At 41.9% G+C, this 143,852-nt stretch overlaps 7 protein-coding genes across 12 annotated transcripts in view; 5 read left to right on the top strand and 2 right to left on the bottom strand.

The window, feature by feature from the left end:
• Positions 1-4,582: 4,582 nt before the first annotated feature.
• On the bottom strand, positions 4,583-29,114 carry rnd2 (Rho family GTPase 2). The gene is made up of 5 exons (XM_034090069.1): positions 28,808-29,114; positions 28,238-28,325; positions 10,521-10,630; positions 7,728-7,862; positions 4,583-5,678 (listed from the first exon to the last, which is right to left on the bottom strand). Exons 1-5 carry the CDS (start codon positions 29,009-29,011, stop codon positions 5,409-5,411), a joined length of 807 nt encoding a protein of 268 aa, XP_033945960.1. The 5' UTR covers positions 29,012-29,114; the 3' UTR covers positions 4,583-5,408.
• Positions 29,115-40,034: 10,920 nt separating this feature from the next.
• vat1 (vesicle amine transport 1) lies at positions 40,035-67,955 on the top strand. Its single transcript, XM_034089508.1, has 6 exons — positions 40,035-40,706; positions 45,809-46,016; positions 59,004-59,174; positions 60,774-60,863; positions 64,389-64,630; positions 67,628-67,955. The coding sequence occupies exons 1-6, from the start codon at positions 40,290-40,292 to the stop codon at positions 67,886-67,888; spliced, it is 1,389 nt and encodes a 462-aa protein (XP_033945399.1). The 5' UTR covers positions 40,035-40,289; the 3' UTR covers positions 67,889-67,955.
• A 4,794-nt stretch (positions 67,956-72,749) lies between these two features.
• On the bottom strand, positions 72,750-79,297 carry LOC117450642 (uncharacterized). Of its 4 annotated transcripts, none has more exons than XM_034088511.2 (6): positions 79,209-79,297; positions 77,297-77,471; positions 76,850-76,953; positions 74,033-76,756; positions 73,461-73,669; positions 72,750-73,364 (listed from the first exon to the last, which is right to left on the bottom strand). In XM_034088511.2, the coding sequence occupies exons 2-6, from the start codon at positions 77,469-77,471 to the stop codon at positions 73,277-73,279; spliced, it is 3,300 nt and encodes a 1,099-aa protein (XP_033944402.1). In that variant the 5' UTR covers positions 79,209-79,297; the 3' UTR covers positions 72,750-73,276. The 4 variants fall into 4 exon arrangements, with proteins under 4 accessions (XP_033944402.1, XP_033944404.1, XP_033944405.1 ...); XM_034088513.2 differs by having other exon boundaries at positions 77,297-77,474; positions 79,209-79,281; XM_034088514.2 differs by having other exon boundaries at positions 79,214-79,267.
• Positions 79,298-80,078: 781 nt separating this feature from the next.
• Positions 80,079-85,302, top strand: phb (prohibitin). Its single transcript, XM_034089008.2, has 7 exons — positions 80,079-80,182; positions 80,709-80,809; positions 81,208-81,369; positions 83,690-83,832; positions 83,918-84,034; positions 84,133-84,228; positions 84,376-85,302. Exons 2-7 carry the CDS (start codon positions 80,725-80,727, stop codon positions 84,586-84,588), a joined length of 816 nt encoding a protein of 271 aa, XP_033944899.1. The 5' UTR covers positions 80,079-80,182; positions 80,709-80,724; the 3' UTR covers positions 84,589-85,302.
• A 575-nt stretch (positions 85,303-85,877) lies between these two features.
• znf652 (zinc finger protein 652) lies at positions 85,878-103,512 on the top strand. Of its 2 annotated transcripts, none has more exons than XM_034089142.2 (6): positions 85,878-85,965; positions 90,285-91,793; positions 93,812-93,959; positions 94,264-94,379; positions 98,357-98,501; positions 100,242-103,512. In XM_034089142.2, exons 2-6 carry the CDS (start codon positions 90,762-90,764, stop codon positions 100,856-100,858), a joined length of 2,058 nt encoding a protein of 685 aa, XP_033945033.1. In that variant the 5' UTR covers positions 85,878-85,965; positions 90,285-90,761; the 3' UTR covers positions 100,859-103,512. The 2 variants fall into 2 exon arrangements, with proteins under 2 accessions (XP_033945033.1, XP_033945032.1); XM_034089141.2 differs by having other exon boundaries at positions 85,904-86,159.
• A 2,945-nt stretch (positions 103,513-106,457) lies between these two features.
• On the top strand, positions 106,458-110,398 carry LOC117450602 (probable phosphatase phospho1). Of its 2 annotated transcripts, XM_034088451.1 has the most exons (3): positions 106,458-106,480; positions 106,924-106,988; positions 107,398-110,398. In XM_034088451.1, the coding sequence occupies exon 3, from the start codon at positions 107,507-107,509 to the stop codon at positions 108,368-108,370; it is 864 nt and encodes a 287-aa protein (XP_033944342.1). In that variant the 5' UTR covers positions 106,458-106,480; positions 106,924-106,988; positions 107,398-107,506; the 3' UTR covers positions 108,371-110,398. The 2 variants fall into 2 exon arrangements, with proteins under 2 accessions (XP_033944342.1, XP_071060277.1); XM_071204176.1 differs by lacking the exon at positions 106,458-106,480 and having other exon boundaries at positions 106,930-106,988; positions 107,556-110,398.
• Positions 110,399-125,517: 15,119 nt separating this feature from the next.
• Positions 125,518-143,852, top strand: part of eftud2 (elongation factor Tu GTP binding domain containing 2) — a 29,819-nt gene continuing 11,484 nt past the window's right edge. Inside the window, exons 1-21 of the mRNA XM_034089534.2 lie at positions 125,518-125,664; positions 126,599-126,714; positions 126,816-126,978; positions 127,145-127,223; positions 127,655-127,730; positions 127,952-128,017; positions 128,118-128,153; positions 128,292-128,382; positions 128,471-128,553; positions 128,661-128,827; positions 129,113-129,237; positions 129,341-129,404; positions 130,145-130,235; positions 130,353-130,488; positions 130,690-130,817; positions 135,907-136,100; positions 136,187-136,298; positions 136,375-136,515; positions 140,000-140,101; positions 140,206-140,288; positions 140,539-140,625. Coding sequence (XP_033945425.1) covers positions 126,610-126,714; positions 126,816-126,978; positions 127,145-127,223; positions 127,655-127,730; positions 127,952-128,017; positions 128,118-128,153; positions 128,292-128,382; positions 128,471-128,553; positions 128,661-128,827; positions 129,113-129,237; positions 129,341-129,404; positions 130,145-130,235; positions 130,353-130,488; positions 130,690-130,817; positions 135,907-136,100; positions 136,187-136,298; positions 136,375-136,515; positions 140,000-140,101; positions 140,206-140,288; positions 140,539-140,625 — 2,129 coding nt within the window. The 5' untranslated portion in view covers positions 125,518-125,664; positions 126,599-126,609. The remainder of the gene's footprint in view (positions 125,665-126,598; positions 126,715-126,815; positions 126,979-127,144; positions 127,224-127,654; positions 127,731-127,951; positions 128,018-128,117; positions 128,154-128,291; positions 128,383-128,470; positions 128,554-128,660; positions 128,828-129,112; positions 129,238-129,340; positions 129,405-130,144; positions 130,236-130,352; positions 130,489-130,689; positions 130,818-135,906; positions 136,101-136,186; positions 136,299-136,374; positions 136,516-139,999; positions 140,102-140,205; positions 140,289-140,538; positions 140,626-143,852) is intronic.

A 143,852-nucleotide genomic window follows, 5' to 3' on the forward strand; every position in this document is an offset into this window, starting at 1 on the left:
ACTTGAAATGTTTTTGCTCTATGAAGCCTGATGTACTTATATGATTCTGTTTTCTTCAAGTTTGTATTTTGTTGGTCGAACGCACTTATTGTAAGTCGCTTTGGATAAAAGCGTCAGCTAAATGCAATGTAATGTAATGTAATGTAATGAAGTCAGCCTTAGGAACAGCTGACTGGCAGTTCCACAGGCCACCTGAAACTAGATGTTGGATCTCAGTGGAGCATGTGGGATAGACGAGAGCAGGCCGGTTATATCGATTACGAGATACACGGGGCCAGTGATAATTGCGAGAAGACACATGAACAGGAATGGAGAAAATACACATGATTATAGCATGAGGGGCTAGAAAACTAAATAAAATAAAATAAAACACCAGCGGTAATTAGCTCAATCAGAGCCAAGTTTTAAAGTTCAGTTTATCCAATTATCTAAACCACTTGGTGGAATTCAAAAATAGAGAGTGACCTTATAGCTTTGTAATGCATTGCCTTAAAACTGGAAATTAGGTAGGTAATTATCTTTACATTCTTGCTATCACAACCGAAAATAAAATGGAGTGACCCCTGCTAACATTTTCTTTGCCCTTAAAGGTAATTGTCTTAAGTTTCTAATGGAAATGAACTTTATTTTCTTTTTTATATCCAAATGACATTTACCTTTAGTCCCTGACATATTTCAAGATATTCTTGAAAACGTATTTTGAAAGAACCTCTCTCAACAGGTCAAACTGTAGCGGGGACGTGTGAGGTTATTTAAAACTATTATTGGCAGCAGTGAATAGATGATGCTCTCCTTCCCTTGGTGGTTGACAGTGATGTGACCTTCATTAAGGCTCTAAGCCCGACTGCTCCAGCACGGCGTCTCTCTGGCCAAACTGTGAACAGCTAAAAGGGCATCTCCCTGATGTGCGACTATGTAAATCGATAACGCCTGTAGCAAATATGAGTTGGGTGGGTTGTTGATGTTCGGATTTAGCGACCAAAAAGGATAACTCTGTTTTTCTAAACAATTTACTAGAAGATTACGATCTACAGATCTGAGAGTGGAAACATTTGTCTAATCTTTAAAACCTGGTTTAAGCACGTTGTGACCTTTGATCCAAAGCTGCTGTATGAATTAAGTTTACTATTATTATTTAATCAACATGTCATAACGAGCAAAACACACACACACACACACTGCAGTCGGATCAGTTTCCATGGTGATGTTATACAGCAGGTGGTATTGCAGATTGATGACCTCTTATCCTCGAATTTGAGTTAACAAGAAAACTCAGCAGTCTGTTGAATATTCCCAAAATAAAAACAGCTGCTTGCAAGGTGACAAAGTATTTCTGCTGTAGTTATTCACCACATAATAAGCTACTGACGGGTGGTTAGTCTGCCAGCTCCGATTCAGACAGTTATTGGGGCAGAACATTTATATCATGTAGTAGAATCTAGCAAATTAGTATGACTAACATGCTCACAATGACAATTATAGCATAGCATGTTAGCATGTTTCCATTTACTAATTTGCAACAGTAATTACAACTAAGGCAGATTGGAATATCATTCATTCAGCAGGTATTTGGTCATTAACCAAAGTATTAGACAGAGTGACCTGAGGATGGATGGAAAACTCAGAGAATCACCGAAACAGGTTTTTTACTATATTTCAAAGTAATTGCCCCAATGGGTTTGAACATTTGACTCAAAGCTGATTATGTCAAATTCATGGTGGTACTGGACGAAAGGTCAGATGGTAACCAAAGTCAATGGGATTAATCGTATAGGAACTTTTTGTCGAGAGGTTGCTCTCTATGTTTTTGACGTTCAACAGCAGGGAAACAGGAAGCAATAAAGGTGAACATCTTGACAGTTAACAGGAGTAAAGGGTCGTCAAATGAATATGCTGTTGAAGGCATTTGATTGTGCTGGACACTGGTGGTCAATTCCTGCACTGTGAATGTGGAATGTTAACAATCTGTGTGTGTGTGTGTGTGTGTGTGTGTGTGTGTGTGTGTGTGTGTGTGTGTGTGTGTGTGTGTTGTGTGTGTGTGTGTGTGTGTGTGTGTGTGTGTGTGTGTGTGTGTGTGTGTGTGTGTGTGTGTGTGTGTGTGTGTGTGTGTGTGTGTGTGTGTGTGTGTGTGTGTGTGTGTGTGTGTGTGCGTGCGTGCGTGCGTGCGACTTCAGCCTAACATACCGCCTCTCATTACAAATCCTCTCATGACTGTATGCAATTTGTGGTTATACTCTGTAGCCTTTTGTCAGCAGGCAAGCCAAGTGCTGTCTCTGCTTCTCGCTGCCACTGTCCATCACTCCTCCTCAATGTGTCTCTGTCCCTCGCTCCGTCTCTCCCTCTTTTTCTGCTATCTCTGGGGACACAACCCCATCTGTAAATTGCAGTAATTATCCAAGAACGTCTGTGTTCGCATGCTTCCTGTGCGCATGATGTCAGCTCGACCATTCAGGGATAGGATGACTGGGCTCTCTGTGCTTGTCAGAGCCACTTGTAATAGCAGGGTATGAAGGGGAAAGTCAAGAATGCAGAATCAGAGCGTGAACCCGCAAAGTTAATTCTAATCCTCCTGCCGTCTCAGCGGTAAAGGGCAAATGGCTGATCAGATTGCTGAAAATTGACATCCTGCATAAATAAACCTTCCTAGAAGATTGTCACGATAAACTCCAATGCTGGGCTAATTTTTACAAACACAGCAACTGATTTGTATTCATCTTGGCGAGATTTACATGTGTGTATCAGTGTAATCGGGACTACTTTATTTGATGGATATGCAGGCTGAAGGGGAAATGCAGACCAGTGCAACAGAGTGGATGCTGCCCAATGCCCACTCTGTTAAACACACACAGCACAGCACAGCAGGAGTAATCCCTTAAGTCTCAGATCGAGCTGTGGGGGCACAGCGGGTTTTGTGCCTCTGCTGTGGGTGCTGGCCTCATTTCCATTGCTCATTTCCTACTCTGGGCATCACCTTCATACAGCTTTTCAGTGATTCATGTGTCCATACAAAAGGATGCCCTGCTTACTTCTTTTCTTGAAATGGAATACAAATCAAAAACATTTTTTTAAATCAAATATTCACCTCATTGTAGGCTTCAAAGCTGGCTCTCAAAGTTTGAAGCATTATCATTTGCATACACTCACAGTGATTGGACTCACAGTAAGTTACATTATATTGATAGGAAAATGTGAGTATAGAAACCTCTCCATGGCATCCACATTGATCCATGTATTCAGTTTGTTTCAAACTATAATAGTTTCACCACCACAGAGATACAGAGCTCCAGAACAGTGGGAACAGTAGAAACTCAGTGATTTGTTGGCAAAGCAACAATTGTCTAAAACACAGGTTCCTAACTTTTTCACCTTGTCATACTTTTTAGCCAGGTATTGTCAGCCAGTACCCCTGTTTGCAGGGTGCATGCAATGTGAATAGTTTGACCAAATAGTTTGTATGTGTGAAGAAGTAAGCCTTTCTAGTATTTTATAAAAAATATTTGAGAAAAAGCCACTTCAGCTTTGCCGGACTGTTCAAAATACCCCCAACTCTATACTGACCAAACACATCAATGCGGGGAAGATTATTATGCTGCAGGAGTGGCTTTAGAACTTTCCTTGGATGGTTTAATACATATTGGCTGTCCTTTTTTGCTGTGAGTCTATTGTAAATCCAATCTCATTCTACAACTTCTGACTTCAGCAAAGGAACAAGACAGCTTTCAGAGCTTCATTTCAAGCCTGCAGTTGGTGTGATGTATTATTACTTTTAAAACTTCCCACCAGCCACACGCTGTCTCTTCCCATTTTGTTTATTTTCTTTCTCTTCATCTATCCCATTTTCTCTGACATAACAGCTCATGTTGTCAATTGTTTCATTTCTGGCAGGGATGAGGCGGCAGCTTAGTTTTCAGAAAACACTGATAGTTGTAAAGGTAAATCTTTTGTTGCTGCCAGAGCACTACGACTTCAAGCCTGTCCACTCTCACCTCTGCCTCAGTGCTGTCAAGAAACAACATCTTGCCAATTTGAAAACACTGCAGACAACAAGTCCTGTTGGCTTAGAGAAACTCTTCAAATTTAGGGTGACCAATGGATTTTTTTACAGACACAGCTCAGGGGAAAAATCAACTTTTGAAGCTTTTCTATCCCAGAATCAACGGGATGGCAAAATTGTTATCTGTGGATGATAGAGCTCACATGCCATCTGTCGTACTGAATTGTCTTGAAGCTACTGTAGTCTGTCATTTAAAAAACAATACACAAGTGCTTCGATGCTGCTGCATTGCAGTTCAATTGTGTTGTTGCCAGCAGAGGGATATGCACATTACACTGAAAGACTGACTCATTCATCGGGTTGCAGTGCTGCATGAGGGTAATGACACTCAAACAGGAAATGGACTGTTATTTACAGATATGGCTTTCGAAGGCCAGCAGAGGAATGTACATTGATCGGAAGTTGAAGAGGAACATTTGAGCTTGTTGAGTAGAATTACTCTTCAGTCACTTGTAGTAAAAATCACTGGATTTACATTTCCATGGCAATGTAATGAAAAAAAGGAATGAAATTGTGAATTGCCAGAAATTGTCCTTTTCTTGTACAGACAAGCTGTTGCTTTATTTCAGTGAAAGGAAACCAATAGCCTAACATTTAACCACTTTATTTTCCACAAAGAAACATCTTTAAAATAGATACAACAGCATTAACTTCAGTGAATCAGACTGCAACAATTAGAGTGGATGAGAACAAATGTGTTAAATGACCAACATACAATTAGATATTTGTGACTTCTTAAATGCACTTGTGGTGATAATGCACACCGTCTCAATATTTCAGTGTTACATAATCTCATTTCCAGCTCCTAAGGTATGGTTTGAGCCACCATTCATGTAGTCACTAGAATCCCTTTTCTTTTAGAATCATTGTACATTTTTCTCTCAATATTGCAACAGGAAGCAATTTCAGACAGTGCAGCTAGAGAATTAGTCCTCATGTTCGCTGAGCAGCACTGTCTTTGAAAACAAGACGCTTCATCCGCAGACAATATCTTTCAACATGGTCCTCCTCACACGCTCTTCACCTCAGTGCCATCCTCCATTTGGAGAGGCTTCAGGAAATGAATTCCTCCTTAATACCCGGAACTAGCATCTCCACTACCACAGCTTCCTCTTGTCCAGAGGTTTAGTCCAATTTGCCATGATTTCAAAACAACACAAATATGTAAACAGCTTAGGAAATATGCACACACAACAAAAAGGAAAACATCCAAAGCATTTTGTTCCACCGCGCAGTGTTTCCTGTATCCTCATTCCTCTGCAGTGCAAAGAAAAAAACAATAAATAGACCTCCTCTGTCATATATTTCTGTGTTTATCTATATACATATATATATTTTTCATAGTGATGTGTCTCTACATGAGCACACAGCTCTTGGCCCGGTCCTTCCTCATGGTGGGGGCCTCGTCCATTTGTTCAGTCCGGCCCGGCAGAGGGGGCAGGGGGAGCTGTGACACCCGCTTCAGGCCTCTGCGGGAACTGCTGCGTTTGAGCTGCGGCTTGTGCGCCCGTTGCACCGATGCAACCGTTGTGATGTGGAACACGTCCCGAACGCTGTTCTCCGAAACCTTGGAGGTGCACTCAACGTAGGCCACCGCCCCCATCTGTCGAGCTATTGTGCTGCCCTGAAACATGGAGGCAGGCAAAGCAACAAGCAATTAGAGATTTCAAAACCGTTAAAACATAAAAGGGGAAATGGGAGACTACATGCAGCATTTTATCTGGAGTGCCATTTACAATATCAGCTTTTAGCAATGTGTCCTTCCTTTCTTATACTAGATCTGCAATGTCTTCTCTGTGTTTTGCTTTTAGAGGCTGTGTAAGATAGGAGTTTACTCCACTCCAAGGTGCTGTGTGAGTGCTTCACAAGATAATGACATGTTACAACATACACCCTATCCATCTTTGTACCTTTGCAAAAGCAGGCACTATATCTCAACAGTGGAAGACTAAATGTGCCTGGAAGAAGCAGCAGATCCAAGACAAAGATGACGATCCAAGCTGTAGACAGAATGTCAATGATCCTGGAGACAAATTAAGCTCCTCTATCTGAGGCATGAATAATGTAGATGCTCTGACTCCTCAGTCTTTGATTAGAGAGAGGGAACAGAGCCCACTGGGCCGCTGTTGATATGGTCAATGCGGCTATTTAGAGAGGAGAGACTAAACTCAAGCAGAGCCCTAACCTGTACTCGAGCTCACCCCTGAGAAATGTTACAATATACCAAGTTAATTGAGACCGTAAATTGTTTGCTTGGGATCAAATCAAAGACAAATTAAATTTTCGAGCCCCTTGGCCTCTCTCTTCGTTACAGTACAGCCTCGTCTCTTGTTGCTCAATCAAGACTTTAAACCCACATTCACGCAGGATCGAGACATCAAGACAAAGGTTGTAGTCTAAAGTAAAGGTTGTAACATATGAGACAGTACTGCATTTCCCATGACCCTAAAATCGCATGCTCTCCAACACAGAGAGCTTTCATTCCCAGGGGGATGTGGTTTGATTCTTATCGCGGCTGTGCACTGATAACTCCTCATTAGGTGGAACGGCAGATTCAGATGCAGGAGGGGGACGAGGTACAGATTGTCGTGACAAGCAGGGAAACCTTGATCGGATCTTAGATTAGTGCGGAAATGTCTGGAGTTCACCCAGTGGTCACTTGCTGGCAGCTCCTCAGCCGTGTTGGAATTCAATTTAAGATCAACAGCGGGATAAAAACGCAGGCTATTGGATTAGAACACCGAAAGGTTATTGTGCTTAGCTTTTGTATCTGCTATGTGACACACATTTTCTGGGTATGTTAGAGGAAAAAACAGTAGTAGCCTCAAATGTAAATAGTGAGTGTAAGCGGAACAATAGCTAAATGTGTGTCTGGCCACAAATTGTACCTAGCTATTTTACATTATCTCTGTGGTAAGCCACTCCATCTTTTGCTTATGCGTCTTATTTACATGAACTGTCCGTTGTTTTCAGTTGTTTCTCTTTTTGGAGGCTGCGTGTTTTAAGCTTCTGGCAAGCTCTGCGAGAGCGGTGGAAAATAAAAGACTCCTTTGTTCTGAGGGCTTTTGTGTGGTTGTACCCCTCCACTTTTGTGTATGTCCAACACAGGAGAGCACAAAATGAACACGCTGAAAGCTGATTAAAATTCACCGATATACACGACAGTTTATCATCCCCTCCTGCTTCTCCCCATCCCCTTGGCTTAGAGATCATGGTGGCATGCGAGAAAAGGGTTCAGTCATTCATCAATGTCCGTTTTTCTATTAATCTTGCATTTTCAAAACCCCCTAAATCTGCATGAATATTTCATTTCAGGGAAAAACGTGTCCCTAGACATAAACTCCAATAACAGCCCGAGTCTCTTCCTCAGCCCTCGCCAACCTTGCATCACTTGTCAGCAAATTTGGTCCAAACGCCAACCCCAGCAACATGTCCCAGGGGGGTTTCACACAGCTTTTATTCTGCAGTGGTTGATTGTGTTAACTTGAGCCCCTTTCACACTCCCTTCCTATGGGACCAGAGAGAATGCCACTGCTGATCTAAGATGGAAAAATTGTACATAGATGCTGGATTGCTTTCCAATATCTCCATCTTTGTTATTCTCCAAGTCTTTTTTTCCCAGGGCACAAAGCAAGTCCCTCACTCATTACCCATTCCACTCTTTTCTTCTCACCTGCTCGTGGGTGACAGGGATGAGGCGCTGCTTGGAGAGCTCCCTCAGGGTGCTGACGTCTGTCCTCATGTCCAGCTTGCAGCCCACCAGCACCACTTTGGCATTGGGACAAAACTCCTGCGTCTCTCCTTGCCACTGTTGAGACATGAACCGACAGAGAAACAGATATAAATCACTGAATGTGCCAAATATGAGAGGAGAGATGCCTGTACTGACTGGTGAGGCACTGGCAGACAGTGATGACCTTTGGGCTCTCTGACACTGGATACCTGAGCTCCAGGGAGATTAAAGCATCTGTTCAGCTAAGGAGTCAAAGAGAAATTAAAAATTGTATTTTGAATATATCAATATGAGCGTTCCTGTGATTTAAATTGAAGAAGTTAAATTCCTTATTTTGTTCGAAAAAGAAATGGCAAAAGTCAATCACCAAAAAACTAAAACAACATTTGTGATCATATATAATTGGAAGAGTCTGCGATATTGTGAAAGGCATATTCACTATGTCTTATCATGGTATAGACGAAACAATTAATAATTGAATTGACAAAAAAAATCCAAAGATTAATTAAATTAAGTGTTGAGTTGCAGCTCTATTAGACATTAATTCATCCATGTACAAAAACAGTAGCTCTTTAACTAACAATTATTTTGAATATGATTCATCTGGTGTTAAAGGTGGGGTAGGTAATTTTGGAGAAACCAGCTCGAGTGTGCTAGAATTTGAAAATACACAGCCGGAAGAAATCTGCTACTTCCTTACAGAGCCCCTCCTCCAACACACAGGAACCAATGACCAATGAGGGCACGAGATAAGTTTGTGCACAGATGGACAGGCAGGTAGGCCATCCAGTTATTTTAGCCGGGCCGGCTAAAATGATTGGATTTACAGCGCCACGACTTCCACAGATGACATTTTTTTATGTTTTTTTTGTCAAAGCACTTAAGATATTCATTGCTATCGGGATGCTATCGGGAGCATTCCATGGAATATAACAAAAAGTGTTTCTCGAGCCGGTTTCTCAAACTTACCTACCCCACCTTTAATTTAGCTCGAAAAACGTCTTAATAGTCAATACAATGTCATAAAGCGGTGAAATTCACATCATAATTTGACCCATATCAAAGACCCATATTAGATTTACTTTCACTTGAAATAAAGAAACACAATAAATCCTTGCAACTGAAAAATTACAAAAAGAGCATGATTGGCATAATCTTTTGTCAAACAACCAACCAAACTAACCATTCAGTTAAACACCAAGTATTGTTAACAAAAGCCTGTCCTAAATGTTCCTATTTTTTTTAATCCAAGAACTCTTTCATTGTCAATATAAAAGGCCATTCCACTACAGTAACTGAGAAACCAGGTGAACATGTTATAAATGTATTCATGCCATCTTGGTTCAGTTATCTGCTGTACCTGATGTGTGTCGTACTTTCCTTATTTAACCTCCGTAAACAGATCTAATGCAGGTTTTACACAGAAAGCTTGACAGGTACTTTTCCTAAATTCTCTCTGAGATTAAATGTCACTTCTGAAACTCAGCTGAACCAACACAGCCCCTCAGGTTAATACACGACGGCAGCCGACAGACAGCCTTGAAATATTCACCATGCCGTGTGCAGAATGTCAGGATGTCCATTCATCTACCACGTTGAAAACGCGGCCTTTGACCTTTTAAGCCCACCCCTATTTTGCCAATAACACCCAATCAAAAGCTTTGATTGTTCAACCCTCTCTTCTCCCCCAGCTGTCATCCAGAAACTTTGGTGACCTGCTTGTTTCTAGAGGTCAAGAGTCTAATTTGGGATGGTGATTGTGCAACAGGTTTCCATGTGCCCCTCAGTTTCAGAGATTACCAGGGCGACAGCCCGGGGTCAGGGGTCATGGCAACCCCCTGCCAAGGGATTCATGGGAAAACCAAAAGCTTGACAGCAGCTCTGCCTCCCCCTGTTGACAGAGAGCACTGAGGCTTGGGAGATATTCCTGAGTTTAAAAAAGGTGTCTCGGGTTAGATATATATAAAGTCTGCAGGGCATTTTTGCGGCTCCCCTCAGACCACTAAACACGTCAACAGGCCAGCCGTGGGAACTGTCTCTGGCCCACAAGGAGCACAGTTCAAAGACAAACACACACATGGCTCCAAGACGAGAGACCACTAAAAGGCACAGTCCTATTTTACATGACACACATTCCCATAAACACAGCCATTAAGTAGGGTGTCTCTAAATGTACAATAGGTATTGCCAGCAGCTGTAAAAACACGTCCATGACAACAACCCCGCCTGGCCAGGATCACATCAATGTCAGCTGCAGCAGCACATCTGAACCTTAGGCTACCTAACACATGTTAAGTGCTGCCATCTGGAACTGTTCTGCATACAACTCAGATTTTAAATGTAGGATGAGAAGGGCAATTGCAGTCCTCTTCATCATGCTCTGCAACAGCTCCTCGTTGATATGGCTGATGTGGCTAATTTGCGTATCTGCTATTCCTCTCAAACCCACCCGGGTCCTAAGACTCTCTTCTCATTCTTTACTCTGACCTTCCATTCCTCAGAAGAACGAGGGTCAAGTACCCATGGACGTTTTGATGAGATAAAGGAAAGGCAGGCTCTAACCTCGGTGCTGATTTGCTATATTGTTGAGCCATGAAAATGCAAGCTGCTGCTGCTGAGAGGAAACAAGATGCTGATCAGGAAAAACCGGATTTTTTCCGGTTAGTTCTCCTGTGTCACAGCAGATAATAAATGCTGATCCAAGGGGGTGGGAAAAAGAGATTAAACACTAACCTTCTTTATGACACTGTCCAAAGTCTCTGGGCGGCTGATGTCGAAACAGATGAGAACCGCGTCTGAGTCCGGATACGCCAATGGCCTCACGTTGTCATAATAAGAGGAACCTGTGGACACACAATAACATATGGCATAAGGTCATGCATTTCTGTGTACTTGTTTTAAACCACACAGGGTTTTTCATCCCAGCCATATGGCTTATTATCACTAGAAACACACTGCACATCCCTGGAAGGTGATCTAAAGGTCATGGACGGAGGCTGTGACATAAACGTGGGCACGCTGCAGCTTGTATGCACTCTGTATAAGCAAATGAGTCTTTATCTTAACAGTTGTGTGTGCATGTTTTGAGTATGTGTGTCTCTTGGGCTTCCACATAGCTGTGTCCTCTCTTCCTGAGGAATGTCAAGAGGTTACTCAGAGCACACACACTCCAAATTGAATTATATTGGGTTGAGGACCAGAGGACTTTTCCATACAATCCATAATCGTCTTGAAACAACAGTAAATACCAGCACAAAGGCCAAACTAAAGGTTGAACGCTTCAATGCATCCTTCTTCCTGACTCTCTTGCAAATGCTACTTGTTTTAACATCTTCCATTTCTTCCTGACTATATGAAATTGCCATGCACTCACACGCCTCTCCCCACTCTCATTTTCATTTCTGTACCTTGATCAAATTTGAAGGAAGCGCGCTGCCTCTGTACTTTCACAACCCACTCAGTTACACGGGTCCTGCTCTCTTACGGCTCTCATTAGGAGGCTTGTAAAAATATCTGGGCTCTCTCTCTCTGAACATGTGGCCGCAGCTGTGGGCAACCTCCATCCTGGGAATGTGTACAGAACTGAACTCCTACATTTTGATAGAAGCAGCACCCTGGCTGTATACATTTTGCATCCTGAAAACCCATACGTTTTGAGACAAATCACCCCATTTCTCACTCATTACTGCTCGAAAAGTGTGAACCACATACTCTAGAAAATGAATGTTGCAAACTTGGTATATAAAACAACTCATTAATGATTGAATCCCTTAAGGTCAGACAAAGTGTTTCTATGATAAATAAAGATAGTCTTTACTTGCTGTTAACGGGCTTCATACCAGACCTGACACAATACACAGTCAGCGTGTTGAAGAGCTGTCTTTGTCAGCCGGGGTAAATGGAGTCTGCACAATGGCACTACAGCCTGTTTTAGCATCACTATGTTCTCTTTGTTGAAGATAGAATGACAAGTGATGCACGTGGCCCGGAGCCCCACTTATTCAGGTGGCTGTCCATAGTGCCCTGCTCCCTCCCCACTGAGAACAATGCAACAGCCTGCACATTAAAGATTGATGCGTGTTGTGCCTCCAAGTGAGAGGAACAGCTATGTTTACATTTTGTTTCTCACCAAAATTGACATTGCTACCAATTGGAGTTAAATGTCACTCCAATCTCTGAAGACTGAAAACAACAATGCTTTGAAATATGCATGATTCATGTCAACTCGCAGTCTCCTTATATTCTCCTGTTGTTGTGGCATACCGTTCTCATTTTGCATTACCGTGCAGTCAGCATCGCTAGAGCCCACGATCCCTTGTTATAAGCTAACTGGAGACCATATTCCTAAATGGTGCTCTATTCAAACGAACGAGTCATTCTTCAGTCTGCCTTTTTTAGTGATAAAGAGGAGGTGCATAACAGGCTGAATCTGCACACATAAAGGGGCAGGAGAATATTATCCTAATACAGCTCTTTGCAACTTTGTTTCCTATAGTCCTTAATGGCTAAAATTGTGGTGACACATTTTGTCTCAACATAATAATTTGCCTTGTTTGTAATGATTGGTTATTGGTTATTGGGAAAAGTGTTTCTGAGCCCATCGTGCCCTTCTGTCATCTATACAAATCATTGCTTTAATTGAAAAATTACACAAAATGGTGCCTTTTTAAGACCGTAAAAGCCAAAAGAGGCTTGTTTATAATCTTTGACAATCTTTAAAACTGTTGACAAGCTTGTTTTCCCAGTGATCATATCTTATTTGTGAGAAAGAAATGGCAAAAATAACCACTGTCAGATTTCAGGGATTTGAACCCCCCCCCTGCCACCTTTTTTAACACGAGATTGCAACTGTTGTGTACTACTGAAAGGGCAGGATTTTAATGAACACACACACACACACACACACACGCCCCAAAAAGCCCAATCAAATGGATGCCAAGTCCAACAATCAGCAAAGCACACATTGTACAACAGCGAGCTCTGATTGGTAGTGGTCCCACATGAGGTGCTGTAGCTGCTGAAGTTGCTCTTTAGTGTGTATCACAGTGCAGACCTGTACTCAGGTTACAGCTGAAGAAGAAAAGAGACAGAGCATGTAGGGGAGGAGAGTTGGCGGTAAAAGATTGAATGACTTTGATGCAGAGGTGAGGGCAAGGTGCAGAAGCATGAGATGATGAGAGAAGCACCCTGGGAATCCGGATGAAGGGGAAGAGATGTCAGATGAAGGAAAGTTGAGACAATGGAGCTCGTTTGGCTTAAGATGTAATTAGAAGCTGGAAGGCGGCCAATGGGATCAATTTGTCAATCTCATAGATTCCGAATGATTGGCAGGTCGCGGTCACGACAGGCCTTGTCACAGCGCAGCAATTCACAGCTCTTCTGTTCTGACCAACAGGGATGCTACCTCAGCACTTTCGCAAAGTCGAAAGAAAGTCCTCTGAGGGAGAGAAAAGTGCTGTTTAAAACGAGCCGAGCTGGCACAAATAAAAGCCAATCACCATAACGATCAAGAACATGACAAGAAGGAGGGTTCTTTCCTGATTGTGAAATATCCCCTGCACCGCCTAAAGCCACTTTTAAAATAAAAGATGTAGCGAGTGGAGGAGAGGGGGTGTGCAGTGGATGTTTGGGTGAGTCATGAAAGCACTGGACTCGGCAGGACGGATCAAATAAATAGGTGGGAGAGCTCTGAGTTGGCTATTGGTGGAGCTAGCCTATGCCCATTCACTGTGAGGTGGAACAAAAGGTCAATTGAATTTCAGGCGGAGCAGGGAGAGATGGATGGAGCAGGCGGGTGAGGGAGGCGTGCACAACCTGGCAAGAACCCCGAAGAACCATCACGCGTCACCTGGCAAGGAGTGGGACCCTGTGCCAAGGACATGCTTTAAGCACTCCTCACACAACCTACTGGAGGATTAGCATTAGCTGGATTTAGCCGAGGCGATCTCTCACACTGGGAAGTGGATTTCTGTCTTTATTTCCATAGGGCTAATTAGCACTAAGCCACGCTGCAGTGCCACGCTGGGGGCTTAGCCGGGCATAGGTGACAGAGGTGGGAGGAAAGCGTTCCTCACCAGCCGTCAGTCGAGCGTCATCAAAGGCTAGAAGTATCCCAAAGGATGTTGAGGCGGACACAAATGCAGTGGATGTACAGTAATAGGTCTAGAGGGTTTGTGGTATGACTTCATTTATACCACCTGTCCCCTGTCACATCGACACCCCGTAGGGACTATCTGTCTGGAGCATGACAGCTCACTATCTGCTAATTCAAACCTGAAGAGCTTCCATTTTACCAGCAAAAACTATGAAATCAAACAGAAAAACACAATCGCTGCAGTTTGACACAGAGGATTCTTCAGGAAACCTGTTTAATTTATTGTGCATCAACATCCAACAATGCCTTCCAGGCGCCAGTGCGTTAATCCGTACCATCGCAGCAGGATTGTTCTCTTTCTCTCCGTTTGTTGCATGCTCGTTGCAGACACAGCTTAAAAGCAAACCATTTTGAGTGAGAGTAAAAGAATAGTCTTTGCCTCAAGGCTCTCTGATGTGTTCATGCACATATGGCAGGGAGTCAACAGCAACTAACAGCCTCATTAGGCCACGAGACACTGGGAAAAACACCCGTGCACACAAACAAAGGCAGGGTGTAAGGAAACAAACGCTCTCTCAAATGTCGCCAAATAGATGAAAACTGTTTGTGTGATTGAGTTAGTTTCAACTTTAGAAACAAAATCCATTCAGCACAAGTTACATACCCTGCGTCTTTTATGTCTCCTGCAGCTGTTTTCCTCTTGAAATTCACCTTCAAAGCGAAGGCGAAACATTTCAAGTTGGGTTGGTCGAGTATCGTAGCAACCTGGAAGGATGCAAAATGGCTTCATTGTGAGGCTCTGAAAGGAAGTAAGGAGGAAGAGAGCAGGAGAACGAAGGGATTTCCGAGGCTAATGGCTCAGGTGCATTGATGATTGAGGTGACTGAAAGAAGGAGAATAAGAGGGTTGGCATTCAATCTTGAAGAGGTTGAGCATGCTTTTCATTGCCGAAGGTCCGGTCTGTGTTGTAAACGGTTGTTTCTTACTTAGGGATAAATAGAGACTGCTGCCAAGACACCATTAGAAAGGAGGCAGAGTTAGTTTGACCCGGTGTACCACTTTCCTGTACAAGATGGCGTGAGTTATATTATGTGAATGTAAGCCTTCACAAAGGCTTCTTTTAGAATCCAGAATCCAAAATAGTCTACTGCAAATGATGCCACTTGAAGACCTTATTCCAAAAGGCAGAAATTGTGAACTCATGCTCCGGGTGAAAGAACTCGCTGAAAGACTGGCATAAAACTCGTGCTTCATCTATGAAAAGGGACACAAATGTCCCTTTGAACATATTGAACATTCGGGTTAATATTGCAGTTTTTTAATTAAACAATCACAGGAAATGTTTGCCAGTTTCTGTGCAACATGCAGGAGCCACAGAGACACCACTATGTTCCACTCCATTGTATAAGAAGCTTGGAGCCAGTTGATCACAGTGAATGTGTGCGGAACATCAACTCCAACACACCTGTGATGAAGCAACCTCAGCTGGCCTGCACTCTTGTGCACTGGGCTAATATCTTTGGTTGATCATGGTTTGATCTATGGGCCATACAAGTGTACATACCACAAACACACTCACGCAAACACAGCGTGAAGCTGTTGGTCTGTAAAAGAGATAGCTGTGTCAAGTTTTCAAAGGCATTAGCACAGAGCCGGGACAGTGGAGGTGACACTGGGTTAAATGGCCATTAACCTTCCATGTCTGCAGCCTTCACACAGGGGATATTGATCAAAGCTCCCTGCGCTTTCCCTGTGGAGGAAGTGCAGCCTTTGAAGGGCATCAAGCACCTTCCACGGATCTGCTCTGAGCTCTACTGCCGAGGAGTTAATGCTTGTGTCTGTCGTCGAAACACAGGATGAAAAGCTGGCCACAGCGCTGAAAGCAAGGGGACAGAGAAGCAATGCTGTCTGCTTCCTGCTCTGGGCCCCAGGGGTATGGAGATGAAGTAGTGTGTCCGCTTTCAGTTTCTTCTCACCCCCAGTCCCTTTTTTATAATCACAGACACACTCATTCTGCCGGAGAACTAGCTTTGAATTTCATCTCCTGTTGTTTGATCTCTGCGTCTTGTCTAAGGCTCTGGTTCATGCTGCACTTTGCTTTTAAAGATCACTAAGCTTCTTTTGTCGCTCAATTCTTCTGTCGATTTATATATTCCCTGCCTCGCTTGAAAGATACCCACACCACTCTTTTTCTCTGCTTTGATTTCACCCTTCCTAATGTTTGAGGACATGACTGTAGATTTGGTGTGGCAATCTGGTTCACCCTTCGATGACTCTTAATTTACTTGAGGATGTACATGTGTTTTGATGTTCCAATATAAACAGTACCCAGGTTTGTTTGTGTGAGGAAGCTGTGAAGGACTGCGGGCTGTGGAAAGGGAGTGCACGCAGCACATCTCTGTATCTGTTTCTGTGTTTCCTCAAGCACCAGAACCGCTGGGTCTTGTCATAGTTGTAATAGTAGACTGTTAGGACAAGATCTGCCCTATAACACCGTTTTTATGAAAACAGACAAGAGCCAGTTAAGCACACCAGATGCTGACTCTAGGATTATTTATTCTTTGCACAACCTCTTTAAGTGTTCAGTGTTGGACCCCAGCTGGTTCCGATATCCCCAACACAGACTGCAAGGGTTTTTTGGCTGCATTTCATTTTGGTTACTCAACTTTTACATGTTAAAGCAGAAGATTTCAGACATTTTCTAAATAAAGCGGGCTAGCTGGGGTATCCAGTTTTACTCCTTAAGAGATAATCAGATCGGTACCGTGGGGGAGCCAATGCTCTACAGCTACATCCAGATTGTAGATGCGTTGATCACCAATAAATCCTAAATCAATTCATATCAAACATTTATGGGTCTTTGAGCTAATGCAATAATGTTTGGAGTTGACTGCCAACATTAGGCACAAGGAGTTCTGCTCTGAAAAGCTCACAGCCTTCCTCAAAAACTACCATCTCTCTCACACACACACACACACACACACACACACACACACATACACACACACAATATTTATTAATCTCTTTCGATTCCTTTTTTACCTGTTAAACAGCAGAGATCAAATCCTTTACTTCCTCTCCTATATCTCTCAATCTCCGGATTTACATTAAAACTTGTAATAACACTGACTGCAGCTTCTCTGTCCACAGCTGTCAGTCTGTTATGAAGGAGAACTTGAGAAGATTCAGGCAGTAGCTACACAGGCGTATGAAAGAAAAGCTTGTGAGTGGAAAAGGACATCCTCTGCTCTATCGACTCCACTTCCTCCAGTGCATAACCATCCAAACACATCCCTATCATGGTGCTATCCATCCCGCAGCCCACCCTGAACCCCCCCAGGGAGACTGCAAGAGAGACACGGCACTACTTCAAGTGCAATTTCACTTCCACAAAAGCAGCAGTAGCGAGAAAGAGAGCGCATTGGATCTTGTTTATAAATAAAGTCATCCATAAATGATGGGATCTGTCGAGTGTGTGTGAGCGGGTTGCAGGTGGGGAGTGAAGGGTGGAGGTGAAAGACGGCCTCCCTCCTTCCCTGTATCCCCTTACGCTCAGATGGGTTGCAGACGGATGCTGAGAGGGTTGCTCCGGTGGAGGTAGGGGGCAAGAGACTGAGCGTTAGCTTCGGGAGCAGCAGAACCAGTCAGTGGGGCTGTTTGAAGTGTACTGATCAAAGCTGGTTCTGCCTCGGGTTTTGTTTCACTCGGCACAGGGAGTGGACCGGCAGAAATCTCACAGAGCAAAAGTTCCCTGGGTGGGTTTCCTGTCAGCCTGAATGACTGAGGCCTTTGCTGCTGCTGTTCAAATAGGAACAAATGCCTGGTTTAGTGTCGGGGTGCATTCGTTTGTGTCTTTTCTCTTGTTAAATACTATCTTCCAATCACAGATGCTGGCGTAGCAAGACATGTTACTGTTATCTCCAAACTACAAAGAAGAGACCGAGGGGTAGACCTAGGACCAGGTGGAGGGATTACATCTCTTCGCTGGCCTGGGAGCGCCTTGGGATCCCCCAGTCAGAGCTGGTTGATGTGGCCAGGGAAAAGAAAGTTTGGGACTCTCTGCTGGAACTGCTGGAACTGCTACCCCGCGACCCGACCACGGATACGCGGGAGAAGATGGATGGATGGACACCAGCATCAAATTGGTGGTTGTTAGTGTTAGCCTTTCATTTATCATTTTAATACTTCTCGTTTGTCAGGTCAAGTCCATGTTCCCTTGAAGTGACAACATGTAGGATCAATAACATCCGGCTGTGTCAAAGGAGTCATTTGCATCGTGCCATATATCATGTTACAGGTCAATGAAGAAAGAGGTTGCACAAAACGCACTTCCTCCATCTCCTAATATAACAGACAAAAGCACTGCATTCAATTATCTACCAGACTATTTATATGTCCAAAGCTGTGTATTAATCTTGTAACACTGTGTGAGTGCTGCAGAGGTTTAAGAGTGTGACATAGTTGGCGTTTGTGTCAGGTCCCAAGGGTGCCACCAACACAACGACCTCACAACAAAAAGCCTTGAAGAGTGGGGGGTGGGAAAAGCACAGATGTACACTTCTCCTTCTGTCTACTCCTTCTGTCCCCTTTTTCCACTTTTCAATCTAGTGAACACTTGCTGCTCTTATAACATGCTCTGAGGGCCCCCGCCCCCCCATGCTTTTTACTCACGTCAACCACTCACTCCCCCTATCCCTTTGCCTATTGGGCGGAGCAGCTGCTGTGCTTTCCAGCCTCATTGTGTCCCAGCCCCTACCCCAGCGCCCATATCAGCCCCCCATTACGCCTCTGGTCAGCTGGGAAACAATAGGAGAGGTCGCCGGGTCAGAGCTGTTGGAATTCACATACACAGACCCATTGTACATTACACACATGCCTACACACATGTTTACATGCACTCACTCGTATCCATCACACACAGACACGTATCTTTTTCTGTAGTATAAAAGGGGTGTGATTTTTTTTTTTTTTTTTAAACGTATGAAAAAGTAAGATGTATTGGCCAAATTGACCTAGAAAATAAATTGGATAATATTAAATAATGTTTACAATGTTAGCATTGTGCACGCCTACTTTTGAAGCAATTCCGTAATTTACTCCAAGAAACGTTTTCGAATCATATCTATATTGTTTACGTAATTTTCCCTCTCACAAATTGTTTTAAATCTTAAGGTTTTAGTGGAAATGCATGTAATGAGAAGTAGTGAGCATGTCTTTAAGCAAAGACAGCACGAGTAATTGATATACAAGTGATCAATTTGGGGGTGAGGTTACCTTTAAAATTACAATCTTTTCTCAAATCTGCCCTTTTGTATTCTTGCTAACAATACAATTTCATATCTTCATTTTTTCCTTTTTAATATCTGCCAGTCATTATTTAGCTCCATTCTCCTCTGTTAGTAGCAGGGCATGGCACAGCTTAACACAGGGCATGTAATCTGAGTCAGTGTGAGCTCATGAAAAGCCTTAAGTGATCTTTGTATTCACCTTGTACCAAAAGACCCCTCTTAATTCTACCCAGTTAGTGTTCATTCACTCTTATTATTCCATTGGCAGATTAACAAAGTCAAATCCGTACAGCCTATCAGCAGCGTGCAGTGCGGTTCAGCAGTGGACATGCTATTTAAGCAGATGTTACACTTTTGCCTGGTGCTCGGCATAAAGCTGAGTGCACAGTGGCTGAGATGTGGTGGAGGAATGTGTGGTGGCTCTCAGCTCATAGCTGTATCCATGGTCACATGTACAGGCTCCTCAGACAGAGATAAGAGATCAGAAGGGATGGGAGTATGTCTCCTCTGGGGCCTTCAAGAAGTCCTTGTTTGAATGTTTACGGTCGGGTTGACATGTGGGATGCTCAGGATGTTTTTTATGCATGTAAAAGCAGGACAGAAAGGGTACATGACTGTGTGGTGCAGGGACATGCTGCACTTCTGTGTGTGAATATAGGTGTCTGTGCTTGTGTGTTTCACTGTGTCACAGAGGAGAACATATATTCTGTGTGGAAATTACAGCCTGTGTGTTCCTGTCAGTGCAGCTGGCTGGCTTTCATGCAGCGCTTCTGCCCACTCTCTGCTTAACACTGCCCCTGACTGCTGGTGACCTTAACACAGCGCTTCAGAAACTGCCTTCACTAATGGGCTATCGGAGATGAATAACATCTTGAGTTAAAGAAAATAGTGGAGGATAAATAAATGGCACAGATGAAAGATAACTGAAAATCGCCCTCCTGAGAAGTTGCTATCTGCTCTCAGCTCTCCTGCACACAAACAATTCTTCTGTTCTTTGTTTCTTCATCTTCTCTTAAAGCTAAGGTAACATACAGGCAGCCACTTCCTCCCTAAGCTTGTTGACCCTTTGTGTAACGATCTAAGAATATGATTCACGGAGTGCCAAGCTCCAGGGATGGAGCACAGCTGCTCGCCTGCCCAAAAACCCAAACATCCAGCCCAGCAGCCCGGCCTGCTGGCTTTCCGTCAGAGTTTCCATAACGTCACACAAACCTCTCAAAGGTCAGGGTGCAATGAGGTGCAGCACTGTGCATGGGACCAACACTATTTAGGAAGCTTATTATTTGCATAAAGGGAAACAAGAAGGGAATGTATATTTTAGATTCATTTAAAAATATGAGGTGTGCATGTTTCTATATTTCTGTGCCATGTAAGTTATAAACACTCATGTGTGACTTTGGTGGAATGGAGAACCTGGACATATAATGCCCTCAACAGCCCTTTGGTGGCTGTTAAAGTAAAACTACTCACTACATTTACATTTTCTTTCCCATATGAAGTTAAAATGCATGTATTTGCATGTACTGTATTAGTGAGCCCCCTTATTCCTGACCATAGGAGAAATCAGTCCAGAAGTCACTTAAATCATTGACTATGAAATATCAGGTGGTGTGTATAATCTACATTAAAGTATCAAAAAAGTCTGCACATCCACTTCCCCACACTCATCTCTCCCCTCTTGATATCTTATATGTAAAATGTCTCTGTGGGCTGCAGGCTCATCCCAAGCCTGACCCCAAGGGGATGAGGGTCATGGAGGGGCCGGAATTTGTTCTTTGTGATTTAGCTGTTGAGCTCATAAGGGCCTGGAGGACAGAACGGTACCCCTTTTGTCCAAAATAGCTCCACAGGCTTTTCCAGTAACTGTCTGGAGATTAGACACATGGAACAAAAGCCCAAGTTTATTTCTAGCCCTTTGAAACATCAAGATAATCACAACTCAAATGACATTTTAACAACTTAACTCTGTGCTCGACCACCGTATTGAAAAAGGAAACTGCCATTAACATGTTTACAGTGGGTTGTTTTAACAAACCCAATACAAAATGCTACACCTGGGGCCTATACTGCGAACCTGGTTCAACCTAACCTGGATATGTTTGAGTTAGCCGGTTGGCTTAATCCAAAACATACGCGCTCTCGCTAAACTGTACTACGACGCTGGTTATCAAGTGGATCGCTCAAGCCAGCCGTGTCCTATCTAGTTAGGTGCGCGTTCACATGAAAAGGGGTGGTATTTGGAGCATTCGACCAATCACAAACATGGAGAAGCGCACTGACAGCGCAGCGTCATACTTCCTGAATGAAAAGTGAACTTTAATACTAGTCAAAAATGAAGAAGTTAAACTTTAAACATCCATGACTTAAACACTTTATCCAGGATCAAAGCCACATAGCTGCACCTGCAAGGTGAATACAGCTTGTAAAAGAAAAAGTGTTTGAATGCGTACATTAACAGGTTTATGATATCACTGCCCCGTCTAAAACACGATCTGACTTCAATTACATTTGTCTCGAGTGTTTCGTCAACTTATGTGTTGCTTAAAATAATACTTCTGCATACAGTATGTGACACTGTGAGTGTTGCACGGCCAGATACGGCTCAGCTGACTCAGATAAGGAGATATATGATACATTATGAAGTGATATGCCGCGGACTGTACTTAATGTACTCTGATCCGGTTACTTATGTTGTGGCCGATATATAAGTAAGCTTTCTTAACGCTAATGTTATAATAGTCAGATTGCTCTGAAGATGGAGGTGATATTCTATTAATGTTCACGTTCACACAGTCTGTGATTTTTGCCGGCCGTCTTTCCTGCGACGGCAGTTTTTCTGTATTTCCTTTCTCCTGTAATATGACTTGATCGCTTTAAACTCCGCACACTGAGCTCTGATTGGTCAGCAGGCGGTGCTTTCACTGAGTTGAGCTCTTAGCCTGCAACCTAACCTGGTCCCGACCAGGTTAGCTGCTTAGCATATATTACCATGGAGATCTAGCCTGCTAAAAAGAGAACCAGCTTCGTAGGACTGGAAAGCCGGAGTTTTCCCTGAATTTAGCCGGCTAAGTGAAAATCCTGCTTCGCAGTATACCCCCCTGAAGTACTCTCTCATAGCCAGGCTTATCACCACACTGACAGCTCTGGAGAAAGGCCTAGTTAAACTAATCATAATTCTACACAGAAGAAAAACAAAGTTCTGGGTTGTTTGTATTCGTACACTAACAACCATCTTGGCAGCACTGTGCCCAAAACACAACAACGGGGACCTTGCAAAAACATACAGCAGATATGGCAGAAGCGGCGGAGAATTTAGTTTGAAATAGGTGGCCAATGGCAGGCTTATGAGTACAGGCTGCATCCTGTGAGTCAGACTGCACCTGACAGGACGTGTCATGCTTCAAGAGTCAGTCAACAGCCATGCAAGCAGTGCATTTAGCTAACGTCACGTCGTCATGATAACACGCTCACCATGACAATGTTAAAATCTTGATGTTAGGCAGGTGTAATGTTTACCATCTTAGGTAAGAATTAAAGGTCACCTATTATGCAAAATACACTTGTTCATGTCTTTTATACATCAACATGTGTCCCCTCTGTGTAAAGAGATTCTGAAAGTTTCAGAAAAAAAGATTCACTCACTTTTTGTCCTGATCCATTTATATAAAAACCTGTCTGAAAATGAGCTGATCAGATGTTGGCCACTTTATGATGTCATAACGATTCTTTGGCTTGTGTAACCATTAGCCAATCACCAACCAAGGTAACACCCACCCACCTTATCACCTGAATCTCCTCCTAGAGCACTATTGTGTTTTTTTAACTCACAGAGGGAAGTTGGGAGTGGCTCCTTATTTTCATTTAAAGTAACAGACAGAGAATCAGCACTTTTGAAACGGGGCTGAAACAGAGGGGATTATGGGATGCAATGACCTGTTGACACTTCAGAGACATGTTTTGTATATATCTGAGACCTATAATATATTGATGAAAAACAGTATAATAGGGGACCTTTAAGGAATGTGACCAATTACCAACACACAAACAACCACTGAGGCTGATGGAAATAACATTAGTGTTGCAGATTTTAAGTTGTGACCTGATGGTGGTGCTAGATGAAGTCATACAATCTCCAAAGTCATTATGACTCGTCCTCTGAGGAACACAAATGACTTCACCATATTGTAAGGCACTCTTCCAGTGTCTGTTGAGGTATTTCATTTTGGAGCCAAGTCTTACATCAACCAGAAGACCAACATTGCCATCACTAAAGCCATGCCTACAAAAAGCATAGGCAGTCATTATAAGACAAAATGACATTTTTCACGCAAATATGTTTAATATTCACGGTTTCAACTCCCCAATTGTGAGGATTGGCTGCTTTTTCCTTTTTTATATTATTGTAAACCAAATGTCTTTGGGTTTCTGACAATTGGTCATTGGGAAAATGCTAATTACCCAACATGGTGGGTCAAAATGGTTACTTCAGTACTACAGTATTTCAACAACATCTCAATATCTTGTGTTTACTAGCTACCCGAAACTGTCATGCAGTCATTGTTTTGGGAGTGCCTTCCAGCCGGCTATGTATCATCAAAACAGGTTTTTGTTAAGGCAGTTATTTCCCTGGGCTGATTAGGCAAAGACAGGGAACTACTTTAAGGGTTTAGACTTTACGTATACAGGAGTTAAAAGGATGTTGTAAAACTCTTAAGGATACTTACAAAAATAAACAAAAAGGTGTATTTACTGTCTGTGGTTAAATAGGCTGCTCCCTTTCCAGCAGGTGCCAACCAAATAAACACAATCTCATTCTCCAATTGAAACTTGTTTGGATAGAACAGAAGGAAATGTTGCCATTCATTATTTAATCTTGTGTGTAAAATTACAGTAGTGATTCAGAGAGGCCAAATAGACCAACTGTTTGAGGCCAGAGCAGTTGATGGTATCTCCTGTGATCCTAGCGCACTCTCCTTTGGTCGGACGGCACTTACTGTGCATCCTCTGCCTCCAGTGGGCTGTAGAATTGAGGGCAAAGAGGTTTCTGTTGATTCTTTTTTGTTATCTACATTGTGTGTGTAGTTCACTCATTGTCTATTAAAGATTGATCAAGTGTAAAGTGATGAGTAAGAGAAAGCCCACTGAACGCAGCGTGTTTTTACAAGCCTCTGGAGGCCCTGCTGGTCCAGTGCGCTGAGAATGTGGAGTTTGTAGAGCATAGAGACTCCAGGAATGTTGGAAAGTCAGTATGAGAGGAGGGAGACAGTCAGACTGTGACTTTGTTTGAGCGCTGGCGCTGAGTGTTGTTACACACCTGCAGTGTCTTGTTACCATCTCACGAGTCAAAACAATCCCACCTCTGACTGTGAAAAGTCAAGAAAGCTGTGTCATGAGAAGTGAGCCACAAAAAAACATTAAACATGAATTTATCAGACCAAGACTTAAAAGTAAAAAGAGGCTCTGAAATGTATGAGAGTGGCATTTATTTACAAATCTCCTATACATCTGACATTTTTGGATAAATAAATATTTTCTGCTCTCTTCCACTGACAGTTCAGTACAATAGTGTGTCAAACTGTGAACATTTGGGTTTAGGCAGTTCTATTGCAAAAGAAAAGCCTTCACTGCACAGCAAGTGATGCGTTTCATGTTCCCAGCAGCCACAACAGTACTTTGTTTAGAAATAAATAGAGGAAAAACTGGGTGGTTTTGTAAGGAAAAAAGATATCCAACATCAGTCAAAAAAACTCAACAGAAACTCAAATGTCATTGACAAGGGATAAGATTGGGGGGGGAAACAGTGTGAGCGATATAGCAGTGATGTCAGCAAAAGAAGAAAGACAAACAAGATTCCTGTGGATTGCGACTTGAAAGCACACTCCAGCGTGACTAAAAGGAACGTAAGAGGTGTGGTTTTCATGTGAGAATCAGGTCAGGCATTAGTGGCAGTGAAGAGGAGAAACAGAAAGATACATGAGTGTACTGCTGTGGGAAGTTTGGGGAAACCCAGCTTGTCAGAAACACACGCACATCTCTTAGCAGGGTTTTACTCTTAGGCCAAGGCTAGAGGGAATCTTTCCCAGGCATCCTTACCATATCGGGAAGGGAGGAAAAGTGCACTAATGCCTCGGGCTCAGTAGAGAAAACTGACTGGCTGAATACCAATGAGGCTGATGAGCATCGATAATAATCACTAATGGCTCTCAGGCAAATTATCAAGAGCCACATTGACATTTTGACCACTTAACAGATACAGGAAATGGTAACACCATCTATAATGTGGCTTCATGTAAATACAGTCATACAATCTTTTTTTCTCATTGGAATTCCATTCACTCACTTTCTAATTGACCTTATTCTCCAAATAGTGTGGAGCAGAATGCAAAACACAGCACAAAATTGCCTTCTGAGTCTTTGAAGCCACATGACCTCCATGTTTCTAAAAATACCCGTTCATTTGGAGCTGCAAAACAAACGCACAGACATACAGACTCAGTAATGACCTCAGTTAGATAAACACCTCACCATTGTTTTCACCCAAACTGCAAAGACAAGACCTTATGGAAGAACCGGAAATAATGAGAACAAACCAATCAATGGAGCAACAACAAATGCCCGGAGCATTTCAATGACAATGCACATCTAACCATCCCGGAGAAATGTGAGCCAGGCAAGACGCAAGCTGTTTGAATAGCCATGCCTTGGATAGAGATCAATAATGCTTTGGGAACAGAACCTCAGCAGGAGGCAGACTTCGGCAGCAATTAAAAGGGAGACAATACTTTATGTGAAGAGGCTGAAAGCTTGTGGTAAAAATAACTGTATAGGGGAAATAGGATAATGCTTCAGAAGAGCATGTGGAGGATTGACTGAGGTAAATGTCAGGTTGAAATTAAACTGTCCGACGCACTGTAGCCAGCAGAAAGTGGCACAAAACAATTCATTTATTTTCAAAATAGCAGTTACTGGATGCATGATGTTTGGCTGGTGTGAAGCTCTGTTGGTATCGCTCCTTACTGCACTGTCAAGACGGTTTGCAAGTGGCCAACAGACTGAATTCACAGGTCACGGTTAAAGTTTAAATCTAGGCCAAAGCACGTCACAAATGTACTTCCCCTCGGTGAGTACATCTAGAGCATTTCACTGTGTTGTGATGGAGTGACCATGCCACTGAACTTGAGCTGGTGCTAGTGTACATGAGAAACATTATATTAAAAGAAACTAAGCTAGAAAAGGGCAGCTGAAGGGGGAGAAGGGTAATACAAAACATGTGAAAGAGAACCGAAGGGAGACTATTTCCTTTTGATGAAAGCCTTTGTCATCCAAGTGTGAGCCAATTATTTTTTCTTGTTGAGCGAACATGTGAACATCTGTTTTTGCTGTGAATCAGTGAATAATGGCATACCACACAAGGACCTCTGAAAGCACACACATACACACACACACACACACACACACACACACACACACACACACACACACTCTCTTTTGCCCTGTGGGTTGGGTGACGTCATGTTTGTTGTGGGTTGGGCCACTCCTGCCGGAAGGTTAAAGACTCACACTGCCAAAGGTGATCCAGGGTTTTAAAGATGGACAGAAGCACAACATTCCCACGACATCATTAGGCTCCTAAAGCCCAGAGATAAGGAGCTCTTCTAAGTTGTGGCCCAGGGCCTCAGAGGACCCCAGCCCCTGATTGACAGGCTCAATCAGATGTACTCCCGGGTTGACCAGAGGTCCAAAGAAAAACAACATTATTTCACTGACTGACCATGTAACAGGAATACTGTCATCATCTCTCCTATAGTCTTGGGTTTGGGAATGTTTATGGCAAAAGAAAGACTTCCCACTGGGAAAATCCCCTCTTCGTCGTGTGACTGGCCGGGCATGTCACTGGTCAGATGGCTGACAAGAGCCTCGAGCCTGAGATGACCATGATGAGATGCAGATCTCCCGCTAGCTCACAGCCGTTAATCCACCCATGCTGACAAGAATGGGAAAGTAGACCATGGCTTTCTGTGGAGGAGGCTCACTGCCTGGTGGCCATAACTACTGTCTTAGCAGGAATCATATTCATACACTGGAGCTCAAATACATAGAAACTGATTTACTAGACATAGTGAGGTTATATTTTTGTCAGAGAAACAACACTGCTGACAGGGACTCCTTCATGTGGAACGACATTGTTTGACACTGATGACACCGGCAGTTTTAACCAAATTTGCCTGTGAAATTTGACATTTTATGCTGCAAGTAGCAGCTCTGTAGCTTTCTCTGTCAGTCGGTCAAACAAAGGTGTAAGCTTTGATTGGTACAGTTTTCATCCAAGAAGAATGACATTTGGCATGGATGTCGAGTGTTTTCAGGGTTGTGTTTGTATGTGATTGCATGAACACGTAGATGTTGCATGTTTTGTAGCAATTGTGAATTGGCACTCCTGGTTAAAGGGAGTTAAAGTGTGGTGGACAGATGTGTAAACACTTAAAACACTCTTTATATTGATGTGTAATGCAAATAAAACGTAATATCAGATAGGCTGTTTATGCGTCTGAAAATGGTAAAGGAAGAAACTCAGCTGTCAACATTTATCATATCTGGCTGATATTTCAGCAAAGCATACATCAGTCTGATGAAAACACTTAAACAGTAAGGGTAGTTACTTAACCCTTCAGGCCCATCCTGTCTCAATTACCCACGCCCTCACCCCTTACTCCCCCCAGACAGTCTCCTGACCCCGGCCGGAGCATGGGAAGAGCCACGCACAGTGGACGGCACAGCACAGAGAGGAATGCAAACACAAGGCACCAAGAGACATGGCTGGCACCAAGGTTTCTAGCAAAGACAACAATCATAAATAGCCGATGCACTGAGCTAAAAAGAAAAAGTGTTTTAAAACGAAAGACATCTTAAGTTGGCAAGGTTTAAGCAATCCATAAAAGAGTTGACTGCTGGAAAAGTTGGAGAGAGGAGTTTGAGGCAGGCAGGCAGGCCTCCCATGGCAGGGCTGGGAGTGGATTTATTTTAAGTCTTCAGGAGAAAGTGCAGACAGAGATGTAAAATGTTCTTACCTGATGTGTCCCACATATTCAGCTCTATCCGGTGCTTCTCAATCTCAAAACTGGCTGTGTAGTTTTCGAACACAGTGGGCACGTAGTTCTGTAAAAAGGAGATGTATTTTAGTTTTCCGATTAAGTTCTACATGATAAGCTGGTGTTTACAGATCAGGCCTCACAAGAGTTTAGTGGGGGGGGGAATATTGTAGAGATGATACAGCAAATAAATAGTATAGACTGATATAATTCACATGGCAAAGCTAGTACTGTATTTGAGAAATATAGTGAGTTAACAGATGAAGACAACGCCTTAAAGTTTTTTTTGGGCTGTACTGCAGACACAATAAAAGTCAATTTACACGTTAAAGGACCATTACTGTGGTTTTACAGGCGTTTATTACAGATCTCTCAGCGCTTCCTCTCTATCTAATGGAACATATCTCATAAGACAGGTGGATGTAACCTGCTGAACAAGTGCTGAAGTTGACTCGCTCAGTTTAGCGTTTGAATGGCTTTCTCGTTCACTCCTGATCTCAGTTATGAGAGAATTAAAAACACCTGAATTCAGACTTTTGACAGACCTACCTCTGGATAGGAGTCTTTGGCAAAAACGTGCAGGAGTGCAGTTTTACCACATTGCGTATCCCCGACCACCACAATCTTACAGCGGCTGCCTAGACTGTCCATGTTTTGTCCGTGAGAGGTGTGTTGTTGACGCGGGGATGGAGTGCACCCAGCATAGGAGATGCAGCGGTATAAAAGACGGGAAAGAATAATGAACAAATACATGCGCCGACCCGGTGCGCGTTATCCAGCTCCTTGTGTCCTCGCGCAGCTCCGCGTGCCGCTGCTCTGTCTAACTGCTACAGGAACCTTGGGCATGAGCGCACAACCTCCCGAGAACTCCGGAGGTTTTATCACTGGCCACGCCTCCCTGTTATTCACGTCTGAGTCACATCACTCAACTGTAATAGGCTGCTCAATTATGGGAAATAAAGGGTGTATATAATATAAAATTGAAAGCACAGAATAAAGAGTCCCTTGAAATATTGGATCTTAAAATAGCCTATAACAATGTGACTTTAACACACTTTATTTTTGACCTCCAGGTTAAACATCAGGTGAAAATATCACTGATATTGCTATGAACTGTAACATTAAGGTGGTATTTTGTGCTCAGCAGAGCCCATTGGGACCACATGGATGCTACTTTATTTATATTCTGTTTTTTTAAACTACTTTTAGGCTATTTCATTCCCATAAGAGGCTGGTTGTACACGATAGAGAGACATAGGCTTGAACTGATTCTTCATAATAAGTAGTATTTCTGTAGATTCTGTTGACCAAACAACTCAACAATTAACTCTGGTGGGAGTTATGTCATACTGAAACCAGTTACTGCCGGGTATATTTGTATTTCAATTGTATGGCTTTACTTAAGTTCTTTTTAAGAGATAATACATTTAGATTCAGTGTTCGCCCCTTTTGACTTGCAAAGAACTCTTAAAATGCTGAAAATATGCTTTTAAGTAGCTTTAATAGTCAGAGTTTCTTCCTCATTGCTTGCAAATGTATTGGGTCTATATTTTCATATAATGATTACTGACTAACAACCTATTACTCATCATCACTGTTGGGAAAGCAGCAATAATGTTCTGCACATGATGCCTCTTGATTTAGTGCCAGCATGACCTCTTAATGGTGATCCAATAATTGCAGAATATATAGATAAAATAGTCCATCAAATTAAATAGTTAAAGTTGACTGGGCTGTCTTTATGGTTCTCATCGCATTGCATTTACTTGATGTTCCTAGTAAGCGTTACTGATGAGTTATTGTTTTTTTGTGAATGAGATGATTAAATAACAGGCCACCACGTGCCAGGACAGGTCAGCACTTTTGAGTCATGTTTTCTCCTCTGCAGAGCGACACTGCCACCTTCTGGACAAAGACTATACTTACACTATATTATATTTGCAAGTGGCAAAAGAAAGCTCTACAAAGGAAACACATTGTAGGAAACCACAATAAATCTACAATACACCAGACCAGAAAACTATTAAACTATTTCTTATATACGGTGGCTTGTGATTGACTGTATTTGTAGCTCATTTACATCGGGCTTTTCCAGTCTTTGCGACCCCTCAAGTACTTTTACGTACAAGTCCGCATCAACCCAGTCACACTCTTTATCAATATGCAGGGCCTGCCATAAAAGGTGCAATTTTCTTGGGGAAACTAACATTCACACGCAGATGATGGCTATTGGGAGCAATTTGGGGTTAAGTATCAGCTGCATGGGGCTGGGATCGAACCACCTTCCGATTGGTTTGACCAGACTACCTCAAGGCCAAGATACATTGTTATCTTGGATTGTAAGGAGGGTTTCTCTTTCAGTGGTCGCAAAAGTACTAATTTAGTAATAGTGCTAATATAGCAATGTGAAAACATTCCATTACATGTAAAAGTCCTCATTTAGCAGTAAAGCTTTTTATTTGTTGTTGCATTTGTAATGTGTTCTTCTATTGCTGTTGCTATATATAAAGTCTAAGGTTATTTAATTGATGTGGCTTAATATTTCTAATGCATTTTCCATAGTCCTTTTTTCTATAATGTCTCTCATTTCTGTGTAATTTGTCTGTATTGTGTCCTCTTTTCTGGTTAATTAATGTAAGACTATAAAGAAGAAGAGGTTTATATAACTTATCTACTTTTTCCCTTTTATCTAAGTTCCTTTTTACACAAGAAGGACTACTTTTCTTGAGTATAATATTGTTGTATTCTTTCTTTCCCTGCTTGTTTCTGGAGGCTTTGTTGCATGCTTGTTTTTTAAGTTACATTTTCAAAGCTTTCAAAAGCACTTGCAACATTCTTTCAACTCATCATTAAAAGGCTGGTACACATTTTAGAGGCATATATCTGCAAACCTGGGAACTGACTTTAATCAGTCCCAATAGAACAGCAGGTGCTGCATCTGCCAGCAATTGGGTGTAGTGTTCTGTTCCCATATATTAGTATGTCTACTGTTCTGTTACCTTCTGCACGCCTCTAAATACTACTACAAATGAAGCAATCTCAGAAGGAAACTGCATATTGTGTTTGACCTTTTGAGAATGCCAGGACATAATACAACATACTACGTATTTAATGGGGGTGTGAAGCTGACCGTTGAGCGGCCCAGACCAAGCAAGGAGGCAGAGGCAGAACGTCCAAAAATATAACCCGACGTGGGCATTTATTAAAATCATGGGCACAACGTTCACAGCTTCAATCCTGCTGTTCTCCTTGCACACATCCTGCAGTCAGAGGATGTGTGGTTCTCCAACCCAGTCTCATAAAAAAACGTGTAATAACTACTTGGTCCACAACGTAGGACGTAGTATTTCTACAAAAACGCCTCTGAAATTGTAAGATCCCTACGTTTTTTTTCACCATTCATTCCAATGGCTGGCATCTATGTCACGTGATCTTCACATTTCTCCCTGCGGAAAAAAAAAACATGGCCGACATTCGTTTTATTCTCGGTGGAAAATGCCTATTTTAAGGTTAGTTTGGCGATTAAAATGCCTTTTGATGTCATTTGATGCGAGAAATATGAGTTGTTATTTCAGATTATGTGTGCAGTGGATGTACATGATCTTTAGTTTGCTAGTTATTACGAAGATTACTTCAAGAAATTGTATCTAGACAACGTTTTCATTGTTACCAAGGTGGTTGCTAGGGATATTATTTCTGTTATGTTGTGTAAAATGGTGTTATCTTTATTGCTACCCCCTTCCCCGTCAATGTATAGTGTTGGTCCACAGTGCAAACGTATTAGTTTAACAAAATCCGCATCTAAAATTGTGGCATAGTGTGGTGCCGAGAGATGGGAGTCGGAGGCGGGGTATCAAAGGTACAAGCTAGACTTTTATTTAGCATCTCAAAACACATGTAAACAGCTTCATGCCCGGGAAGCGAAGACCGGCGGAGACAGGAAGTCCGGCTCACTAAAATGTCCGTGCAGAACAATACCCTAACCCATAGATCCGTGGGTGAATAATGTCAATCACCACAATAGATATGTTATTTTCCCCTGTGCAATTCTCCATTTACTCAACAATAACACATAATTATCCTTGTGTTTATTTATTTGTTTGATTAATAAACACAAGTTGGAGTCCGTCAGGACCGAGGGTCGGAGCAGCTCATTTGCTTTACAGAATATTACACCCGGAAGTAAGTATTCTCTCCGCTTCGCTTGACAAACCCCGTGATAGTCCTCAAGCTCTGTGATTGGAGAGTGTGCAGAGCGTCGAACAGCACTTGAAATGGGATGGAACCACGTTAGACTGTCCAAAACTGGATTTGAACGGGTCCACCGCGTCCCCCCCCTCCCCCACCCCGTCCCCAGAACTACACATGCTGGCTATTGTGTTTCGCAACATGTTCTCTATCTATGGCACGTCTCTACTGGGAATTGTAGTTTTAAAAGACGTTTTCATATTTCCCATAAGAAGTTGCCAGAATTAAACTGTGTACATCCCTGGAGGTTTATGGGGATAGGAAACACTGAAATTTAAAACATAATTAATAAATGGGTGAAAATTGCTTGTGCCCATAATGGGCAGCATTAATATATACCCACATGTCAGCTAAGGTCAGAAGAGCTTTATTTTAACAGCTGGTCTTCTGTTTGTGACCCCTCCTGTTGTTCATTGATAAGCCTGAAACATGCACTTGTCAAGGTTCAGAGGCAAATTTTGCAAATATGGCAGTAGCCATCGATCATCTTAAGATAAGATGTACTTTATTGATCCCATTTGGAAACATTTGCGTTACATCAGCATGTGTATAGTTGTAAATATGCAGTGGTGTTTATTTGTAAATCATTAATCACACAAATTGTGTTTTATATTTAACAATTCTGTGTTCTTTATTTATTGATTGTTCAATACCAGACAAGGCCTGAGATGAAAAACTTGGGTCACAGGTTCCTCAACAGTGCATCACAAGACATCTTTCAATATTTGTGTACCTCCACCATTAAATTGTCATATTCTGCACATGTCTTATACTATCTACATACATCTTATAAGAGTATAATACATATGTATAATATCAGTTAAAATAAGTGCTTCAACATAGTTAACATTGCTGGAGGTATACACAAAGTTTTACATTCATTGCATAACTACGCGTTAGTTGTGAATATGATGTCAATAAACCTTAGAAAATCTTGAAATCTTGAAAGGGATGTGTAAAATAGTCATTATATACAGTCTTTAATTAACTATTAGTAGAGAATAGCGAGTAATGAATATACTTTATAGGGATCCTATAATAAAAATAATGAAATTCAATAACATGCTTTAACCACTAGGTGTCCCTTTCTATCAGCTGTGCGCCGTTATGGTGTAAATACAGCCTATCTACCAATTGGATCAAATATAAAAGTCAGCCGAATTAGTGTTGATACTGCAAGGAGACGTATTGTGTGAAAAGAAATGTAAGATGTTGTTTAATTGTTGATATATTTATGATCCACGTCACGTTTCCAGTGTTGGCGGCAGTTCCTCATGTTTGTCTAGAAGTCTTCTCAGCAGGGCTCTATAAATACAGAACTACAGCAGATATGTAATATTTAATGCAGCCGAACCGTGCCGTTATGTGATGACTTTCAAAGAGAAAAGCAAGCACACTCGGAATAAAGTGTTTTCGGTATTTGTTTATGACGATGTGATGTGAGACTGGAATTGCACAGGGGAAAATAACGTTTCTGCACCATTTTAGATGCGGATTTTGTTAAACTAATACGTTTGCGCTGTGGAACAACACTATACTTTGACGGGGAATGGGGTAGCAATAAAGATAACACCATTAAACAGTTACACAACATAACAGAAATAATATCGAAAGCAGCGTCCCTAGCAACCACCTTGGTAACAATGAAAACGTTGTATAGACACCATTTCCTGAAGTAATCTTCGTAATAACTAGCAAACTAAAGATCATGTACATCCACTGCACACATAATCTGAAATAACAACTCCTATTTCTCGCATCAAATGACATCAAAAAGCATTTTAATGGCCAAAGTAACTTTAAATAGGCATTTTACACCGAGAATAAAACGAAGTACGGCCATGTTTTTTTTTTTCTGCAGGGAGAAATGTGAAGATCACGTGACAGACGCCAGCCATTGGAATGAATGGTGAAAAAAAAAAACGTAGGGATTTTACAATTTCAGAGGCGTTTTTGTAGAAATACTACGTCCTACGTTGTGGACCAACGTAGTTATTACACGGTTTTTTTTTTTACACACACACACACACACACACACACACACACACACACACACACACACACACACACACACACACACACACACACACACACACACACACACACACACACACACACACACACACACACACACACACACACACACACACACACACACACACACACACACACACACACACACACACACACACACACACACACACACACACACACACACACACACACACACACACACACACACACACACACACACACACACACACACACACACACACACACACACACACACACACACGTGAGGGGGAGGAGACAACACAGGACACCAGGTGCACACAATCATCAAGTTACCTTCGTCACATTTCCTTCCCCCTCTCCCCAGGAAGCACAGTGTCTATACAGTCTCGGCTTCGGGACAACCAGTTAGCCACCCGGTTTCAACGCCGCCTCCTCCGCCTGTAAACGCTGCTCCTCCTGCTTGTCTCTCGTCTCCTGTTGCTTGTCTCTCGTCTCCTGCTGCTTGTCTCTCGTCTCCTGCTGCCTCAACAGCCGTGGCCCCCTGGTCCGTTCCAGGCATAGCCACCCCCAGCTGCGGTTCCTCTCTTTGGTCCCTCTCGTTATTTTCACCTCCTTACTTGGTCAAATCCCACTTCTGACACCAAATGTGAAGCTGACCGTTGAGCGGCCCAGACCAAGCAAGGAGGCAGAGCGTCCAAAAATATAACCCGGCGTGGGCATTTATTAAAATCATGGGCACACCGTTCACAGCTTCAATCCTGCTGTTCTCCTTGCACACATCCTGCAGCCACAAGGATCTCACACACACACACCCAGCCCTCTCAACAGACAGGGAAACAGAGCCTAAATACACACACTCTAATCAGCACAACAAGACACAGGTGAGGGGGGAGGAGACAACACAGGACACCAGGTGCACACAATCATCAGCCACAGACAACATATACTGTGCAATCACGCTAATAAAGTGCCATATTACCCGGCCTGAAGCCGTCAGTCCATAGTGACGAAGTTACCTTCGTCACAGGGGGTCATGAACCAAATGATTGGGGACCAAACGGCAGCAATGAAAAAAGATTCAGCATCTTATTCTGGGATATTTTAATATTGCATGAAAGAATAACATTTACCTGTGTACACCAAGAAGTTAACTACGCTTAAAATACCAATAATACATTCGGGCAACTTAATACTTTAGGTCATGGAGAGGCAACCTGCGGCTCTGCAGGCTCCCAGTAGCTTTGACAAGAAATAACATTGAAATAAATAAGTCCTTCTTTTTTTTGTTGCACCGAGGGCAATTTTAGGAAAAGAACACCTGTTATCTTGGATTTTGAGATGATATTGTGACAATGAAATAAAAAAAGGTTTTGTATTTCATCATCAGCTATTATATGCCTTACATCGTACTACGTCTATTTCCCGGCCTTTGAAAACTAACAAAGGATAAATCCAAAAAAGAAAAATCACAAATGAAATAGAGTTTAATTCTGTGTGTATAGATTCCTTTGCTTTTACTGCAAACAATGATGGCTTACCTTTATCCTTGAGAAATTGTGAGAAATTAGCAAACCAGTAATAAAAATAGAATTGTGGAAGACATTCCAGAACAAGCACACAGCATTTGCTGCTTATTATTTTATAACAGGTAAAACTACACATAGACATTCAAATATTTTCTTTATTGTCAATCTATAAGTTCACAGATGTAACACACTATTGTTTGTTTAGAACTATATATAAAACTTACAATTAGAGCTGTGTTATGAAATATGTTTTGCGGCTCCAGACATATTTAAATTAGTGGCAAAGGGGGAAAAATGGCTCTTGATAGTTGAAGGTTGTTGATACGATACGATATACTTTATTGTCCCCGTAAGGAAATTTGTTCTGGGCTCCGTCCAGCAGTTCCGCATACATGTACATAATATACAAACATAGTGGACATTCATACACATATCATCAATCATACACCGTTTGAACAAACACAATACACACAGACGCACATACTGACAATGGCGACCTATTGCACAACCCTTATGGCCAACATTTAAAAAGTACATTTCATTTCATTACATTTGACTTTTGACTACATTTCATTTCCTGTGAATGTTAAGAAGCTTAACGGACATTGGTAGGAATGAGTGCTTATCGCGGTTCAGCCCTGTTGACCCCTGCTTTAGGAAATACGCGGGTCAGTGACTATAACCACAGAATACGAAGTTTTTTTTTTTACATCCGTAGCAGTGGCGGATTTAGGATTGTAGGAGATTGTAGGAGATTTTTAAATATTGAAGTTGAAAGCATCAATCTGGTGCACTTTGAGAGCAACATTAACCCTACCTTAATAATACCTTAAAGCGGACAAAAGGCACTGGAGAACACTCATTAACACCCTTTAATGAAGCAAACTAATGCCTTAACTCACTCAAATAGTCGTTTACTTATTAAGGTGAAACGAATGTGCGTAGAGTTTTAAAGGATGCGGATAGTCTCACCTTGATTCTGGCGCATTGCTTATCGTTTTATAGATCTATTCTCATCCACCATCTTTGTTTGTGACGTAAAGAATGTAAGAGTCACGTTTCTGAATCGGACACTCTGAGTGGATGCAGTCACAGCCAATCAGAGTCTGATTCAGAGGGTTGCCTGTCAGTTCCGTTGTTATGTGTACTGAAACGAGAGCCGGTATAATTCCACGTGCGTAAACAAAATAAAAATTGTAATACGTTATTTTAGTGTCTTAAAAGTAGACTGAGGTCTGAAGGGTTAACGTTACATTTTAGGATAATTTGTAGTCATGTTCTGTATACATACTAACATATAAGGGTATACTTAGTGTGGTTACTCCATGTTTACTAGCTATAACATTAACGTTACATCACTCTTTTTCACTTCTTACTCAGTCAGCCAGAGTGCAGATATCACCATTAGATTCACAAACCTGAAACATCATCCATTTCTTGACTGCTGGTGATGACATTGTTGTCTGCTGCTGATACTGCTGCTGCTGCTGCAGCTTGTGGCGCCTGCTTCGATGAAAATAACTTTCTAATATCCATAACTGTAGAGGCTATTAGCTTAAAACTCGTCAGGCACTAGGAAGGATCACTTCTTCTTCAGGGCAGGCTACGCAGTAGGCAGGCTAATGTCCCACAGTGGCTGCCTCTCTGGTGTACTCCGGTACTGCACATTACTCCCGAGACGTTTTAAAAAAAAAAAAAATTAATAATAATAATAATTTTTTAAGTGAAATATCCGGGGCTTTTCAGAAAACATCCGGGGCTTGGGTCCAAGTAGCCACCCCCTAGCGCCGCCTCTGATCCGTAGTAATAATTAATGCAGGCAGCATGCACAGGATTTGCATGATCTGTTGTAAATCCTTGGTATTTGCCCAGGTTTAATGGAAAAAGCGAACATATACATGTTTGTATTTCAGGCACACATATCCTCAGAGAGAGTCCAGACTCCCTGAAGCCTTGGTTGCCTGGCAGAGTGGTGACACAGTCCTTTATCCAGGTCAAATGACACCACTGTGCAACATTATGCATCCAGTAACCTACCTAAACAGTAAAGACAGTATCTAAACTATGCCAGGTGTACAAAGCAGTACATCTCTGTTCCTGCATCCTCAATTAATTTAATTTCAAACCTTTATTTAACGAGATTGGTCCCATTGAGATCATAGATCTCTTTTTCAAGGGAGACCTGCAGCATATAGGTTCCACATGAAACATAAAACAATAAAGGACATCATACATTATATTTACAGGACACATTTACATAGTAGACATTTACCAAGTGCCCATAGTATCAACGAGCATTTACCAAGTGCCCATAGTATCAACGAGCATTTCATTCCTATTCCCATGCTCCTTTAACCACAGACATTTTATGATGGACACATTTTTTCAAAAAGCTGTTTGGTTGCTGGAGCATGAATGTTCTACTTGAACTTGCAGTGAAACTATTACAGGAGGCCTTTGCATTATGATTCTCTTCTAATCCTTTTTCCAGACTCCAACTTGCAATCCAAGACATTTTCCTGACTGAGCTTTGCTAGAACATAACCATGCTGGCCGTGTCAGAGCTAATGAGGAGAAGAGCCATCTCTGCGAGCACCCACAGCATACTTATGTGTATTCAGAGTAGCTCAGTGCGGTTGGTAAGAATGAACAGATAATATACCTTGTAACATTTGCCTGTGTCAATGTGGCCAATCAATAATGCCTCCATCCTACACCATTAAGCCCCTGTGGGCTGAAGTCAGCTCTGCTGACTTCAGCCCCAGAAGTGCTGAGTGGCACTTTACGGCCACAAGGTGTCACACCACTCCTCTTGTGGCCACATCTCTCTGAATTGACACTTGGCTGCTCTCTCAGCTCTAAAGGCACATGAAAAGACTATATTTTCTTAATGTGACAGAAACAAAAAACACCGACAGTTGTATGTCAGTGTCCAAGACCTTCTCACTATCTGCTATAGATATACAATATTTCAGGAGTGGCCCTGTCTCATGTGTACTAGCTTTTGATTGAGAGGTCATCTCGCCCTATAGCTCTGCCTCCCTTCAGTCATCGCTGAATAACACAAAGCGGGTTGTATCGTTTAATCAAAAACTGGCATGACCTCAACACAAACTCATATTTATCTGAGCTGCCTGCATGAGGAAGTTATAACAATGAGCCATACGCAGGCCCAACGTTCCTGCAAATCGTAGAATAGGAAACATAAACAGACATTTCCTCCGGCTCCTACTTCTCCAGCACCGCACACCTCACTGTTAATGGACAGAAATGTGCAAATACTTTCATAAAAATGCACATTCAGTTAAAGGTGGGGTAGGTAAGTTTGAGATCCCATGGAATGCTCTTAACATCCCGATAGCAATGAATATCTTAAGTGCTTTGACAAAAAATCCATAACAAATGTTCATCTGTGGAAGCCGTAGTACTGTAAAAAGCACGACCAATCATTTTAGCCGGCCCGGATAACTGGATGGCCTACCTGCCTGTCAGCCTTCCACCTGTGCACAAACTTATCTCGTGCCCTCATTGGTCATGTGCACGTTCGTGTGTGTTGGAGGAGGGGCTCTGTAAGGAAGTGGCAGATTTTTCCTTCAAATTCTAGCGCACTCGAGCTGGTTCTCCAAAATTACCCACCCCACCTTTAATTGAATTGAGATGTGTAACAGAAGCTCAAAAATCAATATTCAGTGTAAAGTTGATTGGTGAATAGTAAATATTAATTTGTGACCTCCTTATTTGACATCCTTTTGCTCTTATTTTATCACAATATTTGAACGTTAATGTCTGTGGAGCCTTGCAAGGAATCAGACTAATTTGCTGGTTGGCTCCCACTTTATTTGCCTTTTAGCTAAAATGAGCATTTCTGCAAATCACCTCTTTGCTTTATGCCAGCGCTGTGTAGCCCTCACAGACAGCCAAACCCACAAATCACAGGAGCCAATCCTAGGTTTAATCAGCTCTCCGTGTTTTCCAGCCTGCCTCTGTCTCGTCCCACTCACACTCTGTCAGAGCGCAGCGTTGAAAGCCACTGGCCACTGATCAGCACACTTTGTCAGGGTTTGTGTCTCCATGCAAGACTGCTGAAAAGGAGCTTAGACTTTCACATTTTCTTTTAATCGCAAGGCAAGCAAAAGCCTAAAAAACAAACCCATCCACGGCTACAAAAGCACAAGTAGTGAAGAAAAAAAAGCATTTAAATATTTTTCTACACTCATCACTGTCTCACAACTCCCTGCACAATGTCTGGAGAGGACGCACCTGCCGAGCAGCAAAACGCCGTGGACCAGAAGCAGGAGACCAAACCCGCCGAGGAGCCCAAAGCCGAGGAGCCCAAGACGGAGCCCGCACTCGCAGCTGCTGAGGCGTCCCCCGCGGCAACCACCGAGAAGGTCCCCGAAGAGGACACGTTCACCTACCGCGCGCTGGTGCTCACCGGTTATGGGGGCTATGATAAAGTGAAGCTCCAGGTGAAGAAGGGAAAGCCGGTGCTCAAAGCTGGCGAGGTCCTGGTTCGAGTCAAGGCTTGCGGGCTGAACTTCGCAGACCTGATGGCCCGGCAGGGGCTTTACGACCGTCTGCCGTCCCCGCCGGTCACCCCGGGAATGGAGTGCTCCGGGGTGGTGGAAGCTGTAGGGGAAGAAGTCACGGACAGAAAAGTAAGCACACATGTCTCTCAGCTTTTATCACATGCCACTTTAAGTATCATTTTACGGTGTGTTTTATTGTTTGAGTGATGAATATTTGCCTTGGTTCAATTTTGGGGTTGAACCGCTATATCTGGATATGGGCGTGTCAGGCTTTGATCGCTGCTGAGATAGTGGAGCCACTACTATGCAGTGTCATGACTCAATGAATGAAATGCAAATACTATATTCAGTCAAATCATTAACACGAGAGCCATATAGAAATATTGATGTGTAGTTTTTGTTTGACATGTCGTGGTCATCATCGTGCGTAATGACACGGTATCCTACTTTGCATCCAAAAGTGTAAAGCATAAAGTCTGTTAGGGCGATAATGTATTTTATCTCTGAGACATAAGCACAAAGAGTTAAAATTACACGAGTTGAGTACAATGAAGTCAGCAGAAGGCGTCGCCCCTCTTGTCTCCCCGGTTTTCAAATTGCGCTGAAGTGTGTGCGCAGTTAGCTTGAGCAACTTCGAGTACCCATTAGTTGCTGAGACAGGGATTTCATTTTAAAAGCACCATTTGTTTTCTAAGTCTACAGTCTAAATAAGCACATGTCAGTCCGAGGGATGCGTTCCATCTTTGTTGCAGCACTCTGTTCTGCGCTTTGATCTTTGCCAAGGCGAGGAGATCTGCGTCAAGTCAGCATCATATAGCCACAATAAGAACGGAAATTAGAATGCTGTCCCTTCAAAATTAAAGCTTTGAACACTTACATGGGGGCTTTTTTGTCGTTGACAAATCTAAATGAAATGATGTTAAAGATATGTAAATCTAGAATGAATTCTGAGTATGTTATAATGTCGATCATTGGACATACTCAGTGCACATGTAGGCTCCAGGTGCAGTTCCTTAATGCAACCTTCAAAACGGTATTTATACAGACAATGACAGCCCTCATTGTTCCAATTTGCTGTTCACGGTTTGCTTGCAAAAACTAAGGGGTTTTATTTTTGCCATCGTTATTAATATGGCTGACTTGACACCGGTGCTGGAGACTGGAGTCACCGACGCCTTTTGTTACCGTGAACGACGGTGGCGCACACACTCACAGAGTGGAAAGGGCGAGGCGCGACTCAACACACAGCATGATGATGTGTGAAATATATGATCACTCGCCCTCTTTGTCAACAGCTGAGCCTATCGCCTCTGTTGTGTTCAGGAAATATTTATCCAACAGTCATAAATATATCACAATTAAAGTTCAAATAGACAATGAAGCCAAGTCAATTGAACAATCCTAATAAAAAACGGATTTTCTTTATTGTTCAGCCACAAGGAATTAAGTGGTGATTGAAAGATAATTATTAGACGCTATCTTACATTGCATGATGAGTCACAGGCCTATATGTCTGTCTCCTGGCTGCATGGCATCACCACGGTAACGCCTTTTTAAGGCAATTTAAGTACACAGCTTAAATGTTACACGTGATGACTCACACCATTTGTTGTAAGAGCCAGTTAATATCTGTGGAGAACAGCAGGCAGATCAGATGTGTTTTGCATATGCAGAATCAGTGCATCTGGCTGGGAGTGGCACATATGCCAAGTCCGGATGGGGAGACTATGCAGAGTAATAGGAATGTGATTGGTGACAGGTCAGCCAATATCAGCCAGACATCATAGAAGGTTAAGACCCTTGTGTTTCCAAAATACCTAATAGCTTCTTTCCACATTGCCAGTAATGTAGATTGGCTTTAAAGGTCACACATTACACACATGCACAAACACACGGCTTGTCATCAAGGCCTCACTCTCCCACATCGCCTGGCAGCCCATAGCTTATAGAATTAAGAGCCAATCTTCCTAATGGATGGAGATCTCTGAGATCTTTTGGCAGCCAACTCAGAGGGAATGTGCTGACCCTGATGGCATAGCATTTATTTTGGGAGGCTTTTCACTCAATGAAGCTATCTGTCTGCCTATCAACCTCTGTTTCACTCTCTCTTTCTCTATCGCGCGTGCGCACACACAATAATGGGTGTGTGAGATAGTTTGCTCAACATTCAGTGCACACAAAACAATGCACACTTTCACGCCATTTGATTACATAATGCAGCATAAACACTCAATTCTGATTTCTTACTTCTAACATGGTGTGATTTTCTTATTTTTCATTTGTTAAATGAAATTAAAAAAATTATATTTATATCAAATCGGTTAAGACAAATGTTGGTATCAAAACTCAGAAAACACAAATTCATGGATATCATTTTATTAAATTCTCTTTCTCGTGTCATTATCCATTGTCGTTGATGAAGGCACCAGTACTATTGTTTCCTGTAGTGTCCATTTCTTTTGCCTCTTGCTAGTTGCTTGTGTTTTTATATGTTTTCATTATCCCCTGCATGCCTCCCAATATATATTCTTCTTCTGCGAGATAAGCATCCCTAGGGGGACAATCAAGTTGAATGAATCAATCAATCCTACAGTGGTCTCACCCGAAATTACCTAAGAGTGAGTGCAGGGAGAACTGTAGCAGTTAGTTATTGAGGTGGAAGAGGGGAAATATTAGAAATTACACCGAAGCTCCCTTGACACCAAACATCAGCACTTTTTTCTCATGGCCCAATTCTTTTTGTCTTATTCATGGTCTCCCTCAGTGAATTTTGGTCAGATCTGACCCATATGTTCTCAATTACCTCCCTCTGGCCCACATTGTCAGTCTGGTATTTCCTCCATCCCATCTCCTTATTTCGCATAATCTCTTGATTGTTCCTCTCTCGATCATACTGTAAGTAAATCCTTCTATCATGCTGCACTCCTTCTCTCCTTTCCGGACATACATGCTTTCCGCTTTCATCCTGTCCTTTTCACCCTGATAACAAAAAATTAAAATCAAGATGCTTGAGTTGTGTCTATTGTGTTTTTATCATTACCCTCAGCCACACCCTTGTCGTTTTCTTGATAAAATCTGAAGAAGCTGCTGCAAAAACGAAATAAAGAAACATTTTATTTAGTTAACATGACATGCTTATTTGCATAATCAGAGGTGCAGTCAAGTGCAGAAGCAGCATTTTGCTGTATGTGAGCAGGGCGTGGCCTTCATCCGAACATCCTTAAAACAGTATCAGGGCACAATAATGCCTATTCTCTGCTTTATTCACCAGCAGGGACATATTGTGTTTCCTTTTAATCACATTTCCAGGAGCCATGCAGGTCGTGCAGGTTTACATGTAACCTTTATATCTTGCCTCAATCTGACTCAGGGACACTATCATAAATCTGGTTCATCCGTTCTTTTTCTGATAATTTTTTGCTGAGCTCATCAAAGATACAAGCAACCAAACAGCTGACTATAGGGGCCCGCATACCCCGAAATTGAATCACCATCTGATTAATTCCATTCATGTACAGTTAACTGGAAGTGTCTTTGTTCAGTGCCCCCGCACTCCTGACCCCAACTGTGACTACATTTTATGCAGTAGGCTGAGAAAGGAAATGTGTGTGTGTGTATGTCACATTGTGAAGATGTGTTACAGAACTGTCACAAGGCTCGCTCGCTTGGCCTTGAATGTTCCTATCTAGATTCTGTGTGATTGGCACTAACTCACATGCTCTACGTGGGCGCAGAACAATAGCTACAGATGCATTTGAATTTGATTTGTGTGTGTTTCCTGTATGGCAAATGAGTTTTAAGAAAGGGAAAACTGAGATTTAAAGAGTCAGTATGAACAACAAGGGATGAATGGGAAGTAGCACACAGTGAAAAAGTGAAAGTAGAGTTTGAAAATACACCAATTGACTTCAGAGAGAAAGATGTGCGTATGAAACAGGAGAGAAAGAGGGAGATCTCTCTAATTGGAGTGGATAGACAGCAAGGCGCATGGCTCCCTCCAGACCATTAGAGGCCCGGGTGGAGAGGGTTTGTTCCCAGGAGGAGAGAGCTTGTCTTATGCTCAGCCATGGGGAAGAATCTGGCAGGGACTCTGATGAGGGGAGGGATGCCAGGGGAGAAGATGGGCCCCATTGTCCTGTCCCGCTGATGAGGAAGCAGCAATACAGGGACGCTTCTCGCAAAATAAAATAAAAGTAGTATTAGAGAACAAAATGAGACAGTGGAGGATAAAGACAGAGTGAGGAAACAGAGACCCCAGACACAGACAGGACGAGACAAGCGACTGAAGAAGGGGAAGGAAGACGTTCTAAAGTTGTAAGGGGAAAGGAAGTCAGGAAGTGAAAGAGAAAAAGTGAGGAAACTGGGCGGGGGGAGGGGTAGGGTGAAGAGTTGTGTCGAGGAAGGGTGAATAAGGGTGAGGAAGAAAACAGGAAGAGAGTTATAATGCTGCAGTCATCTGTGTTTCCCGTGTCCCTCGACTGGGCGCCTCCTGATTGGTTAGTTAGGGTGCTGAGGGGCGGGGTTAAGTTTACATCCAGGCCTGTCGTTTTGGAAAGAGACAGTTTTGAATTTGAGGATTCTTCTTTTGATGACGATAGATGGAAGTAGAAAATCACAAGATGGTGGTTGTGGCATGCGGCACGTTGAATCCATCTGTGACTCCTGCCCCATAGACCTTTTATAGAAACTATAGTTAAATATTATTTTATACAAAAACAGTTAGAATCCTTTGGGACCAATCCAGGAACATCTAACTTGATACAAAAAAAAAAGGAAAATGGTGCCTGATTCCTCTGCTGCTACCAATTTTCCATCAATAACGTCAATACAGTTACTACTGCTCTGCTTTGGTTTATTGCTTCCCTTGTTTGCCTGCACTTTTTAAGAGCAAACATTTTGAGGTTCGGTTGGACGAGATGGCTGCATGTTTGCATGTCTGCCATTGTTGTAAACCACACTCTTAACTGCTCATGCTGCACGGCTCATATCATTCCCACTGTGCCAAAGAAACCACGAGGCCCTGCCGGATAAACGTAGTCTTATTTACCTGCAGTGTTCAGGTGGTATAATTGACTCAATATGGTGACCTATTTTTAGTTTTATTGGACTAACTACACTATCTTTTTGCTCAGGGTAGGGTTGGGATTAGGTCCCATTTTTTTTCAGTGATTGGAAATAGGTACAGAAAGAACTTCTTCTTATCCTCTGTCTTCCTGTGCCTTGTGTTCCAGGTTGGTGATAAGGTGATGGCTCTGAACCGCTTTGGGCTGTGGCAGGAGGTGGCGGTGGTGCCCGCAACCCACACCTTCCTCATCCCAGAGGGCATGAGCTTCGAGGAGGCAGCAGCCCTGCCTGTAAACTACATCACCGCCTATATGATGCTGTTTGACTTTGGCAACCTGCGGCCCAACCAGAGCGTCCTCGTTCATGCTGCTGCAGGTAAACTCCTTTTTTAAAGGTCCCCTATTATACTGTTTTTCATTACATTATTATAGGTCTCAGATATATTAAAAACATGTCGCTGAAGTGTTTACTTGAAATACCAAACAGATCATTGTAGCATCCCATAAACTCCTCCGTTTCAGCCCTGTTTCAAAAGTGCTGATTCTCTGTCTGTTACATCATAAAGGGGGGGACATGAAAACACATGTTTATGTATAAAAGCCATAATAGGTGACCTTTAACTTATATACATCTTAGGTTGGGGATGGCTGCACGATCACTCTTCATCGATCACTCAAAGGTTCTTTAAATTATTGAATCGGGATTAAGGATTCATGCTCAAAATTTAAGCAAACATTGTTTGTTGGCTGTAGTATTTTACATGTATGTTGCAACTGAAAACCCCATGCAATCAATTCATTAAAATGATGTAATCACCTCAGGACGTATCAGCCTAGAAGTGTCCCGTGTCCCTGAGGAAACGCCCCTAAAAGCATACAGTAACAGACTTCTTCCTTCTCTGCACCATCAGTGTATGCATTTCCTTTCTAAATGAATTATTGCTGTTGGAGAAGGTCGCGCTGTTCGTTAGTGTGCGAAATGGCTCAGTGTTTCCCACTCTTTAGGACTGCATTGATACTGGAGCTCCTGCCACCTGGGCTGCAAGGTCGAAGTTCAGAGTGAGTGAGTGGGTGGAGAAAGATGAGGATTGAGGGAGTAAAATCATCTGTTTTGGGGTGGGATGCATCAAGCTTGAGAGCATTTGATTTGGCTGTGTTTACACAATCAGGCCAGCTGGTGAGAATGGGGAGTGCATTAGCCATAAAATGTTCTCTCCCCTTTTCTCTGCCGCTGTCTGCCGGTATTACAGATTTGACTTTTCCTCTCGTTCTCACTCTGACTGTGCAAAGGGAGTCAGAATGGGATCCCTCTGCATTTGGGAGATTATGTGGAAGTAGATGGCTCAGAAGAGAAGTAAGCACATAGTGATACCTGAGCCCGTTTATTCTCTGTGAGACAAAACAATGACAAAGAGCTTTGGGGAACTGCCAGGTGGATGATTGGTATTCACACACAGAACTGAAAAAGAAAACATGTGTATGATTATCATTAAACGTTGCAGTTTCCCCCAGACTCATAGTTGTGGGATTAGTGGTTTGCAGAGGAATCTCAAGTGTTCATGTTCATCCGGCTGATGTCACTCATCCATGTGAACACACATCTTGCCAGAAAGTATGTTTGCTATAGGAGGAATGCTGAGGAAGTGTGGTGCAAGACACTTCTCCCCGCAGGTTTGATCCAGGCGGCGTCTCTGGCTTTTCGGGGCAGACTGCCAGTATTGGCTCACCAGCTGTCCAGGACATCAGGATTGAAAAAACCCATGACGGAGGCTATGACAAAAATATTTGCTTAACAGTCTGCTTCACTGCACTCTGCCGTTCTTTCATGTGCAAATCATTATCATACTGTTTGAATCCGCAATGCCGCTCCATTGAGACCTCTAAAGCTTACTTGTTAAATGCGCTGAACATGATATTAGTACATTTTATGGAAAAGGTGTTACCAGTGTGACAGATGTTGTGGGGCTGCATGGCTCACATGGTGCTGAAGGTGAGTGGGATCCCACCCCTGTCAAAAATTCTTCCTGATATTCTTTTATTAAAGAACATACACGTATCTGCTGTGACAGGACTAGAGAGAAAGAGAACAGGAATTTGTGATTGTGTCTCTTCCCTATGAAACTGGTTATTTTAGCAATATTCTAGACTAATGGTGCGTTCACACCGGACGCGATGCGAATATTCGCTTCGCTCTTATCGCATCGCTCTAAACGCTTGAGTTTCACCGCGGCTGTCAGCTGTGTTTACTCACATCATTCAAACAAGACACGCTGGGCCAGGGGGATACAACTACAACAAAATGAACATATTTTATCGTGATTTAATTGTAATGCACGTTTCAAAATGATGCCGAAGTAACAACATACTGATACCGTTTAGTAAAAACCATGAATTAATGCTTTGACAAGTCTACAGACAAGACGGCAGGCGAAAAACCTTTTAAAATGCTTGTTTTCTGAATGGAGATTGGATCGATCAGATTAATCTAACGTTGAATTTGCTCCGTCTCACAACAACGGCCTACAGACATAAATAAACCAGCGACTGTATTCACTATGACACAGACAGTTTGTGGTTTGTACTTTAACTTTTGTCTAGTTTCTGAACAGATATGAGAAGCTCTGAGTGCTATCAGCTAACGGCTGATGTTTTGGTTTTCTGGTTGAACGTCAGTGACGGCAGGCTGAGATCCTCACCGCTGATTGGCTACCGCGAGATCCAATCGCCTCAATCACGCCGTGGCAATCGCATCAACCGCTTAATGCGCGCCGTCAGAGCGAATTCGTGTCTGTCCACATCTCTGCATTGACTTTACATGTAATCGCCGCGAACGCACCATCATAAGTCATTAGAAAGCTATTATACAACAATTCCCATCATCTCGTAAAGAAGAAATAACGAACATCACTCTGTTTTCTCCAATTTTAAGATCTGTTTTACATCGTTCCAAAAGTATTTTTGAAAACGCCTCATTGGTTTGAAGTCAAGTTTAAAGAGGCTTTTTTTTTTTTTTTTTACGAACAATCATTCTCAATCTAATCAACTTCTAGTTGTCATTTCAACACTGCAGTTTTGTAATTTAAGGGTGTGGTTCACCTAATATCCATCGTTGATCATCAGTTCATAGAGCTGATCAAAGAGAGTTTTATGATTATCTAGCATGAATATCGTCTAGTGGCCTTGAGGTGAAATCTTCCAGTATTACACACATTTTGAGTGAAATGTGTTATTTTTCATGGATTTCTCATGGACTAGATAATAAATATATGCTCTATCCATGGCAATATACTCTGATTACTTACACTTAGTTTGAGATTACTAGCAACTTTCAAAGTAACCCTTTTTTTTTTTTTGACTCGAATGCGTCACAAAAATGTGGAACACCACCACTGTGGCTTCAATTAAAATGTCTTGTTTCAGTAATTAACATTTAGTTCAAAGAATAGATATATTTTTTCCTCAAATATTTTGACTTCTCAGTAAAACATCAGAACACAGAGCATGTATTTTGATTGTGAAACAGTAATTAACAAGTACTCTGTCGGATACTAAACCCTGCCCACAGCTCCTAAATCGCTCCTCAACCACACACAGTATTAGTGTGTGGTTTGATGGCTTCTCTGTTTATCTCACAAGATTTTGCAACTGACGATTGCATTTAAAGTTGTGTATCACACTAAACAGCAGTGATTGTGTGTGGCAGTCATGCCTACGTGACACTGCATTCCTGCCAGATCAGTCTTTATTGTGTAAAGATCAAATTGTGAGCTTTTACAGGAGATTCACCTAGTCCATTTGCGCAAACAAGGAATTGCAGTTGTATAAAAGACATGGAGGGATTTGTTTTTCACCCTTACAGAGAACATTGTGGTGATCATTATTATCAAACATGGCTGATGAGAATCTGGGTTGAGGAGCAATTTTCTCCTTATACTTTCATGCATCTCTTCATCAAAGCGTCTTTCTATGTAAATGCTTGAGAGGTTCTTTCTCACTTGTTTTGTCTCATGGTTGAAATGAATGTTTTCATTATAACATTGTTATTCAATGATGTAATCTCATTAGGAAAACAATCATCCTCTGTTCAATTGATTTTTGATTACTTTCTCTCAAAAGCCCCCAAAACAAAAAAGACAATTAAATCTAAATGATTACAACATGTATAAATAATACTAATGAAACATCCTCATCCTCAACAGGTATTGAAATATGTGCACAATATATCAAGCAAAAAACAAGTTCACTGTGTATGAGAAAAGGTAGAAACCAGAGGCATAACAACAGAGTAGGTGTGAAGTGTTAGTATTTTTAGCAAACATCCCAAATTGTCAAATCAAGTGTGATGATGTTCAGGTACACTGTCAAATGTAAAGTGGAAAAAAACCATAAACGACAACATAACTTTGCGACTGGCCACATTGAATGATACGCACACATCTCTTGAGTTTAAATTGTTCTGGTGCAAAACCAAAACGACATGAGGCCAATAACCTGTTGTAACTGATGTTGCCATGTCAACTCATGAAGAGCTCTCCATGAAGAACATTTCCTCAAAAGCATGGTGACCTTTACCCATCACGGTCAGGGGATGGTGCGTGGACTGTTATGCTTTTATGTGCAATTGTGTGTGTGTATATATTTGTGTGTGTTTATGTAATAAACTCTGGTGAATCGTCCTCAGCTGCCTCTCTCGTGGCTCCGCTCCTGTCCTCTCTCTCCAAACAATAGCTTGTTGTATTTCCCATCGTGCCTCCCTTCTCCAACGCACCGCACATCTGCATCCTCCGTTCTCCCCCCCCCTCAGCCCTCCGTAACCTCCGCTCCCTCTGCGTGACCTCGCCATATCCGTGCTCGAGTCCTCGTCGTTGGGGAATGTGTGCACGTTTCTCCTCTTGGTTTCCCCTGAGGGCTTGGGCGAGGGGAAGTTCAGTAACATTTGGTTGTATCTCGTGGGTCTTCCACTGTGCCCGGCCAACAGCCTTTCCTCTGACCTCTCCCTGAACTGGTCCTAATGTGTATGAGTCTTGGCCAGCCACCCCAACGCCCCACCCACACCACACATTCCTGCATATACATATGGGGCACCGCTGCTTCCAAAGATGACGTCCATCTCTGTTTTATTTATGAGCTCCAAGTGACTGCAGGCCAACGTCAAGTGTCACATAATGTGTTGCAGATGTGGAATGTATAATGTAAATTAACTGGTGCCTGTGTCATCAATTTATCTGATCATTTTGCCTCAGCCACTCCCACTGCAAGATATTTTGGCACAAATGCTAGATTCCAACTGGATATTCTTATAGAAAAACCTGCTCACTATCAGCACTGTAGGTGCATTGTCATACTAAATAACACAAGTTATCAATCATCTCCTCCTGTAAAGTTCCAGTTTTAGGTCTCTTGTCTTGTCGGTTCCACACATCCTGATCGCTTTTCAGGCTGACAGTTATTACACCTTTTATTTTCCACTAGCCAATTATGGTGGATTCCATACTTTTGCAGCTGCTTCGTGCTGGAGTGTCTATTACACAGTGTTATGCTGAGGATTAACTCAGAAACACGTGATGTTAGTGGCTTCCCAATATACCCATGAGAGTGATGGGGGACAGCAGTCACAGCCAAAGAGTAATCCATGTAATCTGTTGAGTTGAGCAGCAGGTTCTGGGAGTCATTTTTAATTATGTCAAATCCTGTTTGTTGTTCAGCATTTAAACAAGATACTCTACTGGATAATTCGAAGATATTACATTCTTATGTTAATGCCAGGTTCAATTGATTTTAACTTAGTTTCTTAGAAGTTTTTTCGTGATTACTTTAAATACTGTAATGAAGCCAGTTGGAGGTGCAGGTCACAGTGGCGGTACATTTCCAATTCTTCACTATTACAATTCGGAGGGGGGGAAAAGCACTTTTGTGTGAAAGACCCTTTTTCAATGTCTCTCTCTATAACCTCTCTTTCACCGAAAAAGTCTAGTATTTCAAACCAGGGCTACTCAGATGAAGGTTTATTATAATGAGCCTGCATGAGATATGCAGGAAGGGGAGCCATATCCGAATAGCCAGTTGATGCCCATATTTTCTGCTACTAGGTAAAAAAAACGACTGCTTTGTCTTATTTCACAGTTGTGGGTTGGTTGATGTATATGCAGTGAGTTTTTCATAATATATCCACTTTAGAGCAAGAGAAACAGGTGTCTCTCTTGGGTTTGGGGGAATGAGAGACCCATTCTGGTGTAGATCTTCATAGCTGCTGTCAGACCTGCAGGCAGGGCCTCGGGCATATGAGTTGATTGCAAATGGGATTGAAACATGAGAAGCAAAACTATTTTTTTCGAGGTTGGATGATTGCAAGAACATTTTTGCTATAAGGTAAAAATACAGGTTTAAATGTATTGTAATGCTTTCAGGACTCCTTCAGTTACATATAGTTCTCATTCATTATGTACAAGCTGAACAAGGCCCTTGCCATTTAAGCAGTAGCTCAAGTGAAGTTACAAATATTTCTCTCGTTTTATTGTTCATGTAAGCCAGGATATAAGTCTGAAGTGCCTTGAAATTGGTTTCCTTTTCTCTCCTGTGTGTCTGTTTGGGAGGTCTTACCCTACTTTTGAGAATGCTAATTCAGTCTGACCACTAAACGGGAGTCTGGGCTGCGTGGTTGAACCGTCTCTGTGTTCCCCGGCCTGGCATCGCCAGCGGCAGATCAGCTGCACTGATAGGAGAGGGAAACCAGGGCAACCTCCAACCTAACCCACCAATCACTTTGCTCGCATTTGTTCTCATCAGTGCAGCCGTTGACAAATGGCTCTTTCCACCCACCCCCACCCTAACCACAGCAGACAGTCACAGGTGTATGTGAAACCTGTGTCAGGACACCTGTTTAGGTAAAACTAGATGAGTGTGTACCATTGTGAGTGTCATTTTGCATATAAGTTTATTTCCTGGTCTATAAAATGTCAGAAATCAGTGAAAAATGTCCATCCTGTCTGTGATGTCTAGTTTTGACATTCCAAATCTGAAATGTTTGTTTCATATGATATGAGATGAAAATATCAGAGTAATTAGAGTTTGTTTTTCTCCGTCTGTCTCTATATTGTGGTAGCATTAGTCACACATACAGGTTATGTGCATGGGTTATGTTTTTGTAAGTTTGCGTGGTAAGGAAATCACAGGGAGCAACTTCTTTTTAATTCACTCTCCCAACAAAAAATGGGCTTCCTCTTTGCTGCACAGAGAGAACACACTTCCACAGTCATCCCAGAAAAACACAGAGGTTACATAATGCAGAGTAATACCTCAGGAGTAAACATTCACAAAGAGCCAACCACAGTTCCACTGCCATTACAGGACTAGATAAACTGTAATGCTGAGCTATATAGCAATACCACATTCATTTATTTGGTTCAGCGAGTTGATGTTGTAACAGAGCCCACGGCAAGTTTAGGGAGAAATAGATGCTTGTGTCCACGTTTGTATTTCATTCTTTGTCAGGCGCTACCACTGCAGCCTAATGATGGGTTAGGAAAAGACGAGAGTCCTTGAGGAAATGTGGAAATAAAAGCAGAAGAAATCCCACAAAACAACACGTAGCTCAGAAACAAGGGACCAGTCATCACTCTGGTGTTAACAGTAGACCTATGGCCACCATCCGTCCCCTGACTAACACATTACATTACATTGCATTTAGCTGACGCTTTTATCCAAAGCGACTTACAATAAGTGCATTCGACCAAGAAGATACAAACTTGAAGAAAACAGAATCATATAAGTACATCAGGTTTCATATAGCCAAAACATTTAAAGTGCTACTCAACTGGCTTTAGATAAGCCAGTCCTTTTATTAGTATATAAGTGCTTTGTTATTAATTGTATTGCTCGAAGTGGAGTCGAAAGAGATTAGTTTTCAGTCTGCGCCGGAAGATGTGTAGGTTTTCTGCTGTCCTGATTTCAATGGGGAGCTCATTCCACCATTTTGGAGCCAGGATAGCAAACCGATGTGTTTTTGCTGATGGGAACTTGGGTCCCCCTCGCAGTGCGGGTGCAGCGAGCCGTTTGGCTGATGCAGAGCAGAGTGCATGTACACGACCACTGCAATACACGTGTATGGTTTAACCATGTCCTGGATGTAGGAAGGGCCAGATCCATTCGTAGCATGGTACGCAAGTACCAGTGTCTTGAAGTGGATTCTAGCAGTTACTGGAAGCCATTGAAGGGAGCGGAGGAGCGGTGTGGTGTGGGAATATTTTGGAAAGTTGAAGACCAGGCGAGCCGCTGCATTCTGGATGGGCTGCAGAGATCGGATGGCACATGCAGGTAGACCAGCCAGGAGGGAGTTGCAGTAGTCTAGGCGTGAGATGACGAGAGCCTGGACCAGAACCTGCGTCGCTTTCTGGGTCAGCTGGGGACGTATCCTCCTGATGTTGTAAAGCGTGTATCTGCAGCAACGGGTTGTAGCAGCGATGTTTGCAGTGAAAGACAGGTTGTTATCTAGGATCACACCCAGATTCCTTGCAGTCTGAGTCGGGGAAACAACAGAGGGGCCAATGTTGATTGTTAGGTCAAGAGTGGGACAATATTTTCCAGGAAGGAAAAGCAGTTCAGTCTTGTCAAGGTTGAGCTTGAGGTGGTGAGCAGACATCCACTGAGAGATGTCTGCTAGACAAGCAGAGATGCGTGCGACGACCTGGGTCTCTGAAAGGACAGAATTAATTGGGTGTCGTCAGCGTAGCAGTGGTATTTAAAACCATGCGGGCTAATGACTGATCCGAGCGAGTTTGTGTACAGAGAGAGGAGGAGGGGACCAAGAACAGAGCCCTGAGGAACCCCTGTAGTTAATTGACAAGGGTCGGACTCTGACCCTTTCCAAGTTACCCTGTAGGTGCGGTCTTTGAGGTATGAGGTGAGGAGGGAAAGTGCAGAGCCTGAAACTCCAAGTTATTGGAGAGTGCGAAGGAGGATCTGATGATTCACCGTGTCGAATGCAGCAGACAGGTCCAAAAGGATGATGACAGAGGATAGGGAGGCTGCTTTGGCAGTGTGCAGTTCCTCAGAGACAGCGAGGAGGGCAGTGTCTGTGGAGTGACCTGCCTTGAAACCAGACTGGTGCGGATCCAGAAGATTGTTCTGATGGAGATAGTAGGAGAGTTGTTTAAAGACAGCGCGTTCAAGTGTTTTAGACAGGAACGGGAGGAGAGAGACAGGCCTGTAGTTTATAACATCAGACGGGTTGAGAGTGGGTTTCTTTAGGAGAGGGTTTACTCTTGCCTCCTTGAGACTGTTTGGAAAGTGACCAGAAGTAGAAGTGTTGATGAAATGGGTGAGAAACGGTAGAATATCAGGAGCGATAGTCTGAAGGAGGTTTGAGGGGATAGGGTCCAGAGGACAGGTGGTAGGGCGGGCAGAGGTAATGAGGGTAAGAACCTCACCTGGAGAGAGAGGGGAAAAGGAGGTTAGTGTGTGGGTGAACGGTGGGTCTAGTGAAAAACCAGACCATTACTCAGTAATGGTGAGTCGGAAAAAGAAGAGCAAATATCATCAACCTTTTTTTCAAAGTAGTTAACAAAGTCACTTGGCAGAAGGGAGGAGGGGAAAGGGGCTTTGGGGGGTTCGAGGAGGGTGGAGAAGATAGAAAATAGTTTTTGGGGATTGGAATAGGAATAATGGATCTTATCTTGAAAGAAAGTGATTTTTGCCTGAGAGATCGAAGAAGAGAAAGAGGAGAGAAGAGGCTGATAGGTTAGGAGGTTTATGACACCTGAGATCATAGCCTGCCTCACACAAAGAAGACATGCTGTGATGTGAGATCTTCTTTTTTATTTTGACAAGAAACATGAGCTGTCAATTAGAAATGAATTTTTAGGACGAGGCAGAAGCAATGTCCTTTCAGATATGTTTTCATAAATCTGAAAAATATTTCTGATCCCCCCCCCTACCCTTGCTGTTGAACTCTGGGTGTGGAGCAATAATAGTGGCCTCAGTGTCCGTCTGTGTTTCTGTGTTCCACTGTGTTTTGGGGGGAGATTCCTCTACGCTCCTAACAGTCATGTTATGGAAGCCAAGTGCAATTTGTGCCAAAATATGAGTATGTAAGGTTTCAGGGGAAGACAAAACCCCTACTGTGTGTCCTGTTCCTCCAAAGAGAGAAAGACAAACTAAATAGATACATGCTTTTTGACAAAATATATGAGTCTAAACAAATCTATGGAATCTTGGAGAAAACAAATGCAATTACCAGCAATAATTTGCTTAAGCTTCTATCTTTTTCCCCAAGTAATAGGCAAGTGTCTGTGGAGGGAGGTGATTATGGTATACAAAAGTAGATACATTGGAAGCAACTATGGGGAAACTAAGAAAACAATGGGAATTCAAGCACTGGATTAATGAAAGGTTACATTTTAATCTTCAAATATTTTTGAAGATTAGCTGATACGAGCAGGACTGTTCAAGGCCACGGCCCGCTCCTCTGCCTTGTGATCTGTGACTGGATGTATGGTTGTGTGGGAGTGTATTTGTAAAGTGAGGTGGGGGTGGAAAGTGGTTCTTGGCACAGCACGGCAGTCTTGTGATGGAAGATCAGGAGTTTGTTCTCCGGGTATTAAAAAAAACGGGTACCTTCTTCCTCCCTGCAGACTATTTGTTTTTACACAGCCAAAATGATCTGATTATTCAAGTAATGATTTTGTGATATTCATCTAAGTAATAGTTTACTTTACTGAATAGGCCTGATCGAAAATAAGAAACCCTTCTTTTGAATAAATAATGGTTTCGTCAGAGGTTGTTTTCCCATCACTGACTGACTTCATAAGGCAGACACAGAGAGGAATCACTGTTTATGACAGCAGTGTTAGTTAAATATTAATATGCAAGTGCCTGGCTATTAGTTTGTGGGATTAATGGATTCATCATCCTGTTGGACACATTTTCACACCTGCATTCGAGGGTTGCTACTATGCGACAGAGCCATTTAGTGGTAACAGCTCTAAACCCCCACTCATTCAATGCATATTCAAAAGTGTCTCACATTTTTTTTTATTAAGCAATCTTCCCTTCCACCGCACATAAACAGTTGCTCATATATTTAAAAACCTGTGTCAGATGCACATTTGCTTGAAGTCTTTATAAAGTACATTTGTTATCAGATATACCCTTTAATATGTCTGTAATTTACTCCTGGACATGTAAAAACATTGACACATACTTGCAAAGTGGCATGTTTCACAAAGCTTGGTGGCTACTAAAAAGAGATATGACCCAGTCTGTCAAATATAAACTGATGACAAACATGATGATTAGCATCAAATGACTCTTTATGCCCTAAAGGAGGAGCAGTCAATGAAACAAAATGGCTCCCTTTGCTCAGTCATTGCCGGCAATTTGGCCGAGGTTTCCTTGGCAACGCAAACTTGGTTTCTCACTGAGGACGAGGAGAGATGGTGCTGTTACAACGCAGCAGCAACAACACTCGCATCCAACAGTAACAGCCTTGATTTTTGTTTTCTCATCAGTTCTCCACTCAGTGTCAGCAGGTGTGATTATACTAATGCAGAGAGCTCTATTCATCTCATATGGGCGTAGGAGCACGGATGAAATCTAAAATTAATAATGTTGTTTGCCCTTTACACGTATTCAAATGATTTGTCTTGCCTTGTACATTGCTTCATCAAGGCACTATCCTGAAATAAACCTTGTTTATTTTCACGATGAGTATTTCCTGGTCAGATTGATATTGATATTTCATCTGTTTGCATGTTTGTTTGTTCCTCTCTATTGTTGTACTGCTATTTATTTATTGTTGTACTACTGTTGTCTGCTGTACTCTATTTAATTATGTTTTTATTTCTCTATCTTGTTGTGGTCATTTAACATCTTGCCAAGGACAACAGTTGAAAATTAGCCTGCTGGCTAATACTGACTCATTTACAGCAATGTGGATTAATGTGCACTGTCCTTTTTAAATAAATAAACAAACAAATGAAGAGGATAGTTTAATATGGCATTAATCTTATCGGTACATCTCATTTCATTAGTTTTTGGCCAGTTTCAGTGCTGCTGTTATGTGTATTAGTGCAGCCTCAGAGACTAACTACCAGGATGTTGTTGGAAATTGAGCTATTCGATGAGTTCCATGCTTCAGTATAACAATCATATTTATGCTGAGATAAAAAGAATGTCTGATTTTGTTAAAGGTGTGCCTTCATAGGTAGAGAAAAGGCTCGAACAACCATTAACAAACCAAAATGATTTCCCCAAAATGCATTGTCACAGAGCTTAAAGCAGGGTAGATTTTTCTATCTTGTCTTTTTTGTGTTTTTAATTAGTTTATAAGAATAAAACTATAAACGTTTAAATTAATGTCAAAGAATCAGAAATATACTAGAAAAAAAGATATCTTCCTCTTTGATTATTTCTGCACAATTCTAATCAAACATGCAAATGCCTTCTTGTGCACGTGCCTCTCTTTCTGTTTGTCTTTACCTCACTAGGTGTGCTTCCTAAATGTTGGGTTTAGTTGCCTATGTAAACCAGCAGCTCATGGTTTCTTCATTCATTTAATCCAAACCTCTCCAGTCTGGCAGCACAGCCATTAGAAATGGATGTAAATGAGCTTGTTTTGTGTTGCTTTATTCTCCCGTATCAGATTAGACGTGCTCTTTACTTGGTCGGGCATAAATGACCTTTATGGATGCCTTTTGGTTCAAGTCCTCATGTCAGACTCCATTTCCAACAAGCTTATCAGTAACCTATTACTTCTTGCTCTGGCAGCCTTAACAAACATTGGCAGAGGCATTTGCACACACTTTCAAATACAGCACACAAACACAGATATCCCAAAAATCCACTGAAGCACACAGCTTCATGTCTCACAGCGTTTTGTCTTTAAAAGTTATCTTGGACAACAAAATGTAGCACATTCTGTTTTCAGCTGGCACAGTTTTTGAGGAGCCGTATGTTTATATAATTTGCAAAAGAACGTCATCCAGCTCTCTTTCCTCAACAAAATAGATACCACAGCTAAACGTGTTTGTCCTGTGGAATTCTTTCTTGAATTAGGGAACCCAAAAAATTTAGATGTGTCATTTTAGCTACAATGGCTACCTTCTCCTGAGTTGGATTTCTGTGTGTGTGCATCTATTCTCCCCAGGCCAGTTGGGGTAATGTGATTGTGTTTAATGCGCTCTTTACATAGCCTTGAGGAAAACACATCCAAGCTGTTATTGACTGGCTTGTTTGGGACAATAAATGATGGAAATGACATTTAACTTCAGTACAATACACAAGGAATGAGATTTTTTGGGCGCGTTCTGTTCTGTTCATGTCCTGAGTTTTTCACAAAATTGAAAATGTGTTGCTTCTTTTTCTTTAGGTGGTGTGGGTATTGCAGCCACACAGCTGTGCAACACAGTGAAGGATGTGACTGTGTTCGGCACGGCCTCCGCCAGCAAGCACGAGACAATCAGCCAGGGTGGAGTCACACATCCCATCGACTATCGCACCAAGGACTATGTGGAGGAAGTCCGCAAGATCAGTCCGAAAGGTGAGAAAATTGGGCATCAGCACTGGGAATAATTATCTAGAAGTGGAATTTGTATGCAAAAGGATTGTAAACAATGTACCAGAGTAACCCATCTAAAATCAAAGTTTACAGCTGTGAAAATCTATTTACAACCCGTGAGCAAAATCACCAACCATTTTGTAATTTCAAATAAAAACAAATTGATTCTCAACGGGAACTTCTCGTACTTTAAATCTGAATAGGATGCCGGAGAGCATACATTGCATTACCTTGCATGATGGAGCATGTTTGTTAAAACAAAAATAAGTCCAGGTTAAGCCCAGATCATCCTCATTGGCCCCTGTTCTTTGTTGTTTTGCAAAAGTGGAATGCAAGTTGAGATTTTATTTATTTATTTAACGGGGACAGTGTACATTAATCAACATTTCTGTAAATATGCCAGAGTTTGCCAAAAGGCTATTTTTCATCTGTAGTCCCTGGACTACAGATTTTGTAAGTCACGCATGCTTATCACTGAAATTGGTTCGTAAAGCAAATAGTCCAGATCGATATATTTCCCAACAGGCACAAAGCAATAGCTTACTGTGAGGTTGCAGCAATTGCTGAACAAAGCGAGATGCGTGTTGAACAAACTGCAGGCTGTCAGTGAGATGATATATTGTATTGTACACTTTCTCACAACACAACGTTAAATGAGCTGGCATCCATGCACACTACAATGACAGCATGTAGGGAGTCTATTTGTTCCTATCTAGTCAACTCACTTTGCTGAACTGCTAAACAACTGTTTAGATTCTTACTGTCGTCAATAAAGTATCTACAGCGTTTTATGGTAATGTGGCCCTAGACTCCAAAAATAAAACCACATGAGCTGTTTGTTTCGCTGACTGCTGTGTTCCTTTGCAGGATGGAGATGGTTATGATGCTCATTTTATAGTCCCCACTCCAACCCGTCTCTGTTCTTTGTAGCATGGAGCGAGACAGACAAACATTACAGAGACGGATAGGAAGCAAGCGAGAGCTGACACTTTGGACAGAATGTATTTAATTGGAAGCCTGGATCAATGTGCAGCCCTGCTCGCTACCTTTCCATCCTTCTTTGGGTCTCTGTCAATTCATCTGGGCGTGGGTCAAGGCAGAGTCCTGCTGTGAGCCTCCCACGATCGAACCAAGGTTTAACAGAGCAAGGAGGGGTAGCCCAATTTGAGGAGTCCCCTCTGGCACAGAGGAACATCATTAAGGCTGAGGCTACTACATGGCCAGACAGTAATAAGCCACAAAGACATAGTTAGGTTGCCCTTCCTTGCCATCTGTCCAGAGGTTGGTTGGATTTTCTCTCCACCTAGGACTGGAATGGACAATGACGGAGAGACATGTAATCCCTCTTATCAGTGACAAGAATGAGAAAACATAAAACAAGTAGGCTCTTATCCCACTCTCCTCCTCTCCTCTCTGGCATACGTATGGTTTCTTATTCGTGTAAACATGGCACAACTTGGCTACAATCGCTACTCCTAGTGAACGCTGGCATGCGGAGGAGGCTGCCGAGGAGACTTGGCAGGCTGCTCCTGCTGTATTCACACCCGTGATAACTGTCCCTTCTTCTCTCTCCTGCACCAGGGCTGGACATCATCCTGGACCCTCTCGGAGGATCAGACACCCATAAGGCCTACAACCTGCTGAAGCCTATGGGGAAACTCATCACCTATGGTAAGTTGTATTAATCAATTTAGATTAGTATAAACTAGAGGCATGTTTGGAGCAGCTCTATTTGAATCATCAGTAACACAACACAGCCCCTCCAAGAGTTAATGCTATTAGATTTGGGTAAAATAGTCAATCAGGAACAACCCTTACCAATTTCACCATTATTCCAACCAATGTTTCCCTCTAACCGTATTTTTTATGTTTTGATGTTTCCAGGTGCCTCTTATGTAATGCCTGATACAACATATGTTGTGTATTAAAGGGGACCTATTATGCTTAGGTTTTCCCTTTTGTGCATGTCAATGGTCTGCAAAGGCTAAAATCCCTTAGTTCACGCCAGAGGGATTTTCTCTCCCACACACCTGCCTGAAACACCTAGATTGTAGTCCTTTGTTTACTTCTGTGACATAGTGACACCACTACGTAACTATCTAAATTCTATTGGCTAGCGCTCCAATACGTTTTACGCGATAGAGATGTCCCGCCCCTTAGCCTAAGTGTTTGACCAATCGTTGTCAGCGCTGCAAAGCCTGGTAGGAAGCACAGAGGTTTCCTTAACTTCATTACTAGTTACTTGCAAGAACTATAGCTGACAGAGATATGCATAAACTGGTAATTCCTTTATTTTTTAGTATAACTCAACTTTATTGCAAATTGGGATTTTCACATTAACACATACTGTTGGCTAATATTAGTCCTTGGGGATTTTTTGTTCATTGTGTTTATCTGATTGCCTCTTTACTACGGTGGCCCTGAAGTGCAAGACAACACAGCATTTCAGAAAACACCGCAGCATTTCACATTAGACGGAAAGGGTATTCCTTTAGGGAAAACACTTCTTGTTTGTGATTGGACAGAGCCAGCCAGAGAAGCACTGCTGTGATTGGTTGTTTTTGCTGCCAGTCAAGAAATGACGCTTCGTGATTAGCCCAACACATCAGCCGTTAGCTGTTAGCACACACTCAGAGCTCACAGCTCCTCATATCTGTTCAGAAACTGGACAAAAGTTAAACATGTACAAACCACAGACTGTCTGTGTCATGGTGAATACAGTCGCTGCTTTATTTATGTCTGTAGGACGTTGTTGTGAATGTGGACGGAGCAGCTACAGGTTAGTTTAGCCTGATGGATCCGATTCCGATAGGATTTACATGGAGATACGGCCCGCCCCCTCTCCAGCGTCTTGTTTGAATGACAGGAGTAAATACAGAATTAATGCTTTATTAACTCATGGTTTTTAAGGGGCTTATCTCCATGTAAATACTATGGTAGACCACCCAATATTCGCATCGCTCTAATCGCTCGAGTTTCACCGCGGCTGTCAGCTGTGTTTGCTCCTGTCAATGATGTCATTCAAACAAGAGGCGCTGGAGAGGGGACGGGGTGTATCTCCATGTAAATCCTACAACAAAATGAACATATTTGACCGTGATTTAATTGTAATACACGTTTCAAAGTGATGCCGAAGTAACTACATACTGATAACAGTTAGTAAAAACCATGAATTAACGCTTTGACAAGTCTGCAGACAAGACGGCAGGCGAAAAGCTTTTAAAATGCGTGTTTTCTGAATCGGATTCATCAGGCTAAACTAACCTGTAGCTGCTCCGTCCACACTCACAACAACGTCATACAGACATAAATAAAGCAGCGACTGTATTCGCCATGACATAGACAGTCTGTGGTTTGTACATGTTTAACTTTTGTCCAGTTTCTGAACAGATATGAGGAGCTGTGAGATCTGAGTGTGTGCTAACGGCTGATGTGTTGGGAATGGGATCATACGTTGTGGGACCATGGTTGGGACATATTTGGCTGTCAGGTGTTGACCAATCACGAAGCGTCATTTCTTGACTGGCAGCAAAAACAACCAATCACAGCAGTGCTTCTCTGGCTGGCTCTGTCCAATCACAAACAAGAAGTGTTCTCCCTAAAGGAATACCCTTTCCGTCCAATGTGAAATGCTGTGGTGTTTTCTGAAATGCTGTGGTGTTTTGTGAAATGCTGCGGTGTTTTCTGAAATGCTGTGGTGTTTTGTGAAATGCTGCGGTGTTTTCTGAAATGCTATAGTGTTTTGTGAAATGCTGTGGTGTTTTGTGAAATGCTGTAGTGTTTTCTGAAATGCTGTGGTGTCTTGCACTTCAGGGCCACCGTACTTAACAATCTATGTGTGTAATTTTCAAAAAAAGGTTCCTACATTCGTATGTTCGGTATAATTCATTTGCCGAGAAAGAGACACAACCCACAATAAACAAAGTAAAGATTAGTTTTATTCTTATAATAGTGTTACAGTGAATGTATTTGGCCATAAACATCATGCAGTAACATTCTGTTATCCTGACAGATACATTTGAAAAAGTAGCTTGAAATTCGGCCATTTTGGACTTCTTGATATTCATAAAAAAACTCCATAAGATCTTGAAGTGTTATTGTAAAGCAAATGAATAAGTACATGAAATACTTGTGGGTTTCCACAGAGGGAGAATAAAGCGGCTTCCTGGTGGGCTGTGTGACCTCTCAGTAGAGGTCCATGTCCTCAGTGTGCTGTGTGTCATCTGTGGGAGGGTCTTTACGCTTGCTGCTCTGTGCCGATGCCAATCTGGAACCAGCATGCATGCAACAGTGGGCGGGGTCGGCATCCATGAAGAACAGGGCCTTGCCTTTGCATGCTGCACAAAAACCCACTACCCAGCACGGTGCCCCCCACCCTCGCCCATTCACCCTCTCCGGGTCCACCCTCCCGATCCCTCTGTGCCGGTTGCTTCTCTTCCAGCTTATTAGAAGTATGCATGGTGGAACAATGGGGCGTTCTATCCACACGAAACCTGGAATGTGTCTGAATGTAGCAGGCCGATCCCCTCTGTCCTCTCAGAGCATGCTTTGTGTCTTTGTGACAGGGACAGTGTGAGGAGACAGGAAGGGGATGTGGTGACAGTGAAGTGCTAAAAGTGGTTTTCAGGGTAGAAGGTGTAGGTGAGTGTGTGAGAGAGGTGGGGGGAAGGTAAAGAAACAGAACTGACCAGCTGCCAAATGATGAACCAGTCTCTTATTAATGTCAAAAATGGTTTGGCCTATAACATGTCATAAAATTGGACAAAATAAAAAAGGGGGCACATCAACAAAACCTAAGATTGTGTCTTTGACATATTCTTGTCCAACATCCCAAAATACAATGGAAAAACAAAAATATTGCATTAAACAGAAAGTGGTAAATTGTCAAATGTCTAAAGCAGGAACCAATGGATATTTGGCATTAATCTTTGATAAATGGGTAAAAATTGATTTATTTGTATTCAGTAATTTAGAGATTGTTTCATTGCTAAAAGGGGAGAATGTGATGATCCGTTAGTGTGAGCTAAACAGGAAAAGAGAGAAAGTAAGAGTGTGGGCAGATAATGTAATAGAAAAATGAACCAGGACAATTCATCATCAGTAAATCAATTATACACAGAGATTTAGAAATGGACCACAGAAGCCTTTCCCTCCATGTAACAAAGACTGAGGATCTTTCTCTCCTCTCTCCATCAGGTGCGGCTAACATGCTAGCGGGCCAAAAGAAGAACCTGATTGCCGTGGCCAAGAACTGGTACCATCAGTTCTCCATCCACACACTCAGCTTGATCCAGGGGAACAAGTCTGTGTGCGGCTTCCACCTGGGCTACCTGGACGGAGAGACGGAGCTCATCACCCAGGTCATGAACACCATCCTGGATCTCTACAAGCAGGGCAAGGTCAAGCCCCACATCGACTCCACTTGGCACCTCGAGCAGGTGGGTGATGTTGCCTTTATCCTTGGAGTTGATCTCTATCACAATAACAAAAAATGTTCATAACATTGTAGAACATATTTTCCAACCAATTTACAACGAATGCAGTTGGTCAAAAAATGTCTGTTCTGTAGTGAATATTTTAATTGCTTCTTTGGGTGATTCCATACTCAAAGATGTTTCCACAGAGCACAGTTTGCATTTTTTCCCGTTTACAGTCAAGTGAATCTTCTATCTGCTCATATTTGGAGAAAAAAACGGTATTGACGTATATGACCATTACCTGCATGCACCTGCAGCTGTGGGTATAAAGATATTCTGCACTTTTTATTTTTATTTTTAGTTTCAGGATATGTATGCCTGGTTGTTTGTGCGACTAAATGCATTCCTGTGCAGCTCATTCTGGATGACTAGATGATTTATGGTGACACGGGTGCATTTACACCTGAACGACATCCATTTGTGTTTATATTTTGTGCTGACAAAACAGTGACCCGGAATTCAAGTGAAAGCCAGGTGGGTTTGTGTGCGCGGTTTTGTGCAGGATCTGCAGGAGCAGGGTGTGGCTCTCAGATTCAATAACGCTCAACATTCAATAGGCGTAGTTTGTCCACAAGAAGCGCTGCATCTCATAACTCACTCAGCGAGACAGTCAGATTGTCTCTCTCTCTATTCATATCTGTTGGCAGTGATCATATAGTCAGTGTGAGAAAAAGAGGGTGTCAGAGGCTGACATCTTCTGTTGTTGAGTCGTTACTGGTCAGTATTTTGGCCTGCGTTACTTTGGCCAGAGAGAAGCACCCGCTGTCTTTCTCCGCCATCTGACGCTCTTTCTCTGCCTCTCCATCTGTCTTTATATGAGACTCTTTCTCTCTTTTTAGGTTATTTACTCCCTCTGTGTCTCTCTCAGTCTCACTGTTCCTCTCCCTCTCTCTCCTCACAGTGTATCTTTTTCGCTTTTTCTCTCGTGTTGCTATGGTGACATCCTTTAGTCAGTGTGTGGGTCTGTCTCTGGGAGGGGCCCTGATGTATGAAAAAGAGACATGGAAGGACCGTGGAAACACAGAGGAGAAGAGAGAAATGGTATATTTCAGTCTGGCTAAAGGCAAATGGGTGCAAGTCTCAGCGTAAAAGACAATAATCTTATACCGTAGATAACTGTGATATTTATCAGATAAAAACATCTTTATTATATGCTGAGAAAAAAATGCCACGCCCTGATCCAATCCCTCACAGCCCTTCATCAATCTTGTTGTCACCCCTGGTTTTTTCCTCCAATAATCAATGAACACGCTTGGACAATGTTAACAAATTAGCATTATTGCTCTGTTGTGTGGTTTCTTACTCATCTACATACGCACTGATATCCAAGAGGATCACGGTCATCGTGTCTGCAGCCGCAAATAGCACACTCCAGTCCGAGATTCCTGGGAGTCAGAGAGGTCGACAGATTTCAGAGAGTGGAGGGTGGACGTGGGTGGAGCAGTCGGAGGAGCATCAGTGGCTCTTACTGTGACTTTCATTCACATTGAAGATGATTCTTATAATTCCCCGGACTCGCCCCTCCCACCCCTTCAGTAACGATGAAGGCGTGTTTCTCATCCAAAGGACACCAGTTGCTCCCCTCCTCCATTCCACTTCCAACTCCCACACTCCCCCTCCCCCCTCCCTCCTATTTCCCATGTGTCTGAATCGTCAGGGCCACGGTTGAGCTGAGGCTTTACGTTGCTAGGAGATGGCCCTGTTGCCGTGGCATTGGTCGTTAGGTGGTCTGCCTGCCTCGCACGGAGAGGGGGATCGAAGGGAGGGAGGCAGGGCGAGGCGATGGAGACGGTAACGACAGTGAGCTCGTGGTCAACAGCAGGGTGGGGTTGGTCTCCTCAGTGTTTTGAGGACAATTTATCAGTTAGGTGGTCGATCCATCATTGGATAAGGTTTCAGTGGATCTACCCAGTGTCTCTCCCTAGATGTGAAATGGTTTATTCTATAATTATAAGCTTTTATCTCATAGCTGAAACATGTTATTATTCAACATTCTAAAAAAATGTACAAGTTAACTTAAGAAATGTTTGACTATGTATACAAATCTTCCATAGGCAGATGAAGTACCTCATAAATGACCATACTTGTAACTCGTAATGAACAAGCACATACCCCGCATGTACAGTATGCACGCACTTCCAAACCAACGGGAGCAAAGAGGAAGGCAGGGGCTGTGCCAAAAGTGAGCAGATCTTAAATAAACGATTACCTTTTCACACTCTCCAAGGCGTTCTCTTATTAATGGCACCTAGGTGACATTTGTTATCCCATGTGCTCTTTATCTGAATAGTCTGATTGGAACAGTGAACATTGGCACCTAAACTCTTAATGATCTGATTCAAGACTTGTTTGTTTAATTCAAAAATATTTCCAGTGCAAAACTCCTACATTAATCTTCTACTTAAATAATGGGCACCATCTGTTAGCAAACATTTGATTGATTCATTTGCAGTGGGTCCCAACCCAATTTTACATATATATATATATTTTTTATACTTTTTTTTTTATTCCTGCCCATTTATTCTATACATTCATATCATACACTCTTATATTAAATAATATCTATTTGCAGTATGTTCTTCCCCTCATTTTCTTTTCTTACTATTCTTTTTTCCTTTTTGTCTTTGTTTCTTCCTGCTGCAACACGTTCATTTCCGCTGAAATATTATTAAAGTCGCCTTTAGACAAATGAAGTTCCTCATATACTGCATATTAAAGTTATATTTGAGTCTGGAAAATGTGTTTCTGTGGTTTCAAAACAGAAGATTAGAGGCGCAGAGTGCGAGGAGGCTCTTATTGCTGTGCATATGTGGAAGAGAAACTTGCTAATACTGTGTGCTCTCAATAGATTTTCCTCAATGATGGGGGTATTTAAAATCCTCCTTGCCCTCCTTCCACCCTTCACTCTGTGATCTCACTTTATATAACGTTCTTTCCCCCCTTCTATCCCTCCTCCAGGTGGGCGATGCCATGAGAAAGATGCAGGAGAGGAACAACATCGGCAAAGTGATCCTCACCACAGAGCCCATGCCTGAGGAGGAGAAAAAGGAGGAGCCCAAGAAGGAGGACAAGAAGGACGACAAGAAGAAGGACGACAAGAAGAAGGACGACAAGAAGAAGGACGATGGCAAGAAGGAGGAGAAGAAGGACGACAAGAAGAAAGAGGAGCCCAAGAAGGAAGAGGAGAAGAAGGAAGAGCCCAGCAAGGAGGAGAAGTGAGAGGGAGGGATGGAGAGTCAAGCAGACCAGCTGGGAGTTTGTGTCCTGGGAGCAGGGGGTGGGGTTGGGGGGAGCAGGGGGTGGGGTTGGGGGGAGGAGGGAGATGGGGAGGGAGATGGGTGGGAGGGTAAGGGCGTAGTGTAAGCGAAGATTAGAAGGCGTTAGAAGGGTAGATTATTACAAAATGATCACACCTACTATCAATCGTATATCTCTTCCAGCCCCTGCCCCCACCTCACTACAATGGCAGTTATTACTCAGGCCTGGCTCCCCCCACCCCCCTCCCTTCCCGTTTTCTTGCCTTTATCTATAGAAAATCGAATAAGTCCAATCACTTGTAACACCTTGTAAGCGTGTTACCTTGTCAAATTGAGATGTCAAAAGTAACACTCAAAAGATGTCTCCTGTTGGGACAGACAAAGACAAGAGAGCTGTGGAGGATTGTGGGTATGTTCCAGGCCTGGGGCGTATTACTGTTTCCTTGACGACTGTAATCAATGCTCGCACTTCGGCCCCGCCCTCGACCCCCCAATCCCCTCCGCACCTCAACTCCCACTGTGCTGAATTGTTCTGCTCTGACTTCCACCTGCCACCTCGTCTCTTCCCCCTCTCTGTGCTGAGTCCTCCCCCACCTCCCACCTCCCACAGCACCGCCCAACGCTCACCCCCACCCCCGACCCATCCACGGGCCGGACCCGCAGACAGGCAGAGAATGGGAGAACCACACCCACCCACACGTCGCTCCCTTAGTGTCCAGCGCTTAGTTATGTCACGGAGGATGAGTCAGCGATGCCTGTGATTGGCTGATGCATCCCGGCTCCCCTGCAGATATTTGCATCATGGTTTTGATCATGATTTTTGATTGCTTGAACAATAGTGTTATTGTTGCAAGGCCTTTAATTGGTTATCATTCTTGAATTTCCCCAGGATGACTACAAGTATTTTCCTATGTATATCGCTTTAGCTTTGATATATCTTTATCTGTGGAGAGGGAGAAAGCTCAGTAACGCATGCGTTCCCACCACATTTCAGTGAAGTTGAATATAGTGTGTGCAGTTTTGTACTTGCCTGAATATGAATTCCCCTCATAATGAGCCTCTGTGTGCAGTGTTGAATAGGGAGGCAGAAAATCATTGCTCAGCTTCCTTCTCCTTAGTTACAGATTTTTCTAGCTGACCAAATGTTGGCAAGAAGTGCGCAGTGCCAATTAAGAGAGAATTTGTTTCTGCTCAAACAAGCCACAAATACACACACAGGCATACACACTGAATGGGATGAAAAGAGGCACTGTCATGCTGAGACAGTGAAGCTTTCAAAATGAGCAAGTTAAGAAGGTGAATATCAGTCCTTTTTTCCTCGGGATCGGGCTCTCTTCCTCCCTGATCCTCCTCGAGGCATTCCATGGCATTCTGCTCCTTTCACAGCGACCGCTCGCTTGTCGATCACCCTGACCTGAGAGAGGAGAATTCAATTCAAGCTGGCGTCCATACTTCGCCTCCCCTGCTTGTCTCTACTCTCTCTCCCTCCTCTTTCCATTTCCCTCTCTATGGTCGGCATAGCAACAGGCGTCAGACTCGTAAGAGAAGGCACTGTGGTCGGTTTCTATCTGACTCCCTCTCCCTGTGTCTCTCTTTTCTGCCTCCCTAACTCTATATTCGACCAGTATTCCAACAAAGATAAACGTATTGGGCATTTCTGATGATACAATTAATAGCTGGAGCAGTGTTTGAAGATTATAAACTTGGCACACCAAAACAGTTTGTTCAAAACAGTGAAATTGAAATAATAGGATTGTGCAATTAACTTGCTTGCAAAAACAGTGCACCACTCCTCCTAATGGCTAGTATGCATTTGGTCTCCCTGGTGTAATGTCATTAATGTAAATCCTTTGAATCTCTCCATAAATCCCACTGGGTGGATTTTAGATATTTCACGTAGAACGATATCAACTTCAAACCTTAGAAATGTATCTACCTGCCTGTCTGTGAGCCCGGCCTCAGTGTATGAGACTCAGATGGTGACTAGTGACTTTGTAAAAAAAACACACAAAAAAATGTTTAAAAAAATAAATAAAAGAAAAAAAGTTGTTGTTAGCATGAGTGGCCTCCCTCGTGTGCTGTGTGTGGTGTGCCATTGTGTGTGAAGATGTGTGTGTGTGTGTGTCCTCAGGTCGTTTGTCAGGTTTTAAAAGCACCCACCTTACCCTTGCCCCATTTCACCCTCACACTGCTCTGCTACAGTATAATGTAGCTCAAACACTCCCCTCTCACTCTATCTCCCCCTCCTGTCTGATAAGAGGCCTGTGTTATGAGGACAGTTGGTATTAGTATTTTTGCACTCTGCTCGCTGATCTTAATGCACTTACAAGCATGGAAGTCGCACTCCAGTCCCACGCAGGCTTTCATTCTGCTCCAGGTTTACAGCCTGTTTTCCATCATCCACTCCCAGTGCATCTGCTGAGGCTCAGTGAAAGCACAGGTGGCACACACGAACATAGAAACAGACAAGCAGGTCCTCTAATTGTTCAGCCCGCCAGTCCCTGCCTGGGACAACTTCTCCTGGGTGGCAGCTAAAATCAAAGCATTCATCCATCCTTGACTGTGGGAGGTAAGATATGGAGCAGGGTGGGGTGCACCGGGCCGGAGTGCGACAGCCACGCTGGTGTGGGGAGTGACTGTGTCCTGTCGGCCTCTGGTTAGTGTTCTGTTCTAATCTGCTGGGCTCCCTTTGTGAACCTGTGGACGGTGCTTCTGTTCTGAGTGCCATGTGAGAAACAAATGCTTCAGTAAAAAAAAAATATGTTTTACTTGTTTTATTTTACCTTTATATTTCTGTTTGTTTGTCTATTTTGTTATCCAAGGGTTTAAAGTTCAAAGATCATTCTCTAATGTGGGGACCTGCCAACCTGCACTCCTTTTAAATGTGATGAAAACGTTCTGTTGGTCTGAACCATATGTGCCAAATTGTATGTATATTCCTCTGTCAATGCCTTGCATATATACAGTGCATAAAATAAATATTAAGGAAATTCAGTTTTTGGATGCAGCCTTGAAGAAAAGTGAAAATACAAAAGAGTCGTCACAGCGTGTCAGATTTCTATCCCAATGCCATGGGTGCTGACAGTATTCTGCTGCAGTTTACAAAAGGTTTAACACAATTTGTAGTTTTTGATCAGTCAGTGTGTTACTCCAGTATAGGCCTGCACTGCGCCGCTCTCCTTGCTTACTTCAATCCGAGGCACCTACCTATGTATTTTTAACCTTTTGACTGTGTTTTACCAGCTCTCACATAATTTCAACCACAACAGGTTGAAGCGTTTACAACCATAGTATTAGTATCACAGTGAAAAGGGACTGGGCGCGTGCATTTAGGGTTCAAAACTCCACCAAAAGACAAATGGATTAACACAAAACTCCTCTAAGCCCAAAGCCCCATGATAATTCTCTCTATGGATTTCAATTTCTTTCAGATTCTTTCCAAATGGCTTGTATAGCAAGTGAGGGAGCAGATGTTTTCACACAGCTGTGCAGGGATGCCATTACTGTAACACAGCTGCACACAAACCCGGCTTATTGGCTGATCATAGCTCAGCTCTGGCCTGCACCAGACACAACAATTCCGCTTCACAGCTGATCCCAGTTAGCTCAAAGACTATAAGGGACGTTCCTCTTTTCCTGCGCCGCATCTGCAGAGCCTCTTGGCCGGTGCAACAGGCGCAGTCCAAAATTCCTCTCGATATCGCCCCCTTCTCTCTCCCTACACAATCATAGCAGATAAAACATCAGTTTGACATCTGGAATTTGAAACTGCATGCATTCAATCGCATGTGGAAAAACTATTGTAATATCTGAGCTAAAAATGCCTTTGAGATGAACTCAATCAGTTTGGGGCTGGCCTGTTGCCTGAGTGCACTTCCACCATGGGGAAGCTGTAACGTCATCTTGAAATGGTTTCCCAGTCATTCCAGACACTTATGCAAGAGTGCTTAGCAACTCAGAGGTGCACAGGAGAAAAACTGTGTTTTAAAGTCAAAATAAACAACGTGGTAAGTTTCTACACATTTGCTGTTTTAGATTTGGTATTACTATTTAATGCACTGAGACAATAAGTGTAGTATTTCTGATAAGCCCCTCACAGGCACCCACTGTTTAGATTTGAGGTGAACTTCATTATGTTTTATATGGTTTCTCAGGTCATTCCAAACAGCAGATTTATTCATGTAGAAAACCACTACATTTAGCATTTACTAACACACACATTGTTCTATATCACTGCACAAACTGTCAGGCCATCCATGTTCTTTAATGTGCGAAGCTCTCACTTTGTTCACTCATCCACACTGAAAACCCAAACAACCACATCAACATGCGGCTATTGTTTCTTTAGCAGTATTTTTTTACATCACAGCTCCATTGCAGTTGCTACGGAAGTACAACCGCGCTGGACTTTTCATGTACAGTACTAGGATGCATGTTAACCAGAAAATAAGGCATGTTTTTATGTACAGCTCACCGTCTCTTTCCATGATGGTTAAGTAGTCATGTAGTGGCATGGTGTGAGGCAGAAGGCCCTTCCAGTCGTTCAGTCACCAATGGTAATTTCCAACAGGTTGATTTCTATGTTAGTTCTCCTCTACACTGTCCTTCCATATGTTGTTTTTCCTTGTTGCAAACACTCTCTCAACTTTGTTTTTTAAACCCTTTGAATTGATGCTGCTTCTGTGCTTGACTCTGGGTTTACTGCGTGGTGCCATGTTGTCCACATGGCCTGCCTCTAGAGCTTGTAACGCTTCAGTGTGTAATGTTACCATATGCCTTACATGTTTTCCAGGACTAATAAAAAAAAAAAGCATAACAAAAACTTCAGATGTGCTTTTTTATTTCTGTTTAACATTGTTAACAAGTTGAAGAGACACATACAGGTTTTTAAGTAATTCATTTAACTCTTTACTCCAATTTACCATGAATATCTAGTTTTTTTTCTTAATTAAATGATCCTTAAAATGGCAGTACAAAATGTATATCTACACTAAAGTACTAGCACACTACACAGAACAGTACGCAATTTGTTTTATAAAATAAAATTGAGATATGGAGATTCTTTTTTCAGGAATGCTGTATGTAATATTTTTTACAATGGTGGTTGGTCCCATTTGTCATCACAGTCAGTTTGAGAAATTATAACTTGAATCATCTATATTAAAAGCAATTGTATAAAAGGGTTCAAAAACATCTGCAGCGAGAGCTATACAAGCTTTAAAATATTTCAATCTCTACAGTATGTACATAATCAAACATCGTGAACTACTCAACACACAAAAATAGTGCAAATGGCTGTGATCAAACCTTTTTTGAATGATACAATTATGTATGAAGAAAGCTCTTGTTCCTAAGACTTGGCTGGTTGCTCCTCAATCCCATTTGAGGCCAAGACCTCAGACAAACGAGTCAAATATGTGGAATCCGGGTAACCGTTCCTGAAAGAGACAAAAATAAAAATGTTCAGCTCCAGTACATGGACTAATGTGGCCTAAACTCTACAGCTCTGTTCTCTGTTTGACATCCACACTCACGCTGATTTGCCTCCATGTACGGTGGTCTTGTGTGGGATGCCGTCCCAAGCAACCCTGGCCTCTGTGTCTTTGCCTGTCACTGTGAAGGTGAGTCCTTGCTTAAAAGCTTTCTTCAGCCTGGCCACCAGCTTCCTCGTGGTCTCGCTGTCGGGAAGGTAGGCTTCAAAGGTACCTCCTTGAAATGGTTCTCCTGGAGAAGGGTGATCCTCCTGGTGAGGCGGAAAGCAAAGACCATGATCGTAAACAAAGTCTATAGATATTAATTATTGTTATTAAAGCTCTGTGATACATAGCACACACCATTAACAAGAAACTCGTACAGAACGGTAACTTCTTATGCACAATATCACAGTCTATTTTTCAGTGTATGTCAAAAAGCAATTATAGGCCTATCTTGGCTTAATTGTTGAGTGTCTATAGTAAAATACTATATTTTAACATCTAAAAGCATATATATATATGGTTAACTGAAACTGAGGTACAATAACAATATAATTAGCTGTTTCTTTCAACTCCAGGAAGTCCTCTATCAGATACGACAATTATCAGTGAGTTTAAAATAAGCCACTCACCCCTTGGATACCATCAGGAATGACGTAAGTGATCTTGATCGCAGAGTCTTTTGTGTGACCTGGCACGCTGATATTTTTTCTACATAAGGTCATTTCCCCCTGGATGCTCTGCTTATTACAAACTCTGCATTGGGCATGTACAACGTCCAGGCACTTGGAGCAGAAGGCAGCACCACACTTAGTTTTCATCATCATCTCACTCTCACCACACACACAGACGCACCCTTCTGGATTTGATCTGGATTCCTCTGTGTCTGGGATCTTGGTTTGTCTTTGCTGCACACTGTCCTCCTGTTTAGAATATACAGTTCTCTCCTGCTTATGGAGGTCTTCATCAGCAGGGGTTGTTGTTGACTCAACATCATTCACATGACTCACAGGTCTATCATTTCCTGCTTTATAGTGGTTGACAAATGTCTCAGTCTTCTGTCCATCTATCTCCAATGTGTTTACAATTTTCACTTTCTCTTTTATAACAGGGTCTTTCCTCACTGACGGCTGACTAATAGCTCCATTCACAATATCTGTCTCAAAAATGACCCTTCTGTGGTTTGATGTTCTTTCCTGACTGTCAGTTCCATTTGCTTTGCCTGTTGGGTTGTTTAGCATCACCTGAGGATAACTGTAACAGTGCAGGCTCGTATTTTGGTCCTCGTTCATTTGTAAAAAAGTGGATGGATTACAGTCAGAGGTAGAGGGGCCAGAGAAGTTGTGTTGTTCAGGTATCTGGGCCGAATCTCCAGTAAATACCTCAAGCAAAGACGCAGCTACCTGAGAACACAACGTTTCTGGGCCGAGGAGAAATAAGCTCTCTTTTATAACCTGCAACACAACCTTTTTGAAGCGGCTCCGCACCTCAGCACAACAAGCCTCCAAGGTTTCATCTGCTGTGTCAGTGATACCCAACTCTGACAAACGCAGCTGCTGCACATAAAAGTCTACACTAACTGAATCAACCAGCTTCTGTAAACCTAGCAGACATGAACTCACTTTGGATGAGTTTGCCCCTCTTAAGGTGACAGTCAGATTACTAATGCCCCCTGAGCCGATCTCTTTCATCAGGACATCAGAAGTCAGGTCTTCCACTCGGGTCCTGAAAGCCTCTTTTATATACTTCCACATCACATTGGAAACTGTAATATCTGCATTGTAGACTTCCAGCTTGTCCCTCCCTGTTTGGTTACTGAAGCTTGAGGACCTGCCCCTTGCTCTTACTGTAGGCTTGCCAGAGTCGTCTTGACTCTTCTGACTCATAACTTGCGCCTTCTGCTGCGGCGATCCTGAGAAACTACTGGCTCTCTTCAAGGTGGAACCAGACCCAGCAGGTGGAAGCAGAGGGCCTCCTGACAAACTGGTGGTGCTAAGGGGGGATGTTAAAGACTGTGGTCGAGTATCAACTGAATGCGAGTTTAAGGAGGTTTTATTCAGCATGGATGAAGTTGAAGGCAAAGCATCTCCACTCCTAAACAAGATGTCGCCTCCAGTGTTTTGAGCTAATGCTCTGGGGACACTCTCACCAGAAACCCCTGCTGTTTCTGACAGCACATTTTGCCCTAAAATTGGCCCCAGGCGTGGTTGTCTACTAGGAGATGAGAGCCCTCGTAAGGTGAAGTCAGTGGGTCGACGGCCTAATGCAGTAAGCCCTGAGTCCTTAAAGCGAGCGGCTAGTTTATACTTTCTGGCTCCTTCAGCTTTCCACCCATCCTCCTCTATCCTGTCATCCAGAGAAGAGGACACCGTCAGGGGAACTTTAAACTCATCTGCATGAGTTGATGAACCTGAATATGAAGGATATTTAAGAAGACTGGCTATATTCTCTTTTTTACCTATCACTTCGACGGGGTCAAGGAGAAGAAACTGCTTGGCCTCAGAAACATCACTACTACTCCCAATAATGTAAATATTTTGGTCATCTTCGTTCAGAAGAAGCTTAGGAAATCTGACACTTAAGTCCTCCATGGCCTTTTGCAGTCCACCCCTGAGAGACAGGATATTCTTGGAGAGCTGGCCTCGCCGGATCTTCTTCTCATTCTCCTGGTAAAGACTACTTATTGCCTGTCTTGCCAATTTTAGGCATTTTTGATCCTCCCCACCCTCCTCCACTCCAGATGCAACTTTCAAAAACAGAGTAGTCAACCCATGATTTGTCATATCCACTACATCAACACTATACTGACTAAGGATATGTTGGTATTCCTTTCGGCAGTGTTTTTTCAGATACTTGAACATGTCTGCATCCAAAATGAGTGACAAATCCTCCCCTGATGCCGTAGGATGCCCAGGAAGCTGCAAAACTGGACCCTCTATCTGGTCATTATTTTCCAGGCCAGAACCAGCAAGTGTCAGCGGTTTACATGAGTTGTTCTCATCATAAGGTATGCCAAGGTCAACTTTCTCTCTTTTTTCTCTCTGCTTATATGATTTCCTGCTCAGATCTTCTGACTCCAGAGTTTGAGGCTTCTGTGCTATCTGAACAGACCTGGAGCCCCTGGTGGCAGGTTGACCTGAGTCTTTGTTTTCTGCTGATTTTGGGCCTCCAGGATGACCCAACAGTTGTTCCAAAGCAGCCTGGACTTTTGAAAAGGCGCCATGCAATGTGCATAATTCCTCAGTAGCATCATGGCTTATCTTGATTTCAGGGTGGCTTTTGTGAAGGCTTGACAGTGCCAATAATCCCCCAGGAAGCTGGCTGTAATCAACAATTGCTGATAAATTGAAGATGACCTATGGTGAGAGAAGAAGACCGACAACAAATCATTTATGGATTTTATATTCAGCACTTGGTAACATATCTTTTCAAATTCTACTTGGGTATACCTTGTCTGGGTCCAGGCTTTCGCTGTGCTCAATAACAACGACTTTATACTTCTTCCCATCCACTTCCAGAAGATGCGGGCTGTGTTCAATAACTCTCTGTGCCACTGTGTGAGAGGGGTCATCAGACAGAAATCAATCTCAATCTGTGAAGCATCCTGACTAAGCTCTTAACCATTGGCTATTCCATTGACTTGCATGTCAACATTTCAGCTTTGTCTAAATCACTGGTAAGAGATGAAGTGGTGAAGTATATTACTAATACATGCAATGTACAACTACATTTTTAAGTCTTTAGAGTAAAAGTTAATGAAGCATTTATTGCAACCTTTATAATGTAATGATCAGTATTTTTACACCAAGATGTACTGGAATCACATAAGCATGCAGAATAATCCCCCTCCTAGTAATTCATATGCATAGACATGCACACACCCTGATCTTACTGACCTCCACTGTCCTCAAAGGTGATGAGGGCAGAGATGGGCGTTGCCTTGACAATAGTGACAGAATTTATTTCCCCTCCTCCATTCCTGGCTCTCAGAAAGTGGATGAATAGCTTGTCTTTCAGCCTCTCATCCTCAATGTCTGCGGGCAGACCACTCACCCTCACAGTCTCTGCCATCTGCTGGGAGAATCATTGCAGTTAAAAAGAGTGACTGCCCGAAGATAAAATAATTCTTCAGGAATGGTGAGTGTGAATATCAACAGAATGAAGAGAAGAAGATCAAACACAATAGCCCTTCATTAAGATGTTAATGTAAAAGTCAACCATTCACGAACCCCACCCCTGCAAACAGGGAGGAGGAGATCAGACCTGGCGCCGTGGGAGGGCCAGGCCCTCCCATTTGACATGCCTGCCCTCCCCCAATTAACACGTTTTTTATTATTCCCTAATTATATATTTGTTATTATAAATAAACTGTGAACTTCAATGCTACGATGTATGTGATGTCAGATAGTAATATAAGAGTAATAAATGAAAAACAGGTATGAAATACTATATGACAGTAAAACAAGAAGAGTTTAAAAGGGGAGTGATTTGTAAAATATCCATAAAGAAATAGAAAATCTGTTTACAGTTCTGTTTCATATTGGTGTTGAGAGATGTATCCATAGATCTCTTAATTTTGCTCTCAAAGTGCACCAGATTGATGCTTTTAACTTCAATATTTAAAAACAAATCTTCCCGGGGGAGCATGCCCCCGGACCCCCCCTAGAGGATGTTAGCTCCACCCCCCACTTAAAAAAAATAGCACTTTACCCCTGCTTACCTATAGCCTATGCGTGAGCTGATTATCGAGCCTTCATTGTAACAGTCGCGGGTGTACTGTGCGTGTGGGGAGTCTTGCAGCCAGTAGAACATTCCACTGTAGCGCCGGTACATTAATGGGAAACGCTACATGTTTGAGCACCCTCTATGAAACGTCAAGCTACCCCACAGCACCCCCAAAAGAAAATCTCTGGCGTCGACACTGGCCGGGGCACATGACGGTTTTGTTTGTTTGTAGCCTTTATTTAACCAGGTGAAAGCCCCTTGAGATCAGAAGATCTCTTTTTCAAGGGTTACCTGCAATGTGTGCCCTCCCATGAAAATCATATGCCCTCTCTGTAGATTTGTTCTGGCGCCGGGTCTGGAGGAGATGTGTGATAATATAGCACCCTCTATTGGGGGTTGCCGAGACACTACATCAACATTCAAAAACGTCCATTTCAGATGCCTTCCTCGACTTTTTTTGAATTTCGGAGATTTTTAAGGTGTCTTCTCCATTTCCTCTAAAGCGTTTTCTTTAAAACATTGACGTAATCTATGATATACGATAATTAATTATCTGACTACCGTAACATATATTTACTATGTTGTAAGAAAAACGTGTTGCAACCCTTTTTTTGGTTCAAATACCGTCTTGCAATATGAAATTTAATGTGAACAGTTTGAATTGAAATTGCAAATTGATACAGATGAAGATAACGCCCCGTCTTGCTCATTCCCATCAACATTTGCTGCTGTCGTGTTGGCAATGCTTGACAAATTACAAAATAATAAATCTCTCGTTTTAAGCATTTGTTTTTCCCACAATAGATATTTCGTGAAGTTAATAATATTGACTTGCAATCTAAACGCTCTTCTCTATCCAGCCATCCAGTAACATATGTGCAAAACATCGAATGTTTGTTGTTACAGGAAGTCCAAAAATACATGTAAAAGCGAGCATGAAAGACACATTTGCAGAGCTGGGTATCAAGGAAGTGAAAATATTCCGACAAATCTGCCTATCGCATTATCGATGTATCCTCCGTTTGCACCCGACGCTGTCGCAATACATCTCGTATATCTTTAAGATTGTTAGAGATTACTGACCTTACAAATGTTTCACGGCGGTTTCTCCCTATCTGTCAAAGGCCGTCACACTTTACAAGCCATGCAGGGAAAGTGAAACTACAGAGTAATGTGTAATGCATCATGTCCACGTTAGGGGGCGATCAAGTGCTGTTTGACTCAGCGCCTACTTCACAGTAGACCTGCAGTAGACCAATTAGATTTTTGTTGTGACCCTTTAAAGGGGAATTTGAAGTTTAAAACTCTGGATTAAATTACTCTACTTGAGCCTATATAAAGTAAATAAAGCTAGCTCCACCTTAATGCATTACAAACATTACATGGTACACATTGTTGCATTGGTGTTAATAATTGTATGCATAATATTATATCAGTCATACTTTACTGTTGACACATTATTAGGTGGGAGTTTGAATGCAGGCCTTTAATTGTAATAAATATATTAGTATAAAAGAATACTTTGTACACTTGTGAATTTTTATTTTACTTAAGAAAATATCTACAAATCAACAACACAAGTTCAAACAATTCTCTAATTTACTTTATAGTTAATTAGTTAACTAATTGTGTACACATAATAGACCTCTGAAAAGGAAATTACTTTGTCTAGCTGTCAGATCAAGTACAATGCTGTCAATTACAATGACAACAGTTACACAGTGAATAGATAAATGGGGTTATTGACCAATAGCCCGATTGTAAAGTAATAACCTTTACTACATACACAAATTATTAAAACAACTTGTGTGCAAAGAGCAAAGTGTGGTACTTATTTAAAGACGATAAGGTCATCCCAGACTCTAAAAACAGTAGGGGGCAGTAATGCACATTACAATGAATGTCAATCCCTTTGGAGAGTAGTAGAATAAGAGAAATTTGCGTTTTGTCCAATCAGAGGCTACTTTGCTACATGCATTGCGCATGCCCAGTGGAGCAAATATTTAATGTGTTGTACGTACGTCGGTGGAGGTCACAGACATCTGAACAAAACTGAGGTGAGTTATAACATGCAATGTCTCAGTGTCACTAAAAATGCTTGATTGTAGAGCCAAATGTATGCAAGGTAGTAATTTCAAAACAAACTTGAGGATTATTGTATATATGTCGTTATATCAAAAGGGTTGCGAACACGAGCTTCCAGTTTGGATCAGAGAGATTTAACATGCGCACTGTCACCTAGCTGACTGTGCTGATACACGCTTTATTCTAGTTTAAAGGTTTTTCAAATGTTGTATGGGCATATTTTAACATTTCGCAAACTCTTAAGCTACAGTGGTCGGTTTAATCGGCTTAGCTTGCTAGCTACTCGGTACACAGCTAGCTGATAAGCTAATGCTAGCTGGTGAGCTACATTAGCTAACACCCACAGCCTTGGCATCTTTCAGCATAAGGCCAAGGACAAATGAAATAGTACTGGATAACAGAGATTCAAATGGCTTTCTAAACAAATCTGTCTCAAATGCGTAAATTGTTTACTTTGTGTACTAATTGTTTCAACTTTTTGTCCTGGTTAATTGCTAGAAGGAGAGTTGCTATCATGGCCAAGCTGTTCGAGACTATTGGGAAGTTGGGGCTGGCAGTTGCCATCGGTGGAAGTGTTATGACTTCTGCCCTTTTCAATGGTGAGTGCTGGTCAATTGGACAACTCCTAACACATAAGTGGTTAGGTACCACTAAGCCAGCTTCCCCAATTTGAAGACTTCTTTCGATTCATTCATGTAATTTACTAGTCCAATAACACATCTTACTTACTCACTCATCTGTTTAAACTTATAAAAGCAAGTGTGTTGCACCCCACATTAAACTGCAGTAATTGAATATGGTGTTCAGTGAAGTTCAAAATACTGCAACAAAATCAAATACATGTATATTAACAGAATTATACAGAGTACACATTGTAGAAAAACACATGATAAAAAAACAAGAATTTGACAGAATGCATTACAAATGTTCATTTTTAAACACTTTATGCTACACACAAACCTCTTGGCCGGGAGTTTAACTATTCTTCTTTCTTTAGTTGATGCAGGGCACCAGGCTGTGATATTTGACAGGTTCAGAGGAGTGCAAGATATTGTTGTTGGTGAAGGGACCCACTTCCTCATTCCTTGGGTTCAGAAGCCCATCATCTTTGATTGTCGTTCCCGTCCACGCAACGTCCCTGTCACCACAGGCAGCAAAGGTACATCCATCATCAACTAAACCCCTGTAATGTTATTTTTGCTCATAAACATGTCTCTTAAACCTCAGGAAGCTGTATCGGTTATTTGTGAATTCCACATTCCTCTTGGAAAGGCTATTGGGTAAAATAAAAAGCTGGCACAGGCAGCTAACATCTAGAGTTCCCTAATAAATAATGCTATGAATGTTAACGTTTTATCTACAAACTTTGCTAACATGACCCATCAATGCAACTCAAACTGTACGCTAGGGGTGCAACAACTAATCGATTAAAATCGATGACCAAATTAGTTGCCAACTAATTCAGTCGTCGATTCGTTTGTGACGTCATAACGTGTGTTTTACGTGCCGTTAAGCTCTGTACTGGAGACATTTAAAACATGTCATATGTATTATTGCTACATAAACATTATATCGCAGTCTTAGTGTTGTAAACTCCGTTTCTAATATGCAATAAGACTACAACATGCGTCTATGTTGTATTTTCGATCTTTCCAATCCAGACGAGATCTCTCTCCCCCGCCTACTTGCGAGGGGGCGGGGCAGTTTACTCACACGCAGCTGCTACATGCAGCAACACACACAGCGGAGAGAAGCGCTCCAAGGTGTGGTTAAACTTTACCCGTCTCGATGTGGACAATGCTCGTTGCCAAAAGTGCAATAAGAGTTTAGGAACACGAGCAATTTGTCTAAACATTTAGCAAAAGTGCACCACATTCAGACGGAGAAATGCACCGGTTTCGACTGTCTTTCTAGTAGCTCTGTAGCTCCATCCACGAGTAACGTTTCCACGTCAGGTGTTGTGTATGCTAGCAGCAACACACAGTTAACTAAATTATACAAACATGAGTTAATGATTAGAGGTAACGGAGTTATCTATTTTGTTAAAGTTTCAGCTATTCTGTTTACAATTCAGATTATTTCATACGATTTGTTAAAACGTTGTTTCTTTTGATGTGAAATATTATTTACTTAAAAAGCAATATTAACTTTGTTCACAATTTTGTTTAGTTAATTTACCTTGTTTATTTTTCAAAAGAACCGATAAGAGTACCGTTAAAAGACCGGATCGATAAGCGGTATCAATAAAAGTAGTAGTACCGTTAAAACCTTAACGATACCCATCCCTACTTGACAATGTGAAAAAGGTTATCTTTTATCTGATCTGATCTGCTATCCTTGGTTTAAAATGTTGACTGACACATTTTTTATTTCTTTCAGCAGAAAGTTTAATAAAATATGTATTTTTGAATCAAGTATTCATCTTATTTGTCTTCATTGTTAGTTTCCACACCCACAAACTCAAGCTAAATCTAAAAGTTGATGGCTAAATAAGAGCGTTTGAGAAATTGTGCAAGGCATAATCCTAATAATCGATTATCAAATTAGTCGTTTGTTGCAGCCCTACTGTACCCTGGAGGTTTGTATTAGGGATGGGAACGTTTAATCGAATATTCGAAATTATTCAGATATGAGTTATGAATATTTTTCTTGTATTTATTTTTTGGGAGGGGTGCCTAAGTTGATTACATATTATCAAATGGAATAATTCAATGTATACGACAGTGCCATAGCTAAGTGTGTTAGGTCTAAAGGTGTGTTTTGCTCCGCTCACCGGTCCCTCACAGCGGGCAGAGCTGCAGGTGCTGATCTCTCTCTTGCGTCCGGTTATACTTCACTCGCGTTTATGTCCAAATCCATCAGATCTAGCTAGTTCTAGCTAATGATATGGCTGTTGCCCCTCCCTACACGCAGATCACGCAGACTCAAACCTCATCTTATGCCCAAATTCCAGCTGAGAGGGTCTTCTCTACAGCTGGCCTGATTGTGAATTGTTTCCGCACCCGCCTCTCCCCTGAGTAGACATGCTCATTATTCTTAAACAAGAATGAGTATTGAATAGCTGCATTCTGTGCATAGGCCCTGTTATAGGTTGTTGATCTCTGTTGTAATAGGGTTACGTTACCCTAACCGGTTATGGTGTTCGTGTATGATCCCTCTTTAATTTAGCCTATCGCTGTCAACTGTTCAACCTGTGATCACCAGTTCAATTCATTTGACTAATTCGACTTGGTTTCTATACTTATTTGAACATTTATTTATTTATTTTTCAAATTATTTTTATGTTTTTGCAAAACAAATTCCCACTTTCTTTTTATTTTATAGGATATGTATATTTCGGTTAACCGTTTTTGGGGGGTAGAATATTCGAATATACATTTGCTTTCAAATTCCCATCCCTAGTTTGTATAAATTGTATTTGTTTTACTTGTAGTCTAATGTGTGCAGTAAAAATTCAACTTTAAAAATTCCCCCCACAGATCTGCAGAATGTAAACATCACATTGCGCATCCTCTTCCGGCCGGTCACCAACCAGCTGCCACGCATCTTCACCAGTATTGGCGAGGACTATGACGAGAGGGTGCTCCCATCCATCACCACAGAGGTCTTGAAGTCTGTGGTGGTAAGAGTCATTCAAGAGTAGTTGCAAATAAAAAGATGATGTTTGTAATGAATGATAGTTAGCTTATAAACTTATTTTTCCACAGGCTAGGTTTGATGCTGGCGAGCTCATTACCCAGAGAGAGCTTGTGTCTCGTCAGGTCAGTGATGACCTCACAGAAAGAGCCAACACCTTCGGCCTCATCTTGGATGACGTTTCACTGGTATGAAGCTGCTGACAAATTCTGCAACACTGTCCAGGTTTTCCTTTTTACTTGGATTTTAACTTTAAGAAACAACTGTTTGTTTTGTATTCTTTCAGACACACTTGACCTTTGGCAAGGAATTCACAGAGGCTGTTGAGATGAAGCAGGTTGCCCAGCAGGAGGCTGAGAGGGCCCGTTTCATTGTAGAAAAGGTAATTATTTTTAAACTCTGTTCTACTTGTTTTTTACAGAAATGTGGATGTATGCAATTCCCCCTCTATTGGGGGAAAGGTGAAAGCTTGAATTACAGTTTTTGTGGCAGCTCTCAAAAATGTGTTTGTCCTTTTTTTTTTTTTTAGGCAGAGCAACAGAAGCAGGCGGCCATCATCTCAGCAGAGGGTGATTCCCAGGCTGCCTTGCTAATCGCCAACTCCCTGATGCTAGCTGGTGATGGTCTGGTCGAGCTGCGTAAGCTGGAGGCAGCTGAGGAAATCGCTTTACAGCTCTCCCGCTCCCGTAACGTCACTTACCTGCCATCCGGACAGGGCACATTGCTTCAGTTGCCCCAGTGATAACTTCTCACATCATGTCTAGCCCTCTATCGCTGTCACCAGCTGTTACAAGGGCCATGGAATGGGTGGTTGAAGTGTTAAATAAATGACTCAACTTCACACACATTCCGCCAACTCTTTCTCTAACCAAATCTGGACTGGGCTCTGTTGATTGCAGGATGGTGGGAGACAAAGTGAGAGGTCCGCGACGGATACAATAATGAATTCAACCCATGTGTAAGGAAGTTGAAGTTAACCTTCTATATATATATAACATATATATATATATATATATATAGTGCCTGCATAATAGACAATGCAGTAAATTATCTTAAGATTCATCTTTGGTACATTGTTTCAGAGCACTGGATGTATTTAAAAAGCAACAGATTGATTTTAACACCAAGGGAGAACAGTTTGATTGCTTTTTAAGATAAGGTGATCAATTGTGAATGCTAAATGCCATTACTCTGTTATTTCTGCTGGAACGTTCCATCAAATTGTGTAACTGTATATTCAGATCTGTAATGAAAGTCACTCCTTTTGATTTCGGGAACAATCTACTTTCTAGCAAATTATTTCTTTGTGAATAATATTGCTATACCCAAATAATTGGAACGTGCCTATCTGGTAGTAAAGAATGATCCTTCATTATTTTCAGTTGTTTGTGTGGACAAAGTGTATGCCCCATGTCACAGAAAGACTTAACAATAAATGTGTCTTTCTATCTCCCAAGTTCTCACACTTCTTGTATATGTATAATCCTAATCAACACAGGAGGGTGTGTCAAAATGTATTCCCATTAAAAAAAAAACATGAAGAGTCATTTTCACTGTTTAGTTGCAAACATTAAAACTATGCAACTGATAACTATTAGTGTAATACAAATATATTTAAGAAGGGATGGTTTATTTGAATCAAATAACTACATTTGAAATGTATTATAAAATATTCATTTTAAACCCGTATCCTATGTATGATCGCGAATGTTATTTATCTCCAAGTATCATGCTGGAGTCTCCAGAGGCAATTGTGAAATACGTAAAATAATTTACCTGGTAGCGCTGAAAACACTAAATTAAGAACCAAGCCCCAAACTATCAAATTCGTGGGGTATGAAAAAAATATTAAGATAATGGTATAATTAGAATAAATGAATGACACTTCGCAAAGGATTTCTCCTTGAGGGGATAAATCGGTCCTCAGGGTCTTTTCATTAATCGAGGATTTCAGCTCAGCGCGTGTGCGCGCATCGTCCCCTGTCTGGTTTGGAGGGGAGACCCAGACACGCTGCCGCGCGCCTGCCCAGACAGCGGCCTGGATGCCTGGGATGAGCGCGGGACGGCGGTGGTACGCGCGAGAGCTTGGCCGGGCCACGTAGCGGGACTAAAGACACCGGTAAGCAGGTACCTCCGCTCCGCAGCGTGCACATCAACAGATAATTTAAACATTTGCAGAAGGATTAGATTATTGGCTTCTCTTAATGCACATCCGCAAATGTAGAGAGAGTGAGCGAGAGAAGTGCGCGTGCAAACCTGAATCTGTGCAACTCTGATTGCACGAACGCAAGAGAGAGGTCGCTCTCGACGGAGGTAAGCCAGCAAACCGACAACAAAATGTTTCAATATAACTTAATTGTATGCACTTACATGTATGACAAGCATGGCAGCTGCTAGGAGAAAACATACGTAGTTCGCTGGTGGACGCAGCTACGGTTAGAAATGTCGGTCAGCTCGGCTAGCACTGACTTGGTGACAGTGTCGAGTTGAGTGGGTTTGTCAGAAGCGTACAGCAGCCCGGGTTTTGTCAGCAAAGCGTTGCTTTTCATCTTGCACGACAATACAGATTAATTGATAACAAAGCATGACATCGCTTCTTTATCCAGCTTCATATGGGTCCGATAGCTGTCATACTTTCCCCTTCAAAGTGCAGCAGCGAAATTAAGTGTAACGTTAATGCTAAATATCTGACGTTATTGCTAGCTCTTAGCTAACTAGCCAAAATCTGGGCGGTTTGGGGTAAAAAAAGTGAAAGTCTTGTTTCTGTTGTTAGCTAATGCATGTTAGCAAATACTAGCCATAAGATGGTACAGCTTGTGCATATTAACATGATTCTTGTTGAGGTGAAGTAACCTTTCCCTGCACTATAATGTCTAATGGCTGCACCTTGAGCTAATGTAGCCAAGTTAGCTTTTCATGTGTGTGCAGGTTAGTACCTATGGAGTATTGCTAGCTAGCTAAGTAGCCTAAGTTGCCCAGGCCTGCACAATGTTACTGCTGTTCGGTGTATAGTGTTGCCTTTTGATTTAACCCTTTCTTTGCTTCGTACGCACGTTAGCACCTAGGCTTGTAGCTTAAAATATTTCCCTCAGCAAGATTCAGCTATAAAACCAGAAAGTAGTTGCTGCACTATATTACGTCATACTTGCCAAATGTATGTAGTTTTTCGCAGTTTTTAGTAACCTTGTTCGCCAGAAATAGTAAGCTTGTTTTACCTTATCCACCCGTTTGCATTTCATTCATGTCTCATGTTAACAGACAAAAACACATTTTAATCAAAAGAGCCACATTGAATCCATGTTATCTTTCCTCTATTTATAACAGGGACATCAAAGTTGTGGATATCAGTGGACTGCTGTCAGGCCTGACTCTGGGCAGTGATGAAAATAAAGAACTTGGAAAGGGATAGCTTGGCCTAAGATAATACAACATCACTTTTACTTTGATACCACTGAGTTATACCAGGACAAAAACACTTGGTACTGCTCTATGAACTGATTATGGGCTTCAGGGCCAAATACTTACAGAGGCATGGAGCACCCCTGCAGTGCACCACACAGTGAGCTGGTTAAGGTCTTATGAGTTTGGACAGAGTGAGGAATGTGAACCTTCACTGGTCCTCCTCAAGCTGCGAACGGGAAAGCTCATTAAAGTCTAGACTTTAGTGGGAGCATGGATTTGAGGAGCAATGCTGCATAATAGGAGGTCAATGTGACACATTTCGAAGACTTCAGAGGTCTCAACTGCTTTACTGTCACAAGCCAAGCATTAGTGAGCACTGTTTAATTCTGTTGGTTAAAATGTTATACAGTGCCTTTTTCAGTAAAGCTCCCATCATGTGTCATTCAAATCGTAAGCCACAGACGCATCTATCCTGCATATGACTGGCTTTATGGCTTACCCTATATTAAATTAGTTTTGGTTTCCTCATGTCTCCGAAGCATGATTGAGGAAAGCTATAAATTGGTTATTGTTGAATAAACTTTGATTTATGGGCAGGATTTGCTGAGCATTAGTTATGCTTTGGATTATTTAAATTGGCTGTCGGAGAGACAGTTATTTATAAACGTTTCTCTTTTTTGCAATTGGGTGCAAAGTTCTTCTTTGAAAGCTGTCCAAACTTCATAAAGGCAGTCACAAATAATCATCATTGCTATAGGTTTAACCTTCTGATCTGACAAGGTGATTTTGTTGACTAATTACCAGTGATATTGAGAAGTCTGCACTCTACCTGATTCCCACATCAAAGGACTGCATTATTTCGCTGCGAGTGAAACTTCAAAATGACTCATCATTGAAAATGATAAGCTGGTGGAAGGGTTTTTACTCCATATCCGTTACATAACCACACTGTGTGTTTGTTTATTTGCAATAGTGCGGTTCTCTTGGGACCGTTTTAAGCAGAGAATTTTGAACTTTTGATACTTTTATTGTGTGTGGCATATTAAATACAATCCTTAAGTGAGCTGTCGTTTTCATTCAAAAACTCAAATTAAAAGAGAAAGTGACAAGCTGCACGTTAAGTCGGGTTCAGGCAACGGGTTCTCATGCAATTGATATTCCTCTGTCATCCAGGCGCAGGATAATGTGCTTTGTGTCTAAGACAGCCATGTGAGTTGAGTTGCTCTGTCAGTGCAGAGCTCGCCCTCCCCTTGTGGTCTTAATGTTCTCTGAGCTCCTGCCCAATTCTCAGAAAGGATCAGAGTCAGCATGCACAGGAAGACAGGTGTGTCTGTATGTGCGGATATTCTACAAGAATGGCCTTATACTTGCCGAAGTGGTGGAACATATATTCACATATACTGTATGTAAACATCATTTAGATGTATTTATGCTTGACTTTATCCTACCTTGCATTTCTTTCCAGTCTAGTGAGATGAGGGAAGTGACACGAGAAACAGGAGATTCAGTTCAGGGTTTTCCAGAGATTATAACAATAAACTGATAAGGAATTTGACCCACATTTTAAGTTCAGATTGAGTACAAAGAGCCAAATATGTGTTGGTATTTAAACCTCAGTAATAACGTGGTATTGGTGGATGTAGTAAAAGTAAGGCACCACAAATGAACACTTTCTAGGTGACAAATGTTGCTCCAGAAAAACAAAAGATGCTTTTTGCAAATTGTGATCATAGCTGTCCAAATGATGAAGCTTAAATCTTAGCTGTCGTTGCATATTTCAGCTCTACACTCATTATGTCACTTTTGATCCCTTATAGTTCCCTCTTGCTTATTCTCTGCACTGTGACTGTAAATTGACGGCTAAAACTGACTAAAAGTCATCTTTATGAATCGGTTTGGGGGATCTTTCATTAAGAAAGTCCCCTTATGGCTATTTATGGTTTCTTTGTAGACAGAGGACTGTTTTAAAAGGGAATATAACATAACATGTTTGGGATTACACGGAGGGAGGATGAAGAAATGACATTATTTTTCTCTCTTGCTCAGGGAGGTTTTTTAGTGAACAAACCACTCTGGTGACGAGTAGGGTGTAAGTTTGTTTCAGGTCAACCAACCGGCAGTCAGTTTCACATCATCTTAGATGTATGCATAACTTAAAAACATACCCCAAAGCACCATGTCATAAAAGCACAAATGTTTTGATTTAATACTGTGTTTTTCATCTTTAACCTGCATAAACAAAGTCATTATAATGCAGGCTCCAAAGTGCAGTGCTGCTTACACTTCATTGAAAAGTTGAAATACAGTTTCCTGTGGTTGTACGTCTGTGATCTGCAACACAAGCTCCTGAGCTGCGGTTACACTATGCTCTCTAACAGTCTATGGGCGGTGTGTTCATGTGCGTGTGTATTGTAATGCTTAGAAAAATTGAACAATCAAAAAAATAAATGTCTTTGCGAAACGCTCAGATAATATATGTAAATTAGGGGGATATGAAACATACCTATCATCAAGTAACATTTTGAAAGGGACAACTTATTAAGGCCTAGTATAAGAACCAGATTGTAGTACAGTGAATGAATCTGTGTCGTAGTGGACGACTGATTTGGGTTTTTCTTTTTTTTTGCATCTGACAAAATGCAACAAATGAGACAAGGTCATTGCTGAAGTTGTATGAACATTTTGAATAGTGTTATTATTTGCAAAGTCTCTATTTGTTTGTATTGCACTCATCCTATTTAAATCAAAAAGGTTTTACATTATTTATGTATTATTGTTTTTAACTCTAGAAGGAAACCATTTCTGCATTTTATTTAGTAGGAAAGTGTTGAGATTACTCTGTTATTTAAATCCACTCACATTCATTTCTGATGGCTGTGGTTTTGACTCCTACACACAAAACTGAAACATTTGTGGGCAAATGTGGAACTTAGTGTTTATTTGATAATGTGGCTGTAGTTTCAGTTCACAGACACAAAAGAATGGAAAGCACTATTTTTCTTAATCGATCTATGTTTCCTCTGTCTTATCTCATAGGTAACGCACCGTGAATGGCTCTTCAAGCAATACAGAGAAGTCCTAACAGCAGTGCCATGGCGGGCATCCAGCTCATACTTACCTGCTCTGCAGCCTGAAGACTCTGGCACCCTGCAGGGCAGCAACCTTCTGAGAAACTGAATCTATGATCTGCCTTCGTCTTACATACTAACAAGAGGAATTTACCTTCAAATGTTCAGCATCAAAGACACAGATTGATTTTGCAGTTTGATTTCTAGGCATATGGAACAAAACTTAGAACAGATTGTATGTCTCTCCGACTGCATTTCCTACCTTAAACAACATGGATGCTCTTTTTGAATCAGGTTAACTGTTTGTCGCCTCATCCCCTCCTTCCTGTTTCTTCAGTCGTAGGAGGGTGGGGGATTGGTGTGGCGTCCCCTGCCCCTCCTTTTTAAAGTAGGCTAGTCGACCTTTTCCATTGCTCTGTGCTCCCACCAATCCCAATTCCTCTTCATGAAATCCTGCAACAGCCTCAAGGAAGAGCTTTCTGTACCTATCTTTGGCGGGATGTCACAGGAGGAAGGACGCAGGGCGCCGGTGTCCCAGTCCTATTTTCACTCCTCTACCCAAGATCTGGACCTGACAGGCAAGCTTTATAAGAAAGAGGTCGGAGGTAAGCCATATTCTGTGTTAGTGGACAATAAAATGGCAGCCAAGGCATCAATAGCAGATCAGAACATTGGTCAGTTGCCCACTCATGTAACCTCACCGCAGTATTTCAGAGAGGCAGGAGGAGGGCAGGAGGCGGGATCCCATGCTGGCAACGACGTCCCCTCTGACGACACTGAAGATGATGATGAGGAGGAGGAGGAAGAGGAGGGGGAAGAGGAGGAGGAGGAAGAGGAGGAGGAGGAGGAGGAGGGGGAAGATGAGGGCTTCAAGCGGGAGCAGATCATTGTCGAGGTAAACCTGAACAACCAGACACTTCATGTATCCAAGGGAGACAACAAAACTGCAACCACCGAAGACGTCTCTGAGAGAGTCGGCAGCGACGATGAAGACGACGATGAGGAAGAGGAGGAGGAGGACAGCCTCAATGAAGAAGAGGAGGAAGACGATGAGGAACATGAGATTGAGAGTAGAAGAACGAGGGCAAAGCGGGCCCGTCGTGGTTCCAGCGGCACGGGAGCTCCAAGCCAGCCACGGAGGAAAAGCCTGAGAACGGCTCTGAGCATGACCACCGCTGGGATGACCACCAGGGGCCGGCGGAAGCACCTGGATTCTCCGAAGAGCAAGCGCAGGTCAGCAAGATCGGCCCCGTCGTCTGCAGGTTCCACGGCAACGGGAGGGAAAGCTGAAGTGCAGGAGAAGGAGATGCTGGCGTGTGAAAAGTGCCCTCGAGTGTTTAACACACGCTGGTACCTGGAGAAGCACATGAATGTCACTCACAGGCGAATGCAGATTTGTGACAAATGTGGCAAAAAGTTTGTCCTGGAGAGTGAGCTGGCCTTACACCAGCAAACCGACTGTGAGAAGAACATCCAGGTAAAGCAAACTTCCTCCTTTTAATATTATGTATGTATATATCTCTGCCTTCTTTTTTCAAATTCATATTTTATTTAGAATGATGGAAAAGTGCATATCCAGGGTTCACCGTGTTCTCTTGAAATCATCTTCATGTACCTATAATATACATTTAGCAGTTGCGCGGAACAATTTGACTTTTTAGATTTATTTTGGATGCTTTGATGGCCCTTTTCTGCACACTACAGTTAACATTTGAAAATGCAATTGTTGTATTTCCTGTTATACTTTTTAAAAAAAAAAAGTAATATTGAGATTGTGGTGTGTGTGTGGGAAGTAAAGAAAACATTACATATAGTAATGATTGTCATATGCTGTCATTGAAGTGTTTAAAGAGGGTTCAATATGGTTTTAGGTGATTCAGCATGTTAACCCCCAAGGGACTCGTGGTTATTGTGAGTAGCCTAATTTAGCTCCCTGTTTTGCTTAAATTAATTTGCACCTGAAGTTAGTTTGGAACACTTCTTCTTTTTAAACCATGTCAAGATGGGAATGTACAAGTTTTCTTATAATTCATTTAACTTAATGGTGTGAAAATACTAGCATTTATTATTGCAAAAAATAAATGTATGTGCTTTTCCTGTCTAGGAGTCAACACTCTTCAACTTTCTTTATTAGGCAAATATGACAATAAGACAGTGTCCATCAAAATGTTCAATACATCTGTATCTAAATATATTAACTTATTTTTAAAATGCGTTAAAATCCTGGCACAGTATAAATCTGTCTTGGAACAGGCTGACTTAAAAAACGTAACGTCTGTAATAGAGGTGCTGGTGAGGCGGCCAACAGAGCTCCAGGGTCCATGAATGAGATGAGACGGCGCACACACAACTGTTTTATGGGATGTAGCAGAAAGGAGAGGAAGGGGGGAAAGCTCACATGATAACTTTGCAAGTGTTTTGCCAGAAGGTATTTGAGAGATAGTGTGGGTCTTGTTGATATGATGAGACAAACATTTAGCTCTTGGTGTTGGTGTGTTTCTATGGTCGTGGGGATGTTTCTCTGCAGTGGGCCTTGCAGTTGGAAAAGTGACTGCCTGTAACACAGAGCCAAAGCCGAGGCATGGCCTGAAGAGCAATGTCTGTCAGTCTTTATGTAAGACCAGATAACCAAGAATTGAGGAAGTTTTAAAAGGAGATAAATGCAAATGTTCAGAGCTGATACAGATTCAGAATAGTTTTATACGTAATAAAGCAATTATTGTGTCTTGTCACAACCATAGTAAATCAGTTTCACAGAACAGAAAATGTCTAAGTGGAGAGAATAGTTCAAAGTTTTAGTTTATACAATTGAATCCGGAATGACGTCATCTACAAGCCGCATAATCACTAATGAAACCCATTAACCTTTGATTTTCTTCCCGAATAACATCTAAGCTATTTCATCTCTTTAGAGCAGGGGTGTCAAACTCAAGGCCCGGGGGCCAAATCCGGCCTGCCACTTAATTTGATGTGGCCCACAAGAGCTTGCAAAGAGTATACTACGTTTATTATAAGGTTACGTGTGGCTTTACAGGATCACGTTGCCCATAAACTAAATGCCCCACAATGCATCTCATTTTTTGAGTTGCGCACTGAAGAAACTTGCAATTATTTGCCCTAGACTTCTGCTTTCAGACGTAGTTAATTAATAACTATAACTATCTGATAATAATCCAATGCAGAGGAAATATTGTAAAATAATACATTATTTTATATATATTTATCTATGTATATTTATATAGTCTTAAAGTTACCACCGGCCCTTTGAGAGCAACCATCATTCAAATGTGGCCCACGATGAAATTGAGTTTGACACCCCTGCTTTAGAGGGTTTTCAGAACATAAGACTGCGGTGCTTTCCCCAGCAGAGGGAGCTAGAGTATCATGAAACAGTTTGGGCCAATAAGAACACTTGACAGCTGCAGGTTTTGGTGCTCATGATGTTTATCAGCAAGCAAATCTTGATGTTTTTTCTACTTTATTGTGTCTTTTTAGTGTGTCTCCTGCAACAAGTCTTTTAAGAAGCTGTGGTCACTGCATGAGCACATAAAGATTGTGCACGGCTATGCAGAAAAAAAGTTCTCCTGTGAGATCTGTGAGAAGAAGTTCTACACTATGGCTCACGTCCGTAAGCACATGGTTGGTAAGTAAGGGCCTTTATTCAGTCCCTATTGTGCTGCACCCCCATTATATGGCCTGCTAGGGAGGTGTGAGCCACCAGGGGACTCTGTTCAGTTGGTTTGAACCACAGCATTCAAATGTATGTAACATTTCTTATTTAAAATCATCAGATACACTTTCTTTAATTAAATAATGTAGAAGTGTTCTTTATTCATCGAGGCTTTCAAATTGAAAATGTTGATATATTACCTGATCAGTGGTTTGCACTTGTCTCAGTATTCTTTTCGTCTCTTCCCCGTTTTCATCCATCTCTTCTCCGATCCCAGCTCACACTAAGGACATGCCATTCACCTGTGAGACGTGTGGGAAGTCGTTCAAACGCAGCATGTCTTTAAAAGTTCACTCACTCCAGCATTCTGGAGAAAAGCCCTTCCGTTGTGAGGTAAGAAACATGTGGCCCTATTCAGACATCCTTTATTAACGTGAATCAGATCTACTTGCAATTCATCTTGTCAGAGTAACCATTTGTGATGAGCTTACCCTGATCGTATCTATTAAACCTAAGGCAGACAAAATATATGTATGCAAATTGTCCCTCGTGATCAATAACATGTTTTCTTTCTTCAAAAATGTGCTCTTGGAGCCCAACGGGGCTTGCTTGTCTTGTCAAATCTTTCTGTCATCCTTTCACATGCTGTTGAAATATGTGTTTCCAGTTGAACTGTCATTCACATGACAGAAGATACATGTTTACCTTCAAAATGTAAAAGCAGACAATACGCTTTTTCTAAAGCAGCCTAAATTCCACAGTTTAATAATAAATGTTCTTCCTCGCAATCATGTCGCAATTCAGTCTCCTGCTTGAACAAATATCGGAACCTGTATAAAGTTCACTGCTGGTATGCATTAAGTGCTGCTTTTCATTAACACAGACAGACCTAAATGACATCAAGTTGTGTCTTTCAGAGCAAGTCATTTGAACTTTCATCGGATGGTTATTGTAAGGGAAACTTCTGTGTAGCAATGCAGTGGGAGCAGAGATGGGGTCGTTACTAAAAAAAAAAGTAATATATTACACTACTTCGTTACTCTCTACATAAAGTAACTCGTTACTTTACTCGTTACTTTACTCGCAGGGCCGGCCCGCCCCTCCCTGCAGGCAGATCATGCAGACTGCTAAAGTTTCAAATGTTCTCTTTAGTTCAGTTTCCATTGTCGCATAAGACTGATCCATATCCTGAATGTTTTCCTATCTGACCGTGGCTGTCCTCTGTCTCCTGCTATCTGTATATTTTGCGCAGTCTATCTCTGCTCACGCTGTTGCGTCGGCGTGTTCTCCTGCGTGTTCTCCATGTGTTGCACTGGAACCAGACACCGCAAAGACTTCAGCCGAGCACGTACGAACTGCGCCTGCGTGAGTGGCAATAACTCTCCTTACCAGCAGGTGGCGGTAGTGTGTATTCATAATTCAAAACAGGCAACAACCGGAAAACAGAGAAGAAGAACAGACTACGTGATATAAACAAACAACAAATAGCTGTGCGTTAGCTTCACCTTAGCATGTGTTCTTTGCAGGTGTTTGTTGAGGTTTGATTATGACTGATTTTAGTAAGTAACGAAGTAACGCGTGTCGGGCAATGTTAGTAACTGTAGTGTGATTACTGAATTATAAAAGTAGCGCGTGACACTACTCCGTTACCGACAAAAGTAATATTATTACAGTAACCCAACTCTGAGTGGGAGTCACCGACTCAGGAAAAGAGACACGGGAAGAGCAGGAGCTTTGATGTCAAACACTGATGGTTTATTTGGAGCTTCGGCCGGAGGATTCACATCACAAGTCACAGCAGCCACGATCTGACTGCACGGGGTAGAGTTGCCACGTCAATTCTCAAGAACTCTACCCCAGACCCATGTATTTAACTAGTTCTGAGAGCAGCATCAACATGCTGCATAACAAGATAGAATCATAACACCTCTATCAGCTGACGCCAACAGGCAGGAACAGGGAGACAGAACACTGAGAGCACAGCAGCCAAGGCTACGAGGTGCGTGTGCTCAGTCAGGACAGTTTGAACTGATAAACTGGGTCAAAGTTATGGGCCTTGGAAAATATTTCCCCAACAGTTATATCATTTCAATTTATTCAGAGACGACTAAACCAGTCAAATATGACATGCCTTGTTCACCAATTAACTGGAGCAAAAGATAAATGTGGAACTAAGTGTTCTGTGTTTTGAAGCTATTTCTCTTATGGATGCATTTAGTCACATTGTGTCTCAAGTAGGGGTGTTGAAAATAATCGTTTCTACGATGCATTGCGATGCGGACGTGGACGATTCGGTATCGATGCAGTGACGGAAGATAATCGATTATAGCGTAATAACGTTGCTTCCTGATTTTCCGGCCGCGGCTTTACTATAACGGTTTTTTTTCTGTCACTTTAATATCAAATCGGTCGGTGACGCAGAGATCAGGGAACATACGTGACAGCGGCACAGCGGCATAGCAACACCAAACACGGAGCAGTCTGCTTTATCCACCAACACAACACAACACCACCAGTCCAGAACCAACAGCAGAAGGACCCGCTCTGAATCACTCCGTGTCGCTGCGGCTCAGAGACACAGGGATTTATGTTTTTCAAAAATAATCGCGTTACAATCATGTCAGGTTTTTGGTGGATTTAATTAAGTCTTGGATTGCAGAGTATGAATGCCCTCTAGCAATTTCAGACGATATATACGTGTGTACAGTTTGTGAAGGCAGGAGGAAAAAAGCTTCCGCAATCACCGTCTCCTCTGTTCCTCCAAACCCCGCCCCCTCCCTGAAAATAATGAGTGACAGGCTGATAGTGACCCGATAGAAACTTTATTATTCACTTAATCACTGATTGAGATATAATGAAGCTAACTTAGTCTCATACATTCATGGGATTTATGTAACAGTAAGACCCAGTGTGCACCCACATGCAGTATTTTTGTTTGTATATGCTATTGTAAATACTCCTGTTGTCTGCTGTGTTCAGACTCAAGTCATGTGTGTGATGCCTCATTCAGGACATTCAGTGTCCTTTTTTAACAGAAGACCGTGGCTAGAAGCTGCAGCTAGACTGCAGAAGCATTATTTATTTATTTTTTGAGGATGGAACAACTTCACACACAGATATAAGGAGGCTAGACCTATACAACTCATTTATTTTGGTTTATAAATTAATGTCAAGACATTTATGTTATTGATTTCTGAAGCACTTTCTAAATAATAAAAAGAGAGTTCATATGTATTTACTGCATGTATGCATTGATGAAAAATAAGCCATGTGCAGTAATATAGAAAATTGAGGATGCAACACATTGGTATGAATCGAGATGCATCGGGATATCGAATTGAATCGAATCGTTGACAGGATAATCGTAATCGAATCGAATGAGACCAGTGAAGATGCACAGCCCTAGTCTCAAGGGCAGTAGATTTCCTATTCCTGTCATTAGTCGTGGTTTCATAGGATGTCTACAGGGGCCGGTTTACCCCCCCCCCCCAAAGCCTTTAATGTCTAACCACTTGAACATACAGTACACAGGGAACATGTGTGTATGGGTGGAGCTGCTGTAACTGAATGTTAGAAATCATCTTCTGCTGTAACATACTTATCAGGCTGTATGAAATGTATAGGCCATTCTTCATTATGGTCTTCAGCTGGGGTTCCATATGGGAGCTGCTTGACCCCTGTTAGGCTGCACCGCTAGTCCGAGGTGATACTGTGACACTGAATAGTGAAACAAATTACAATATCAGAGCATCTATTTTTGGACTTCAAAAATAGATCTGAAACAGGCCTATTTTGTATGTTTACTCTTCTTACCCTATAAGGCTGCAGGTTTGTCAGCTACTTTTTACTTGATTTATATTCCACATATGGGAAGGATTCAAATAGGTCTTTTTTATTTACCAAAGAGTTTAGTGTTTTCTTTTGTTGTCTATGTCAAAAACAGAAATACTAATGACGAAACAGTTTTCTTTTATGTTATTCTTTAATTTTTATAAATGCAACAAACTATTTTTTTCCAATGTATACAACTATATCATATATATAACTTTGTAAGCGTTGTTGTCGAATAGGTTTTGCGGCTGCACACAAGAAATTGTTCTTGTTAAAGTTAAAGGTGGCAGACCCCTGGAATAAACAATAGCTGAGCTATTTTTAGTTTTTGGTGTGACCGATTATAAGTGTTCCTTTCTTTTCTAACCAGACTAAAAGGTCTCAACAAGTTAGAAAATGTAGAAAGATGTTTATGTGAAGGGTGTTGACCCAGTTCAGGTTAGTTATTGATGTGTCTACGGGTATGTGTGAGTGTTTTTGAGTGTGTTGCTGTCCGCTGACGTGGTGTTATCTGAATGCTTCTGTTGTCTCTGCTGCAGAACTGTGACGAGCGGTTCCAGTACAAGTACCAGCTGCGCTCCCACATGAGCATTCACATCGGACACAAGCAGTTCATGTGCCAGTGGTGCGGCAAAGACTTCAACATGAAACAGTATTTTGATGAGCACATGAAAACACACACAGGTGAGAAATTGGACACCGCTCGTCTCAGAACCATTATGCCAGTAATCATAGGGTCCATTTTTGTGGCCCCTTTTTCACACCAGGAACTGTTTTAAAGGGAGATAACTTGACCAGAGTTTTGACAGGAACCTACTTTGAGTTTTAAAGCCAGGCAAAAGGCTTTTTTTTAAACTATGAACATAACCTTTGTACACCCTATGCTACTATTACCCCCAATTAAGAAGTAACTGTTCCAGAGGGTTTAGTTTCCAATGACCCAGAAACTACAAGGATTGATTCTCCTGTATAAGCAAGCCCTGGCTGTCACCATTACACAATTGGAAATGTACTTTTTTGTAATGTTATAAACACTCAAAGTTATGCAGCCAACTTTCCAATCTAAAAAAGGAGCGTTCAAACGGAAAGTGCTTGAATTACCTACTGGTTAAACGGCAACCTCTCGCCCAACTTGTCTTCCCTCCTTCCCAGCATCGACGCTATCTAAATATAGCACACAGGCGTGCAACAGTTAATTCAATAGAACGCAAAGATGAACTGTTGTTTCCATAGCTTTTGAAACTTGCATGACTTATTCTTCTATCGGGGGTTACATTTCTATTATGACTTTTTCAAATCCAAAATACAGACAATTTAAAAGTCTAAACTGTTTAAAGATTTTAAAAAAGGTTGCTAAAGAACAACAATGTTTCTGGGTTTACACAGTCAGTCAGTTACTATACACTTTCTAAAAAAGGAAAGACATGGGATGTTTCCAAGATGAACATTTTAGCGGTGAGAGCCGAGAGACTTCGCCCAGTTTTTGTAATGAGAGGGATTTTTTTATACATCAAAGAACCGCCTTGCATATATTGGGGCTTATAATGAATACCCAGACACATGCTGTATTACATCCCTCTGGTTTTCTGCACTGCAATTTCTAAGACCAAACTGAGCAGTTCAGCCTGTTTGTCTTGCACTGTTTTTTCCCCCCTCAGCCATGCCTGTCGTGGGCGGACTCACTGCTCTGCATTGGCCCTCACGGTTCTATTTGTGAGGTGTAATTACGATGCCCTCTCCTCTCCCTGCCTCCACCATCCAATTTAGCCTGCAGCAGGAGACACACCCAGCCATGCCCTGTAATACGCGGCACACATGTTAAACAAACTTCCAAAGTTTGGTTCGCTGCACGCAGATTTTTCATGATTTCTTGTGAGCATAATCTAGCAGTTACAGAAGACTAGCACATTAGCTGTCACCTTTTGATGTTCAGTTTGATTGGAGGAGCTTTACTCGTGCCAGTAGAGAAAAGGCTTTTAGAGAGCCCTACAGCAGCCTGTTAATAGATGGCTGTGTGGGTGGTAGCAGGCAAATTCAGTATGGAGGGAGGTTAATGACAACAGCAATCCAACATAGCTGCTGTTAACCACTTAACATCTACGCTCCTCAAAGTGTGAATTGTAATAGCTTCCTGCAGAGTGGGTGGGTAGATGGCAAAGACCCTCAATTCAAGATGCCAAGTTATTAACCATTTTTAAAGAAAACTGTCGCTCTTTTTAGAAAGAAACATTTAAAGGCAACAAATAATCACTTTGTTTTTTGGAGTGAGTTAATTCATTTTTTATTCGGTAACCATCGCATTTGATAACAAAGCGGTTTGTCTCTGATGTGTCATTCTTTTCTCTTTGTAGTTCTAATCTGTTAATCGATTCCTACTCTCTGTCTTTCTCACACATCTGTCTTTTGTCTTCTCAATCTGTGCAGGAGAGAAGCCTTTCATTTGTGAGATCTGTGGGAAGAGCTTCACCAGCCGGCCCAACATGAAGCGCCACCGCCGCACCCACACGGGGGAGAAGCCGTACCCCTGCGAGGTGTGTGGCCAGCGCTTCCGCTTCTCCAACATGCTCAAAGCTCACAAAGAGAAGTGTTTCCGGGTCACCAGCCCCGTGGTCCTGCAGACCAGCGGCCCACCCATGCCTGTCCGCATCTTCACCAACACCTTCTCTTCCTCCATCTCTGGTCCCAGTCCCTCGGCTGCCCCCCCGGCCACCACCTCAGCACCCCTGGGCCTCAACCCGACAGGAGGACCCATGCCTCCGCGAGGCCCTTTGGGACACACGTTCTCCCACGTAGAGCTCCACTCAAACCCCTCTCACCAACATCCTCACCCTCCGACAACCCAGCAACACCTCTCAAACACACCCCAACATGTCCCGCCTCACCCCCACCACCATTTGGCCGTGCCCCCAGTCTCCCACCTGCCCCCACCCCCGGCCCTTTTCAAGAGTGAGCCCTTGAACCACTGTGGGCATGAAGACAGCAGCTATCTGCACCACATGGCTCCCCCTGACAAGGGTCCTGGAGCCCCGCAGCACCACTGAACTGTGCTTCAGCTCTGCAGCCCCCCACCAAACCACGCCTTGTTCTTCCGCTTCTCTGCGTCCTGCCTCAGTCTCTCAGTTGCTAGCCCCCTGATGAAAGGGTGCTCCTCGCAAACGGGTTTAAATAAGTCAATATTCAAACATGCACACACTCGCTCCACGTTTGATTGAATTACCTCATCTACTTAAAGGTCAACTGACAAATATTTCACAACAGAACCTTGTTCTTGAACATGTTTTAGGAAATCTATGATTTCTGTGCGAGTTCTCTAATCTGTACCACGATGGGTGTAAAGTATCTCCTTTTTATCAGAAGCTGCTGATAGAGGTCAACGTATGTATTACTGGATCAACGAGGGTCAGTGTCATCGAACTTTTCTCTTTGTGTCAAGTTGACTTATAGTCGCACATTGACTGTCTGCGCCCTTCCTCCCCATAGCAATACTAAACCTGTTCTCATCGTTAAATGAGAGCCTCACCCCACATAAATGATTGAATGTTGCTCTACCCGAGTCTCTCTGTCCTAAGGCTTTCTGTCAGAGGGGCCTCAGCAGTAGTGCAACACGCAGTGCCATAGGTTACAGTTAGAAGTGGTGGACCGTGGAAAAGAGGTTTTGATTTTTGTTAAATGTTGACTAAGACTGAGACTCACATCATGGTTAAATGGTGCTTTCCATTCCTATATACACAATGTTTCTTAATTTTGCTTTCCCGTTTGATTTAGAAGTGTGTCATATTACAAAATAACCATGTATTTTGTCAGCCCTGCTTTTATATAACATATGAGGTTTGACTGGTTATTTTGTGATTGAGAAACTCGATTTATGCAGGACACGCACCCTCACACTTACTCAAGCACACATCCAAAACACAAAGACCATAGTTTGGTCACTGATAAACTTGCTGTGTTCAGTGAAACCTCAGCTCTGAGCTCTGTTGGTCAACAGATGCTTTTAGATAACGGATGACTGTCAAATACTGCCACTGTGAGGGGCCAGACACGTGGCCCCATCAGGATTTACCCCACTTCCCTCCGCTGCTGTCGAAATGATACGGGTTACCATGTGAAAGGTCTTTTGACACACAAACAGTATAAACACCTGGGACCTTTTTTCATCACAGTTCTTAACAGGCAATTATTCATATTCCTCTCAGCCTATAATCCACGGTTTGGTGTGGGGTGTGTTGTAATGTAAAGTTATTTTCCTCTTACACATTATCCATGTTGCCTACTCAGAATGATGGCTGATAAGTCATTGATATATTGTTTTTTTGTTTTTCTAATGATCTCTTCTAATTAGCTCAGTTTGAAGCGATCGGCTGTTCCGCAGTGTACATGCTGTTAGCACATGATAGGACATGTCAGGATAAACAGCAGTGCTCATACCGTTTCTATTGAATTCTTGTATAGATAAGCATTCATGTGATCAAGTCAGCATACATTAAGTCATGTGATAGCCGATGGTGAGAATGTTATGTTTAAAAAAATAAGCATAAATGGCTGGAAATATTTGGCATGAATTTGAGATGCGTGGTCGTTAGCCCTTCACCCAGTCTGACGCCTATCAGATATGTGTGTGTGTGTGTGTGTGTGTGTGTGTGTGTGTGTGTGTGTGTAGTCTCTACCTGTCTGGTTGTCCCCAGTGCTCTCCTACCAAATGCTGCTTTTAAACAGTTTGCCCTAATACATGGCCTGAGATGGAAAATAGCAGTACATTTAACATAATCCTCTTTGTACCACTCGAACGGTACAGTGATGCTCCGGAGTTTGGAATGTCCCATTTTTGGATTTGAGACCTGCAATTATCCTGCCATTTCTGTGGGTCTGAATACGGCTGCATTATTTGCATATTATCACGATGTCCCCTCGGGTTCACTGCTGTGCTAGAGCACTTATGCAGCACGAAGCTTTTTCTTTTTTTAAGTCTTTTCATTTGTGTGTATTCTCTGCACTTTACTGCTGCGTGGGTGAGGCGCAGGGAAGGGAGGGGCTGACAATGCATTGTGGAACCGAGTGCAGTTGTGGCTGCATGAGAAAGGGTGGAGGTGATCATTTTGAGTGGATGTTTTTAGGCAAGGAATGGAGGAAAGTCCTGCGTGGAGGCGGTTAGTGAGAAGTTACCATTGCAAATGAAGGACATGTCTTTAAGTATGCGCAGACATTTCATTTCCTGTTATTTGACACTCTTGTTCCCAAATGGACCTCTAAAATTGAAAGCGGTTTGTCCTGCTTTGGCGACATTACACTAGCCCCTCCTAGCCGTGTCTGAAATACATTCTTCTGTTATATATTTTTGTTGTTCAGTTTTGTCTTTCAGTTTGCTGAAAGATTCTCCTCCTCCTTTATTTGTTATATAGAATGCACTTTCTACTAAAATTCTTGGCTAGTTAAGAAAAATAACATTGTATATTCTTTAAAGATGTTTTTAAAAAATCAATATACTTTTCCCCTTTGTATTTTTAACCACTTAATGTAGCATTGCGTATTTTATTATTGTATATGGTACAAATGTGCAGCTTTATAATGTCCTTGTTTGTCCTTTTTTTGTATGTTATCTGGAGATGGAGAAGTGAAGAAGTGGGCCTTTTTTGATAATGTACATTTAACTGACTGCTAACTTTGAGAAGTAAAACAAGTAGCCATGATTATCACATATCTGTGTGCCTCCTTTTCTCTTCAAAAGCTGTGAGTCTACTGCGAACCTAAACAAGGACAATTGATTAAACATGAAAAGTAGCAAATAAGGACTGCACAACATGTTCCTGATAGTTGGCTAAGTAGCTTTGCTATGAAGCTTTAATGTTGCAACAGCAAATGTTTGTTTGGCTGCTATTTCAGTTCTTAAGCATCACTTGGTTCTTGGCGCGATGCCGGCAACAGAACGATGTCTGCCGGCTGCACATGACACTGAATGTTCAGTAGCTGATTCCTTTGATTATCAAAGCTTTTTAATTGTCTGGAAAAGTTTTTCGGTCCTCTTCTTTGTGACCACTTCCTTTTTTTCCTCTTGGGGTGACCCTTCGCCTTGTCTTTCAGTCTTCACATCAAAGTTGTATGTATTTGCAGGCAGTGACCTTGCTGATAAGACAAGCAGTTTATTAAACTAAAGCTTCCGTCTTGAATCTGAACCTGTATCATACTTTTTTAGATGAGCAGATGCTTTTGAAGAAGGATTCATCAACTACTCTCACCAGTTTAATATCAAACCCAAGAGAGAAAGGATTGTTCGAGGTATAATCTCACAGACTACCTCTCCTTTCCTAGAAATCCATTGTTACTCAAGCAGCTTTGTTAGTCCATTAACAGTGTACCTCTAAAGAGGGCCACATTAAGACATTTGTTCTTCCCCAAATGCAGTGTGCCCTCTATCTACCAATGAGTTACATAATCCTCTTAATGGCGCTGAGCGGGCCGATGGGAAGAGAAAAGTGCGACTCACTGATTGTGAGTGGGTGGTCAGGTACCGAGGCTCACTTCATGAGCAGAGGAGATAATAACACACTGTCTGTACATCTCCATTCCCATTTGGGTTTGAAAATAGTCTGCCACCCCAGCTGTTAGTCATTACGCTTTGTGGTGTAGGAGCAGGGAGGCTGAGTCTGTCAGCAGGCAGATAAGGAAAGGAGGGCTTCACGCCGTGTCTTTCAGACGTTTGCTTGTTGCTCTGAAAGTTTCTGTGCGGTTCATTAACACTGTATTTGCAAGGATTTGTCTAACAAAACCCAGCTGTGATGCTAATGTTTCTCTAAATGAAGACACCATTTTGTTCCACATTTGCAATTATGGATTACTTTGGATATACCTAATTGATTTTATTCCAATCAGTTTATCAGATGTGATGCTGCTCCGTCCTCATTACCTTTTCTCACAACTGAGGTATCAGCGTTTGTCCTGGCATTTTTCCGGACCTAAATACTGATCCTCATGTCAAAGGAGGAAGTCTTTAGACATATATTGCATCAGGACATCTGAACACTGGAGATTATTCCAATATTTTTCTTTCACTGCCCTAGGTTCACCGTCATGCACAATGTTTTCCATCAATCAATCAATCAATGTTTATTTATATAGCCCAATATCACAAATGTTTCATTTGTCTCAGTGGACTTCACAGTTTGTACAGAATATCAGTATGACAATACGACACCCTCTGTCCTTAGACCCTCACATCGTACAAGGAAAAACTTCCGGAGAAAACCCTCAGTTTAAAGGGGAACATGGGAGAAACCTCAGGGAGAGCAACAGAGGAGGGATCCCTCTCCCAGGACGGACAGACGTGCAATAGATGCCGTGTGTAAATTGAAAAGATAATGCATTTGCAACATAGGTAGTCCAAATGTTTGGAAATGCATGTGTGTATAATAGGAAGATGAATCCACGAGGATATCCATCCAGGACCGATGATCCAGGACCACAGCCACGACTCAAGATCCAGGGCTCGCGATCCAGGACACAGGACCGCAGGATCATCCATGACTCCGGATCCCGGCGTATATAGACACCAAAAAGAAAGACATGTGGGGAAGCTGGGTTAATCGGAACATGAGAGTACACAGGTATAGACAGAGAGAAGGAAGAAGTAAGATGTCCCCCGACAAACTAAGCCTATATCAGCAAAACTAGGGGCTGAATCTAATCAGCCCTAACTATAAGCTTTATCAAAAAGGAAGGTCTTAAGCGCACTCTTAAAAACGGATAGGGTGTCTGCCGCCCGAACACAAACTAGAAGCTGATTCCACAAAGGTGGAGCTTGATAAGAAAAGGCTCTGGCTCCCATTGTACTTTTAGAGACTCTAAGAACAACCAACAACCCTGCATTCTTGGAACGCAATGCCCTAGTAGGACAGTAGGGTATAATGAGTTCTTTAAGGTAAGATGGCGCCTGCCCATTAAGGGCTTTGTAGGCGAGAAGAATAATTTTAAATTCTATCCTGTGTTCTATAGGGAGCCAGTGTAAGGCAGCCAGAACAGGAGTAATGTGGTCCCTTTTCCTAACTCTGGTTAGTACACGAGCTGCAGCATTTTGAATCGGCTGAAGCGACTTGACTGACTTCTTGGTACACTGATAATAAAGAGTTACAATAATCCAGCCTTGAAGTAACAAATGCATGGACTAGTTTCTCTGCATCGTTTTGATTTTATTCCAATCAGTTTCTCAGATGTTTCCATGACACCTGGCTCCAAACACAACATCTAAAAATACAAAAAAATGAATGTTTACTTTGTGTTTTCTTAGACCTGGTCGTGTTTATTCTTCCAACGGTCTCCCCTTTTGTAAATAGGCAACTGCATTTGAAAGTTAGCAGTCTGCCTTGAGACACACATCATTAATAGTTCTGCAGATATATTCAGTAAACTGAATATTTGCACTCTGTCTTTTTCCCTTCCTCCCATAGCTATCCCACTCTCTTCTTGAAAGTATCGTGCACGCGCTCAGTAGGCTGCTATTAAATGGGCGGACTTGAAGGCGCAGTCACGTCCCCAGCGGCTGCGGTGTGCCTGTCTGTCACATATAAGCGCACGTACCACCGGCCGACAGGCGGAACTCTGCCTCACTCCGAGAGTGGATCGGACCAGACCGGACCGACACCGGGGATCATCGGAACACCGCTCCTGACACAGTAATGCATTTTGCGAGGATGTATTAATCTGTTGCATGCCGGGCATTATGCTGTTGCTTCTTGTTATTTTATTAGAAATAAACGTAAGCAGACTTACCCCATTATTAGTGTTGGAGAATAATTAATTAATCGTGCTGTCGATTGAAAAATAACCCGGTTTCCTCCGTTTTTGAAGAATTTTACTTTTAAGATACATTTGCATCCATTATATAGCTCACTTAAAAGAGAGAGTCTCGTAAATGTGTCGTTAAACTATAGACCTAGTTGAAATAGGCATATTATTCTCTCGTGGACATTATTGCAGGCTATACACAACTTGGACATTAAGCACAGGAGTACTTTATATATTATTCACTACTCATCATACAGTTGGTCATTGGGACCAATTATATTGTTGCACCATGTAGGCCTATACCAGCATTCACTGTTTCCCCTCCATACAGACACAACGGAATCAGGAATTACGAGTTCAGCCGAAATCCCGGACTTACTTTACAAACAGTCGAAGGTAGGAGTGTACACACACACACACACACACACACACACACACACACACACACACACACACACACACACACACACACACACACACACACACACACACACACCGCCTGTTCCTGTAAATATGTGTGCTGGCTTGCAGGATCTGCATATTTCCCATGTTTTCCCAGATTCGAATTTAATCATTCATAGCCCATTTCCCCAGAATGTTTACCTTTTGCTGCAGTTGTTTAATAAAGTCCTTCCCATTCTTCAAACCCAAGAGCTGGTTGGTTTGACTTTGAACTCGCTTTGCTTTTCTCTATTAGGTCGTACAATTGTTTCTACTCAGATTATTATGCTAATTCATTGTTTTAAATTAATATTAAACTCCCCGAACCAAAATTATTCGTTTATTTATGCATTGGTGTTTCCAGAAAGCCTCCATCGTATGGCCTGCCTTGCGTGGGATGCTGGAGAGTGCGAGAGCAGAAGTGGAGATTTGATTTCAACTGTAGTCCTTAAAGGTGTGGCATAGAGTCAATCATGGGGGACTCAATATTCACCTGCTGTTATGTCCCACCCCATCCTCCAGGCGAGGGGGACCCCCCTGGATCCAGGTCCAAGCGCTCAGAGATCACCATGACTTCCAACACGGCGAACATCTCCTCCGACAAGCGGTTCCTCATCTTCTTTGACTTTGATGAGACCATCGTGGATGAAACCAGCGATGACATGGTGGTGCAGGCCGCCCCGGGGCAGCACCTGCCGGACTGGCTGAAGGACACCTATCAACCCGGCCGATACAACGAGTACATGCAGCGCGTGCTGGCCTACCTGGCGGAGCAGGGCGTCACCGAGAGCGACATCCGCAGCATCATGGAGAAGATCCCAGCCTCCCCCGGCATGCTTACCCTGCTCCAGTTCCTCCGCACCCGGCCCCCGCAGGACTTTGAGGTGGTGCTGTTGTCTGACGCCAACAGCTTCTTCATAGAGTCCTGGCTCCGTCGCGCAGGGGCCCGCCAAATCTTTCACCAGGTCTTCAGCAACCCGGCCACCTTCAACAAGGACGGCCGGCTGGTGATGCGGCCCTTCCACTCGCACGACTGCGCGCGGTGCCCTAACAACATGTGCAAGCAAGTGGTGGTCAGGGACTATGTGGCCCGCAGGACGCAGGAGCGGGGCCGCCCGTACCAGAGGATCTTCTACGTGGGTGACGGAGCCAACGACTTCTGCCCGGCGCTCGCCCTCGGGCCCCGAGACGTGGCCTTCCCGCGGAGGGATTTCCCCATGCACCGGCTGATAACGGAGACCCATGAGGCCATGCCCGGGGATTTCAAGGCGGTCACGGTTCCGTGGGCCAGCGGGGAGGAGGTGGTGCAGCGGCTGCGGAGACTGGTGGCAGAGTAGAGACAGGGAGGGGGGACCATTTAGGGGCCAACTGATATTTAGTAATGTTCTCAGGTAAAATAGTCACACAACTTATTGTTCAAGGCAATACAAAATATGTGTATTGCTGTCAGTAATAATAATAGGCCTACATCATGTCTAGCTTCCAGTATACACGTGCCTCAGTCCAGCCTCACGTTTTGGGTCAGGAGCAGGCGTGCACACATAGACATCAAAGTGGGCTTGAGCCCCTGCCCTTTTTCTTCCTCCAGAGAAAGTGCCCTTGCATATATATCTACTGCTGTTTGCACACAGTTTCCCTTTCCAAAAATACATTGATTGAATACAAAAACATCAGGTCGGGAGATTAGACTGTGAAGTTCCGATGCTCCATCCACGTCTCCATCCACGTCTCCTGCTCATCGGCAGTCACTTCAGACAGACAGGTGTAAGCACCTCCCACTTTGCAGTCCCATGTTATGCCGGCTTTTCTTGTATTATTTTGAAGGTGAAATTACTAAACTTCCAGTGCCTCGAGTTTACAGCTAATTAGCTAAGAGACAATAACAATTATGAGCAGGTCTCCCTTGAAAAAGAGATCAATGATCTCAATGGGATTTATCTGTATAAATAAAGGTTTTAAATTAAATGAATTATAGTTAACTAAGGCTACTAGCTAATGGTTAAGTTAGCTCAAGGTTTAGCTAAGGTAATTTATCATGGGCATACAGGCTAATGTACTGTAGCCCTACTTAAGGGGAGACACTTAAAGTGAATACAGTAAAATGTGTATCTAATAACGTCATCACAATCGCCACAATGATATGCAAATTAGGCGTTAACTATAGGCCTAATTAAAATGGGCTAATTTGCATACAGTTACCAAGACATTGCAGGTGAAAAGGATAAAACTAAAACACACATCACCTCACAACTTCCCCAGATAGTTACTTACGTCAAGTCAGTATTTTCCTCTGAAATGTTATGTTTAAATGCAGATTAGCTTTAAATCTATAAATGAATTCAGACATGGTAGTAAAACGAACACCATTTATATGTGTTTCTTGGAAGTTTTATTTCCATTAGTGAAAGAAAACATGGAAGCAAAATAGACCAAAATAACAAATACATGAAAAAACAATCTTTTTGCCTGTAATGTCCTTAAACAGTAACTTCATAATGTTGATTGTTGGCTGCTCATTTAATAACTATTAATTTGACTAGTTTGTTGTCTGCTCTTGTGCTTAGTGAATACTAAAGAAGACCATTGTCTCTGTGTTAGCTGATTATTTTTGTAGAATTCTGTTGAGTATTAAACAATTGCGTGAGTGTGAGGGTATTAAAATAAATTGTTCGGTAAGTCAGAGATGTGCAACTATATTTTACTCTTTTTTTTATTTTATTTTTTTTATAAATGATTATGGGAAGTACCCTTTTTATCACTTGAGCACCCGCCCCCCAAAATGTCGCACGTCCCTGGTCAGGAGGTCACTCCGGACAGAGGCCAGGGTTATCAACAGCAGGTTAATGATTAGAGACATGATACTGTAACCAAAGAGAGAAAATCAATGTAAAATCAAATGCTTTGTTGTATTTAAAAAATAATAATAACATCAAATAAGGGTAGCCTATTACTTTAAAAAAGTCGGGGTATTTGCATTAGAAATAGGCTACTTTAATTTAATGGGACATGGTGCTTTTAACTAGTGTGCTATACCTTTTCAAAAGCAATATTAAAATGTTAAAAGGTTATTTTAAGTGACGGGTTGCTTTTTATATCTATTGTATTTTCTAATCTGCATTTCTTTGAATATGAAATTATGTCTCAATATATAACATTTGAGTAACGTGACATCTGATGGGCATTATGAGATCTACATGATGACCAAACAATATTTTCTGTCAACATGATTCTCAGAGTTGTCTAATGTAGAAATGTATGTCGTTGTTAGTTTGTCTTACTTGTTTATGTCTGTTGTGTGTTAACTGTGTAGGTCAGGCCTACTGAGAAATAAATTACACCAGCAGGAATAAAGCCATCAACTGAAACCCTGTCTGAATTTATCATCAACCTCATCGACATCAATGTGGAATAATTCATATAGTCTATATACCATAGAAAAGCCATATCTTACATTTGAACATCAGTACTTTTTTTGATGCTTTCCTCTCTGACATTTTAGGCAAGGTACATTCTTGCTATACCAATCGTGCACACAACAACTATACATTATGCACAAGTTACTAGAGGTGTATAGTCTTATAAACAAGACCATAATAGCAAACTTATTAAATCAATGATAAAGGCCTTCTATTGCCTCCGTTTAACCCTTATTGGAGTTAAAATAGCTTTATGAGGGTTAATTCTAATTAAGTTTCTGCTTCTAAAATAATATATGCCTGTTTTTAAAGAATATTATATGTATACATTACCAAGTATTTCAATATTCATAAATCATACATTTTTCTATACATTATTTCAATTAAACTGTTATCTGGGCAATGTATAAGACTCATTCAAAGTCTATTCATTTAAATTCCCATTAAATCGATTATACAGGTTAATAGGACTTCATCTGATAAAACACTATACACTGTACACCATGGGTGTCAAACTCAAGGCCCGGGGGCCAAATCCGGCCCGCGACTTCATTTAATGTGGCCCCGCAAGAGCTTGCAAATAATATAATACGTTTATTATACGGTTCCATGCAGAGTTGGGTGTAACACGTTACTGTAATAATATTACTTTTGTCGGTAGGAGTAGTGTAACGCGCTACTTTTATAATTCAGTAATCACACTACAGTTACTAACATTGCCCCGACACGCGTTACTTCGTTACTTACTAAAATCAGTCATAATCAAACCTCAACAAACACCTGCAAAGAACACATGCTAAGGTGAAGCTAACGCACAGCTATTTGTTGTTTGTTTATATCACGTAGTGACTAGTCTGTTCTTCTTCTCTGTTTTCCGGTTGTTGCCTGTTTTGAATGAAGAATACACACTACCGCCGCCTGCTGGTAAGCAGAGTTATTGCCACTCACGCATGCGCAGTTCGTACGTGCTCGGCTGAAGTCTTTGCGGTGTCTGGTTCCAGTGCAACACATGGCCAACACGCAGGAGAACACGCCGACGCAACAGCGTGAGCAGAGATAGACTGCGCAAAATATACAGATAGCAGGAGCAACACATCCTCACTCCCAGGTCGGCCTATATTGACGTTATGTCAAGTCCCCTGCCGGCTTTTTCCAACGCAAGGGGGGGGGCCTTAGCGTCCATTTTCAACGCAAGGGGGGGGGCCTTAGCGTCCATTTTCAGCTTTCCGGGATGTCCATGTGCTTCTATGGACGCTCATGGAAGCACGGCATTCGTTTGTGTCGACTGCCCTTAAAGGCAATGTGAGCGTCCATTCTCATTGGATAGCGGAGAATTGTACACCCGGAAGTAAATATTCCCCTTACTGACGATTGATTTTACAGTGATATCTGCACTACTCATCGACTAAAAAACACCAGATTATCCTTGTTAATTACACAACATTGATTGGTTTAAATTGTGTGCAATGCTTTTGTATTTTTCCCCTTCGATTCGGAGAAACTAATCTTTTTTCGGAGTAAAGGATGGCAGAAGACACTACACTACCCAGAATCCCCAGCTATCATTTCTCCCTGCAGAAAAAGAAAACATGGCCGAACTTCGTTTTATTCTGGGTGTAAAATGCCTATTTTAAAGTTAGTTTGGCCATTAAAATGCGTTTTGATGTCATTTGATGCGAGAAATATGAGTTGTTATTTCAGATTATGTGTGCAGTGGATGTACATGATCTTTAGTTTGCTAGTTATTACGAAGATTACTTCAGGAAATTGCGTCCAACGTTTTCATTGTTACCAAGGTGGTTGCTAGGGACGCTGCTATCGATATTATTTATGTTATGTTGTGTAACTGTTTAATGGTGTTATCTTTATTGCTACCCCCTTCCCCGTCAATGTATAGTGTTGGTCCACAGCGCAAACATATTAGTTGAACAAAATCCGCATCTAAAGATACGTTATTTCCCCTTGTGCAATTCCAGTCTCACATCTCACAGCACATCGTCATTAACAAATACCGGAAACAGACCGAAAACATTTAAAAAAAAAAAAATAATACCTTATTCCGAGTGTGCTTGCTTTTCTCTTTGAAAGTCATCACATAACAGCATTGTAGTACACGGTTCGGCTGCATTAAATATTACATATCTGCCGTAGTTCTGTATTTATAGAGCCCTGATGAGAAGACAAACATGAGGAACTGAAAACGTGACGTGGATCATAAATATATCAGCCATTAAACAACATCTTACATTTCTTTTCACACAATACGTCTCCTTGCCGTATACTAATTCGGCTCACTTTTATATTTGATCCAATTGGTAGATAGGCTGTATTTACACCATAAAGGTGCACAGATGATATAAAGAGACACCTGGTGGTTAAAGCATGTTATTGAATTTCATTATTTTTATTATTAGATATTAATAGGATCCCTATAAAGTATATTCATTACTCGTTATTCTCTACTAATAGTTCATTAAAGACTGTATATAATGACTATTTTGCACATCCCGTTCAAGATTTCAAGATGTTCTAAGGTTTATTGACATATCATATAGGCCTACACAACTATGGTGTAGTTCTGCATTGAATGAAAAACTTGGGTCGCAGGTTCCTCAACAGTGCATTACAAGACATCTATCAATATGTGTGCATACCTCCAGCAATGTTAACTATGTTGAAGCACTTATTTTAACTGATATTATACATAATGTATTATACTCTTATGATGTATGCAGATATTTCATCTCCGGCCTTGTCAGGTATTGAACAATCAATAAATAAAGAACACAGAATTGTTAAATATAAAACACAGAATTTGTGTGATTATACTAAATGATTTTCAAATAAACACCACTGCATAATATAACTGTTACACATGCTGATGTAACGCAAATGTTCCAACTTGGGATCAATAAAGTATATCTTATCTTAAGCTGATCGATGGCTACTGCCATATTTGCAAAATTTGCCTCTGAACCTTGACAAGTGCATGTTTCAGGCTTATCAATTAATGTAATGTAATGTAATGTTATCAATTAACAACAGGAGGGGTCACAAACATAAGTCCAGCTGTTAAATAAAGCTCTTCTGACCTTAGCTGGCGTGTGGGTATATATATTAATACTGCCCATTATGGGCACCAGCAATTTTCACCCATTTATTAATTATATGTTTTAAATGTGAGTGTTTCCTGTCCCCTAAACCTCCAGGGATGTACACAGTTTAATACTGGCAACTTCTTATTATGGGAAATACGAAAACGTCTTTTAAAACTACAACTCCCAGTAGAGACGTGCCATAGAGAACATGTTGCGAAACAGAATAGCCAGCATGTGTAGTTCTGGGGACGGGGTGGGGGAGGGGGGGGACGCGGTGGACCCGTTCAAATCCAGTTTTGAACAGTCTGCCGTGGTTCCATCCCATTTCAAGTGCTGTTCGAGGCTCGGTAACCCTCGGAGCACACTCTCCAATCACAGAGCTTGAGGACTATCACGGGGTTTGTCAAACAGAGCACATGGTGTCCAAACGATAGCTGGGGATTCTGGGTAGTGTAGTGTCTTCATTGCCTTTAAGGGCAGTTGACACAAACGAATGCCGTGCTTCCATGAGCGTCCATAGAAGCACATGGACATCCCGGAAAGCTGAAAATGGACGCTAAGGGCCCCCCCCCCTTGCGTTGAAAATGGACGCTAAGGCCCCCCCCCCCTTGCGTTGAAAATGGACGCTAAGGCCCCCCCCCTTGCGTTGGAAAAAGCCGGCAGGGGACTTGACATAACGTCAACATAGGCCGACCTGGGAGTGAGGATGTGTTGGCAGGAGACAGAGGACAGCCATGGTCAGATAGGAAAACATTCAGGATATGGATCAGTCTTATGCGACAATGGAAACTGAACTAAAGAGAACATTTGAAACTTTAGCAGTCTGCGTGATCTGCCTGCAGGGAGGGGCGGGCCGGCCCTGCGAGTAAAGTAACGAGTAAAGTAACGAGTAAAGTAACGAGTTACTTTATGTAGAGAGTAACGAAGTAGTGTAATATATTACTTTTTTTTACTAACGACCCCATCTCTGGTTACATGCCACTTTACAGAAGCAGTTTGCCCATAAACTACATGTCCCACAATGCATCTCGTTTTGTGACATGCACACTGAAGAGACTTCTGCTTTCAGACGTTAATGACTAAGTTATTATCCTATCCGATACTAATCCAATTCAGAGGCAATAATGTAATATAATGTACATTATTTTATATATATATTATATATTTATATAGTTACAACCGGCCCTTTGAGTGCAACCATAGGCGGCGCGTGAGGCTCAGGTTTGGGAAGGCTAAATCACTTTTTTTTACCTGACGCTGCCCGCCTCCGGCGTCTATAGAAAAGAGATCAACTCAGTGAAAGCACCGCCTGCTGAAAAATCAGAGCTCAGTGTGCGGAGTTTAAATCTATCAAGTCATATTACAGGATAAAGGAAATACAGTTTAAACTGCTGTATGCAGAGAAGACGCCGACGTGTCGCACTTATCATTCGTATCACATTCAATCAGATCGGGTGGCCCAGTGGTTTGTGCATCTGATCATCAGATCAAGGGGGGTGCTGGGGAACTCCAGTTCGAAACCCGCTCCTGCCGCCACTGCGTCAGGCCGTTGTGTCCTTGGACAAGACACTTCACCTGGATTTGCTCTTGTCCACAGTGACCATTGCATGTATAATGTGTGTATTTGTAACGATAGGCTAACCCCCTGATCCCACCAGAAGCGTCTGCGCTGCGCGCCGCACTGTGACCTCCTCCTGCGTCATAACCCACCAGGCGCGTTTCAAAACGTTGCGGAAGCGGAGCGTCGTGTGTGCAGCCTCGCAGTTGTTGTTGATTTTGGAATATTTCCTGGACATTTGTACTTCTACAAGTAGTAGGCAATTAAATGGTTTATGTTTGTGTCTGTTTAAATCGTGTTTATTGTTGTTATTTCCTATTTTGTTGTGTTGTAGACTACAGACACAGTTAATAATAATTGTAATATTCCAGTTATAAACGACATGAATCAAAGATGTGTTGCTGTATTTTAGTGGTAAAAAAATATGCATTCATCATCATAATTATTCTATATATATATATATAATGTACAGTGCCTGTAAACCGGAGGACGCTGGCATGTATTCTCCTACTTGAAAGACGGTGGTGGGGGGGAGGAGAAGGAGCCGGTTTTGGGTGCACTCCCTCAACCAGCAAAGCAGACAACAAGGTGATTTTCATCACTTCCTGCATGCGCCGCTCAAAAATAGGATTCATCCTATATTTTAGAAATTCCTTGCGGCGAGGAGCTTCTGGGACGCTTCGAGCCGCGGCGCAGCGAAGATGGACGGTGTGGCGCAGTGCGCTGTGCAATGATCATCAGATCAAGGGGTGCAACCCGCCGCTGCTGCGTCTGTAAAGCCGTTGTGTCCTTGGGCAAGACACTTCACCTGAACTTGCTCCTGTGGGTATTGTCCACAGTGACCATTGCATGTATAACAAATATGTGTAATGTGTGTATTTGTAAAGCGCTTTGAGCACTGGAAAAGCGCTATAATAAATGTAAGGAATTATTATTATTTATTATTAGATCATCGATCATATAATATCATAGCCTATTATCTCCTTATCTGAGTCAGCTGAGCCGTATCTGGCCGTGCAACACTCAGAGTGTCACATACTGTATGCAGAAGCATTATTTTAAGCATCACATTAGGTTGACGAAACACTCAACTCAAATGTAATTAAAGTCAGATCCACTGGGGCAGTGATATCATAAAACTGTTACGCTTTCAAACACTCTGTAGTTTATTTATTTTTTAACCAGTTATTCTGTATTCACCTTGCAGGTGGCTTGTATCCTGGATTATTATGTTTAAGTCATGGATGACTAATATTAGACAAATATGAACTTTAAAGTTCTGAACTTATGAACTTTAAAGTTCATATTTGTCTAATATTAGTTTACTTTTCATGAATGAAGTATGACGCTGCGCTGTCAGTACACTTGTCCCTGTTTGTGATTGGTCAAATGTTGCTAACCCCACCCCTTTCACGTGAACGCGCTCTCAGCTGAGAGAAGCACTGGCTTGATTTACCGAGTTGATATTAACCAGCGTGAGATCTCGTTTGTTAGGGTTAGTTTAGATAACTCAAACATATCCAGGGTTGGAACTGGCTTCGTAGTACAGGGCACAGGTGGCTGCATAGCAGTGCTAATGTCAAAGACACAAACATTATATTTTTATTTTACCAGGATGCAGTGACACAAATATTTGGGAAGGCTTCCCCCCTAATCCCACCAGGAGCGTCTGCGCTGCGCTGCGGCGTTTTTAGCGATCGCGGCCAATCTAGTCAATGGGTGCTATTCCACCAGACACGGCTCGAAGCGTCCCAGAAGCTCCTCTCCGCAAGGAATTTCTCACGCCGCGGCGTTCGCAAAGATCGTGGCCACTCTAGTCAATGGATGCTATTCCACCAGACGCGGCGCGGCGCAGCGCAGCGCAGCGCAGCGCAGCGCGTTTTCAGTGTACTGACAGCGCAGCGTCATACTTCATTAATGAAAAGTAAACTAATATTAGACAAATATGAACTTTAAAGTTCATATTTGTCAAATATGAACTTTAAAGTTCATATTTAAAGTTCATATTTGTCTAATATTAGTCATCCATGACTTAAACATAATAATCCAGGATAAGCCACCTGCAAGGTGAATACAGAAGAACTGGTTAATAAATAAATAAACTACCGAGTGTTTGAAAGCGTAACAGTTTTATGATATCACTGCCCCAGTGGATCTGACTTTAATTAATTTGAGTTGAGTGTTTCGTCAACCTAATGTGATGCTTAAAATAATGCTTCTGCATACAGTATGTGACACTGTGAGTGTTGCACGGCCAGATACGGCTCAACTGACTCAGATAAGGAGATAATAGGCTATGATATTATATGATCGAGGATCTAATAATAAATAATAATAATTCCTTACATTTATTATAGCGCTTTTCCAGTGCTCAAAGCGCTTTACAAATACACACATTACACATATTTGTTATACATGCAATGGTCACTGTGGACAATACCCACAGGAGCAAGTTCAGGTGAAGTGTCTTGCCCAAGGACACAACGGCTTTACAGACGCAGCAGCGGCGGGTTGCACCCCTTGATCTGATGATCATTGCACAGCGCACTGCGCCACACCGTCCATCTTCGCTGCGCCGCGGTTCGAAGCGTCCCAGAAGCTCCTCGCCGCAAGGAATTTCTAAAATATAGGATGAATCCTATTTTTGAGCGGCGCATGCAGGAAGTGATGAAAATCACCTTGTTGTCTGCTTTGCTGGTTGAGGGAGTGCACCCAAAACCGGCTCCTTCTCCTCCCCCCCACCACCGTCTTTCAAGTAGGAGAATACATGCCAGCGTCCTCCGGTTTACAGGCACTGTACATATATATATATATATATATATATATAGAATAATTATGATGATGAATGCATATTTTTTTACCACTAAAATACAGCAACACATCTTTGATTCATGTCGTTTATAACTGGAATATTACAATTATTATTAACTGTGTCTGTAGTCTACAACACAACAAAATAGGAAATAACAACAATAAACACAATTTAAACAGACACAAACATAAACCATTTAATTGCCTACTACTTGTAGAAGTACAAATGTCCAGGAAATATTCCAAAATCAACAACAACTGCGAGGCTGCACACACGACGCTCCGCTTCCGCAACGTTTTGAAACGCGCCTGGTGGGTTATGACGCAGGAGGAGGTCACAGTGCGGCGCGCAGCGCAGACGCTTCTGGTGGGATCAGGGGGTTAGCCTATACAGCACCCGCCGCCCCTGAGTGCAACCTTTATGCAAATGTGGCCCTCGATGAAATTGAGTTTGACACCCCTGCTGTACACTGTCCAGTTTTATAATTTTTGCATATTCCTTGCCCTCCTGTGGTCACAATGTGTAACTACAGCCTCCGGTAATGTTAAACGTTTTATTGTGAAAGCGCTCACCGGATGGAAGCACGGCATTCGCTTATGCCGGCTGCCCTTAAAGGCAATGTGAGCATCCATTCCCATTGGATAACGGAGAATTTTACACCCGGAAGTAAGTACTCCTCTTACTGTCGATTGATTTTACAGTGATATCTGCACTACTCATCGACTAAAAAACACCAGATTATCCTTGTTAATTACACAACATTGATTGGTTTAAATTGTGTACAATGCTTTTGTATTTTTCCCCTTCGATTCGGAGAAACAAATATGTTTTCTGAGTAAAGGATGGCAGAAGACACTACACTACCCAGAATCCCCAGCTATCGTTTGGCCTACACCATGTGCTCTGTTTGACAAACCCCGTTTTTTTCACCATTCATTCCGATGGCTGGCGTCTATGTCACGTGATCTTCAAATGTCTCCCTGCAGAAAAAGAAAACATGGCCGAACTTCGTTTTATTCTGGGTGTAAAATGCCTATTTTAAAGTTAGTTTGGCCATTAAAATGCGTTTTGATGTCATTTGATGCGAGAAATATGAGTTGTTATTTCAGATTATGTGTGCAGTGGATGTACATGATCTTTAGTTTGCTAGTTATTACGAAGATTACTTCAGGAAATCGCGACGTTTTCATTGTTACCAAGGTGGTTGCTAGGGACGCTGCTATCGATATTATTTCTGTTATGTTGTGTAACTGTTTAATGGTGTTATCTTTATTGCTACCCCCTTCCCCGTCAATGTATAGTGTTGGTCCACAGCCTAAACATATTAGTTTAACAAAATCCGCATCTAAAGATAGCCTACGTTATTTCCCCCCTGTGCAATTCCAGTCTCACATCTCAGAGCACACCGTCATTAACAAATACCGGAAACAGACCGAAATAATAATAATACCTTATTCCGAGTGTGCTTGCTTTTCTCTTTGAAAGTCATCACATAACGGCATTGTAATACACGGTTCGGCTGCATTACATATTACATATCTGCCGTAGTTCTGTATTTATAGAGCCCTGATGAGAAGACAAACATGAGGAACTGAAAACGTGACGTGGATCATAAATATATCAGCCATTAAACAACATCTTACATTTCTTTTCACACAATGCGTCTCCTTGCAGTATCAACACTAATTCGGCTCACTTTTATATTTGATCCAATTGGTAGATAGGCTGTATTTACACCATAAAGGTGCACAGCTGATATCAAGGGACACCTGGTGGTTAAAGCATGTTATTGAATTTCAATATTTTTATTATTAGATATTAATACGATCCCTATAAAGTATATTCATTACTCGTTATTCTCTACTAATTGTTAATTAAAGACTGTATGTAATGACTATTTTGCACATCCCTTTCAAGATTTCAAGATTTTCTAAGGTTTATTGACATATCATATCGGCCTACACAACTGTGGTGTAGTTCTGCACTGAATGAAAAACTTGGGTTGCAGGTTCCTCAATAGTGCATTACAAGACATCTATCAATATGTGTGCATACTTCCAGCAATGTTAACTATGTTGAAGCACTTATTTTAACTGATATTATACATAATGTATTATACTCTTATAGATGTATGTAGATATTTCATCTCCGGCCTTGTCAGGTATTGAACAATCAATAAATAAAGAACACAGAGTTGTTGAATATAAAACACAGAATTTATGTGATTATACTAAATGATTTTCAAATAAACACAACTGCATATTTAACTGTTACACATGCTGATGTAACGCAAATGTTCCAACTTGGGATCAATAAAGTATATCTTATCTTAAGCTGATCGATGGCTACTGCCATATTTGCAAAATGTGCCTCTGAACCTTGACAAGTGCATGTTTCAGGCTTATCAATTAATGTAATGTAATGTTATCACAGGGGTCACACACATAAGACCAGCTGTTAAATAAAGCTCTTCTGACCTTAGCTGGCGTGTGGGTATATATAGTAATACTGCCCATAATGGGCACAAGCAATTTTCACCCATTTATTAATTATATGTTTTAAATGTGAGTGTTTCCTTTCCCCTAAACCTCCAGGGATGTACACAGTTTAATACTGGCAACTTCTTATTATGGGAAATACGAAAACGTCTTTTAAAACTACAACTCCCAGTAGAGACGTGCCATAGAGAACATGTTGCGAAACAGAATAGCCAGCATGTGTAGTTCTGGGGACGGGGTGGGGGAGGGGGGACGCGGTGGACCCGTTCAAATCCAGTTTTGGACAGTCTGCCGTGGTTCCATCCCATTTCAAGTGCTGTTCGAGAATCGGCTAACCCTCGGAGCACACTCTCCAATCACAGAGCTTGAGGACTATCACGGGGTTTGTCAAACAGAGCACATGGTGTAGTCCAAACGATAGCTGGGGATTCTGGGTAGTGTAGTGTCTTCTGCCATCCTTTACTCCTGGGAATGGACGCTCACATTACCTTTAAGGGCAGCCGACATAAACGAATGCCGTGCTTCCATGAGCGTCAAATCCCGACGCAGATGGGAATACATTGCAATCAGTTGAAAGCTATTTGCGTCCCTTTATGACGCTGAAGGAGCCTAGGAGCGTCACAATTGGACGCCACGGACACTGACCAAACGTCGCTATTGGACGCTTAGGGAGTGAGAGTGTGTTGAAAACAACATCCATTTTATTTCTATAGCACATTTAAAAACAACAGAGTTGCAAAGTGTTCTGCCTCATCAACCGGATTTGATGCATGTATGTAATGCACAGTGTAAACATTCCAATATAGGCTATAGCTCTGGGAAAATTAAGAGACCGCTCCAAATATTTCTTTAATCTCAATCTCTACATGTAGGCTATGGCAGCCATTCCATTCCAGTGTCTGTTAAATGAATGACATACACAGAGAAATGTTTTCCAGAGCTGTATATTCGTGGCATCTATGCCTAATGCGCAGTTAAATGCAAAGTGAAATGCACTTGGTGGAAGTTGGAAAATGTTATCAATAATATCAATACAATAGTAAATACTAAACGAATAAATGTAAGTTCATGCAAAATAATACATATCTATGAGAAACCTATAATTTGGAGGATAACTGCAGGATTTCCCAAATGACAAATTATCCAACCATTGAGGAGATGAAATGTGAAATATTTGCAATTGGTTTGGAAGAAAATCACTGTTATCTCTATGGTTATTGGAAAAGAAAACCCAATTGCCCAAAATATCAAGTGGATAATTTTCAGTGATCATGTAAATCATCGCAGTGGCTGCCAAGACAATAATAGAGTAAACTAAATGTAAAAATCATAAAGGAACAATGATATCCATTATTTTGTATGACAAAATAAAAACTGGTGCTAATTGGCAACAGGTGAGGGATATATTATTTACTTTCTACAAATGAACATAAACGGCATTAACACACACTATGATGGAGCAAATAATAAGCATTAACTTCACAGCATATATTTTCCATAACTATTTTAGCTTAGTGTGTAAAGGAAATCAAATCTTGACTGAATCTTTGTGAAACGCCTATGGAGTTAGGGTTTAGCCAACAAAGGAATATGTATGCATATGTCATATTTCACCTTAAGCATATAGGTCTTTTGATTCTGGCAGGAGTATCCGTCCAACAACAGGCAGAGACAAAGTCTGTGGGATCCTACGGTGGCCCTGAAGTGCAAGACACCACAGCATTTCACAAAACACTACAGCATTTCACAAAACGCCGCAGCATTTCACAAAACGCCACAGCATTTCACAAAACGCCGCAGCATTTCACAAAACGCAACAGCATTTCACAAAACGCCGCAGCATTTCACAAAACGCAACAGCATTTCAGAAAACACCACAGCATTTCACATTGGACGGAAAGGGTATTCCTTAGGGAGAACACTTCTTGTTTGTGATTGGACAGAGCAGCCAGAGAAGCACTGCTGTGATTGGTTGTTTTTTCTGCCAGTCAAGAAATGACGCTTCGTGATTAGCCCAACACATCAGCCGTTAGCTGTTAGCACACACTCAGAGCTCCTCATATCTGTTCAGAAACTGGACAAAAGTTAAACATGTACAAACCACAGACTGTCTATGTCATGGTGAATACAGTCGCTGCTTTATTTATGTCTGTATGACGTTGTTGTGAGTGTGGACGGAGCGGCTACAGGTTAGTTTAGCCTGATGGATCCGATTTACATGGAGATACGGCCCACCCCCTCTCCAGCGTCTTGTTTGAATGACAGGAGTAAACACAGAATTAATGCTTTATTAATTCATGGTTTTTAAGGGGCTTATCTCCATGTAAATACTACCACCCAATATTCGCATCGCTCTAATCGCTCGAGTTTCACCGCGGCTGTCAGCTGTGTTTGCTCCTGTCAATGCTGTCATTCAAACAAGAGGCGCTGGAGAGGGGACGGGGCGTATCTCCATGTAAATCCTAAAACAAAATGAACATAATTTGACCGTGATTTAATTGTAATACACGTTTCAAAGTGATGCCGAAGTAACTACATACTGATAACAGTTAGTAAAAACCATGAATTAACGCTTTGACAAGTCTGCAGACAAGACGGCAGGCGAAAAGCTTTTAAAATGCGTGTTTTCTGAATCGGATTCATCAGGCTAAACTAACCTGTAGCTGCTCCGTCCACACTCACAACAACATCATACAGACATAAATAAAGCAGCGACTGTATTCGCCATGACATAGACAGTCTGTGGTTTGTACATGTTTAACTTTTGTCCAGTTTCTGAACAGATATGAGGAGCAGGGTTTCCGTTAGCCGGTAATTACCGGTTTTTAGCTGGTAAAATTTATAAAAAACCGGTAAATTCAAAACCTGACGGTCAAAATGTCTGGTAATAATTAGGGAGGCTCCGATCGATCGGCCGCCGGTCATTATCGGCCGATATTCACTCTTAATAGTTTGATCGGTGCTCTCTATAAAGGCCGATCAGGAGAGCTGGATCTGATCGATATGGACATAAACGCGAGTGAAGTGTAACCGGACGCAAGAGAGAGATCAGATCAGCTGCTGAGTCTGACCGAGACACGCAGCTCTGCATAATCACCTGAAGCCCCGCCCTCTGTTTAGCGGGCTGCAGGAGCTGCATGAGAAACTGACCGTGCTGTCAGGAGAGAGAGGGAGGGAGAGGGGGAAAGAGAGGATCCGTTTCTCCCGTGTTATTATTCAAAGTTGATGTAAACTTCTGAATAATGTACGTTATCTACTACAAGTAGTTTGTTTGAATGTAATAATTATGTTGTTTGTTGTTTGTGGAATCATTTATTGAAAAATGAATCTGAATTTTTCGATCTGTTACGATTATAAACTGAAGCAATATAAAAATGAGCCCCGTGAACTGAGTTTTAAACTGAAGCATATCTGCTCATAGTCCGGTAATTACCTGCTAACGGAAACTCTGCTACACAACTATTATTATTATTATTGAAATATGACCGGTAAGTTTCAAATTAGTCCGGTAAAATGAATTCTGCCCGGACATTTGACCGGCGAGAAAAAATCCTAGCGGAAACCCTGATGAGGAGCTGTGAGATCTGAGTGTGTGCTAACGGCTGATGTGTTGGGACCATACGTTGTGGGACCATGGTTGGGACATATTTCGCTGTCGGGTGTTGACCAATCACGAAGCGTCATTTCTTGACTGGCAGCAAAAACAACCAATCACAGCAGTGCTTCTCTGGCTGGCTCTGTCCAATCACAAACAAGAAGTGTTCTCCCTAAAGGAATACCCTTTCCGTCCAATGTGAAATGCTGTGGTGTTTTCTGAAATGCTGTGGTGTTTTGTGAAATGCTGTGGTTTTGTGAAATGCTGTGTGTTTTGTGAAATGCTGTGGTGTTTTGTGAAATGCTGTGGTGTTTTGTGAAATGCTGTAGTGTTTTGTGAAATGCTGTGGTGTTTTCTGAAATGCTGTGGTGTCTTGCACTTCAGGGCCACCGTAGAATGCAGAGTCTGGGAGGTGATTTTTTCCGGTCTTATGCGCCCTTCCCCCAGAACCACACCTGCCAGTCACACAGACGACTATACATGTTGATGTTCTGATCGTCTTTGAATTTGATCTCTATTTTGAAAGCTTTTTCTTTTTAAATAAATGTTAAATACATCACAAAAACATACATGTTCAGTGTGTATTCTTCGTATATTTACTGCAGTTTTTCATGTATAGTAGTCTGATACATTGTTTACACTTTACAGTTTGAAAGGGTGTTAAATAATATTTGGTGATGATTCATGTTTTTTTTGTTAATGTAAGAGCATTTAAAACAGGACCGGTCAAATTTGACCGGGAACACCAAAGTAAGGGGGAGGGGGAAACGAACACAACAGGAGGGTTAACTGTCCTTATGTGTCCAATGTAACATAGGGTCACGTGTTTAAGCAGCAGTGACTTGGGTAACTCATGACACTGGTATGCACTCTTTTGTAATATTATTTACAGTTTTGATGCAGTAGTTTAACCGGCAGGTAGCATGATTGCTGCACAGGAAGCCGGTTAACTGTGTGCTCTTTATCTTAAAGGTGTTGCATATGGGGGGGGGGGGGACCCTTATCAAAAGAGTATAATTTGTATAAGGGGGGACCCTTTTCAAAAAACTATTTTTTTATATAAGGGAGGACCCGGCATTAGCAAAATAAAACATTTTTATAATAGGGTTGACCCTTATCAAAGAATGTACATTTTACATAAGGGGGGACCGACCCTTATCAAAAAAGTTTAAACAAACTAAACTGTAGTTGTGCACCGTAACCACTGGAGGGCGCTAGATGCTACACATTGTAAACACGTCAAGGCAGACATTATAGCATGCTACCACTTCCGGAGAAGGAATTCAAAATAAAACTTTTACATTTGACAAAAGTGTTGAATTGACCTGTGTTACGATTTGATAAGGGTCTTGAGTTCCAGCAATTGTATCGTACTATGGGCGTTTTAGTAAGGCAAATAAAGTTGGAATTGTGCTTTAAAGACTCGATTCAGTTCACTTTCCAGCGTCTAAAATCTCCACCAATGGCGGCGGTAGTGAATCATCCGTTGAACACTCACAGCCTGGCACCCTCAGATCAACAGAAGAAGAAAACCGGAAGTGGTGTCTCGTACGCATGGCGCTATTTAGGAAATTATTCATCTTCTGAAATACAGACCCAACTTTTAAATCATTTTGAAAATATTATTTGCTGACTGCATTATAAGAGAATATAGGTAAGTCGATTTTGTCACACACAAGTTCTAAATTAGCCCTGTAAGCTAACGTTAGCTAAACAACGACGTAACTGAAACGTCGTTAGTCATTCATTTCTTTACTTGTTAGCGGGCTAGCAGGCTAGTCTAGCAGGCTAGTTTTGTTGGCTTATAACAACATATACGTGAGAAGACCAACAGTTTATAGGGGTCGACATTTTTTCTTACCTGCAGCTAATGTTTGTAGGAGTTTTTGTCGACGAAAAGCATCTAAACGATTGAAAATATACCTAAATGTTGGTAGTGCATGCTGTGCTAGGTGCAAAGTTAGCATTTGCGTTCGTGGTAACTTACCTAACGTTACTAGCTGTTATCATTGGTTCTACAGAACAATCAAACGGTTAATTAAACACTTCTATGAATCTCATAATACAATAGAATGTGTTGATCTAAACACAATTAATGGTAAATAATCCCAGTTGCATCCATTAGTATCCGCTCTCAACTACCTTCTACCTGGAGAAAGGTAGAAAGACCATAATGAATTAAGTAAATGTATGTTTATTTTACGTCTGAAATGTTGTAGCAATGTCTTTTCGTATTGGGTTGATTTTTTTGAAACATGTATTTATGTTTTATCAGATGCAAAAACAAATGTTCAAATGATTTTCCTGCTTATTTGAGAATGTAATATTTCCAATATGGTCCTAAGAAGTTAGAAGACAAAGAGAACACATTGTGGTATTGTATTACAAGACATTTACCACAACAACTGAACAAAACCATTGCTGAAATTTTAAAACACATCACCAACATTTGAAGAAAGTCCACATAAAAAAATAGTAACATCAGTGCACATTTAATTTTAAAAACATGTTATCCTGATTTCATTCATTTTTGACCTTGACAATAATACAAAAAAATCACAAAAATGCTGACATGACCCCTCTTTCAGTTCTCTAAAAGATGGAGGCTGATCTGTATGATGAGTTTGGAAACTACATCGGTCCAGAGCTGGACTCTGACGATGATGAAGATGATCTAAACGCAGAGGACAGAGATGTTGATGAGGTACACTTTAAAGCCACTGTTAACATTTATGACTAGTTAGTACTCTGGTATCTTTATCCAGTTTGTCCTCCTCTGTCATGGTAATAACTTTCTTTGTCCAGGCTGATGAAGATGATGATGATGAGCCCGCTGATGCTGATGAAGATGTCCCGGGTATGGAGGTGGTCCTGCATGAAGACAAGAAGTACTATCCTACGGCAGAGGAGGTTTATGGGCCCGAAGTGGAAACCATTGTCCAAGAGGAAGACACACAGCCTCTCACAGGTTAGATACAAAGTGCAGTGATGTTTGTTTTTGCTTTATTTACAATAATGTGCATAGTTTTTAGTTCATTAACATGCTTTCACAAATGTATAATGGTTGTGGATGGCAGTAAATCATATGATGTCAAAGTAAGCACGCAAGTAATTTTGATTTCTCTCCACTCCAGAGCCCATCATCAAGCCTGTGAAGAACAAGCGGTTCACCCTGACAGAGCAGGAGTTACCTGCCACTGTTTATGATATGGAGTAAGTCACCTATTCCTGAATATGTACATGATGTCCTGATACAGCAGGACTCTACTTGATAGTGCTGTAAATCATTTTTTATATATTTCTATATATTACATTCAAATATTCGATTTGAGATTTTATGGTTTACACTTTAATGAGTCGTTATTGTGTGTTTCCCTTTGTTTATGGCAAGGGGGAGAACAAACAGACTTTTGAATGCAAACAAAATGTTTGTCTTTGAAAGGCTAAATAATAGTAATTGAAGAGTGAAGCAGAATATTTTGTTAGATAAAAACAAACCTGTGAACCTTTGAGATGATTACTTTTATCTTTTTATTTGATATATCTTTTTAAATACCTGATGTGTATTTCCCAGTACATATCTTCTATTTACATCTGTTCATTGTGTCTTTCAAGTTGTGATAATAAAACCCTTCTCTTGGCAGATTCCTTGCTGATCTGATGGACGGTCCTGAGCTAATTCGTAACGTGACCCTGTGTGGTCACCTTCACCACGGCAAGGTTAGAGTCTGACTTCTTGCTGCTTCTTGATCAGTATCTCCTTCTAACCTTTACACAGGGTTCAGGCATTCTCTAAGGCATTTTGCTGAAGAGGATGTGTTCTTTAAATGACACATTTAGATGATAGGAGTGTTTGATAGCATATGCTAATATCATGGCTGCACTTTAAACTGATCTGTCACTCATAGAAATGTAATGTTGTTTTTTTAAATGATTTTCAGACCTGTTTTGTGGACTGCCTGATTGAACAAACCCACCCAGAAATCAGGAAGAGAGATGATGTGGATGTGAGTGTCGACTCTAATCTTATAACATCACATCATTGTTATATTTCACTTACATTTTGCATACGACAGCAGAAACTAACATGACTCTTGTTCTTTTCAGCTTCGATACACAGACATCCTCTTTACAGAACAGGAGGTGAGTTTTTTTTTATTATTGTGGCATAATTATCATATCCTAAAGTACATTGGCTTACCACAATATAGGATAGCAAAGGACTGTAAACAACAAGCGAATTTGACCCCCAAACGTCTTGATTTCATGTTTTTTTCATAGAGAGGAGTTGGTATCAAGAGCACCCCGGTCACAATGGTCCTGCCAGACTCCAGAGGCAAATCCTATCTTTTCAACATCATGGATACACCAGGTATTGGGCACAGAAGACTGCTTTGTTTACTGAATATGTGTTTGGTACAGCAGTGCACGTGATCTTACACCTTCTGTCTCTCCTAAAGGCCACGTAAACTTCTCTGATGAAGTCACGTCTAGCATTCGCCTCTCAGACGGTGTTGTCCTCTTCATAGACGCAGCGGAAGGAGTGAGTCACTTATTTTCACTTTTTAGATTATCAAAGTCAAGGTGTTTCTCTGCACATTAGTCATTTTTCTTCAACCCTCCATATAACTTGTGTGTATCTCTGCCCAGGTGATGCTGAACACAGAGCGCCTGATCAAACATGCAGTTCAGGAGCGTATGGCCATCACCATCTGCATCAACAAGGTGGACCGGCTCATTGGAGAGCTGAAGTTGCCTCCAACAGATGCTTATTATAAACTTCGCCACATTGTGGACGAGGTCAATGGTTTGCTCAGGTAATGCTTGAAACTCATAATGTCAGGTGTGCATGAGAGGCTTCATATGGTTTGCGTTGGAGGGAAGCAGTTATTTGTATTTATATTAAAACAGTTCAGTCTACAAAGACTAATAAATGTATAACATCCTCTCTTTAAATAGGCTGACCAATTCTGCTTTAACATGACCACTGATTATTTTATTATCAAAGTGATTGCCAATGATCTCAGTTGTTTAATAGTTTTTTGACTAACACTTTCAGTTCTAAATCAGACACTTCGTGGTTGTTTACTCTTCCTTTACAGCACATACTCCACAGATGAGAACTTGGTGGTGTCTCCTCTGCTGGGAAATGTGTGCTTCGCCAGCTCTATGTACAGTGTCTGTTTCACTCTGGGGTCCTTTGCAAAGATCTACTCTGACACCTATGGTAAGACTCTTTGCCACATGATCTCTTAAACTAGCACATCTTTTCTCACTTCATGCTTAATAAAGTTAGTGAGGTCAACTAACTCCTCTCTTTGTGTTTGCAGGTGACATCAACTACAATGAGTTTGCCAAGAGGCTTTGGGGAGACATTTATTTTAACCCCAAAACGTAAGTACCTAATTGGTAATTCAATACAAAGCTAATCCTAAATGTTAAGCCAATCATTAGCCGCTTTCACACCAAGTACTTTCCCGTACTTAGTGCCCCCATGGAACTAAGTACAGATCGCGTTCACACCTGAATAAGTTCCCTGAGGGAAGATTACGCAAATAAGCCGCTGACGTCACTTCGTCTTCTTCTGCTTTGAGTTTACTGGCAGGCCGCAACCCACTTCACGGCGTACACTGCCACCCGAAGTTCCCGGCCGGAAGTCCCCGGAGTTGGGGACTGGCTTCAGTGGAAGCTGCTGGGAGTCCCAGCTGCTTCTACTGAAGCCTTCCAAATAAATCGCCAGAACGCCGATGCACTCCACCGCTCCCATGTTTTTTTTTTTGTGTTGCCATAAGTTATTCTCTCTCCGTTGGTGCGCGGGGCTAATGCTAATAATGCTAATGCCAGCAAATACAATGGCGGCTTCACAACACTTTTCCGAGTTTTACGGGGCGTGGTTTGCAATTCGCCCAGCCAATAGAAATTGGTACTTTTTTCTCCCCAGGATAGTACCACCTCTCTAGCAGGCACTACAAATGGGGGTAAAACTTCCCGGCACTAAGTACTCTTTTTGGTGTCAACGCAAAATAAGGGGTACTAACGGAACTGTACGGAAAAAGTACTCCGGTGTGAACGCGCCTCTTGTCTCTCAACACATATGATCATGGTTCCTGACATCTTCTCTCTTTGTTGTTCAGTCGCAAGTTTTCAAAGAAAGCTCCCAACAGTAACTCTCAGCGCAGCTTTGTGGAATTTGTCCTTGAGCCTCTCTACAAGATCCTCTCACAGGTTGGACACGTCTATGATACGTTTTGTGTAACCCTGCAACATGGCAAGCTCAGTACATTCAGGCCCCATCAGGCTCTAGCTCAGTGTGTAATCCTCACCCAAATCCTCTGTGTGTAGGTGGTCGGGGATGTGGACACATCTCTCCCCAGAGTTCTGGATGAGCTGGGGATCCACCTGACTAAAGAGGAGCTGAAGCTGAACATCAGACCCTTACTGAGGCTGGTCTGTAACCGCTTCTTTGGAGAGTTCACTGGTAAGGCCTAGTTTCTATCGATATTTTAAGTGTCTTGTATTTGTATCATTTGTTATCGAGTATGAGGAAACTATTCTGCACCAACTTTCAGAGGCACTGTATTACTCTTGCTGCTTAACTCAATGTTATTTAAATCTGAAGACGAATGGTCATGCCTTTGATAAACACCATGTAAAGTGGAGCACAAATCTGTTCTTGCAGGCTTTGTGGACATGTGTGTACAGCACATCCCCTCTCCACAGGAGGGGGCCAAGAACAAGATAGAGCACACGTACACTGGAGGCATGGAAACGGACCTGGGGGAGGCCATGACAGAGTGCGACCCTGATGTGAGTATAATGGAAGCAGAGCACAAGTCTTCCGTTTGAGAAACAGACACCAGGGCTCGAGCTTAAGGACGTCCCGTTATCCCGGGGCCGAAAAAAAATAGTGTCGGGGAGGATAAAAAATAATTTTGGTACGAATTTGGGACGAGAGTTAAAATAAAAATATCCTGCTAACTCTACTACAAACGGCGATGAAAATGAAACCGACTGCACGTTTTGTGTAGCACACAGTTATTAAACCTCCTTGTCAACATAAACACACACGCACAAAACATTTAGCAACCCGCAAAATACACACACATGTAGCTACTGCTGTGCCGCTGGCTGTCAGCCAGCCGCCCAGCTGGCTGTGCCCGCAAATTCCTGGTCCGCAAATTCGCGGGTCTCGCTCTCTATGGTTTAGCCAGATTAATATAATATGGCTCTGAGTCTAGCAGGGTTCGTACGGTCATTGAAAACCTGGAAAAGTCATGGAAATTCAAAATGCAAATTCCAGGCCCTGGAAAAGTTATGGAAAACAATATTTTTCCCAAAGTTTTGGAAAAGTCATGGAAATGTAACTAAAGTTGCATCAAATATAATTTACATTTTATCTAATCGCCGAAATAATCTGCGGTCGCAAGCTGTTATGTGCCATCATGTCGCGCATGGTGTTATTTTTTTATATATGAAGCGCAAACTGTGTGCTCGAGTCTTCCTGCCTGTCGGGCCGGTTGAACTCTGCTGCTCCGGTATGAGGGTCAGCTACATTATCTACGGTGCGTTCGTTAACTGTGCGGAGTCACTGTGGCACAGACTGAGCCGCTGGTGAACAGCTGTTAGAACGGGCCGTTCAGGTGTTCAGAGCAGAGCGGCAGAGCGTGATGTGAACTGAAAAGTTTTTCTGTCGCAATATCATTTAAGGAATCGTTGAGCTAGCTAGCTAGCATACATTGTCACTATCTGCTAACGTTAGCTTTAGCCTTCGTTTTCTAATAGTTTTTTTCATAGGCTATAAACAGAGGTGGTATAAGTATAGATATTGTGCTAGAGTAAAAGTAGAAGTACACCTATCTTGTACTTTAGTAGAAGTACTCAGATCTTGTACTTAATAAAAGTAGAAGTACTCAGATCTTGTATTTGAGTAAAAGTAGAAGTACTCAGATCTTGTACTTAATAAAAGTAGAAGTACTCAGATCTTGTACTTGAGTAAAAGTACCAGAGGAATACTCTATCACAGTAAAAGTTGTTTAGAGTCGGTGAGGTCCTGATAATTTATTCCGGTAAATTACTCTGACCTACTAATTGACCGGACCGAAGTTATTGAGTCTATGTAAGTTTACTGCTTGGCTCAGATCTCACCTCTATTAACTCCCCGAAGAACCAGGTTCAATTAACTACTGTTTCAATTCAGACAACTCTTTCTAATCTGTTTAAGCGATCCCGAAGGATTTTAATATCAGTAAATGAGGTGTGTTCCTACCTATGTGTGTGGCAGGGTGCAGTCTTACCTTTGAAGCAGGAGAGGAGAGCACAGATTTTCTTTTAGTTGTCCCAGTCCAAAAGGTGAGATCAGTTTATTTGAGGAAAAATGGGTCCAAACTAATACAGGGTTTTTACCTTTTAACACATTATAATCATACGAAACATATCATGCTGGGGTTATATTTTTATCTAAAACCTTAATTCATATGTCTCCCATTTAACTAGAATTATTAGTCCTAAGGTCCTGTACGTAATAATCACGCATTCCAGGTAGATCTACCTAAAAGTATTAGTCCTAAAGTCCTGTACGTAATAATCACGCATTCCAGGTAGGTCTAACTAGAGTTATTAGTCCTAAGGTCCTGTACGTAATAATTACGCATTCCAGGTAGGTCAAACTAGAGTTATTAGTCCTAAGGTCCTGTACGTAATAATTACGCATTCCAGGCAGGTCTAACTAAAAGTATTAGTCCTAAAGTCCTGAACGTAATAATTACGCATTCCAGGCAAGGTCTAACTAGCATAATTAAATCTAAGATCCCATCAAATCATTCCACTCAGCAAACACATCTCCCATCAAATCATTCCACTCAGCATCCAAAGAAATCCACTCAGCATTTCAACCAAAAAATTCAAGAGATATTTACCAAGTTTGAGAGAACCTTACCGAGAGCTATTAACCCAGCTGTGAGGGCCAGAGCCTACCGGGAGAGAGTATACCAGGGGTTTCCCCCTCTCTCTCGCACTCTCTCAAAAAACCAGTCTCTTTATGCTCAAAAAACCAGATGGAAACCCCAAAAAAACACATCCTCTATTCCAAACCAATATCTTCTATTGGCTATGACATAAGACACACCTTCCCATATTTGTGTAAAAAAAAGGACATGACCCGACATATTTTATGGCTATGACATAACCACCTTTTTGAGGCCTCAATGTGTTTCTCCTTAAGTCAGGAGCCCCCCTCCTTGCTGTGAGAGGAGAGAGAAGAACCTGCCCTACTCTCTTATCAGAGAGTAAGGCATAAATCATTTACAGTATAGGTCTTACACTCAACTTAACAAACCACTGGTGTTTTGTTTATGCTGTAAATATAGAAAAACCTAAAATATGAAGCATTTTCATTGTGGGTTATACAATATATATATATATATATAATTGATTATATTTGATTATAACTAACTTTCGTTTTAAGTATTCAACATACTATGAAGCTCTCAACACCCTCTTTTTAAAACGCAAAGTTATCAAACAGCAACAACTAAAATTGTAAGCATACATACATATTCAAAAACCATCAAGAAGCATTCTCATTATGGGTTCATACAAGAATATGATTGATCATATATGATTTATAATTAACTTTCGTTTTAAGTATTCACTTCATACTATGAAGCTCTCAACAAAGTCCTGCATTCAAAATGTTCCTTAAGTAAAAGTAGAAAAGTATTATCATCAAAATATAGTGAAAGTAGCGACAGTAAAAGTAGTCACTGTGCAGATTGGTCCATTTCAGAATAATATATATGATGTGTTTTATAAAGATTGATCATAAAGTGTTCTCAAAGCTGGTGAAGGTGCAGCTAGTCTGAAGTACTTTGTAGACTGCAGGGTAGCTGGTGGATTTACTCCAGGTGGAACTAAAGTCTGATTCAACACTTGGTTAGATTTCACATCACTCATCCACATCTGTGAAGTAACTAAAGGTATTAAATACATGTAGTGGAGTAAAAGTACACCATTTACATCTGAATTGTAGTGGAGTAGAAGTACAAAATAGCTGACATTGAAATACTTCATTAAGTTAGTCTCTCACAATTGTACCCACGTATAGTACTTGTTGAGTTTATGAACTTAGTTACTTAACACCAGTGGCTATAAAGATAGAAAGACTAAGCCTTGCACAGAGGCATGAAAATACATTTTCAAAATGCTCAACAGTGCTGGCAAAACTATAAACTGATTGCTACACAATTAAAATAAATGCTTTTATATATTTCTATTAGATGTGACTCTTTAACGTTTCTGTTATTATTAACACTGCTGCTTTAGTTGTTTAGTCTGACTGCTAAAATCCTGTTATTCCTCATTTTAAAGCCGATATTCCGTGGGGTCGGGGGCTCGGGTCCTTGTCACCTTTTCCATACCTGATGACTTTGCCTCCCTGACTACAGTTGCTTTAGCGTGTAGAAGCTAATAAGCCTACTATTTGATTTGTTTTAGATAGGCACGACATGTTTCATATGCAGAGACCTTATGTTCCTGTTCCATGTTAAAATAAACCATTTTCAGTGGTCATTTTTTTTTGGTCATTGAAAATTAGGTAAAGGTCATTGAGAAGTCATGGGAAGTCATGGAAAATCATTGGTGAAAAAGTGTATGAACCCTGGTCTAGCTATGTACTGAGTGTGTGTATTTCGCGGGTTGAGTGATGTACAATGGCATCCCGTGGAGGAATTCTGAAATGTTTTACCATTACATCACAAAAACGCACAGCAGAACCAGACCCTGGAGCACCGGCCTCTTTATTTACTTACTCCTCTTCATCCCTTATGAGTAATAAGGCTGAGATGAGAACCCTCCATCGTATTTAGTCCTTAGCAATATGCTGCACCTCTCCCCATGTAGGGATGGGTACCGAGCCCCGGTGTTAAACGGGCCCCGGGCCGGAATTATTAAAGATAGTGGTAACGTTAAGCTCCGACGTTATCAGACTTTTTATCGGTACAGGAGACATTTAAAAAATATATGTCATATGTATTATTGCTACATACACATTATATCGCAGTTTTAGTTTCACCAACTCCGTTTCTAATATGCAATAAGACTACAACATGCGTCTATGATGTATTTTCGAGCTTTCCAATCCAGACGAGATCTCTCTCTCCCGTCTGTGTGCGAGGGGGCGGGGCAGTTTGTAAAGGTCTCCTGACTGTGTTACAGACTGTCATCCTGGTTAGTGGTTACTCTGGGTTCTGTCTTCAGGACACAGTGTTGGATTTTTTTGTTAATTGGATGGGACTTGATTGGATTCAATATTAGAGTAATTTTCTCGTTTGTGTGTTTGTTTAAATATATTTGGCCTTTGTTTATGTGATTGAATGATTTACTCAAATAAAAAGGTTGATGAATTATCATCTAATGATTTGTATGATGTTTTATTTATGTGAAAGGTCACTTTGAATTATTTTAACTAATGATAATGTAGAAAAAAAAAAAAAAAAATCGGGACGGTCCACATTAATTTCGGGACGGCTTGGATTGTATTTCGGGACGGTTCCAGGAGGATGGGGGGAAAAGTTAGTCGAGAGCCCTGCAGACACACCACTTAACTGCAAATAGCAGCAATCTGTTTCTATTTGCAGTCAATAGTATTCCAGCTGCTCTTATAGATTTAGGCAATGAGTTGTTTTAATTGGCGTTGAAATATACAAGCTGTTAAATAACTAAATAAAGGACAATGCCAGAGATCGATCACCAGTTTCCAAGCTTCATTAAAAGGCCTACTTCCCTTCGTCCAATTCCTTTTGTATTTTTAGGAAGCAACTTTAGATTCCTGTGGTAAGACTTTCCTTTTGTGTCTCTCTCTTGTTTGTTTTCCTGCTCACCTCATGCCTGTTGCCCTCAGGGTCCTTTGATGTGCCACACCACTAAGATGTACAGCACAGAGGATGGGGTCCAATTCCACGCGTTTGGCAGAGTGCTGAGTGGGACCATTCATTCAGGGCAGCCCGTCAAGGTTTTAGGAGAGAACTACACCCTGGAAGACGAGGAGGATTCCCAGGTCTGCACTGTGGGTCGTCTCTGGATTTCAGTTGCCAGGTACGCTCTAGGACTGTTTTTTTTTTATGTCTGTAGAGTAATAAATCAATGTTTGTTTGAATTAAATCTGCTATCCACATTATTAGATACCAAATTGAAGTGAACCGAGTGCCTGCAGGAAACTGGGTTCTCATCGAAGGTTGTGACCAGCCAATCGTCAAGACCGCCACCATCACAGAGCCCAGAGGGAATGAAGAGGTAAGACTTAAGAAATACATTCCAAAAATATCCTTTTGAGGAACAGCATATTTGACTTTTCCACTTTCGTTGACAGGCTCAGATTTTCAGATCCCTGAAGTTCAACACGGCATCGGTTATAAAGATCGCAGTGGAGCCGGTCAACCCATCAGAGCTGCCCAAGATGTTAGACGGACTGAGGAAGGTCAACAAGAGCTACCCGTCGCTCACCACAAAGGTATGTCACAGCACACTGTACCCCCAAGAACATTGCGGCCCTCAGCAAATTCAAACAGTATAATGAAATATGGCCCACAAATTAAATATCTGTTATTGTACTTCTTACATATATATGTTATAACACAGTATTCATGTGTTAAGCCCAAGAGGACCCTAATCCAGGTCCGGCGGGTAGTTTTTTCACGAAACTGTGCCTCAGGGCTTCTTAATATTTAAAAACCTATTAATTTGTCATACTCACTTAACGGTTAGAAACTCAGCTAACTGAAGATATGAACCATTTTTACCGAAACAAAGCACAAGTCTCACAAGAAGCGTCGAAATGAGCCCTGAGCAAAAAATGCTAACGCACTTGGCACAGAGCTCAAGGTAAAAATACCATTATTACTTATCGTAACTGCACATACAAGATATCCGATTAAAGCTGAGATTCCACAGATTCTATAGGTATTGGTATCATCACTGAGCATTCAGAACTCGCGACAGGGGAAGCAAACACAGACATCACAACACGTAGCTTCACAGAGCATTCACGGTAGATCGTCTCACCTTAGCTGTTATTCTGATCAAAAGTCGTGTTCAATGGCATTAAAACGATAAAAACGCTGCTGAAGGTTAATCCAATGTGTCTGTGACTATGAACAAATTATTGATAATCCACCATTCCATTTTTATGTCAAAAACGGAGATTTCATATTAGCTGCTAATGATAGCCACCAGAGTGTATCGCAGCTTCCGGTTCCGGGGCATTCTGGCTGTGCATCACTCATTCACCAATGGGTAATGTTTAGATGGATTTTAGGAACTTCCCCTCTATTCTATTGGCTGTAACGGTTAAAAAGAGATTTCAATCATCAAAACAAGCGAGCAAGGGGGGGCCAGAGATATGGAAAATGCACCCAAATGACCCCAGAAGTTTTTTTTTTTTTCTAAATCTCTCTTAAAAGGTCAAATTTCACTTGTTTTGCATCAATCTTGATACAGGGTACTTATTATATGTTATAGTTTGGATTCCTAAAGCTTTTAGTCTACTATCCCATCATTCAAGGGTGGTTTTCACTATAAAACAAGAACGCCCTCACCACCGCTAAGTCCTCCTACTACTCCAACCTCATCAGTTCTGGAAAAGGTAACACGAGAAACCTCTTCTCAACCGTCAGACACCTACTTCAACCTCCCACAACCCTCCCCACAGACATCTCATCTGATGACTGCAATGACTTTCGGAATTTCTTCAATAGCAAAATCAACACCATCCACCTGCAACTGGCTGCATCAAGCACCTCCAAAGACAACCCACAGTGGCTGAGCTCCACCAGCCAATCTCCACCCTGTCCAGTTTTTCGGCAGCTACTGAGTTCTCCATCACTGAGCTCATCCGTAAATCCAAACCTACTACCTGTCAGCTTGACCCACTCCCCACTGCCCTCGTTAAAGCCTGTGTGCCCTCTACTTGCCCCTTTATCACAAGAATCATTAACTCGTCCCTCACAACTGGAACTGTACCGCCAAACCTCAAAACTGCTGCAACACTAACACTCAAAAAACCTGGAGCCGACCGAGATGATCTGAACAACTACAGGCCCATCTCTAACCTCTCCTTCATCTCAAAAATCCTTGAAAGAGTGGTTGCTGACCAACTTCAACAACACCTGGACAAAAACAACCTTCATGAACCCTTCCAATCGGGTTTCCGCTCAAAGCACAGCACCGAAACAGCGCTGGTAAAAATCACCAACGACCTCCTCCGTGCAGCTGACTCTGGACTGCTCACCATCCTAATCCTCCTTGACCTCACAGCTGCCTTTGACACCATCTCACACGCACTGCTTATCAAACGTTTGACAACATTGGGATCACTGGTACTGCACTCTCATGGTTTTCATCCTACCTCACAGACAGAAAACAATATGTCCATCTCAGCACCCACCGGTCAAGCTGCTCCACTGTCTCACATGGTGTTCCTCAGGGGTCAGTATTGGGTCCACTCCTGTTTATTATCCACCTACTCACCCTTGGCACTATCCTCCGTCATCATAATGTCCATTTCCACTGTTACGCCGACGATACCCAGGTCTACATTTCCAGCAAACCCAACACTGCCCTCCCCCCAACCTCTCTCACCAACTGCCTCCAGGACATCAGGAGCTGGATGAGCAGGAACTTCCTAAAACTCAACGGCAGCAAAACCGAAGCCCTGCTGGTTGGCACCAAAACCACCCTCTCCAAAACCTCATCCTCCCCAAACCTCATCCTCCCTGCCTCCAACCTCATCATTGATGGCTACTCCATCCCCTTCTCTGGCCAAGTTAAGAGCCTTGGTGTCATCCTGGACAGCTCCCTCTCATTTTCACCTCACATAAATAACATCACCCGGACTGCCTTCTTCCACATACGCAACATCTCCAGACTCCGCCCATCCCTTTCTCAATCAAACACTGAAGTCCTGGTCAATGCATTTGTCACATCCCGCATCGACTACTGTAACGCCATCCTCTCAGGCATTCCCACCAAGCTCATCAATAAACTACAAATCATACAGAACTCTGCAGCCCGGATCATCACCGGCACCAAGGCCTCAGAACACATCACCCCTATCCTCATCCAACTCCACTGGCTCCCCGTTCAATCCCGTATCAACATCAAAAACCTACTGCTCACTTACAAATCCCTACATAACATAATTGAATTTGTTTTTACTGTGTTCAATCTGAATTTACTTTAAAATAAAAACATCTATATTGATTCTGACACTTCTACATCCAACTCACAGATGTAACCTTGCTTTGAGAAAAAAGATTATTAATTTACGCCTTTTTAGAAGCGAAGATATGGTCATTTGTTCTGGGAATGTCATTTTCGAGCCTGAGACCTGAAAAACTGGCTCAAGGCTTAACAGGTTAATAAGCCCAATTTTCAAATAAATGCAGTCAATTCAAGTTGAAAACATTTTCTAACAAATCTTAGTTGATAAGAAAAAAGCCCAATAACACATTTACATAACAACCTTGAAATATACCCTTCATATTTCCTCTTATGAGCAATCTGATCCTCCTGTTTTAAGGAATGAGCTGCTAACACAATACTTGAAACCCTACGGAGAGCTGTGTGTTCTCTTTCATCAATATCAACCATCATTTACCTACATTTGATTGATTTTTCAATGTTATAACTTATGAGGCAATAGTGAGTGGCCCAGCCCTTCGTATATTTTTCTGTATGTGGCCCTCTGTGAAAAGAGTTTGGACACCTCTGCTGTAGGCTAAAAAGCTTTAAACATCCAAGTGGTAACTGAGATTACATTTTATAAGGTTGATATGGTTAAATGGCTAGCCAGCAGTAGCCTCCTAAAATTGCTTTCTGTATTTAAAACACACAATTATGGCTCCTGAAGGAGGAAAAACTGATCTCTGTGTGTTGTGCATCGTCAAAGTTGCTGAGATGATTGTTGACCATTATGAGTGAATGTCTTTGTCTTTCAGGTGGAGGAGTCCGGAGAGCACGTTATCTTGGGGACAGGAGAGCTCTACCTGGACTGTGTCATGCACGACCTACGCAAGATGTACTCTGAGATCGACATTAAAGTAATTCTTCTCACTGCTCACAAGACACAGCTGTAACTCAAACTGATTACACAGGAGTGGAGTCTTTGCTTTGTGTATGTCATTATGTTCCTCTTTATCCACAGGTTGCTGACCCTGTTGTGACTTTCTGCGAAACGGTTGTTGAAACGTCATCACTCAAGTGCTTCGCTGAAACGCCGAACAAAAAGTGCGTACAAATTATGATTTTAGATGTTATCCCCACCTATAACGACATTTATAAGAAAGCTTAGTTTGCTATATTATCAAAACAAACTCACAGCTCTGTAATAACATGCTCTTAAGTTTTAGGAATGTTGAATGTTTTATTTGTATTGGGGAGTTTGTGCACTGTTAGAAGTGATTGTCATAGTAAGTCCTTGCCTTTGGCCGAGTTTCTCCCGAATGAGTGACTGACAGTCGTGTGATGTGATTGACAGGAATAAGATCACCATGATTGCTGAGCCCTTGGAGAAGGGGCTGGCTGAGGACATCGAGAACGAAGTGGTGCAGATCACGTGGAACAGGTAAGATGTAGATGATATCGCCATCATGCGTTCACGTATTGGACTATAAGAGATTTCATAATTATTGAAATAATGTAATGTGCCTTTCATGTTTGACATGTCTGTAGATTTCCCCCGGTCTGATATGAAAGAAGCCTTATTAATTTCTCCATATATGGGAGCCATTAATTTTCATTATTCCCTCCGTGAGCAGGGAGAAATGAGCCGGCATGTAGGCACGATGATTGGTTCTTAAATTAAACGTTGTCATTAAGGAAGTTCAAAAGATAGTGAAAATCCCAGGGCTAAAATACACCTTTTTTAAAAGCAGTTATTGGATTTGTCTGTTTTTTTTGTTTTTTGGTTAGGATTTCAATTTTCAACATCTCGTCATGCATTGACCAAGATATGAATACTATCAACTGTTTTTGTTGTTGTTGTAAATGGAGGTTTTAACCAGGGCTCAAGCTTAAGGACGAATTTGGGACGAGAGTTAAAATAAAAATACCCTGCTAACTCTACTACAAACGGCGATGAAAATGAAAACGACTGCACGTTTTGTGTAGCACACAGTTATTAAACCTCCTTGTCAACATAAACACACACGCACAAAACATTTAGAAATTGCGCGAAATACACACACGTAGCTACAGCCAGCGGCACAGCTGGCTGTGCCCGCAAATTCGTGGGTCTAGCTATGTACTGAGTGTGTGTATTTCGCGGGTTGAGTGATGTACAATGGCATCCCGTGGAGGAATTCTGAAATGTACACAGCAGAACCAGACCCTGGAGCTCTCTTTATTTACTTACTCCTCTTCATCCCCTATGGGTAATAAGGCTGAGATGAGAACTCTCCATCGTATTTAGTCCTTAGCAATATGCTGCACCTCTCCCCATGTAGGGATGGGTACCGAGCCCCGGTATTAAACGGGCCCCGGGCCGGAATTATTAAAGACAGTGGTAACGTTAAGCTCCGACGTTATCAGACTTTTTATCGGTACTGGAGACATTTAAAAAATATGTCATATGTATTATTGCTACATACACATTATATCGCAGTTTTAGTTTCACCAACTCCGTTTCTAATATGCAATAAGACTACAACATGCGTCTATGATGTATTTTCGAGCTTTCCAATCCAGACGAGATCTCTCTCTCCCGTCTGTGTGCGAGGGGGCGGGGCAGTTTGTAAAGGTCTCCTGACTGTGTTACAGACTGTCATCCTGGTTAGTGGTTACTCTGGGTTCTGTCTTCAGGACACAGTGTTGGATTTTTTTGTTAATTGGATGGGACTTGATTGGATTCAATATTAGAGTAATTTTCTCGTTTGTGTGTTTGTTTAAATATATTTGGCCTTTGTTTATGTGATTGAATGATTTACTCAAATAAAATGGTTGATGAATTATCATCTAATGATTTGTATGATGTTTTATTTATGTGAAAGGTCACTTTGAATGATTTTTAACTAATGATAATATTTTAAATTCGGGACGGTCCACATTAATTTCGGGACGGTTCCGGGAGGATGGGGAAAAAAGTTAGTCGAGAGCCCTGGTTTTAACCATGTGCTGCATGTAATAGGTGTGTTTTAAATCAGTCTGGTGTGCTTTTGATAATTTTTATTAAGTTAAGAGTCTAATTTTCCTTTAGAAGATTCTGAAAACTGTCAGAACTGCTAAACAACCTCAAAGTAATTTTGTATTTCTGTTTCACCATGTCAGCGGGAAAGGGCCTTTTAAAAAACTGAGAAATATTAGAATAGTGTACATTGCTGATGCATCATTTTATTTTAAAATGATATTAGATGTACAGTAGAGCATTTCTGTATTTGATACTGAAGCAAAGTCAGGCTTCTGTACATTGTGACCAGTGTATGCTCATTAAAAATCCTATATTCGTATATTGACCCGTTCACTTACAGTAAATTGAAGTGTGTGTGTGTGTGTGTGTGTGTGTGTGTGTGTGTGTGTGTGTGTGTGTGTGTGTGTGTGTGTGTGTGTGTGTGTGTGTGTGTGTGTGTGTGTGTGTGTGTGTGTGTGTGTGTGTGTGTGTGTGTGTGTGTGTGTGTGTGTGTGTGTGTGTGTGTGTGTGTGTGTGTGTGTGTGTGTGTCAGTCTCATCTGGACCGGGCAGAGCCAGAGTGTAGTAGTGTTGCACGGTGTACCGATACTTGAAAGGTACCGCGATACCCTGCCGTTAAAAACGGTACGATTCCTCCGTTTCTTTAGTATCGGTACTTTAAGAATGACGGGGAAAAGTACTCCTGTGAAAAAGCGCCGTTTTAATAAGAGCCGTGTGTGTTCAGCGCTCTGCTTCCACTCCCTGCACTGCAGCCGTGCCTGCAGTCCCGCTCCTCTCAAGCACGCTCTAAGTCCCTCCCCTCTCTCTCGTGCACGCGGCCACGCGCTAGCTGCCAGTGAGAAAACAAGAAGCATGGCCGCTGCGCCTCGGCTTGTTGACAAAAAAGACGCCAGAAGTCTGTGAACGGGCCGTTCAGGTGTTCAGAGCAGAGCTCCCTGTCGGAGCAGCAGAGCGTGATGTGCACTGAAAAGTGTTTCTGTCGCAATATTATCGTTGAGCAAACGTAACTAGCAAACTAGCATCACTATCTGCTAACGTTAGCTTTAGCCTTCGTTTTCTATTCGTTTTTTTCATAGGCTATAAACGGAGGTGGTATAAGTATATATCTTGTACTTGAGTAAAAGTAGAAGTACCCAGGTCTTGTACTTGAGTTAAAGTAGAAGTACCAGAATGTAGGAACAATCCTGCAATCAAAATGTTCCTCAAATAAAAGTACAAAAGTATTATCATCAAAATATAGTTAAAGTAGTGACAGTAAAAGTAGAAGTACTCAGGTCTTGTACTAGAAGCACCAGAGTGTAGGAATACTCTGTTACAGTAAAAGTACTGCATTCAAAATGTTCCTCAAGTAAAAGTATTAAAGTAGCGACAGTAAAAGTAGTCATGGTGCAGATTGGTCCATTTCAGAATAATATATATGATATGTTTATAATGATTGATCATGAAAGTGTTCTCAAAGCTGGTGAAGGTGCAGCTAGTCTGAATGACTTTGTAGACTGCAGGGTAGCTGATGAAGGTGCAGCTAGTCTGAAGTACTTTGTAGACTGCAGGGTAGCTGGTGGAGGTGCAGCTAGTCTGAAGTACTTTGTAGACTGCAGGGTAGCTGGTGGAGGTGCAGCTAGTCTGAAGTACTTTGTAGACTGCAGGGTAGCTGGTGAAGGTGCAGCT

The sequence above is a fragment of the Pseudochaenichthys georgianus genome, chromosome 8 (assembly GCF_902827115.2).
Source record: "Pseudochaenichthys georgianus chromosome 8, fPseGeo1.2, whole genome shotgun sequence".
NCBI classification, from domain to species: Eukaryota; Metazoa; Chordata; class Actinopteri; order Perciformes; family Channichthyidae; genus Pseudochaenichthys; species Pseudochaenichthys georgianus.

Bases quoted from the DNA above. Each gene is read 5' to 3' on its own strand.
- LOC117450602 (XM_034088451.1), top strand. From the start codon at position 107,507: ATGGGGGACTCAATATTCACCTGCTGTTATGTCCCACCCCATCCTCCA.
- rnd2 (XM_034090069.1), bottom strand. From the start codon at position 29,011: ATGTATTTGTTCATTATTCTTTCCCGTCTTTTATACCGCTGCATCTCC. The intron at 10,631-28,237 runs GTAAGAACATTT...GTGTGTCCACAG, and splicing joins GAATATGTGGGACACATCAG to GTTCCTCTTATTATGACAAC. The intron at 5,679-7,727 runs GTGAGAAGAAAA...TCCATGTTTCAG, and splicing joins TCCCTGTCACCCACGAGCAG to GGCAGCACAATAGCTCGACA.
- LOC117450642 (XM_034088511.2), bottom strand. From the start codon at position 77,471: ATGGCAGAGACTGTGAGGGTGAGTGGTCTGCCCGCAGACATTGAGGAT. The intron at 73,670-74,032 runs GTGAGTGGCTTA...CCGCCTCACCAG, and splicing joins TTCCTGATGGTATCCAAGGG to GAGGATCACCCTTCTCCAGG. The intron at 73,365-73,460 runs GTGAGTGTGGAT...TGTCTCTTTCAG, and splicing joins GTACATGGAGGCAAATCAGC to GAACGGTTACCCGGATTCCA.
- vat1 (XM_034089508.1), top strand. From the start codon at position 40,290: ATGTCTGGAGAGGACGCACCTGCCGAGCAGCAAAACGCCGTGGACCAG. The intron at 46,017-59,003 runs GTAAACTCCTTT...CTTTTTCTTTAG, and splicing joins CCTCGTTCATGCTGCTGCAG to GTGGTGTGGGTATTGCAGCC. The intron at 64,631-67,627 runs GTGGGTGATGTT...TCCCTCCTCCAG, and splicing joins CCACTTGGCACCTCGAGCAG to GTGGGCGATGCCATGAGAAA.
- phb (XM_034089008.2), top strand. From the start codon at position 80,725: ATGGCCAAGCTGTTCGAGACTATTGGGAAGTTGGGGCTGGCAGTTGCC. The intron at 80,810-81,207 runs GTGAGTGCTGGT...TTCTTTCTTTAG, and splicing joins GACTTCTGCCCTTTTCAATG to TTGATGCAGGGCACCAGGCT. The intron at 84,229-84,375 runs GTAATTATTTTT...TTTTTTTTTTAG, and splicing joins CCCGTTTCATTGTAGAAAAG to GCAGAGCAACAGAAGCAGGC.
- znf652 (XM_034089142.2), top strand. From the start codon at position 90,762: ATGAAATCCTGCAACAGCCTCAAGGAAGAGCTTTCTGTACCTATCTTT. The intron at 91,794-93,811 runs GTAAAGCAAACT...GTGTCTTTTTAG, and splicing joins ACTGTGAGAAGAACATCCAG to TGTGTCTCCTGCAACAAGTC. The intron at 98,502-100,241 runs GTGAGAAATTGG...CAATCTGTGCAG, and splicing joins GCACATGAAAACACACACAG to GAGAGAAGCCTTTCATTTGT.